A 144,179-nucleotide genomic window follows, 5' to 3' on the forward strand; every position below is an offset into this window, starting at 1 on the left:
CGGGGTCAGGCGGGGAGCCCTCAAAAAGCAGTTTAACATTCTGATTCCACTCGGCAGTAACATTCTCAGTCCGTTTCCAGCTGACACATAAACTTTCTAACTAATCAATGCGAGAATATCGCGTTAGCTATTGATACGACCGCGGTCACGTCCAAATGATAGGAATGCAGAAACACTTAACTAATTTGCAGTTTACACATAAGTAGAAAACTCAGTGACCCGCACTCGTACTGGTCCCTGTCACCAAAATGTCAGCACCAATTATAGCCTTCAGTGAGAATCTATTGCACTCTAAGAAAAGTTACGGGGATTGATTCTGACTGTTTATCTTTTTAAATCACGTTGTGGCCGCTTTGTTAGGTGCGCTTAATAAAGTTACCTCTGAGGGTTTCATCGTCTTCTGCTCCTGTAGCTGATTCTCTTCAAGGTTCCACGTGGTGTTGTTCAGAAATACTATTCTATACACTGCTGTTGTAATTCCTGTGTATTAGAATTACTGTCGCCATCCCGCCAGCTTGAAACAGTCTGGTCATTCTCCTCTGACCTCTGCATTAACAAGAAGTTTCCGTCCACAAAGCTCCCGCTTACTGGATGTTTACCATTCTCTGCAAACTCGGGAGACGGTTGTAGGTGACAGTTTCTGAACTACTCAAACCACCCTGTCCAATGTTAGGTCTGAACAGCAATCGAACCTATTGACAATGTCTGTATGGTTTTATGCATCGCGTTGCTGCCATATGATTAGCTGATTAGATATTTGCACTTACAAGCCTGTATATTGGGGTACCTAATAACGTGGCCACTAGCTGTATATTGTGAATACATATTGTTCATCTACTTATGCATGGACGTAGAGAAATACGCAAGGCACCGTGCATTGTTATCAGACAAAACTTGACGGTTCCACAGATATGAGTACAAATGACAAATACTTGAGCAGTGGTCTGGAGGTAATTTCAGACTTTCAGTAACGAGATAAATGTATACAGTATCAGCCAATCTTCTGCCAATCGGAATTGAAGAAGCATAAGTATCTCAAAATCTTACTGGCAGGAGGATATTACTTGGGAAGAGATGGATTTGGGAGGGTCATGAGAGGTGCTGTCTGTTGTACTGATAAGATGCATTGGAAATGCGGGTGCTGCAATCTATAAAGCATCATCTTCATAAATGACGACTAAACATTTCTTGGTTCTATTGGAACACGTTCTCAACCGTATCTCTATTGAGTGTCTACTTGTGTTAAAGTTCCCGTCTGCGATATTGAGGCTTAGACTTTCTTCCTACAATACTTATAATCTTAATATTAATGAATGCAGAATTTCAGATTAATCAGAGTCTTAAAATGAAACCAACAAATCTGTCTTTCCGAGCAATTTAAAGTGACTCTCGCTAAAACGAGAAAGCAGTCCCAATGTAACATGAAATCACATATAATTACCGTTAATTTGGAAAAGAATGGAACATACAATCAAAAGGAAGAATTTCAAATTTTGCACACTATCCGGCATATTATCCAATAAATTTCTGACTATTGGCTAACAAATTTTCGAAAAGACCATAAAGCGTGCAAAAGAAATATATCTTCATCATAATGATTATTGCTTCCAACTCAACATCCAGAGATCAATGCTTGAATATCTCCAAATCTCTCATAAATGCATGGTTCAAACTCAAAAATAGTTCCCACCTACTCATGTTAGACTCTGAAGCTACTTTGCAAATATCTTGGTTATCGAGGAAAGCACAGTAGAAAAGAGAGAACAATTACGTCTCATAACCATCAGACGTCCAATGTCTATTGGGTAGTTTCTTATGTTTCATTTATTCAGCTGAATAAAGACGAATTAACGTCAATGGAAGGGTTAGTACTTTTTGGATGAGAGAATCAATATCAAAAATTTCTGACAGCGGAAATGAAATAATGACCGGCAGAGCTGAATGAGAAATTAAATACCGAAGATGAAAAATGCCACCTGATCATCTCTTTAACGCACGAAATAACGCGGTGCTTCCTGAAATCTCGAAACTAAGTGCATTAAAGTCTCACCGTAGAAACGGCGAGAACAATTTCAAGTAAAGGAATGGCTAGGTATGAGGAGAGACGTAGGCTAATGAAACTTCTAACAGAATTTAGTATTAATGGTGATTGCCATTTATTCTTTATTATTTGAATTAATAAACTGTCCATATCTGCAACAACACGTCCCCTGCCCAGCTTGTTTGAATATGTTATGGACGATCCTATTTTTAACATTAGACACTGCACTCATCATGCTATAGACATCAGGAGCATAAGGCATGTGCACCATCGCAATCTGTGACCACAGTGTGTAGCATATTCTCTCACTGCACTGTTGATCAAATAAGTGGGAGGACCCTGGGTTAATGACGAATATAGAGCAAAAAAAAAATTGGATGAAAAATTCATCTGTAAATCTGGGGAAAATTGGTCCTGTGAAAAATTAGTAAACAATAAGCAGAGCGAAGTATCCTATAAATAACATACAAGTTCAATGCTCTGCGTTCATATACCTAACTTGCTATATTTCATTTGTATGGACAATTGGATAGATAGCTGGAGGAACACTCGATAAACACATCTCTATCCTCATCCCAATGGGCAATGCATACGTCTCTGAATCAGTTGACTGAAATATTTGCAAACACGTACAACAGCCAGAAATAGCAAGTGGATGATCTCCTCTCCGTGTCCTTGTCGAATCCACGTCATCAGAGAATCAGTGTTTCTTCAACTTGATTCATGAGATGTGAAATAAAAATGATGTGGCTGGTGTGTCAGAACAGAACATTGTAGGGGCGGATGTCCCAACTGTAGTAGTGGTGCTGCCATTGGTCTGGAAAGCAAATGTTACTCACTTCCTCAAGAAAGAGGAAAAATTTGCATCCAACAACTTCAGGTCTTAGATTTGCTCGATGATGAGAAACAAATTTGGACACAATGACCTGTGGCAGGATAAATCGGGCAAAATAAATTAATTAGGGAACTTCAGTGTGGAATTGGGGAACTTAAATTCTGTTTAACCGATATGAATGAAGTGATTTGGTGATGTAATAGTGAGAGTGAAAGAGGGAAGTGCGGCCAGCAGTCATTTTCGGAGATTATGATGGATTGTGCACTTCAGGCCTACCAGAAATGTTGAAACATGTGCAATGAAAAGGACCCTGCTAGAATGAAATATGGTCAGGTAACAGATACTGCAGGGTCATCGTGATTTTTTTAACTAGAGATAGGCCGATAACTGTGTACAAGAACGATTGCTCTTCGGGCTGCTGTCTATCTCCACCATTGACCTTGTGCGCGCAGCCAGGTTTACTAAATTTATAGATAACTAAAAACGGCTGTTTTCTTGATGAAGTTCATAGATTGTGGTGTGATTAAAACAGACTCCTGAAATCTGCAGCTATATGGCAGATCATAATCATGAAAGTTCATACTGAGAAATGTGACGCAGTGCAATTTTTGTGGGTAGGATAAGCAGGAACAATATTGAATAATGGATATATTTCAAATATATATTAGAGCAGAAGGATTTGGGAGTTCATGGACGCAGGTGATTGGAAATGACTGGATAGGTTGAAAATATTGTGAAGACACAGCATATAAAAGCAATGAATTTAAATCCAAAATTCGTGAAACTCTGATTTTGTTTCAGCTGGAATAGACAATGTTGGTCCTCACGTTATGGAAGAACAATGAAAGTATTGGAGAAGTTCAGGGCGGATTTATGAGAATGATTCACAGACGAGGACCAACGTTACAACGACAGATAAGCAAAAGTGAAACCGCTTTCTTTTCAAAAAGAAATACTAAATTGATATTCCAAAGATGATAGAATGCACTGAAGTCATACTGTAAAAGGGTACAGATCGAGCAGGCGGACTTCATACGTGATTTAATATATACCACAATGTTTATTGTAATTAAATACTCTATTAACGTATTAAACAATCTCAACCCGGGGTCATTAATTTATATGCAACACACACAAAAGCCTGGAGGAACTCAGCAGGCCTGGCAGCATCTATAGGATCTCCAGGTTGCCTTGCGCCAGCTGTCCTAAGGAGGATCCCAGAATCGCTCGTGTCAGGTTGTTGTCGCACTACTGAGTAATTCCATCTTCCGACCCTGAAGAGATTTGGTCATGGACCGAGTTGTTGCCGCGGCTGCTTCACAAATTATTCGTTGGTGTTTAAACTCCAGATGTTCCGGTTTCCTTTGGAGCGCGGAAAGATTGCCTACATGTCCTCTCCCCTGACCAGGAGAGCTTTGGCTTAGGCGACTGTGCATTGGGAGCGGAGGGCGGAGATTTGCTCTGTTTCAGAATAATTCAAGAACGCCATGAAGAGGGTGTTCCATCATACCGGCGGGGCTAACAGATCCTCGGACCCTTTGATGAAGAAGCGTCAAGGTAATCGTTAGGTAGCCGGATACGGAATTGACTTTCGGACTTCGGCCGAAGCTAGTGGCTGGAACGGGCAAGCCTTGGCCACTCGTACTGCCACTGGCTCCAAGGCGAATTAAAGGATGCCCTTGTTGTGGGAAAGTCGGTAGAAGACTTGGAGGCTCTGATATATCAGTTCATCTGCCTCGATAACCACCTGGCGGAGGGCAAGTGGCACAATCCCAAGAAGTCGAAAAGGGCTCCGCTAGCCCATGTCCGGTATTATCGTATCGTAGTTCCACTTGCCCACCACAGACAATGACCAGCCCATCTCCTGCACAAGATCCTGTCCAGCCAAGGCAATTCGACTTCAGAGGACTCCCCGCCCATAGGAAATCGCGGCGTCGGAGTCAATGTTTCTTCTGCTAGTGCAGGGAAGCAAGTCACCTGCGGGCCGAATGCGCGAAGCTGCAGCCGTTGGAAACTGATCAGACAGTCCAGTGTCTCTAGGACTGCGACAGAAGTTGCTATTACTCCCAACTTGACAACTTACCCTGTCATGTTGAAGACGGAGATTTCCAGGGAAAACAACCGGCGAAAGGTAAATGCTTTTGTGGACTCTGGGGCAGCTGGTAATTTCCTGGGCTTGGGTACAGAGCGTCGACGCAACATGCCCCCGCAAGAGGTGAACAAGCACTGACCAACAACCGGCCTGGACAGACTACCAACTGGGCCCGAGCTGGTCCTGCAGCAGACATCGGTATTGCAAATTACGATAGGGTAACATGCGGATGAGATTTGTTTAAATATCATAGATTCTGCTCACTTACACTGACCCTTGTGCACCCTAAGCTGTCCAAGCCTTCCGTGAAATGGGAGGAAGGGAGAATTATCATATAGTCAAACCTTTACAAGAAGGAATATTTTCGGTTTGGTCGACTGGTTCCCAGACTCTGCGGAGACCAACGGTACACAAAAAGGTATCGTTTTGTTCGGGGTTAGCCGATGCCTTCGGGAACCCCAGACCGTGTCTTGAAAGGCGGACAGGCTGGGCGCAGTCAACAGGACCGAGTATCGTTGCTGTCTAGTCGGTGGTAAGCTGGAGCGGGAGAAAAAGGGTCTCCAGCTCAGAAACAAGCAGGGAAGCCCGCCAAGGAGTTGTCTGACTCTTTCTGCAGCCGTAGCAGCCAAGTCTAAGGTAAACAACCGCAGCATACCGTCTGAGTAAGGCCCCAAAACGTAGATACTCGGAGCCTAATCTCAGGAGGACAAAGATTATTCTGACGAAGGATTCCGGCCCGAAACGTCGACCGAGCTTTTCCACAGATGCTGCCCGACCTGCTGAGTTCCTCCAGCGTGTTGTGCGTGTTGTGTTTGTGTTTGTGTTAAAAGATTATGCGTATCGCCTTGTTACTGCCACCCGATGAAACGATGAAGATTTATACTCTGATGTGGTAAAGTCTCTGGAATCACATAAGGACTCCCACTTGGATTCTGTTTCGACAATGGACTCTGGTGTACTTACAGAGGAGACTCAGAGGCCTGGTGAATTACCGCCGATACCTAAGGCGCATAAGGAGTCGTCCTTGGTGGGATGTTCGTGAGTAGTTCCAACACCCAAGCCGGTCGGAATGCCCTCCGTCTACAAGGATTTGGATAAGGTCTTCAGCAAGGTAAAGATCCACGTCTCCATGGACTTTGTAACGCTTTCCTTGGAAGGTCTTCCGCCTGCTAAGGGAAAACCCGTCATCATGGTCATTGTGGATCACTGCCCGAAAGCCTGTAACTTCATAACGTTGGAGAAACTACCGTCAGCGGCCGAGCCGGTTGAGTTTGCCCTTCATCAAGTCTTCAGAGTCCATGGATTACCGGTGGACTGCAAAACATTTTTGGGAGGCAGAATCTGGTGCCCGTCATGGCTTCTGTGATACTCCATTGTAGTAAGTGGAGGTATGGCAGCCTCTTGAAAGGTGCGAGATGCGGTTAGCACAGAAAAAGAAGAAGAAGGTTTAATTCCCAATCCTCATCTCATCTGGTAGCAGCAGGGATACAGAGGAGCAGATTGGGAGGCAGATTTTGGAAAGGTGCAAAAATAACAGGGTTGTTATCATGGGTGACTTTAACTTCCCTAATATTGATTATCACCTGATTAGTTCCAAGGGTTTAGATGGGGCAGAGTTTGTTAAGTGTGTCCAGGATGGATTCCTGTCACAGTATATGGACAGGCCGACCAGGGGGAATGCCATACTAGATCTAGTACTAGGTAATGAACCGGGTCAGGTCACCGATCTCTCAGTGGGTGAGCATCTGGGGGACAATGACCACCGCTCCCTGGCCTTCATAATTATCATGGAAAAGGATGGAATCAAAGAGGACAGGAAAATTTTTAATTGGGGAAAGGCAAATTATGAGGCTATAAGGCTAGAACTTGCGGGTGTGAATTGGGATGATGTTTTTGCAGGGAAACGTACTATGGACATGTGGTCGATGTTTAGAGATCTCTTGCGGGATGTAAGGGATAAATTTGTCCCGGTGAGGAAGATAAAGAATGGTAGGGTGAAGGAACCATGGGTGACAAGTGAGGTGGAAAATCCATTCAGGAGGAAGAAGGCAGCATACATGAGGTTTTGGAAGCAAGGATCAGATGGGTCTATTGAGGAATATAGGGAAGCAAGAAAGGAGCTTAAGAAAGGGCTGAGAAGAGCAAGAAGGGGGGATAAGAAGGCCTTGGCGAGTAAGGTAAAGGAAAACCCCAAGGCATTCTTCAATTATGTGAAGAACAAAAGGATGACAGGAGTGAAAGTAGGACCGATTAGAGATAAAGGTGGGAAGATGTGCCTGGAGGCTGTGGAAGTGAGCGAGGTCCTCAATGAATACTTCTCTTCAGTATTCACCAATGAGTGGGAACTTGATGATGGTGAGGACAATATGAGTGAGGTTGATGTTCTGGAGCATGTTGATGTTAAGGGAGAAGAGGTGTTGGAGTTGTTAAAATACATTAGGACAGATAAGTCTCCGGGGCCTGACGGAATATTTCTCAGGCTGTTCCACGAGGCGAGAGAAGAGATTGCCGAGCCTCTGGCTAGGATTTTTATGTCCTCGTTGTCCACGAGAATGGTACCGGAGGACTGGAGGGAGGCGAATGTTGTTCCCTTGTTCAAAAAAGGTAGTAGGGATAGTCCGGGTAATTATAGACCAGTGAGCCTTACGTCTGTGGTGGGAAAGCTGTTGGAAAAGATTCTTAGAGATAGGATCTATAGGCATTTAGAGAATCATGGTCTGATCAGGGACAGTCAGCATGGCTTTGTGAAGGGCAGATCGTGTCTAACAAGCCTGATAGAGTTCTTTGAGGAGGTGATCAGGCATATAGATGAGGGTAGTGCAGTGGATGTGATCTATATGGATTTTAGTAAGGCATTTGACAAGGTTCCACACAGTAGGCTTATTCAGAAAGTTAGAAGGCATGGGATCGAGGGAAGTTTGGCCAGGTGGATTCAGAATTGGCTTGCCTGCAGAAGGCAGAGGGTGGTGGTGGAGGGAGTACATTCAGATTGGAGGATTGTGACTAGTCGTGTCCCACAAGGATCCGTTCTGGGACCTCTACTTTTCGTGATTTTTATTAACGACCTTGATGTGGGGGTAGAAGGGTGGGTTGGCAAGTTTGCAGACGACACAAAGGTTGGTTGTGTTGTAGATAGTGTAGAGGATTGTCAAAGATTGCAGAAAGACATTGATAGGATGCAGAAGTGGGCTAAGAAGTGGCAGATGGAGTTCAACCCGGAGAAGTGTGAGGTGGTACACTTTGGAAGGACAAACTCCAAGGCACAGTACAAAGTAAATTGCAGGATACTTGGTAGGGTGAGGAGCAGAGGGATCTTGGGGTACATGTCCACAGATCCCTGAAAGTTGCCTCACAGGGGGATAGGGTAGATAAGAAAGCTTATGGGGTGTTAGCTTTCATAAGTCGAGGGATAGAGTTTAAGAGTCGCGATGTAATGATGCAGCTCTATAAAACTCTGGTTAGGCCGCACTTGGAGTACTGTGTCCAGTTCTGGTAACCTCACTATAGGAAGGATGTGGAAGCATTGGAAAGGGTACAGAGGAGATTTACCAGGATGCTGCCTGGTTTAGAAAGTATGCATTATGATCAGAGATTAAGGGATCTAGGGCTTTACTCTTTGGAAGAAGGAGGATGAGAGGAGACATGATAGAGGTGTACAAGATAATAAGAGGAATAGATAGAGTGGATAGCCAGCGCCTCTTCCCAGGGCACCACTGCTCAATACAAGAGGACATGGCTTTAAGGTAAGGGGTGGGAAGTTCAAGGGGGATATTAGAGGAAGGTTTTTTTACTCAGAGAGTGGTTGGTGCGTGAAATGCACTGCCTGAGTCAGTGGTGGAGGCAGATACACTAGTGAAGTTTAAGAGACTACTAGACAGGTATATAGAGGGATCTAAGGTGGGGGCTTATATGGAGGGCAGGGATTGAGGGTCGGCACAACATTGTGGGCCGGAGGGCCTGTACTGTGCTGTGCTATTCTATGTCTATGTTTGTATTTAGTTCACTCTGTGGTTACGTTTTGGATTTCTGGCTCGTTTGGGTTCTCATGTAGCATCTAGACAAGAACCTTGCTCTCCTCACAATCTCAAAATCGTGTCGAGTGTCGTCTCGAATACTTCAGCACTTGGTCCATACCACCCTCGTCTAGGATTTTCGTCACAGAAGGGATTGGGCTGAGCCAAATGTTATAACATACTGTACATGATTGTTTGAATGGAAATGCACACTCAAAGGTTTGAATGTACACTGTCATTAAAAGGAAGCACCCACTTCCTAGACTGGACCATCGAATTGGATTTGTATGCTTGATAGAACGCTGGGCTTAAGGGAGCTCAGCCATGCACAGCCAGAGCAATGGGGTACACCTCGCGTGGAATAAAATCCGATGCTCGTTGCTTAAATACGTAATACCTAATGAGTAATCACACAAATTATGAACTGTATATCAGGTTCAATTACGTTGGATATACGTTCCATGAAGTGTGATGTTTATATTGATGGCATCAGTGATATATACAACTGAACTTGTTTTAATTAAATGGTTACACATACGTCATGTACTGGGTAGTACAAGATACCAAATTAATGGTCCGGGGAAGAAAATAAATGGAAAATATTTGCACAGTTTATGGAATAATACCAAACATTTAATGGAATATGGAATAAGATGAAATTCGCATCTCACTCACTGGAATGAAATATTTTCTTACTGGTGTGCTGTACAAGCTGGTGGAATGGAGTGCACTCTTCATAGATAAAAATGACATACTTAATAGTATCGACCACATTATTGAATGAATGGTTTACATAATATATGGAATGGATAATAGAATGCGATTCTAATTTCAATTGAAATGGAATAGGCAGTCAGTGGAAAATTGTGCCCAATCGACAGTATTCCGTGTATAGAGTTAAGAGCTGACAGTACACGCTCATTATTTAAATGGTACCGCACGATTGATAAGATGGAGAACACAATGGATGGAATGTGATTACACGTTCATTGAGCACATACACAGGTAACGAAGGACTTGAATCCAATTACTCACTTGGTTGAAAGAAATGCTCATTTGGTATGATGAGGTTACGCAATTGAATTAAGTCCACGATCCGTAGTATGCAATTACATAATTAATGGAATGTATGTGCGCGCGCGCGCGCACACACACACACACACACACACACACACACACACACAAAGAAGTTTCCATGCATCTCAGGGTTATTCAATCTTAATGAGTTTGTTTTCAAATCCTCTTTCTGATGTAACTTATATTTAGAAACTTCATGCTCCATGCGCAGATCATTTGGTCCAATGTGCGTACGCTGGGTTTTCCAAATTCATCTCGATATTCCATTATGTTTAAGATTTGCCATGCCAGAGCTTTGGAGATTTATATACACTGAAGTTTCTTTGTGTCTACTTGGAGCGCCGTATTATTTTGTGACGTTTTGCTCCTACCACAGCTGTATTCTTTTTTGTGAGGTAAATCTCTGTTTGGAGTATTTGTCTTTGATGCCAATTGACTGGCACCCACCAGACCTTGTACAATTCTCTTGATATCAAGGGAAATAACTCTCTCTACTGTATCTTAGGTTTGTTATCCACAGTTCGACGAAAACTGTGATGAGGCCTGGACCCACGCAGTGTCCGCAGCAACCTAAAGAACATTTTGTCGATTAATACATGTCCCTTGATAGCGAAATCTCCGATTCCTTCATCTTGTTTGAACGTCTCCTGATTGAGTGCAATCAACAGGACTGGTACTTTCCCCCCCTGACGTTTTGGCACAACAGATACACGAGTTTATTTTTTCTCTCTGTATAGTCCGGTGTTTTAGAAGCAGGAATCGTTTAACTCGAGCTGCAGTTCATCCTTTAGAAGTATCTGAGAATGGTTAGGTATATACTCTGTTGATCCCAAAGGAAATTACAGTGCCAGAGTAGCTTTACAAGTGCACAGATATCCAAATATACAAATATTAGAAGAGAAGTGATAAAGAATTTAAAAGACAAGTTGCATCAAACCGTCTAACAGGAGGGCGTCATCGCATCCGTGGATGTAGGTTTGCTCATTATCGAGCCTAATGGCCGAGAGTAAGAATGTCTTCATATAGTGCTCCTTGGAGCAGCGCAGTTGTCTTAGTCTACAAATAAAATTACTCCTGTGTTCAGCCAAGGTGGCATGCAGACGGTGAGAAGCATTGTCCGGAATTGCCTGGATATTCCTTCCGATCCTTTGCTCTTCCACAGCCTCCAGTGGGTACAGTTTGACTCTACGGAAACTAAACGGGAGGAAGTTCTTTGGCGTATCGTTTCCATACCCGCTGCCCCAGAACAATTCTTTCGTTCCATTTCTTCAGCCTTATATATACATATACACACACACACACACACACACACACACTGATTGGATTCAGTGGCCCAATAGTATTAATGCCAGTTGAATTGTTCTCTTTCTTCAAGATGTGTCAGTTTTAATTGAATATATATATTATTGATAGAATTGCATACTTTTATAATTGTCCCAAATAGTCAGATGCCTTTGGACCAGCCACGGATATTTATAATATCCCAATGCACCCTGTCAAACGCAATTCGCTGCCAGTGCAAATATGTAATTCTGCAATGTTGTGTGTCCATACCCAAAGAATTGAAACAGATCATTAAAATTATATCACCGCTGATAAAAAGTCAACATTTTAGAGAGGGAATAAGAGCAGTCTTGGAACGTATTCGTACTAATGACCTAGGAAGGAAAAACAAAGAAGTCCTGAAAAGAGAATTTCGAGAACTAGGTAGAAAGCAGAGCAGCAGGATCTCCCGGGTAGTAATTTCTGAATAGCTGCCGTTGTCACGCGCCAGTTAGTGTAGAAACAGGATGAGATGCAAACTTATGCGTGGCTGAGAAACTGGTGCAAAGGGTGGGGCTTCAGGTTCTTGGATCATTGGGATTTCTTCTGGGTGAGATATGACCTTATCAAAAATAACGGGCTGCACCTGAACCCGAAGGGTAACCAATAATCTCGCGGGCAGGTTTGTGACTGTTATTGGGAAGGGCTTAAACGCATTTAGCAGGGGGGCGTGAACCGAAGTGAAAACATTCAGGATAGGACGGATGCTAAAAAAGCAAAGATACCTTGCAGACAGACTGTCAGAAAGGGCATACAGATGATAGGGAATAATTGCAACCACTAGAGTGAGTATCAGTGCATTAGGTATGCAGAATCAAAAAGGGTACCAAATGCAGCACTCAGTGAGTTATATCTCAATGCACGAATGCAGGTGGGAGCTGAATGCCCAAGTTTACACGTTGTTTCGGAGGGATAAGAAGGAAGGAAGACGGGTGGCGTGATTCTGCTGGTAAAAAAATACATGAAATCAGTAAAGAGACGTGACATATGATCGGAAGATGTTGAAGCCTTGAACGTTGAGTTCAGAAACTTCAGGGATAATAGGACCCTGAAGGCAGTTAGATACAGTCATCTCAACAGTAGCTGGGATGTGGACCACAGATTACAAACGGAAAGAGAAAAGCTGTGTCAAAGGGCATTGTTATGATAGTCATGGGAGATTTCAACATGCAAGTCGATCGGGAAAATCAGGTTGGAAATGGATCCCGAGAGAGTGAGTTTGTTGAATGACTACCAGATGGCTTTTAGGAGCAGTTTGCTGTTCAGCTGACCAGGGGATCAGCTATACTAGATTGGGTGTTATGTAATGAACCAGAGCTGATTAGGGATCTTAAGGTAAAAGAATCCTTCAGACACAGTTCTCACAATATGATTGAATTCAACTTGGAATTGTGTAGGGAGAAATAAAAGTCTTATGGAGCAGTATTTCAGTGGAGAAAAGAAAATTACGGTGGTATAAGAGAGGAGTTGGTAAAAGTAAATTGGAAGGAATTGCTGGCAGGAATTACAGCAGAGCAGCAGTTTCTAGGAAAATAGGGGAAGATGCAGGATAGATGTATTCCAAAAACAAATAAATACTGAAATGACAAGCTGGTACAACCATGGCTGACAAGGAAAGTCAAAGCTAATATAAGAGCAAACCAGGGGCCATACAACAAAGCAAACACTAGTGGAAAGAAAGACGATTTTAAAATCCTTCAGAGAGCAACGAAAAGAATCATTAGGAGGGAAAAGATGAAAGCAAGCTAGCAAACAATATCAAACTGGATTGTAAAAGCATTTTCAAGTATGTAAAAATAAAAAAAGCGATGAGAATATATATACAACCGCTAGAAAATAAGGCCGGAGCAATAACAATGGGGGCCATGGAGATGGCAGATTGACTAACTGAGAATTTTGCATCAGTCTTGACCATGGAAGACACGAGCAGTGTGCCAGAGCTGACAGGTGTAACGGAAGAGAAGTGAGCACAGTTGCAACTACAAGGGAGGAGGTGCTCAGAAACCCGGAAGACCTAAGGGTATACCATTCACCCAGGCCAGATGAACTGAAAGAGGTAGCGGTAGAGATTGTGGAGGCAGTAGTAATGATCCTTCAAAAATCATTGGAACTGGCATTGTGCCAGAGGTCTGAAAAACTGCCAGTGTCATTCCACTTACAAAAAGGAGGAAGGCAGCAGAGAGAAAATTATGAATCAGTTAGTCTGGTTTCAGTGGTCAGGAATATTATGGAGTCCGTTGTTAAGAATGAACTTATGGAGTAGTTGGTGACACAAGAGCAGATAGGTTAAGTCGTCATGGTTTCCATGAGGGAAAATCTAGCCTAACGAACTTGTTGTAATTCTTTGCGGAAATTACATGTAAGATATATAAAGGGCATGTATTGGATGTTATATATTTAGACTTTCAGGAGACCTTTGACAAGATGTCACACCTCAGGCTGCTTACCAAGTTAAGAGCCCATGGCATTACAGAGTAGTTACTGCCATGATTATAGCATTGGCTGATTGGTAGGAGGCAGCGAATGGGAATAACAGGATTCATATGTGATTGGCTGACAATGACTAGTGGTGTTCAGTAGGGGTGGTATTGGGACAGCTTCTTTTTATGATGTACTGTATATCAATGATTTAGAGGATAGAATGGATGGCCTTGTTGCTAAGTTTGCAGATAATACGAAGACTGGTGGAGAGGCAGGTAGTGTGGAGGAAACAGGTATGCTGCAGAAGGACTTAGACAGATTAGAGGAATGGGCGAGAGAGTGGTAAAGGAAATGCAATGTTGGGAAATGCTTGGTCATGCATTTTGGTAGTAAGATTAAATGTATAGACCATTTTATATACGTGGAGAAATTCCAAAAATCTGAATTGCAAAGGGATTTGGGTGTCCTTGAGCAGAATACGCTAAACGTTAACTTGCATGTAGAATCGGTGTTGAGGAAGGCAAATGCAATATTAGGATTCATTTCAAGAGGTCTAGAATACAAGTACAAAGATATGATACTGAGGCTTTCAAAGGCCCTGGTGAGGCCTCACCTTCAGTATTGTGAACAGATCTGGGCCCCTCATCTAAGAAAAGATGTGCTGATATTAGAGAAGGTTCCAAGAGTGAAATAGTTATCATACAAGGAAGGATGAGAGGGGTCGCACTACAACCTTTTGAATGTTGAAAGACCCAAATAGAATAGACGTGAAAGGGATGTTTCCCATGGTGGGGGAGTCTAGTACAAGAGGGCATAGCCTCGGAATAGAGGGCGGCCATTTAAAACAGAGAAATTTCTTTAGATAAAGGATGGTGAACATGTTGAACTGATTACCACAGGCAGCTGTGGAAGCCAAGTCGTTGGGTATATTTAAGGCAGAGATTCATCGGTTCCTGATTGGACACTGCATCAAAGATTACAGGGAGAAGGCTGGGAAGTGAGGTTGAGGAGGGTAGACTAAGGATCTACTATGATTATATGGCGGAGCAGACTCGATACTCCTATATCTTATGCTCTTAAGGCCTTATGGGTTCATACAGACTATCAAGTAGCGATTCAAGCTTTTTGTACTTTCCAACTTTTGTCACAGACCCTTCTGCACCTTTCCTATCCATGTAACTCTCCAAGTATCTTTTTTAAATATTGTTAATGCTCCTGTCCCAACTATGTCCTTTGGCTGGACATTACATGTATTAACCACGTTTCTACTGAAAAAAAAAGTTCCTGCTTAGGGTCCTATTAAATCTCTCCACTCCCATCTTAAATCTATGGCTTCTTGTTCTTAATGCTTCAATGCTGCGGAAAACAGTATACATCTTCCCCTTACTGAGACCCCTCCTGATTTTTCCCATCTCTAGAAGATCGCCCCTCATTCTCCTACACTCCCAGGAATGATGTCCCAACTTGCCCAGCCTCTCCGTATAACAACTCTTTGAATCTGTTAGTATCGTCCTGAATTTTATTTTACATTCTCTTCAAATTAATGTAATCTTCACTTTAAATGGACAGTCATGAGTCTGCACAATATTCCAAATGCCGACTCATCTACGAATATCATGTTAAGTCCCAAATCATATTCTCTATGCGATGATTGATTGAAGCCAGTATGCCAAGCACTTCCTTATCCCCTTTCACTGGCCCATCAGGGAACCATGCACATGCATTCCTGCAGAATACACCACGAGTCCCGACCATTCACTGTATTAATCCTATACTGATTTGATTTCCATAACTGCAACACTTCGCCTTTATCCAAATCAAAAGCCATTTACCAATCTTTGGGTCAATTATGATCAGATCCTCCTGTAGTTTTAATAAAAATTCTTCAGATTCTTCGATACCACCTATCTGGTTTCTTCCACAAACTTACTATTTATGCAGTCTATGTCACAGCCTCGGACACTGCCCTGGAGTCTGTGAACTCTGTCAGACAGTCTGCTAGAAGTGGACGACAATATTGCAGTAATAATGCTCTTATTGCAGTCAAATACTGTTTCTTTGTAATTGCATTTGTAGTAATTCTCTTCAGTTTGTTTCAAACTTATGAAATCTTGACAGGAACACAGCGAAGTCAAAGCTCCCTGCTTAACTTAGTCCACGTGGAGGGAAAAGATAGGTTAGGGTTTTTGACAGACGCTGTTAAAAGAACGGTATTAATTTAATACCGTTAAATTAAGGAGGGAGGAGAAGATGGCGGCGCGACGCAGCACGCGCGGCCGTTCCGAATGAATATCGATATGTGTAATTAGGAGTGCCATGCACAATCCGGACTTGATGGGGACAGCCGTGAGAAAGCGCAGAGGAACATCTGGATTAACTTCTGAAATGCCTGCTTCGCTACCGCTGCTACTGTGCGATGGAGAATCTCCGGAGACGAAGTCCCCAAATCCTCGGCTTTGCGTATCGCCTGATGCTGGGGCCGGGGTCGAAACGCTCGGCAGAGATGGTGCTTGGTGCTCTGTGTCGAATAGGTGGTCGAAGGCTCGGAGTTTTTCGGACGGACTCGGAGTCGAACCGTGGTCGGACGCTTCCGGGATACTGCATCGGCAAGTTGGCGGCGCTGGTGGTTTACGGTCTGGTGAGATGATGGGACTTTCGAGAGAATCTGAGAATTTTACCGTGCCCATGGTCTGTTCTTATCAAATTACGGAATTGCTTTGCGCTGCTGTAACTATATGTTATAATTATGTGTTTTTGTTAGTTTTTAAGTTACAAAGTTGCAAAAAAAAATAGGAATTTATAGGCCGGTGAGTCTGACCTCACTGGTGGGAAAGCTTTTGGAAGGTTTTCTAAGGGACCGGTTAGAGGAGAATTTGATTGTGTTCCCATTCGCTTCGTGGGATAAGCCAGATACTGGTCGTGAATGGTTGCTTCAGACAAGAGGCTTGTGACTAGTAGAGTACCGCAGAGATCGGTGCTGGGTCCGTTGTTGTTTATCATGTATATTCCTGCTTTCTATGATAAAGTGATTAACGGTATCAGCAAAGTTGCGCATGGCGCATACAGAGAACGTGTAACGGAGAGCAAGGAAGGTTCCATGTGTTGCAGAGGGATCTGGACTAGCTGGAAAAATAGGCTGACGATTGCAGCTGGAATGTAATGCAGGCAAGTGCAAGGTGTTGCACTTCGGCAGGACCAGCCTGGGCAGGTCATATACGGTGAAAGATAATGCACTGAAGAGTGCGGTAGAACAAATTGATCTGGGAATACAGGTCCATAATTTATTGAAAGTAGCGGTACAAGGTAGATCGGGTCATAACGAACACCTTTGACACGTTGGTTGAGGGTACCAGTTCAAAGTACAGACTTTGTCATGTTATGTTTAAGTTAGAGAAAATACTGTTCGGGGGGCTAATTTGTAGTATTGTGTGCAGTTTTGGTCACTTACCTACAAAAAAGATGCAAAAAAGGTTGAAAGAGAACAGAAAAAATATGCAAGGATGTGACTGAGACTGGAGGACCTGAGAAAAAGAATTGAATACGTTGGGACTTTATTTGCTAGAACTTAGAGATGGAGGGGAGATTTGATCGAGATAGACAAAATATGAGGGTATAGATAGGGTTAGTGCAAGCAGGATTTTTTAATCACTGACGTCAGGTGGGACTACAACTGGAGGTCATGGATGAAGGGTAAAAGGGGGTAAAAAGTTCGACGGAAATATGAGGCTAAATCTTTTCACTCTGAGGGTTGTGAGAGCGTGAGGAGGTGCATGCGAGTTCGATTGCAAAGTTTAAGAGACGTTTGGATAGGTACATGGATGGTAGGGATACAAAGTATTATGCTCCATGAGAGTATGTAGGTTAAATGAATAGGCACAGACGAGACCGGCGGAATGGCCTGTTTCTATGCTGTATGTTTCTATAACTTTATGACTCTACCACATGGAGCGACTGTGTTTTGGTAAACAATACATGCTTCAGTCGGGGTATGGATCTGACGATGAACGATCTACCCGGCCCTCCTAGCGAACAATCAGCCCTCTGTTGAGCAATCACATGCAAAGATTCGCCATTACTGAAGGTAAGGTTTTGTTTATGGCCTCTCCCCGCTGCTAATTCTTTATTTATCCACTGTTATTTGTTTCCAGATATGTGTACTGTCGAGATTTGCTGATTCTGTCAGTTTTATGGTACTTACGATTCACATATTTCATTGTCCCCGCAGTGGAACAAAGTAATGGGGCCAGAAGTGTTCTTGTCCGATTGGGAACGCACTGGATTTAATATAAAATAAAGTTGTTGTGTGAGGGGAGGGTGAAATGTATATTTCTAGCTGTACCTTGATATTAAGCAACACACAAGCTGCATTTATAACAGCTGCAGACTTCCTCGTGTTTACGCACACTGATCTTTCCTGGGAAAATGATTAGAAAATCTCCAGTGTAAACCTACTCCAAAATGTTGAGTTCAACCAGCACAGTGGACGATCAGCGGCAACAGAAATAAGAACAATCACAATCTTTCTACTTCCCCCTCCCCCGTCCCAACAATCTTATTTTTTTTTCTTCTGCCTTTATTTCCAGCCCTAATGTAAGGTATCCTAAACAATCGGATATTTATTCCTTTCTATAGACACCGCCTGACTGCTGAGTTTATATTGCATTTTGTGTGCATTACTCTGAATTTGCAATATCTGTAGAATGTTTTGTGCTTGTAACAAAGGAAGAAGATTTGGGCATCCCTTTGGATTTTCTTGTCATTAATTTTTGATTTGAATAACAAAACAAATCTTTATACTCATTTGTACAACCGGTCTTTCAGAAAAAAATGTGTGAAATAATAGAGCAACGTTATTCTATAGATGCATGAAACTGCTTTTTAAACGTAGTTGTGTGTTTCAACCTGAATACTGGCTAAAGAAATTTGCCGCTGGCTGTGGCACGAATTAATGCAGGGTGGCTGGATTCAGCATGAACGGCGATTAGAGTACACTGCAAAACAGACATTAGATACAACAAAGGTTTTACTCTATTCTTCTGACGTCAGTGAATGGTTTAATGGAACACAATGACACCCGAGATTCAGATCATGGAATCAGCATTTATCCTTTATTAAGCATCTTATCAGCAGAAAAAAGGAACATAAAGATTCTGCAGATTATATACAGTACTTCAAGTTCCCAGAGATCGAAAAACACCGCCGTTAAATCACTAAACCGCCAAAATCCAAATGGTCACACATAAGCGGAGAAATATGGCAGTATACAAGTGGGCTATGAGTAGGATAGAGAAGACATTGGTGATGTTACTATCCTTCAGTAGAAGATGTTCTGCTTTAGAGATTTTAAATGTGCCTACGACTTCCAGTGTTGGGCAGCTATATTATGCAACAGCATATACATAGAAGTTCATTAAAGCAACGGATCCGTAGGATATGCTTTATTTGAAGTCCACCTCGACAGAATTTTGTCATTATTAGCCGGCAAAAAAAACCAAATTCTGGAGGCACAGCGGGAAAGAGATGGGAGTGCAGAGAAAAGATGGACTATCCGGCACTCAGAGTAACACACCCCAAGTTCAGTCTACTTTCCGCCTATGGTCGACTGGATTAAAAACTGTTTAGAATTTATTCCAAGTCTTAAAGAATGAAGAGGTTGATTTGAAGTAGCACTGGAGTTTTGGGATTCTCAATGCATCATAGCTAAAAAGGGCAGAGTATCCAAATATGGCGAAGCCAGAAAGGCCAATTACGATGTGTTGCGCTGGCATCTAGCCCAATTTGTTTCTGTTAGTCGAAATAAAATATAGTCCAGTTTAATGCTATGTTCTTACACTGGGACTCTATTCTTAAATGCCAAGGTTCCTTGCGTACAAACCTTCTGTTTTCTGAAATTTCGAAAGGGTTTCTGCATCTTGCACCCTTTCAGATAACGATTTCCCCCGCGCATTTGTTCGTAAAAGAAGTATTTTCAATTTGAAATATTTGTCACCTAGTTCTATTTGCTGCAAAAGGCAAATAGTTCCTATGTAATGACAGATTGATTGTACTTCCTAATTTAATATTACTCAATTAATTATCCAATCTGCCTACTCTATTCCAAGGCAAACTTTTGAACAGTCCAGGTAGCTACAGTTCTAGCCCTGACTAGATCCTGTTTACTTCCCCTAATCTGAACAATCATATCACACATTTTATACCCGGCATCTGATGTGCAAACGATGCTCAAACGGAGAGGCAAATCGTTATTGCTATTCCCAGTACATCTTGCATTGCTTGTTATTCTTGGCTAATAGATAAACACAACCAGTCTGATTATTTTAACCACTTTTTAACTTTACTTGCTGTGATTGGGGATCTATGAACATATACTTCCTCCAAAGCACGCAGAGTTTGAGGAGATTTGTAATACTACCAAAGACTTACAAATTCCTCAAGATGTAAGAGAGAGAACATTCTGACTGGTTTGGAGCCTACAATAAAAAGGATCGCCAGAAGACGAGGAGGAGTACAAATTTAGCCAGCTGTGTCACGGTACAACCATCTCCACTGTCGAGTACATCTTCAAAAAGGCGGTGCCTCAAGAATGTCACATTCATTATTAACAGCCTTCACAATTAGGACATGCGTCGTTACTATCATCTAGGGGGAGTTACAGGAGCCTGAAGAACTATACCTAACCATTCAGTAACAGCTCCTTATGCTCTGCCATCAGATGGCTGAACGGTTATGAGAGCCTGACAAATTTCAGAGTTGTATATGTATGTATGCTTTGACAATAAATGGCCCTTTGAGCCTTTGGAACTTTTGAACCTGAAGATTATCTCGTTATTGTTTCTTTGCAGAATTTATTTTCGTAACTGATAGACTTTTATGTCTTGTACTGCACTTCTGTCTCAAAACGGAAAAAAATCACGTCGTTTATCACTGTTAATTAAAAAAAAATAATTATTTCTACTTAACCTCAAATTTCTCTGCATTGTCTCTTATCCCAAATACATAATGTCAATCTTCTTTTCATTATGCTTATGTGCCAGTTTCCCGCTGAAGTGATCAGGACATTCATATCTGTCTCCAGTCTAAATGTAGCTACTTTCTGGTAAAGTACATTTCAAGCTCAAAGAGTTTACTGAGGAAGTTAGAGTAGGGGTTCATGCAGCAGAACGTACTGGGTGATCCGTTTAAACTGCACAACGTTCTTCAATTTCAGGTGGGTTGAGACCACGAAGCAACTCCCAATACTGGATAACTTAAAGCCGGGAGACAGTTTCCAAGAGGTGAGCAAAGGATGAAGAATGCTCTAATACTTTGTAAGTATTCATGATCTAAATTTATTACTGCTGGAGTGGAGGAAAGAGACAATTGTGTATTTTTTCGGATAAAGACACCACAGAAAAGAAGCGAATGAGTGACTGGATTACTTTTTAAAACATTAGCACACTTTGGATGGACTAAAATGTGCTCTTATAAGATATAACATCTGTATATCATATTCAATCTTAAGAAAGTCGGTCATTGTTCTTTTCGTACCAACTGCTATATTAAGGCGGAATCAATGCAGATTTCTCACAGATCCAATGCTGAATGTTACTACACGGCAAGTCATTCCATTTTCCATTGTCAAATATCTCCGCACAGTCTTCGCCATCGCCTCCATCATTAGGTTCCCCTTCACTCCAGTATCTAAATTAAAGAGTAAGGGAAGTAGTATTATTAATAGGACACCTACCTCAATATCAACTTTAGTTCAATATTTATGCTACTGGCTATGGTGCCTCCAGAAGACTAGCAGATGCTGTCAACCTTTCACCCATTCTCTGAATTTCCAGGTGGAAATGCTCTAAATATGACAATCCTGTACTGAACCGTTCCCATAATCGGTTTGGTTTGGAGTTTGGGATTCCATTTCAGTGAAAGGAAATTAACTGTATTGATAGTTCAGTATGGATAGTTATTGCAGCAGTGATATGAGACAAATGCTACTTGCTACATTAGTCCCTACACTGCATTCCTCCTTAGAACAACTGGAGAATAAAGACGCATATGTAAGTCTCCTTTTCATTGACTATAGATCTGCCTTTAATGCCATCATTCCAAATAAACTGATTCCTAAGCTCCAGTACCTGGGCCTTAGCACTCAGATCTGCAGCTGGATCTTCAACTTCCTCACCGCCAGGACCCAGGCTGTAAAACTAGAGGACAAGCTCTCCTCTACAATCACTCTGAGCACCGGTGCCCCACAAGGCTGTGTACTCAGCCCCTGCTGTACTCATTGTACACCCATGATTGTGTAGCCAAGTTTCCATCGAACTCAATATATAAGTTTGTTAATGACACTACAATTGTAGGCCGTATCTCGGGTAATGATGAGTCTGAGTACAAAGAGGAAATTAAGAACCTGGTGGCATGGTGTGAAGACAATAACCTATCCCTCAACGTCAGCAAGACGAGAGAATTGGTTGTTGACTTTAGACGGAGTAGCAGACCGCACGACCCCATTAACATCCGTGGTGCGCGAGTGGAATAGGTCAAAAGCATAAAGTTCCTTGGGGTCAACATCACAAATGACCTGACTTGGTCCAACCAAGCAGAGTCCACTGCCAGGAGGGCCCACCAGCGCCTTTACTTCCTGACAAAGCTAAAAAAAATTTGGCCTGTCCCCTAAAACGCTCACTAATTTTTATAGATGCACCGTAGAAAGCATTCTTCTAGGGTGCATCACAACCTGGTACGGAAGTTGTCCTGTCCAAGACCGAAAGAAGCTACAGAAGATCGTGAACACAGCCCAACACATCACACAAACTAATCTTCCTTCCTTGGACTCACTTTACACTGCACGCTGTCGGAGCAGTGCTGCCAGGATAATCAAGGACACGACCCACCCAGCCAACACACTTTTCGCCCCTCTTCCCTCCGGGAGAAAGCTCAGGAGCTTGAAGACTCGTACGGCCAGATTTGGGAGCAGCTTCTTTCCAACTGTGATAAGACTGCTGAACGGATCCTGACCCGGATCTGGGCTGTACCCTCCAAATATTCGAACCTCCCTCTTTTTTTTGCACTACCTTACTTTCCCTTTTCTATTTTCTATTTATGATTTATAATTTAATGTTTTACTATATTTACTACGGTTTGTAGTCTAGGGAGCTCGAAGCGCAGAATCAAATATCGCTGTCATGATTGTACGCTCTAGTGCCAATTATTTGGCGATAATAGATTAAAATAAGTAAAGTAAAGTAAAGTGTAATGCAGGTCTTGCTCCATGCCGGCAGTTTGTTTCGTTTACATAGAAGCTGCGAATGGTACTGGGTATATTGCCAGCAGAAGCCACTGAATGGTGAAACAGTATAAGAATTTTTTACTGTACAATTTTTTTTTTGCCCATGAAGCACTTACTATCACTACAACCCGCTACTCTGGATCAGGTCTTTTGAACCGTCATTGTCTCATTCCGTGGTAATTATAGTCATATTTTGTTTAATAGGACAAAACTGTTCTCAATATTCCGGCTAATGTAACAAAATACTTACTGCTGCATTGAAATACCCTCAGAATAAAACCTAACATGCCTTTTCCTTTCTTATTATCTTGCTGGACATCCATTTGGCTTTGAGTAACCTGTGCATAAATTCACATCAGTCATTTCACCATTATCAATACCCAACATATGTTTCAATAAATATCGGAACATCAAAACCTTCCAAACCACTGCATCCATCTTCAGGACTGACCCACCTTCTCCAGCAGACCGGCATTACCTTGACTAAGTGACTTGATAATTGACTTATCAACTTTTAAAATCGACGGCTTCTCTCGGCACATTACAACTGCTGCTACTCCGCCTGCAACCTCTTTTATTTTTGAGTCGGAGAGTGGGTCGAGCAACCGACCTCAACAACCGACATCTTGCTGCAAAACCGGCATGCCTGTAATGGAATCATAGTGTATAACACAGAAACAGGCATCTTTCCTATCTAGTCCATGCAGAGTCATCCACCGTTACCTGTGCTATAGCCATATATACACCCCTACCATCCATATCCCTATCAAGATTTCACATAGCCGTTTTAACCGAGCGGGTATGCATCACTTGAGCCTGCAGCTCCTTCCATGCTCTCACAGGAATCTGAGTGAAGAAGTTTCCTCTTATTATCCCCTTAAACTGTTCACCTTTCACCCTTAATCAATGACCTCTAGATATAGTCCCACCCGACCTCAGTGGAAATACCCTGCTTGCATTCACCCTATTTGTACCACTCATAGTTTTGTATATCTCTATATAATCTCCTCTCAGTCTTTTATGTTCCATTAGATAAAGTGCTAAGCTATTCATCTTTTTCCCAACAACTGAGCTCCTCCAGTTCTGGCAACATCCTTATAAATTGCCTCTGTACTCGTTTAATCTTTCCAATAGATAGGTAACTAAGATTGCACACAATACTCCAAATCAGACCTCACCAATGTCTTATACAACTTCAACATAACATTCCATCTGCTGTATTCAGTACTTTTATTTATGAAGGCCAATGTGACAAAAGCATTCTTTGCGTCCCTGTTTACTTGTAATGCCACTTTAAATAAATTATGAACCTGTATTCCCAGATCACTTTGTTCTACAGCACCCCTCGGTGGCCTACCGTTAACAATGTAAGGCCTACTCATGCTGGTCCGACGGAAGTGAAGCACCTCGCACTTTCTGCCATAAGTTCCTTGTCGCATTTTTCAGCCTAGTTTTTCAGCAGGTCCAGATCCTGCTGCAAGCTCACAGAGTTTTCCTCGATGTCTACTACACCCGCAATTTTGCTTTCATCTGCAAAAGTGCTGATACATCTAACCACGTTACCATCAAGATTATTCACATAGGTGACAAAATACAACGCACCCAGCACCAATCATTGTGTCACTCTACGAATCACAGCCCTCCAGTCGAGGATGCAACCATTTACTAGCTTCTCCCACAAAAACAATGTCTAATCCACAGCTGAAGTTTAAAAATCTCAGCTCCTCGCGGCAGTTTTCGGAGTAGGACTGCGCCCAGTTAGTGAATGGGATTCATTAGATAATGAGAATAAGGATAAGGCAGGGGCAAACAGAGCGGCTATTGTGTGAGTGGGCCAATGTTAGAGAGGCTTTGGTTTCTCGGGCTTGGGTGTGGTAAGTTTCTTCTGTCTCTTCATTTTTTCTTTCTTTGACTGTTATGGCACAGGCAGTGCAGGGAGAATGGCTTTTTGGAGATATCTTTTCTCCCAGATAAGCAAATCTGCAGCAGATCCCTCGAGCAACAGCTCCTCAGAGAAAGTTAAGAAACTGGAGCAGCAGATCGATAACCTTGTGCTCATATTGGAGAATGAATAAGTTGTAGAATTAGCTATAGAGATGTAGTCTCCCTTAGGTTTCAGGAGGCAGGTAACTGCGTGAACGTCAGGAGAAGGAAGTGGCCGTTCCCTCTACAATTCTTGGATACTCTTGAGAGGAACGACCTCTATTTGGGGAATCGCAGCAGCCAGGTGTCTGGCGCTGGATCTGCCGCTGTGGCACACAAGAGCAGAGAGGTGAGATTCTGTTATTAAAGGAATGGAGACAAAATCCTGTGGACGCGATATACACACGCAGATAGTATATTGCCTCCCTGGTGCCAGGTTCAGTTACGCTTCGGATAGGGTCCACAACATTCTAGAAGGTTGTCGGAGGTCCTGCACTTTAACTTAGCTTCTAACGCCCTGCATTCACTTTGCAGAACCTCTTTACTCATTCTATTTATGTCATTGACACCTATATGTATCAGGACCTCTGGATTCTCACCTTCCCGAGGTTCCGACGACGGATTCGGATATACGCCGAACACTGGCACTCGGGTAGCAACATACCATCCGGGAATCTCGGTCTCGTCCATAGAACATCCCCTCTGTTCCCCTAACGAACGAAAACCTGATCACCACATCTCGCCGCTTCTCCCTCCCCTTCCCTTCTGAATCACAGTGCCAGATGCAGTTCCAGACACCTGACTGCCATAACTTTCCAGTACTCCGGTATCCCCCTCAACAGTCTCCAAATTGTTGTTCGGTGGATAGCCACAGGGATACCCTGCACTGGCTGTTTAATCCCTTTCCCTTTCCTGCCTGTTATCTAGTTAACTGTATCCTTCACCTGGGGGTTAACTACCTTTCTATATGTCCTATCTCTCATCACCTCAGCCTCCCAAATGATCCGGAGTTCACCCATTTCCAACTCCATGTTCGGAGCTGTAGCCGGATGTATTTCTCGCAGATGTAGTCGTCAGGGAACCTGGAGGTCTCCCCGCTTTCCCACATCTCCCGCAGGAGCATTTATCTACTGTGCTTGGCATCCCTACTGTTCTAACTAATTAAATATAAAGAAGGAAAAAACAATAAACAGCTATGGGGAAAATTCTACCAACATCATTTAGATTTTTCTGACTGAAGCCTCTCCTCGTTGAAGTTTCAAAGAGATAAAACCACAAAATCCCCTCTCTAACACTGGCCGCCTTAACAATGGTCGCTTTGTTTGCGCTGCCCTATTTTATTTTCTACTTGCCAATAAAACCTGAGCGCTGATTGGCCGCTGTTCAAAAACACCAAACTGCCACGAGTCCATCCGTTATGTACTCAGCGGTCAGACCTGGGTGAATTACGTCTTCTCACCCTTAGTATCTCCGAATCTCCGCGGCTCGGAAAATGAGCTCCGATCAGGGGTAATCGAATTCTCGGTTACAGTCGATACTTTTTATGAGGCAACCTGGCTTTCACGATTCAAGCTTGTGCTTCATCATGTTTTCCCCACAGGACTCGATCATTCCGACCTCTTGAAATCAAGGCGTTCCTGCTAAAGCGGCTCGCAACGCCGGCATAGGTCGATGGTGTCGATTATTCTCCTTACGACAACGCTCACCGCCTGCTACTGAGGCTCGTTTGCTGAGTAAATTGTTTCATATTCGCCACTGCCGTTTCCAACTGCTGTTTTTTTTTCTGCCTACAGGCTCCAACATCAGCAGGTCAATAGCCTGGCTGTCCGCACACCAACTGATTCCACAACAGACACACAACTTTCTGCAAATTTCAAATTTCTGTCCAAGCATTAAAGCTGACTATATTGCATGCCCCCCGTTAATTCTTCGGGACCCTGCGAACAGCCGATGTCCAGTACAAATCAATGCTCTCTTTATTACACCAGTTTATGCAATCTTTTCAAAATTCTCAGTGACCACAGATCCACACTTCGCTCGGCGTAGCCCCAGATCTTTGTTCTAGTCTTAAATCTTTGTACAAGCTGCCGATTGGAGCAGCTATATGCACGCCCATTCCTGGAAGAATCTGTTTTTACGCGAATAATGCCGTCAGTAAAGGAGACCTTCAGTCACGAGACACACCACAACAGGGAGACATCATGTAAAATGTAGAAACAGAACGGCAGTCTATATAAATAGTAGAGTAACTGAGATGTTTGCGTCAGATAGCAATGGTGAGGGCAATGCGGTCAAACTCTTGTTGAACCGAATGAGCTCAAAGCCGATAGGTAAGAATGACGTGAAAAAGACCCATTAAGAAAGGTAAATGGAGGACAGCTAGTGGAAGGAGTGAACTGTGTGGTTTGTAGGTGGGTGGTAATAGGAGAGCAGGGGATGTAAAGGAGCGAAGAGGGGCTAGAGAGGGTATGGGAAAGAGAACAAATATGGGAAAACAACTGATGAATAGCTAGCAGTGTAAGGACTACTTGAAATTAGAAAATCGAGTTATATCATTATATTGTAAATAACTCCCGGAACATGAAGTGCTGAGGTATTTTGATTTTCGTTTATCATTCAACGCCAGAGAGATGGGATAAACTGGAAAGAAACTCACGTTAAAGAGGAAGAATAATCGGTTCCGTCCACCCAGCGCCAATCACCTTCAGACGCAGTATCACTGAGGCCAATCCAATATCGCATTTGAAGGGTCCTTCTTAAAAAATCCTGCCATGGAAACGGAAATGCCTCATTGTATGTAGTACCAATGACTAGTTTAATTGTATTGAACAACTGTGTAGTTGATATACTTGTAAAGAAAGTCCAATTACTCATTTCAAGGCGTATAAATGGCTATATGAAAGTGGGTGAGAATGGCACTGGATCGTCTATTTTATTTTATATATCTTTTCTCCGTGGGGGCGTATATGGCAGCTACGGCAGCTCGAAGTTTCAGCGGCAATGACAGGGAATACCTAGAGGGCGTACCTTAGCTAGCCTTTCGTAGCAGTGCTGAGACATCGCAGTTGCCTTAAACTGACTCCATGCGGTCACTTGTCTTAAATCTCCAACCCTTTCACCACGTCTGCTTTGGCAACTCACAACCTCTACATTTTCGCACTTCTGTGGGAGAGTGCCAGTCCCGAACCTTTAACAAAGGTTTCTATTTGACTGTCTGTCCATTGAGCACCTCTATTGTAGATCCAGAGGTTCTAAGAAGTTACATTTGAAGTCATTTCTTTGAGTATTTAGGGGTGTTTGTTAAAATTGTTTGTGTCCCCTACATCTGCTGATTTCCTCCCGACAGCTTCACCAGGAATATAGCAATTAGAGATGTTCATTTGAATGAATGAACAGTTGATTAAGGACTCTACTTCACGCACTGGTGCTGAATTTCTTGTGTGTTTTTGGAGCTGCAAGGTAAGAGAAGATTATTCTATTACAGACCTGTTTTTTCTCTTTGTATAATGCCTTGGAAAAACAGGAAGTCGAGGCACTCAAAACAGAATACAAAGCATTCAACTTACTCATTACATCGATAATCCAAATATGGTTTGTGCTCGTTTTTCTAGTTGGAGATGACTCCCAGGATATTGATTGTTGGAGGGATATTCATAGATGGTAAGGCCATTTGTTTTCAAAAGTTGGCCGCTTATCGCACATGCCGGATTATTGCTGCATGCATATCCGAATTGAATTATTTGCCGAGGACTTGAAAAAGCTTTTGTATCTTTACGAAACCATAGAAACATAGAAACATAGAAAATCTATAGCACAATACAGGCCCTTCGGCCCACAAAGCTGTGCTGGACATGTCCCTATCTTAGAAATTACTAGGCTTATCTATAGCCTTCTATTTTAGTAAGATCCATGTATCTATCCAAAAGTCTCTTAAAAGACCCTATCGTATCCGCCTCTACCACCGTTGCCGGCCGCCCATTCCACGCACTCACCACTCTCTGAGTACAGAACTTACGTCTGACATCTCCTCTGTACCTACTGCCCATCACCTTAAACCTGTGTCCTCTTGCGGCAATCATTTCGGCCCTGGGAAAAAGCCTCTGACTATCCACACGATCAATGCCTCTCATCATCTTATACACCTCTATCAGGTCACGCTTCATCCTCCGCCGCCACAAAGAGAAAAGGCGGAGTTCACTCAACCCGTTTTCATGAAGTATGCTCCCCAATCCAGGCAACATCCTTGTAAATCTCATCTGTACCCTTTCTGTGGCTTCCACATCCTTCCTGTAGTGAGGCGACCAGAACTGAGCACAGTACTCCAAGTGGGGTCTGACCAGGGTCCTATATAGCTGCAACGTTACCTCTCGGCTCCTAAATTCAGTTCCACGATTAATGAAAGCCAATACACTTTATGCCTTCTTACCCACAGAGTCAACCTGTGCAGATGCTTTGAGCGTCCTATGGACTCGGACCCCATGATCCCGTTGATGCTCCACACTGTAAAGACTCTTTCCATTATTTCAATATTCTGCCATCATATTTGACCTACCAAAATGAACCACTTCACACATATCTGCGTTGAACTCCATCTGCTACTTCTTGGCCCAGTTTTGCATCTTATCAATGTCCCGCTGTAACCTCTGACAGCCCTCTACACTATCCACAATACCTCCAACCTTTGTGCCATCAGCAAACTTACTCACCCATCCCTCTACTTCCTATTCCGGGTCATTTATAAAAATCACTAGGAGTAAGGGTCCCAGAACAGATCCCTGAGGCACACCACTGGTCACCGACCTCCATGCAGAATATGACCCGTCTACAACTACTCTTTGCCTTCTGTGGGCAAGCCAGTTTCGGATCCACAAAGAAATGTCCCCTTGGACCATGCCTCCTTACAAATCCATATACACTACAACTACTGCTCTTCCTTCATTAATGTCTTTAGTCACATCCTCAAAAAATTCAATCAGGCTCGTAAGGCACGACCTACCAAAGCCATGCTGACTATTCCTAATCATGTTATACCTCTCTAAATGTTCATAAATCCTGCCTCTCAGGATCTTCTCCATCAGCTTCCCAGCCACTGAAGTAAGACTCGCTGGTCTAAAATTTCCTGGGCTATTTCTACTCGCTTTCTTGAATACAGCAACAACATCTGCAACCTTCCAATCCTCTGGGACCTCTCCCGTCCCCATTGATGATTCAAAGAGCTTCGTCAGAGGCTCGGTAGTCTTCTCCCTCGCCTCCCACAGTAACTTGGGGAAAACATCCTCCGGTCCCTGCGACTTATCCAACTTGATACTTTCCAAAAGCTCCTGCACATCCTCTTTCTTAATGTCTACCTGCTAAAGCTTTTCAGTCTGCTGCAAGTCAGCACTACAATCACCAAAATCATTTTCCATAGTGAAGTAAAGTATTCATTAAGTACGTCTGCTATTTCTCCAGTTCCATGCACACTTTCCCACTGTCACACTGGATAGATTCTATTCTTTCAAGTCCTATCCTCTTGCCCTTCACATAACTGTAGATTGCCTTGCGGTTTTCCTTAATCCTGCCCGCCAAGGCCTTGTTATCTCCCTTTCTGGCTCTCCTAATTTCCTTTTTAAGCTCCTTCCTGTTATTTTATAATCTTCTAGATTTCTAACATTACCTAGCTCTCTGACCCTTTTGTAAGCTTTTCTTTTCTTCTTGACTAGATTTATTACAGCCTTTGCACACCACGGTTCCTGCACCCTACCATAACCTCCCTGTCTCATAGGGACGTACCTTTGCTGAACTTCACGCAAGTACCCCCTGAACATTTGCCACATTTCTTCCGTATCTTTCACTGAGAACATCTGTTCCCAATTTAAGCTTCGAATTTTCTGTCTGTTAGCCGCATAATTCCCCTTACTCCAAATAAACGCTTTTCTAACGTGTATGTTCCTATCTCTCTCCAACGCTATTGTAAAGAAGATACAATTATAATCACTATCTCCAAAATGCTCTGCCACTGAGAGAACTGACACATGACCAGGTTCATTTCCCAATACCAAATCAAGTTATGTCTCTCCTCTTGTTGGCTTATCTATATATTGTGTCAAAAAACCTTTCTGAACACACCTAACAAACTCCACCCCATCTAATCCCCTTGTTATGGGGAGATACCAATTGATATTTGGGAAATTAAAATCTCCCAATACGACAACTCTGTTATTATTACACCTTTCCAGGATCTGTTTCCCTATCTGCTCCTCGATATCTTTGTTACTATTGGGCGGCCGATAAAAACACCCAGTAAAGTTATTAACCCCTTCCTGTTCCTAATCTTTACCCACAGAGACTCCGTAGACAATCTCTCCATGATGTCCACGTTTTCTGCAGCCGTGACACTGTATCTGATCAACAGTGCCACGCCCCCAACTCTTTTGCCTCCCTCCCTGTCCTTTCTGAACCATCTAAAATCCAGCACTTGAAGTAACCATCCTGTCCTTGAGCTATCTAAGTCTCTGTAACGGCCACCACGTCATAGCTCCAAGTACTGATCCACGCTCTAAGCTCATCCGTTTTGTTCACAATACTCCTTTCGTTAAAATAGACACATCTCAAACCATCAGTCTGAGCGCGTCCTTTCTCTATCACCTGCCGATCCTCCCTCACACACTGCCTCCAAGCTTTCTTGATTTGTGACCCAACCGCCTCTTCCCCAGTCTCTGTAGTTCGGTTCCCACCCCCCAACAATTCCAGTTTAAACTCACCCCATTAGCTTTAGTAAACCATCCCGCGAGGATATTGGTCTCCCTGGGATTCAAGTACAACCCGTCCTTTTTGTACAGGTCACAGCTGCCCCAAAAGAGGTCCCAATGATCCAGAAATCTGACTCCCTGCCGCCTGCTCCAATGCCTCAGCCATGCAGTTATCCCCAACCTCATTCTATTCCTATACTCACTGTCGCGTGGCACAGGCAGTAATCCCGAGATCACTACCTTTGTGGTCCCGCTTCTCAACTTTCTTTCTAAACTCCCTGTAGTCTTTTTTCAGGATCTCCTCCTTTTCCAACCTATGTCGTTGGTACCAATATGTACCACGACCTCTGGCCGTTCTTCCGCCCGCTGCAGGATATCTTGGAAGCGATAGGATACATCCCGGACCCTGGCAACTGGGAGGCAAACTATCATCCGAGTTTCTTTCCTGCGTCCACAGAATCGCCTCCAAACCCTCTAAATATAGAGTCCCCTGTCTCAACTGCCTTCCTCTTCCTTTCTCTACTCTTCTGAGCCACAGGGCCGGACTCTGTGCAAGAGGCACGTCCACTATTGCTTCCCCCATGTAGGGTGTCCCCCCCAACAGCACTCAAACAGGAGTACCTATTGTTCAGGGAGACAGCCACAGCCGTACTGTCTAGTACCTGACTCCTGCCCTTCGCTCTCCTGACTGTTACCCACTTGTCTGTCTCCCGTGGCCGCGGGGTGACCAACTATCTGTAACTCCTTTTTATCACCTCCTCGCTCTTCCTGACCAGACGAAGGTCATTGACCTTCATCTCCTGTTTCCTAACGCGTTCCCTTAGGAGCTGCAGCTCGACACACCTGGTGCAGATTTGGCCACCCGGGTGCTGGCAGACTCCAGGACCTCCGACATCTGACACGGAGCACAGAAAACCGGCCTCGCACACATACTACTTACTTTCCACAATTAACACAGGTAAGCCTGCCTCGCCACGTTACTGCCTATGCCCGTTGAGCCAAAGCCCTATCAGTCTGCTACCTCTTACTCCGCTGCCCGCTGGATATGGTGGTCTTCTTTTTAAACTGTTCTCGCTCTTCTGGTTGACGTCACACGCCTGCGCATTCTTGCCTCTCCTTTACCCCGAGTAGTAAAATGCCTTCGCTCCAGAAATCCTCAGCCGTTCGACTCGCAGTAAATCAACAGTACACATCCTCACTCCTGTCTCAGCTTGGAAGAAGATTAATGAGGAAATACGTGAAGGTGGTGGAATGCTAGTCTCTGCCGTTTGCGATTCTGCCACAATGGCCTGATGCTGAGATGACTGACTTCCCGCAAGCTAAAACTCTGCCACACTTCTCCGTGCATGCAGGAACTTTGTCCAGCAGACAGGGGGTGGCGGCGAAACCACCAAATATTGTCTTGATGTTACGAAAGTCTCTTTCACATCAAATTACAAAATCTTAGGGTTTGATTGGTGATGGCTGCATTACACTGTGGAGCAGCGTGTTCCTCATGAAACCCAAAATAACTAACAGCGAGTACATTATTGATGAGTACGCGTTACATATGAATATTGCTTTGGACTTTCGCGTACTTGACGAGTACAAATAAATCAGTTAGCTGAGAGTTGATGACAATATTTTCTATATTATTGTGTATGGTTTACAACGAACAGTTTCCAAGTTTGTATAGTAGGTGGCATTGCCGCACATTTCTTGGAACAACTTTTGGTTCGGGCACAACCAGGTCACGAGCTCAAACGTTTGGCACTTTCTTGACGTGCGAGCAATGCCCGACGTCTTCTATCACTTCGTGCACTGCAAGGACTAGTAATTCTCCGAATTGAAAGAGTACTCCTGTGAAACTAAACAAATCACGGATGTAACTCCCCGTGCGAAAGGAACCTGAGGAAAGTAAGTAAAATTGATACACGCTGGAGAGCTAATCGTTTTAAAGGATTTGGGAAAGAAAATGGATGGACGTTTTGAAAAGACGGCACTGGAAGAGGGCAGTGACGCCATGGGCTTCATGGACTTCAGTTCCAGAATAATTCAATGATTCCAACACTAGAACTCAATTATAGCTCTGTTAATTGATTGCTATTTATTGGTCGGCTCTCCTTGCAAGTAAGTCTGAATATTTACCACGCAAATTCTGCACCCGCGCCTCTGGAGTTCACAATGGCCGGAAAACACCTTGAACATCCTTAGGCTGGAGAGAATGTGGTAGGGCCTTTCCCTTACAGAGCGAGAGACACAGGCTCGGGTTCGATCCTGAACTTCGAACTTTCTGTATAGAATTTGTCAATTTACTTTGTTACCTTCTAGATGTTGCTTAAGTGTTACAATTTCTCTATTTTACAAAGATATGCAAATAGGTAGTTTAGCTCAATTTAAATTGCCCTTTGGTCTGTAGGAACATATCGGCAAATTGATATTAATGTTGAATTACCTAAGGGGTTGGTTTTGTTGATGGGCAATCGTTTGTGGATGGAAGGGTAAATTTCTCAATGACTAGTCAGAAGCAGGCACTGGAATCTACACAGGTCCCATAAAAACCAAAGACTGAATAGCCAGGGGCAACGAATTGGTGCAACACATTTTCGATAAAAAAGAAATTCCAGCAGTTGCCTGGGAGTTAAGCAATTCTTCTCTTAGAAGATCTAACCAGGAATGGAAAAGATATATCAGAAGGATTCTGCCCAGAAAAAAAAAAGCCATGGTTAAATAAAGAACAAATAAAATCGTGCCCCTTATTCTGGAAATGAATATTGAGGTGAGTCGGGTCTTCAGAAAGCACATTAGCTGTGGTGTGCGTATTTTTGGGATGGTCAGTGAAAGATTATGATACCATCTAAGTTAAAATAGTGCGCGCTTGCTCCCAGCTACATTTCTGTCTGTGCATACTGACGTACCACACCGTTTAATGCCAAGGGGAACTGACGGAAGATCCTGACTTGGAATACCAGAGAACTGGATTTTTCAGAGGTTATAACATTAAATGAATAGCAACACGTTGAAATAAGAATGTGGAAATAAATGGAAATAAAGCTGTCATTGATCTTAAACGAAGATTTATCCAAAACCTGGCTAACAACAGCCCAACACTGAGTTATGCATGGCTTCTCTCTGCTTTTGTGGCTCAACGCTATCACTCCGAATCTGCTGGTCAGTGTGACCGTTCAAACAGATCTCCTACCTGCTCTTCTTCATTGTTAATGACAACAAGATGGGCATCTACAGATGCACAGTGTCTCTGGGACTCCGCCCAGATTTGTGTTCTTGAGGAAAATTGATAACAGCTTTCCCTGAACCGAGTCCATTCTGTGGGGCATTGCGGAATATCTGTGAAGAAATTGAAGTACTGTAACTGTAAGAAGCATTGTCCTGTTTTGAATGGACATATTTCAGGGATACTTGGATGTGGAGTGTAATGGGGAAATCCCTGAATGTATGACGCCTCAAAAAGGTGGCATCCATCATTCAGGACCCCTGTCACCCAGGACATGCCCTCTTTTCATTGTTGCCTGCAAGGAACAAGAACACTAGCCCGAAGACACACACTCAACGTTTTAGGAGCAGGTTCTTCACCCCTTCCCCCACCCCCGCCATCATATTTCTGCATAGAAAATTAACCCACGGGCACTTCATCAGCAAAATTCACCTCCTTTTTTGCAGTACTTATTTAATTTAGTGTTATAAATACATTTTATAATTTATAGTTTTATTACCATATATTGTGATGTACCGGCCGTACAGAAACAAATTTCACGACATGTGCCAGTGATATAAAGCCAGATTCTGATTCTGATTCTTGTTCATGTACGGACATATATCAGAGATACCTGGCTGTGGAGTGTAAGGACGACTTCCCTGAATGGATGATGCCTCCGGAAGTTGGCATCCATCATTCAGGACCCCCATCACCCAGGACATGCCCTGTACAAAAACTGCTATTGAACGCAGCAGGCCCTGGCAAGAGGTACAGTCGACGTTTCGGGCCGGGACCCTTCGTCAGGACTAACTGAAAGAAGAGATAGTAAGAGATTTGAAAGTGAGAGGGGGATGGGGAGATCCGAAATGACAGGAGAAGACGGGGGGGGGGGGCGGGGAGAGGTGGATCTAAGAGCTGGAGAAGGGACAGGATCATGGGACGGGAAGCCTGGGGAGAAAGTGACATGGGGAGGGGAGCCACCTCCATCGCGATCCCACCACCAAGCACATCTCCCCCCGCCCCCTTCTTCTTTCCGCAGGGATCGCTCCCTGCGAGACTCCGTTGTCCATTCGTCGCCCCCCCCCATCCCTTCCCACCGATCTCCCTCCCGGCACTTATCCTTGTAAGCGGAACAAGTGCTACACATGCCCTTACACTTCCCCCCTCACCACCATTCAGGGCCCCGACAGTCCTTCCAGGTGAGGCGACAATTCAACTGTTAGTCGGCTGGGGTGGTATACCGCGTCCGGTGTTCCCCGTGCGGCCTTCTATATATTGGCAAGACCCGACGCAGGCTGGGAGACCGTTTCGCTGAACACCTACGCTCTGTCCGCCAGAGAAAGCAGGATCTCCCAGTGGGCACACATTTTAATTCCACGTCCCATTCCCATTCTGACATGTCTATCCACGGCCTCCTCTACTGTGAAGATGAAGCCATACTCAGGGTGGAGGAACAACACCTTATATTCCGTCTGGGTAGCCTCCAATCTGATGGCATGAACATCGACTTCTCTAACTCCCGCTAATGCCCCTCCTCCCCTTCACACGCCATCCCTTATTTATTTATTTATTTATTTATGTATTTATTTATTTATTTATTTATTTATTTATTTATTTATGGCTTTTCTCTCTCTCTCTCTCTCTCTCTCTCTCTCTCTCTCTCTCTCTCTCTCTTTTCTCCCTCTGTCCCTCTCATTATAACTCCTTGCCTGCTCGCCACCCTCCGGGTTCCCCTCCCCCCTTCTCTTTCTCCCCAGGCTTCCCGTCCCATTATCCTCTCCCTTCTCCAGCTCTTAGATCCACCCCTCCCCTCCTGTCTTCTCCTATCACTTCGGATCTCCCCCTCCCCCTCCCACTTTCAAATCTCTTACTATCAATCCTTTCCATTAGTCCTGACGAACGGTCCCGGCCCGAAACGTCGACTCTACCTCTTCCTACGGATGCTGCCTGGCTTGCTACGTTAACCAGAAACTAAATGTTTCAGGAACAGGTTTGTGCCCTCGGCCACCATATTTCTGAACAGACCATGAACGCACGAACACTTCAACAGCAATCCTCCCCTCCCTTTTTGCTCTACTTTTTAAAAATTTATTTATATATATATATATGATTCTTACTGTAATTAAAAAGTTTTATGACCATGTATTGCAATATAGTGCTGCCGTAAAAAAAAATAATTCCATGACATGTGCCAGTCCAATGGGTGTAATTGGACTAGTATGCTGTCGTATCAGTGTCCGGATAGTGTTGCTTTGGGGGTTGCTCCAGCGGAGTTGTTTGGGCAAAGGAGTTTGAAACCCAGGATTTTTTTTAATAGACGTTGGCGATGGTGATTGTAGGAAAATCTCGCCGGTAGAGAATGGGCGTCGTTAGGAAAGGCGAATACAGTCGAACAGGAGACTTTGTAGCAAACAAAGTTTAGAGTATGGTCTTTGCGGTGTACGTAGGGGTAGATAAAGTAATTTTAGCAAACAACGCCGCTCTGTACCGGATCAACATTGATGTAGTTTCATGCTTTAAAACTGGGCATTTATCTGTAACTGATAATTATTAACTTACTGTTCTTCAGCTGCAAAATGTCGTTATGAAGTTCAGCGATAGAGCTGCCGATCTTCTTGAAGTTTTCTGCAACTGAAAGAGGACAACACATCACATCCTAGCGTTTTCAGTTGCATCTATGTCTTGAAGAACGATTAAAATCGCCATCAATATCATTGAAAATAAAGTAAAGGTGAAAACGGGTGTGGCGCACAGCTACGCCTGGTGTTGAATCAGTCAGAGAAAGACAGTCAGGCACATTATATTGTTTCGTTCTCAATGAAGGTGAGACATAACCAATATTGCATCAGATATGCGTGTTCCTCGCAAGACGCACAAATTGCTGGAGGAACTGGGCAGATCAGGCAGCATCTGTGGAAAGAAAAATACAGTGGACGTTTCGGGCCGAGACCCTGCATCAAGACTGGAAAAACTGACGTGAGGTCACTTGAGAAGGTGGGGGGAGGGTCAAAAATCTACAAAGTGGCAGGTGAATGGTGAGACTAGGAGGTGGAGAATGGTAAAGTAAAACTCTGGGAGGTTGTGTGGTGAAAGAGATTATGGGCAGGAGAACAGGAGGGCAGGAGAAGGGAAAATCTGATGAAAGAGGGTAGAAGACCATGGAAGAAACGGAAGGAGCGGGGCACCGCGGGGGTGGGGGGGGGGGAGGCGGTGATAGACAGGCAAGGAAAAAGGTGAGAGAGGGAAACAATAATGGGGAATAGTGTTGAGGGTGGGATGCAATGACCAGAAGTTCCAGAAATTGATGTTCATGCCATTAGGTTGGAGGCTGCCTTGAAGGAATATAACGTGTTGTTCCTCCAACTTGAGTAGGGCCTCAACGCGGCAGTAAAGGAGGACATGGACTGACATGTCAAAATGGGAATTGGAAGTAGATTTAAAATGGGTGGCTAGAGGGAGATCCCACTTTTTCTGGTAGACGGAGCGCAGGTACTTGATGAAACGGTCTCCCAATCTACTTCGAGACAAACAGATGTACAGGAGACCACAGCAGAAGCACCAGATAGAATAGATGACCGCAGCAGATACACTGCTGAAGTGTCAACTCACATGCAAGGACTATTTCGTGCTCTGAATGGTAGTGAGGGAGGAGGGGTAGAGGCAGGAGAGGCAATTGTTCCGTTTGCAAAGCTAAGTACCAGGAGGGAGATAAGTGGGGAGGGATGGGTGGACATTGCAGCCTCGTAGGGAGCAATCCCTGAGGAAAGTGCAAAGTAGGGGGGGGGGGGGGTTGAAGGCAGGAAAGGATGTGCTTGGCGGTGGGATCCTGTAGGAGATTTCGGAAGTTACTGAGAATTCTGTGTTGGATGCCCAGGCTAATGGGCTGGTAGGTGAGGACACGAAGAATCCTCTCGCTGGTTGTTGGCGGGGGGATGGAGTGAGACGGATGTGGGCAAAGTGCAAGAGATACGAGTGAGGTCAGCATTGATGGAGTCGGAAGAAAAACCCCATTCTTTGAAGAAAGAAGACATCTCATTCGCCCATTGATGGAATGCCTTATCCTGAGAGCAGATGCAGCAGAGACAGGGGAACTTACGAGTGATAGTGTGGAAGAGGTATAGTCCAGGTAATTATGAGAATCAGCGGGTTTATAAAAGATATGGATAGATAGACTGTCTTTAGGGATAGAGACAGAGAGATGGAGAAAGGGGAAGGAGGTATCAGAAATGGACCAAGTAAATTTCAGGGCAGAGTGGAAGTTGGAGGAACAGCTGATGAATTGGACGAACTCACCATGGGTGTAGGATGCAGAACTTATGCATTTGTCGATGTTATATAGGGACGCGTTTCCTTTAATGCACATGAGAGCTTGAAAGAACCTCAGATTTCCTTTCCTGACAATGAAACTAGGATTAAGCTAACAGAGGCGGTGTAAAATATATTTAAAACACAGTGCTACTCGGCTGCCCTGTCATAAAAAATTGCAGGAGGAGTTCGTGTTCAAGTTCAAATTCAAATTCATTGTCATTCGTCACACTCATGTATACAGCTAAAGGAAACATCTTTCCTCTTGGGCCAAGATGCAAAGCGTAGGGCATACTGTATCGTCACACTCAGCACATCGTCTCAAAGTAACACAAGCAGAATTCCCTGAGTGACATGGTCTAAAGATTAACAGGTTGATATGAAGTGCAAGGTTCAAGAGTGGATGTTGAGGGAGCAGATGTGATCGCCGGTAACGTGCACCCTGAAGTGCTCCTGGCCCTTACAACGTCGAAGCCATTGATATGCAATATGGCGTATCAGCCTGCACCTTTCTGAAATCCACAATCGTCTCATTAGTCTTGGAGGGAATGCTCTACCTAGTTTCCAAGAGTCAACTTTCCACCTGGTGTGGCTGCTCAGAAATGGCGGGCCTGCTGATAACCTGTGAAGAAATAAGTCTGCTAGCTCTCCTGGAACATGATGCTGACCGTGAAACTAGCACAAACCAGTTCAATAATTAGAAGCCAACTGTAATCCTGGAGTAAAATACTAGTACCTACTCTGCTGATGGTCCTACTCAGAGAAAATTATGTGAAAAGCATATAAAGCCATTCTCGGTGGAAAGAGAACATTAATGGTGTCCGAAATGCAGACATGAAATTCAGTGGGACAGCTTGACGTGCCCAGAATAGTTAAGAGTTCAAAATTCCAGTATCACCACTCGTCTGCAAGTGAATCGGGTCAGCAAAAAGTGGTGGAATCACGTTATGACCATAAAACATTACAACATGAGCATATGGCAACCTGAGCGTGTGCTCGATCTTTTAAATCTCCCCTGTCATTCACCGGATCAGAGAAGATCTGCAGCCGGTCTCAACACTGCTTTGCATCATTTCCCATAGCTCGAGTTTCCCTTAACTTTTAATATTTTACATATTTTCAATAAAATCATTTGATGGTCCAACTCCCAATTCAATCTGAGGTCCAGAATTCCAGAGAATAAACACTCGGAGTGAGAAGTATCTACGCAATTCAATTTTAAATCGCACTCCCTAATATTGCAACAACGTCCCCTTATGTGTATCTCTTTCACTTCATTGAATGCACTTCAATATCCAACAGTCTTTCTTCCTCGGGTGCTTCCACAAAGTCATCCCTTGTTCTTGTAAACTTCAAAGGTTTCGGAAGTTAATGACGCAAAAACTCATAACAGGAACGCTCTGTAATTCCATGTAGTGTCCTAATGGATAACATGTTCACGGTTTCAAACGCCAGGGTATTATTTTTGAATAGGCTAACCAAAACGCGGCACAGTGAACCGGTGTTGTTCTGTATTGTGCTGCATAATTATCAATTACAATTATTGTAAAATAACATATTCTTATATTAAAATACCTTCCCATCTACTGTCAGCAGATGTAGACTACTGGCATCATGGACACTGAGCAGCCTAGCTCAGGATCCATTTGTCTTAGGAGAGCTAGAGAAATAAATGTGGTTCTTCATCCTGGGTCATGGATCTGCACAACGAATACACAGATCTCCAAGTATGGTCTAACCAGAACTTGCACAGCTGCAGCAAACAAACAAACAAACTCCAGATCTATTTAATCCCCACCTCTCTGGTGTCCTCAATAGGTCGGTGTTAGGAAAGCTTCTTTTCATGTTATATGCCTGATGGAGTTGATGGCTATGTGGCTAGATTTTTAGGGAATGCGCAGATAGGTAGAGGTGCAGATAGTGCTGAGGAAGCAGGAATACTGCAGAAGAATTTAGACGGATTGGGAGAATTAGAAATAAGTGCAAATGCAATATATTGGAGGGAAATATATATAACAATTCACTTTGGTGGAAGGAATATAAGTGTAGACTATTTTAGAAACAGGAAGAAAATTGAAGACTACCAGATGTACAAAGAGTCTAGGGAGTCCTTGTGCAGGATCCCCTGAAGTTTAACTTGCAGGTTGCGTGGGTTGAAACGACAAATGCAATGTTAGCATTTTTCCTTTGAGAGCAGTGGAACAGATTTGCACGGATGAAAAACGTATTGTTCAGACACAGAGTAATGGAAGCTGCTTTGGGCCCCTTATCTTGGAAAAGAGGTTTTAGCATTGGACAGGTCCCAGAGAAGATTCACAAAATGATTTCAGAAATGAAAGGATCGCTTGTTGGCTCAAGGCCAGTACTCGTTGGAGTTTATATCTCATTGAACCTATCGAATATTGGAGACCTAGAATCTATCAGCTTCTGCTTTAATGTGTAGGGGATGTTTCCTTTAGTGGGTGAATCTAGAAACAGAGGGCACAGCATCGGAGTAGAAGGAGGTAGATTTAGAGCAACGATGAAGGAGAATTTGTTCACCAAGTGGGTGGTAAGTCGGTGGAAGTCATTATCAATGCCATCTATGGAAGTCAAGCCATCATGTATTTTAAAGCGGACGTTGATAGATTCTTGATTAATCAGGGCATCAAAGGTTACCACAAGAAGGCAGAAGAATGGATTTCAAAGGGATAATAAATCAGCCAGTGTGGAATGGCAGAGCACACTCTACGTGCTGAAAGGCCTAATTCTGCTCCGGTGTCGTGTAGTCTTATTGTCTTTTGCCAGAGAACAGCCGTATCGCTAATGCTGTGCCACTGTTCGAAAGGAGAATGAGCTCGGACATTATTTGCAAGTGACTCTTACAGCAATAGCGGGTAAATTATTTGAAGGTATCCTATAGGAAATGCTATATAAGGACTAGAATAAAAAGGCAGAGTTAAGGTGAGTAAATATGGTTTCGTGCATGGTAGGCCATGTCCAGCTAATCTTATGGAGTTTTTCGAACAGTTAACCAGCACCACTGATGAAGTAAGGCAGTGGATATTTCCAGGTGGTTTTTCAAAGCTCCGTACGGAACTTCGTTGGTGTAAAGATTGAAACTGGATACAACATTGGCTTAGAATTAGAAGCCAGTGTGGCATTAGATATTTGTATTTTGTTCTGACAATAGGCCTGTGATTCGTCGTGCGCAGAGAGAATACGTTGGGTCTGTTGTACTTTAGCATTTATGTAACTGATGTGGATGATAACGTAATAAAAATTGATCAGAAAATCTTCAGACGACTTGAGGAATGAGGACGCTGGGAGAGTTTGTTAACGTTTCCTGACTCATAACTAGCTGAGAAAATATATTTTAATGAACACAAGTGTGAGGTGTTAACTTTAGGAGGACAAATGAGTGTACGTGTCATGATTGAATAGATCAGATTACTCTACCGTAGAGGAGGAGAGATTCAAGGACTATTAAATTGAGAGAAATCAAATATAACGGTATAGATGTATCCAAGTTATAGATATATGACATATTCAAGACATAGATATATTCAAGGTAGAGATACAGATCCATGAATAGAGGAATCGAATACAAAATCTGCTGATTTGAAATAAGTACTAAATGGGAGTGAAGAAAGATTAAATAAAGAGGGGTGTTTGGAACGTGGATATCGCTGCTTGAAGGAGTGGGAAAGTCAATGCGCATTTTATCGACAAGTTAAGGATGAGATAAACTGTAATTAAGGTTTGGAAGTGTTTTTGAGCAGGCATAGACATGGTGAGTACAGTGGCCGATTGCTTAATACTGAATTATCCGCAGTAAACTATGTCGGTGTGGGCAACGCAGAATCACCTTCTCCACGCCCTGCTCTGCAACATGTATTACAGAAAAATATGCACCTCCACTCCCTCAAACACGTTATGCAAATTTGGTGTTTGGTCTGTCAGCAAAGCTACATCTTACAGCCAGGATCCTGACTAGTTCTTACTCTGCCAATTGCAATAGTAGCTCACAGTAACTCCGTGTACCAATAACCCGAGTCGCACTCCGCCAAAAGCGTTAAACTTTCAAATCTCACAAGGCACCGATATTTTGAGTTTAATGCAGTCTGTATCTCTATTAGCTACTGAACTAATTGCCAGCTCTTAAACTGTATGATCCCACTCACATTTCTTTCACCAGATACACTACTGTATTCTATAAACGATCGGAGCTCCAAATGTTGATATCACAAGCTAACATATTACTGACGACTACAATGCAATGTTTCATTGTGTGTGTGTGTGTGTGTGTTTGTTTGTGTGTGTGTGTGTGTGTGTGTGTGTGTGTGTGTGTGTGTGTGTGTGTGTGTGTTTGTGTGTACAAACTGGGACTGATATTATGCGGCGGCCCAACTTTACAACACAGGTGAGTAGCAGCAGGTTTAAACGTGCGATAGGATTTACACCAAATTGCGGGCAATATTGTCACACAAAGAGTTCGAGTAACGTCCCGAAAAGGGCTGGGACATGACGGCAACTATTTCGATAGGATGGGTGGATAGAGTTTAGTAAGGTGGGACATGATAGAGTAAAAGTTGTAGTGATACTGACGCTTTCGAACTATCTCTCTTTTCTTCCATTATCCACAGGAGGAGACAGTGTCCTCCAGCCTAAAAGAACAAAAGGCGAGATTATGGAGGCGTAATACAAAATATGAGTACGCTGTATGCACAGCAATTCAACAAATTGTACTTCACACTCACCATTGCTCTTCCACTGAGAAAGTTCATCCCTGACACCACCGATTGAGGTCTCTGTGTCTGAAATGGAAAATAAATGTTCACCCTCACATAGGAACATGGTCAGAGAGGAAAATCTGCCTCCTATCCCAAATATTTCGTCATTCCTTATGAGGCGGGGGGGGGGGGACATTTGAGTTAATGGTGGCCTAGATAACGCTGTTCACTGCATTATACGCAATATATTAATAATTGAAACGGATTGGAAGATGATTCGGAAGCCTATTGCTCAGAATTGGAAATAACATCTTTCAAGGTTGGAAAGGCTGCTTTATGCAATAAAAGGAAGATCAAGTAGATATTTTAGCCTGGAGTATAACAGCTGTGAGCGGCACTCGAGAAAAATATTGAGGGTCTACCACACAAGCAGCAGTGGAGTCTGACAAACAAAGCTTAAGTGGAGAATAATTCAAGTAATTTGGGGGGTTCAAGGAAGCAGGATGAAAACCTTCTTGCCCATAGTACAGTGCGGTGTTGAATCGACAACCTAAACTGACTAAAAAGCCAGAAACGCTCAACTTATTTTAACAGCCCTCTGGCAAGTGTTTCAAGAGACCTGGTGTGATATTTCAAGTTTAGGTTTGGCACGTTTGAAATTTTTCGTTCCTCTTTTTGTATCCGGATATTTGACGGTGGTGCGACCTAATGTCGCTGGCATAAATTCAACTATCCTTCTCCATCCCGGTAATAGGATTGCTGTGGCTCTTTCTTAAGGTACTGCATACTTCGAGGTTGATTCAATAAACGCTCATTCGGTAAGTTTCTTCTGGTTTGTTCTCCAATCAGAAAACATCCTTGGCTATAACCCAATAGCTCATCGTATGTGTCCGTTTATACATAAACAGTGAATTGTCGTTTCGGCCGTTTGAGAATAAAGACGTAGAGTCTCTGCCAATGCTGCGAAAATGCTGAGCCAATGTAGACGACTTATAGGATAAATGGACAACTCAGATGCAGTCATTAAGATCAATTTTCTAACAGTTTCAGATTTTGATTATGACTCTGGAGGATTCATTGTGCCAGAGAAAAGGGGCAGGCTTTCTCTTGTTTCCATTTGTAATTATTTTCCTCATGCCACCGGTATTTGGAATTGCTTTCTGTCACGGTCCCGATCATTAATTCCCTATCTTTCTACTAATTTACTTTGATTTTGGCACGGTTCCGACTGTTAACTTCCCATTTGCTTCTCATTCTGTTTGATGATGGCACACCTGGATTCCATCAAGACCTGCAGTATAAGAACCCAGGCGTTGCAACCACGAGTCGCCAGATCGTTGGTTTTGGCTGTGTGGTAATTAACGTTCCCCGGCCACTTAGAACCCCGTGTTCTAAGTTCTGCTCCAGTTTCAAGGTTTACCTATGAAACTCCGTCTCTCTGTGTCAAGGTTCTGTATCAAGGCTCCGTGTCAAGATCCCTCCTGTTTGTTGTACAACGTTCACATCCGCATAAGCATCCTACCTCAATATCCTTGCCTGTGTTCATTGCATCAGAACGATCTGGCCACAATGGACTTAGCGGACACGAATACCCTGCAACAAGCCCTCGTCAGCCAGGGCTCTTTACTGGGTCTGCACAATCAACTTCTCCGGGATGTCATGGATAACCTCCGTTCCCTGTCTGCTAACGTAATGAAGATCGGTGACTAGGTGTACCGTGTATCCACTCATTTTATCATATCCACTCCTGGAATTCTGTCTAACCATCCCAGACAACCTGTAGTGGCAATCCCCTACGTGTTAGCAACACCCCTCCAAAGAAGCCGCACGTACCTGAACCAGAACACTACGCTAAGGATTTGGGGAAGTGCGGGCCTTCTTTCTCCGATGCTCCTTGGTGTTCGAACAACAGTCATCCACGTACTCTATGGATAAGTCAAAGATAGCTTATATCATGGGGTTGTTGCGGGGAAGTGCCTTAGCGTGGGCTACAGCTGCTTGGGAGATTGAGAGCGGGGGGTGTCTCTATTGCGGCCAGTCCGGCCACTTCCATGCTACCTGTTCCCTTCGGCCAAAAGGGAAGGCTTGCCAGTAGAAAGGGGGACCCTGGTGAGCCAGACAACATTCCCTTCCGTCCCCCGAACCCAAATGCAGATCCAAGCTACTTTACGTTACAACCAACAGTCCCTGCCTCTGTCAGCTCCAGTGGACTCCGGCGCTGAGGGAAGGCTTTTGGATGAAAACATAGCTTCCCGGGCCGGAATTCCTCGGGAACCGTTGAGTACCCCTCTGGAAGCCCGGGCACTGGACGGCAGACTTCTGGCCCGAGTCACAGGCTTTCAAATTTGCCTGGCCGGTGGTGAGGCACAGGGATAACATGCTGGCGGCAAACAAAGCTACTAAGTACTATATTCTTCACACTTTTCCTCCAAAACAATCTCTGCAACCAATAACTTTCCGTCACGAATCCGGCTTTTGTACAGCCTGTACAACCTGATATTTTTGAGATATGAACTGAAGAACGTGGTACTTGGAGACGATAGGAATGGGCAGAACCGAGACGAGGCCGTAGCACCACAGCCCGAGAGCGAGGAACAAGCCGATGTTTGACCGATTTAAGTGCCGGGCCTAGTGGAGATGAAACGCCCTGAGTAAAAGTTCCAATGTAAGCGGCAAGAACCGGATCTGACAGCAAGGAATGCCTCGCTGTTTGACGGATTTAAGCACCTAGACATTTTGAAAAGTTAGGGGTTTCGTTCGGTGTCGGGGCGGAAGTTGTTCCTCATTGTGCTGAACTGAGTCTCTGCATGTTGAACTGAATGTTGTTGGCTTTCTTTTATTGTTTTCACAATTATTTTCTGTACGGTCTTCTTTTTAATTGTTTATATTGTTATTTTTTGTCTTGTGGCTGCCTGGAAGGAGAGGAATTTCAAGATTGTCTATTTATACATACTTTGAAAATAAATGTACGTCGGACTTTTTGACATTTGAAAATATCCACGAGCTTATCATTTCGCAGCATTTTTTTTTATTCTATGCCCACATTATGACTACCCGCTTACTGTCATTAACAGGTAGATTAACACATGGCGAAACGTATTAATAACATGTCTTCCTATAACCCTAGCTGTGGCAAAGTTCACTCCATTGTGGACAGTCCCTTGAACCTCAAGATCACTCCTCCTGTGTCTCTGCAGCTTAGAATGAATCTGTGTGTGCCCGTCTCTCTTTCGCAATACTGATGAATGGTCTTCATCAACTTCTTTTTTTCTATTTCCACCAAAAATGTTTGACGTATCACTATTTCAAACATTGTTTTCATGAAATGAAAATCTGTTTTCATTTATGATTTTCAGCTCTAACTTTCTTCAACTTGAACCAATGTAATTGTGGAGTGATGTGAAGTAGCTACTGTTGAAAGCATTGGGTGAGATAAGTGTCTCGAAGATAAGCAAATAAGTAGGATTGAGTTGGACTCTGGAGTTTGGGATATACATAGGGATAGGCAGAGCAACTTCCGCAATCTACGCCGCTCTGCACCGGATCAACATTCATGTAGTTTCACATATTAAAATACGACATAACAACAATGATATTTATCATCCTTACCGTTACTCAGCTGCAAAATCTCGTCCTGCATTTTGGCGATGGAGCTCAGAGTCTGCTTGGAGTTTATTACTTCTGAAAGAGGGCAGCATATTAGATTATTATTTCACTCTTATTTGAAAATATTTAACTCTTTCATTTATTCGACCGAAGCACAAGACCAAACACTTCCCGACACTTTATTCCAACTCCCATTTCTTTTCCCACTCTCCCTATCTGCCTATGTCCATCTGTAGCCTCTCTACTTCCTCAAAATAAACTGCCCCTCCTCCTTTCATTTCAACTGCAAACTTTGTAACAAAGCCGTCAATTCCATCGTCCAAATCACTGACATATAAGATAAAAATAATCGGTTCTAACCCAGTGGAATGCCACTAGCCACCGGCAGCTGTCCAGGAAAGGTTCGTTTTATTCCTACTCTTTGCCTCCTGACAATCAGCCACTGCTTTAACCCTGCTCGAGTCTTCTCTATAATACCATGGGCTCGTATCTTACTAAAGAGCCTCATGTGTGGCACCTTGTCAAAGGCCCTCTAAAAATCCAAGTACTCAACATCAATCTTTTGTCTATCTGCACGTTATTTCTTCAAACACTTCCAACAGATTTCTCAGGCAATATATTCCATGAGAAAACCATGCTGACTATGGCCAATTTCATCATGCGCCTCCAAGTACCATCAGACAGTATTCTTAATAATTGATTCCAACGTCTCCCCAGCCATGAAATTTGATTAACTGCCCAATAGTTTCCTTTCTTCTGCCTCTATCCCTTCTTGAACAGTGGAGTGATATTTGAAATATTCCAGTCTTCCAGAACGACTCCACAATCTAGTAATTCGTGAAAGATCATTACTAATGCCTCCACAATCTGGTTTACCACCTCGTTCAGAACTCTGGAGTGTACAGAATCTGGTCCAGGTGACTGACCTACCTTCACATTTTTCAGTTTCCCAAGAACCTTCTCTCTAGTGATGATAATTTTTCGCTCTTCATGACCCATAACACTTGGAACTTCCAGCATGCAGCTAATGTCTTCCATAGTGAAACTGATGGAAAGAACTTTCAGTTCATCCATCATTTCCTTTCCCCCCAGTAGTACCTCTCCTGCATCATTTTCCAGTGGTCCGATATCCACGCCCGCCTCCCTTTTACACTTCATGTACCTGAAGAAACATTTGGTAACTTGTTTAATATTACTCGCTAACTTATTTTCGTATTCCATCTTTACCTTCCGTCTTAGTTATTTTAGTTGCCTTCTGTTGTTTTTGAAAGCTTCCCAATCTTCTAACTTCTCATTAATTTTGCTGTATTATATGCCCACTCGTTGGCTTTTATGTTGGCTTTGACTTCTCTTGTTAGCCCCACTTGTGTCATCTTGCCTTTAGAATACTTCCGCCATTTTGCAACTGTATATACCCTGTGCCTTCGGATTTATTTCTAGAAATTCCAGCCATTGCTGCACTGCCATCATCCCCACCGATGTTCTTTTCCAAACAATTCTGGCTAACGGCTTTCTCATGCCTCTTTAATTCCCTTTACTCCGCTGTAATACTGATACATCTGACTTCAGCTTCTCCTTCTCAAATTCCAGGGTGAATTCTATCATATTACGATCACTTTCCCCTAAGGGTTCTTTTAACTTAAGCTCTCTAATCAGTTCCAGGTTTTGCATAACTACCAATAGAGAATAATTGATTCCTTAGTGGTCTTAACCACGAACCGCTCTACAAAGCCACCTCGTAGGCACTGAAGAAATTTCCCCTCCTGGAATGAAGCACTAAACTGATTTTCCCAATTAACCTGCATTTTCAAATCCACCTCGACTTCTGTAACATTGCTCTTTTGGCATGCGTTGTCTACCTCCCGGAGCCGATCAACTTTTTGATTTCTAACTTTGTTTGTGGTCATACCAACATTTACTCCCAAATTCTCTCCAACTGCTCTGATATTCTGGCTCCCATCCCCTGAAACTCTAGTTTAAACCGGACCATGTTGCGTTAACAAACCTTCCCGCTAGGATATTAGTTTCACTCTAGTTCAAGTTCAAGTGCAAACCGTCCCGTCTGTAGAGGTCTCTAATCTGGAAGAGAACCCAATGATGTAAAAATATTATGCCCTGCATTCTGCGCCAACTACTTAGCCACGTGTTAAACTGTATAATCTTCTTAGTTTTGTACTCACTAGCACGAGGCACGGATAGCAACCCTGAAGGTCCTGCACTTTAACTTAGCAGCTAACTTCCTGATATCCATATACAGAACCTCGTCGCTCGTTCTACCATGGCACATGTACCAACATGGACCACGACTTCTGGCTGTTCACCCCTCCACTTAACAATGTTCAGGACTCGATCCGAGATATCTCGGCACTGGCACCGGGAGGCAAATAACCATCCGGAATCTCCTTCACGCCTACAGGACCTTCTGTCTGTTCCTCTAACTACTGAAACACCTATCACTACAACGCGCTTCTTCTCTCCCCTTCACTGCTGACTGGCAGAGGCAGACTTCGTCCTACATAGTCGACCACTGTGACTTTGCACAGTTAAGTCAATGCCCCCGCCCCAACAGTACCCAAGGTGATATATCTGCGCCTTAACCCTGTCATCCAGTCTACTCAGTCCTGAACCTGGGGTGCAAATCTCTCTCCACATGTCTTACCTATCACCTTTTCAACCTCCTGAATGATCCGGATTTTATCCCGTTCGTACTCCAAACCCTTAACGCTGATTGTGAGAAACTGCTGCTGAATGCTCTTTCCGCAGTTGTGGTCGTGAGGGACACGGGAGGTCTCCCTGCCTTCCTACGTCCCGCAAGAGGAGCATCCCATTATCCTGCCTGGTATCTCTACTATCCTTGCTAAGCAGATATAAAGAAGGGAAGGAAACAAAACTTAACCTTGAGATTTTCATTCTATGATTTCTCTGAATCGAGCTTGTCTTCACTTCGCAGAGCTAAAGCTTTAAGGTCACCACTCTAGCTATATCCACTCAGACGACGGCTGGTGCGAAAATGCGTTTGCCCCTGCCTTCCTTTTGTTACATATCCCGTGAGCATGATGTAATTATCTTGTGAGCTTGATATATTTATCTTGTTAGCATTATGTCATTATTCGTGATGGGCATGATGTAATTGTCTCATGACCGTGTAGTGATGCTACGTCATGTCATGGCATGTTTCAAACGCTATTTGAACAAAGCCCGCCACTGTGACATAGTTCTTATTTATTGTTTTTGATGTAACGTGGTTGTTTCCGGTCAGATGTTTGGAGACACCACCGGTTTTGTTTGTTGCACTTTTATTTTTCACTTACAGTCCTGTATCGTAGAGTGAAGGCATTACCTGTCATGGTCCGGTCCGTGAAATCGGCATTCCAGTTCACAGTCCGGTCCATATTCCTTATTCCAGGTTTTCCGGTTTTCCCCAGTTTCTGTTGAGGCAGCTGATTCTCGTTCGTGCTGGCTTCATAAATAGCTTAAGGATTCAGCCTCTGTTTGCTGGATTGTTGCTGTCCTTACTCCCTGTCTGAATCCCTTCCCTTCCCCTCCCATCTGTCGCCTCGCCTTACCTCGTCTGAAGCCTTGCCTCGCGTCCTCCGAAGCCTTGCATCGTCTCGCCTCGTCTCGTCTGAAGCCTTGCCTCTCCTCGCCTCGTCTGAAGCCTAGCCTCGCCTCGCCTCGCCTTGTCTGAAGTTTTGCCTCGCCTGTAACCCTGTCTGAAGTTCTATCGCCGGAGCAAGACAAGGAACTGTCTATTGTTGTTTTGAACTGCCTCTGTGTCCATGCCTTTACTAGGTAGGTCTGGCTGGTTGCCAGTACCTAGGAATGGGATCTGTCTTTGTGTCCTCGACCTCGCTGGGTAGGTCCGGCCTTTTGCTGCTACCTAGTGTTGGGAACCGTCTGTATCCAAGCCTTCGATAGGTAGGTCCAGCCGTTTGCCGCTACCTACTGTTAGAATCTGTCTGTGTCCACGCCTTCGCTAGGTAGGTCCCGCCGTTTGCCGCTACATAGTGTTGAAGACTGTCTGTGCCATGGCTTTGTGTTCTCGACTTGTCCATGTGTCTCGCCCAGCCCAGGAGTACCTTGCACAGCCCGGTGCTGGTGTTCCCTCGTCGTGTGCTGGGGTTTCCTTGTCCTGTCCAGGAGTCTCACGTCCAGTCCTGTTGCCACTGCTCGTCCTGTAGCCATGTCTTGTCCTTGCCTAGTTCTGGAGTCTGAGCCCGAGTCAAGTCCCAGGTTCTGGGTTCTTGCCCAGTCTTTGGCTCGGAGTCCATACCCAAGCCTCGAAGTACCCAATCATCGTCATGTCCTCGCCTAGATCTGGGGTCTGAGCCCGAGTCAAGACCCAGGTTTCGGGTCCTTCTCCAGTCTCTGGCTCGGAGTCCAAGCCGAGACTCCGAATTCCAAGTTCCATGTCCTAGTTCCGCGATCCTAATCAAGTCCTAGCCCAGGCCCTGCATCCTAATTCCCTATTCCCTTACTTCCTTGTCACGCCTAGTCCTGTTCCAGTACTTTAGTGTCTGTGTTTTGCAATTTAGTCCGTCAGCAGCGTCCACATTATGCCAGCCAGACTTGGACCCAGCGTCACAGACACTGTCGTTTAACTCTCACTGTACTGGGTTCTCTCCTATTGAATGCCCCCAACCCCACACACGCCTGCGTCGTCCATAGTCTGGGGAAGCCTTCTGGGTCGCCAGAAGGCTCCCATACAGCGGGGGATATTGTCATAGTCCGGTCCGTGAAATCCACATTCCGCTTCACGGTCCTGTCCATGTTCCTTATTCCAGGTTTCCCGGTTTTCCCCAGCTTCTGTTGGGGCAGCTGACTCTCGTTTGGACTGCCTTCATAAATTCCTTCAGGATTCAGCCTCTGTCTGCTGGATTGATCCTGTCCAAACACCCTGTCTGAATCTCTTCCCTTCCCCTGCCTTCTGTCGGCTAGCCTTGCCTCGTCTGAAGCCTTACTTCGCCTCACCTGGTCTGAAGCTTTACCTTCCCTCGCCTCGTCTGAAGCCTTGCCTCGCCTCGCCTTGTCTGAAGCGTTGCCTCGCCTGTAACCTTCGCCTGCACCGCTGTCAAGTTACATCACCGGAGTAAGATAAGGAACTGTCTATTGTTGTTTTGAACTGTCTCTGTGTCCATGCTTTCATTAGGTAGGTCTGGCCGTTTGCCACTACCTACTGTTGGAAACTATCTTTGTGTCCTCGCCTTCGCTAGCTAGATCCGGCCGTTTACCATTACCTAGTGTTGGGAACCGTCTCTGTCGACGCCTTCGCTAGGTAGGTCCAGCCGTCTGCCGCTGCCTTGTGTTGAGAAACGTCTTGTCATGTTCTGCATTCTGTGTATGAATCCAGGCCCTACGTCCTGTTCCAAGGAGGGGTACCGGCTCTGTGTTCCATGTTCATGTCTCTCCCTTGATCAGGGCTCTGTGTTCCTGCCTCACCCTCGACCAAGTCAAGGTTTCGGGGTCTCGTCCAGTCCTAGCCACGTCCAAGAAACGTGTCCTGTCTAAGCTACGGCTCTGTGTTCTCGTCTTGTCCATGTGTCTGGCCCAGCTCAGGAGTACCTTGCCCTGCCCGGTGCTGGGTTTCCCTCGTCGTGTGCTGGTGTTCCCTTGTCCTGTCCAGGAGTCTGAAGTCCAGTTCTGTTGCCACGTCTTGTCTTCGCCTAGTTCTGGAGTCTGAGCCCTAGTCAAGTCCCAGGTTCTGGGTCCTTGCCCAGTCTTTGGCTCGGAGTCCATACCCAAGCCTCATCATGTCCTTGCCTAGGTCCGGGGTCCGATCCCGAGTCAACACCCTGGTTCGGGTTCTAGTTCCAAGTTCTATGTCCTGTTTCCGCTATCTTAATCAAGCCCTACCCAGGTCCTGCATGCTAGTCTCATCCAGGGCCTGTGTCAATGTCCAGCGTCCCTTTTCCCCTGGTCCCTTGCTTCCTTGTCACGCCCAATCCTGTTCCTAGTACTTCAGTGTCAGTGTCTTGCACTTGACTCTGCCACCAGCGTCCCCCATTGTGACATTGCCAGAGTTATCCGAGTTCAAAGGATTGGGTAAAGTTAATGTCATTCAGCGTCTTGGGAATGATCGAACTTTTTGAATCTTCGTTCGGGTATGGTGGCATGCACAATTGAGTGAAAACCCTGCAAGGTCTGGAAAGTTTGTGCAGTGACCACCCTCCAGTCAAAAGTTCAGTTCCTTTATTTCTTCGTGATTTCTTCGGAGAAGGCATCTCTCGTGTGTGATCGGCAGATGCATCACTAGTTCGAAGGAATTGTTGTTTCGGTGAAGTCTCTCATTAGTGACTGCATCAATCACATGGACTTTTGAATTTACCACTTTAAGTCTGTGCTTGGGTGATAACTCGTTAAGAACAGTTTATAAGTTTGTCTGCTTGTTCGATATAGTCGCCTAACTGTTAGCTTCCGATTAAGTTAGTTGTTCGTTTACTTTTCGGTGTTTTGAGCAGAGGTTAACAAATCTCGTGGTTTATTTATAAACCCTGTCTCAGTCTTCTGTCCATCGTTGCTGATTCATAACACTTCAATCTAGTCTTAGTAATTAATCCCAAACGCCGAGTGCTCGCTGGTCATTGTTCTTTTTTCACTTTGGCGACTCGCTGCTGGCTTTCTCTGCTCTTTCAGTGGACCTGAGTGAAATCCCCTCCTTTCAAAACTTTCGACGTCCGTATTCGTCGCTGGCCAAAGCACCTTTTCGCTGTAACGACCCACTGCTGGCTTCTCTGCTCCGGCAGTGAACCGGAGCGAAATTTCATCCTCTCAGAGCTTCCGGTGTCCGGATCGGTCGCTGGTCAAAGCTCTTTTCCTGGATTAACATATGGACAAACGTATTAATGGCATAACTTCCCGGTCTTCTGGCTTTACGGGCACTACTTTCGCCCTCAAGATTGCTCCTCCGGTTTCTCTGGAACTTCGAAAGTATCTGTTTATTCTCCTGTCTCTTTCATAATTCTGATGAATGGTCTTCCACATTTATTCTTCTACTTCTACCGGAAATGTTTAACACGTCAGTATTTCTAACATTTCTGCTTTCATTTATTGTATTCACACTATTTTACTTCAAGTTGAGTATGTGGTGTGATGTTACTTACCAACTTTTGGAGGCATGGAGTGAGATACTGTATGTGTTTGGGAGATAAGCAAGTGGGCAGGTTGAGTTGGATTCTGGAGTTTGACGCATAAGTAGGATTAGCTGAAGCAACTTTAGCAATCTGCGCCATTCTGCACCCTATCAACATTTATGTAGTTTCCAATTTAAAAATAGGACATGGTATTTTGTCTCGCAAACACGAGGAAATCTGAAGATGCTGGAAATTCAAGCAACACACATCAAAGTTGCTGGTGAACGCGGCAGGCCAGGCAGCATCTCTAGGAAGAGGTACAGTCGACGTTTCGGGCCGAGACCCTTCATCAGGACTAACTGAAAGAAGAGATAATAAGAGATTTGAAAGTGGGAGGGGGAGGGGGAGATCCGAAATGATGGGAGAAGACAGGAGGTGGAGGGATGGAGCTAAGAGCTGGACAGTTGATTGGCAAAAGGGATATGAGAGGATCATGGGACGGGAGGCCTAGGGAGAAGGAAAGGAGGAGGGGTCCGCCAGAGAAAGCAGGATCTCCCAGTGGCCACACATTTTAATTCCACGTCCCACTCCCATTCTGATATGTCTATCCACAGACTCCTCTATTGTAAAGATGAAGCCACACTCAGGTTGGAGGAACAACACCTTATATTCCGTCTGGGTAGCCTCCAACCTGATAGCATGAACATTGACTTCTGAAACTTCCGCTAATATCCCCACCTCCTCCTCGTACCCAATCCGTTATTTATTTTTATCCATATATTCGTTTTCTCTCTCTCCTTTTACTCCCTCTGTCCCCCTCACTATACCCCTTGCCCATCTTCTGGGTTCCCCATCCCCCTTTTCTGTCTCCCTAGGCCTCCTGTCCCTTGATCCTCTCATATCCCTTTTGCCAATCAACGGTCCAGCTCTTGGCTCCATCCCTCCCCATCCTGTCTTCTCCTATCATTTCGGATCTCCCCCTCCCCCTCCCACTTTCAGATTTCTTACTAGCTCTTCTTTCAGTTAGTCCTGACGAAGGGTCTCGGCCCGAAACGTCGACTGTACCTCTTCCTAGAGATGCTGCCTGGCCTGCTGCGTTCACCAGCAACTTTTATGTGTGTTGCATGGGATTTTGTTTGGTAATCATTAAACTTACTCTTTGTCAGCTGCGAGATCTCGTCCCGAAGTTCAGCAATGGAGCTAGCGGCCTCATCATAGTTTCCTGCAACTAAATGAGAGTATCAAAGCAGATCGTGTGGTTTTATTTCCCAGCTAGCTTAGTCTCGAATGACTTGAAGAATGATATTCTTCATCAATGTGATTAAAAATAATGGTAAAAGTGAAACGTGTGATGAGCACATCTAAATACGTCAGATATTAAATCAGGGAGCGGGAGAGACAGTCAACCTTTTACACTGTTTCGCTCGGAATTAAAGCAAGAGAAAAACAAATATATGGCCATACACGCTTTTCCCTTACTACACATCAAAAAGTTTGAAAGAATCTCACAATATTTCCTTTCACAACAATGAAAGTGGTATTAAACTGACAGAGTCAATGTAAAATACATTCATATCAGTCCTATTCAGCTGCCCTCCAATGAAAAAAGACAGGAAGTGTCACGTTATTTCTCCGAACCCAAAAGAAGGATCACAAAAAGACTCGAAAAAGTTCAACTAGGTATTTAATTAACTAAAGAGACAAAACGAAACAGTAGAACTACAAGGTCTTGGATAACTCGCAATAACTCGGACAGAGCTTTACTAGAAAAGGATCAGGACCACCGGAAAAAAAACAATTATTTGGCACTGCCCCTTTAAGTACAATCCAGGGCACGAAATAATCTCTGTCCATCTAATTAAACCCCAGTCTACTGACAATTTTACAAGTAACCATTCTGAACACAGATAAAAGTCCAAGGACACTTAATTGGACACCAGAAAAGTTCTGAGGAGAATAAACCAAAACTATCAAAGTCCATTTGTATTTTAGAGATAAAGGTGTAAACGATGGAATTCTGAAATAAGATCAATTACAAAAATATCCCTGGAAGGTACCCAACACCATAACACCGGACAATACCCCCCCCCCCCCAAGTCTACCAAGTATTGCAGATGTCCCCTTAATTTCCGTGAATATCCGTGTTACATGCTCAAGAGATCTATGGTTTTTCTTGGTGAGAATGATGTAATGGTCTTTTGGAGGTCACCTGACGTGATGACATGTGACCCACAACTATATAAGGATCGACCCAGGTGATGGAGTGGGTTTTTTTGTTTAGTTTGTAGATTTCCGGGTAAAACGTGCGGTATCTCCGTTTCTGTTGCGTGTTTGTTTTTGTGACGCAGTTTCATTTTTAAAACGGTTGTGCATTCTGTTGCAAGATACCATTATTATTTGGACTGGAAATTTTTGCTAAATGTGTTGATTTACTTAATTCCGACATTAGAAGGGAGAGTGAAGAATTTCTCGAAGTTACAGGATCGAAGGATCGAGAGGAGTCGGCATCGTTTTGCAGTTTCATAAAGGATCGACTTTATTGAGTCTTCGTTGGAGGAGTAGCTACCTGCATCGGAGATAACCCTTGACAAAAAGAGCAAGGAGTTCATGCAAAAAGGTGCTATCTCTCTCTCTAAAGGAATTTAAGGTCAGTTGATTTAAACTGTTTATTTTCGGCATCGTGAATCCTGTGGACAGAAACAGCAGGAAAGTTGCGTCTGTGAAGAAATCCTTCTCCAGAGAAGTCTCTCCCAATTGAACGTGTAAATCTGTTGGACTTTCGAAGTTATCGCTTTAAGAACTATATCTAACTGTATCACTTTAAGAACTATATCTAACTGTATCACTTTAAGAACTGCTTTCGCATTTAACGTTTTAAGAACCAGAGCCGAGTAGCGAGTTAGTGAACGGCTGCATATCTGTTAACTTCCGGTTAAAGTTTGCGTTTGTTTTTTTTTTCCTTATCGTTTATCTGTGTTTAGTAAATGTTTGGTTGTTTTTATATAACCTGTCTCGATTGATATTTATTGTTGCTGTTTACGTAACATAAACTGTGCGGGCTTGGCCAGGAAATGTTCCGATTTTGAGTTTAAGTGCTGGTAATTGCCATTTTGATTTGGAAAAGGGAAATACCCGATTTTTTTTTTTTCTTGGTGTGAATGGTGTGTGTGTTGTATTCGGCAACAATGGACATTGACGGGTTTTTGAAGACGCCTGACTCGGGATCTTTAGAAAATGCGAGAAAACCTGTGGTATTGGAGATTGCTAGGAAGTTGGATATTAAAGGAATTAGGAAAATTTCCACCAAGGCTTTCATACAAAGAAAAATCGCTGAACATTATATTAATTTGGAATTGTTTGATGCTGAGGTGTTAGAGAAGTTTCCAATGAGTAATCTGGAAATGCAGTTACATCTTGAACAGTTAAAGTTTGAAAGATTAAAAGTGGAAGTGGTCGAAAGAGAGGCTAATAAAATAAGGGAATTCGAAGAAAGAGAGGCCCTTAATAAAAGGGAATTTGCAGAAAGAGAAGCTGATAACCATAGGAAATTTGAGCTAGAGATTCAGAAATTAAAGTTCAGGAGTCAGTCTTCTGGTTCTACGAAACAGTTTGGGTTTCCTAAGGAAATACAATGAGATCAAGGTAGTAATTTTATGTCTGGGTTGTTTCAGCAGATAGTTTATAAACTGCGAACAAAACAGATTATTTCCTTAGCCTATCATCCAGAATCACAAGGAGCCTTGGAGAGATTTCATTCTACACTAAAAACTACGATTAGGACATATTGTGTGGAAAATGAAAAGGACTGGGATGAAGGTATACATTCACTACTTCTTGCAGTAAGAGAGGCAGTGCAGGAATCTTTAGGTTTTACTCCTTTTGAATTTGTGTTTGGACATAAAGTTCGAGGACCTTTGGCTTTGTTGAAGGAACAGTGGATTAATAAAGAAGTACACACTAGTTTGCTAGATTATGTTTTGAAGTTTAAAGATAGATTGTACAAAGCTTGTAGCTTGGCCAAGGAAAATTTAAAAATAGGTCAAGAGAAGATGAAGACGTGCTATGATAAGGAATCTAGGATGAGGTCATTTAAGCCTGGAGATAAGGCTTAATTTTCCAATGCAAACGAACCCATTACAAGCCAAATTCGATGGTCCTTATGAGATTAAATCTGAGGTAAATGGTGTGGATTATGTGGTAAAAACCCCAGATCGGAGGAAGACAACACAGCTGTGTCTTATAAATATGACAAAACCGTATTATGAGAGAGAGGTTGCTGCTATGACTGTTGTGATCAATAATGAGTTTGATCTTGATGAAAACGTACTGGAGGATTCATCTGAATCTCATTTTAAACCCAATATTATTTCAGCCAGGTTACCAAATTCAAAAATTCTGGAAAATATTGATGAAAAATTAGCTCATTTACAGCCAGAGCAGAGAGAGCAGATGAACAATTATTTTTTAAATATAGAGATTTATTTCCAGACGTCCCTAGAAGAACCACCGTAGCTATGCATGATGTAGATGTTGGAGATGCAAAACCCATAAAACAACATCCGTATCGAATGAACAGGGAAAAATGTGAACTGGCTGAACAAGAAATTAATTATATGTTAGAGAATGATACTATTAGACAGTCTAATTCGAAATGGAGCTCACTGTGTGTTATGGTGCCTAAGCCAGACCATAGTATTAGGTTTTGTACGGATTACAGAAAGGTGAATGCTGTGACAAAAACTGATGCGTATCCAATCCCTAGGGTAGATGATTGTGTGGATAAAGTCGGACAGGCCAAATTCCTTACAAAAATTGACTGTTAAAAGGTTATTGGTGTGTTCCATAGCCGGATAGAGGTAGAGAGATTTCAGCATTTGTAACCCTATCTGGGTTATATGAATATAATGTTCTTCCATTCGGGATGAAGAATGCACCAGGTACTTTTCAGAGGATGATTAATGGCGTGATTCAGGCATTAAAAGATACAGATGCCTATTTTGATGATTTGGTTACAGGGAATACTACGTGGAAAGCACATGTTACGGCGGTGGAGAAATTATCTGAGAGACTTTCAAAAGCTAAATTAACTATTAACTTAACTGAAAGTGACTTTGGTCATACCACTGTGACAGTTAAAGAAAAAGGTTAGGGAAATTAGACTCCAATTTAATACCACAGACTAATTTTACAGGAGTACAATATTCTGATCATTCCTATTAAGGGTAAAGATAATGTGATCGCTGATTGTCTAGGTGTTAAATGTATAATAAAAATTTGTTTTTGGAGTGATATTTTATCAATTGTAACACTCCTACTGTGCATTAGTTTGTAAAGGGCTGAAAGATAAGATTGTATATATTGCGTATTTTGTAATTTTTATACCTTTGTACTTTTTGTATAAATTGTTAAAATTTTGTACTTCAAAAGACCTTTTTTTTGGAGGGAGGTGTTACATGCTCAAGGAGATCTGTGTTTTTTTTTGGTGAGAATGATGTAATGGTCTTTTGGAGGTCATCTGATGTGATTTTCCCACTGATGTGAGGTCATGTGATGATGTGTGACCCATGAGTATATAAGGGTCGACCCAGGTAATGCAGTGGGTTTTTGAGTTTGTAGATTTCCAGGTAGAACGTGCAGTATCTCCGTTTCTGCTGCGTGTTTGTTATTGTGACGCAGTTTCATTTTTAAAACGGTTGTGCGTTCTGTTGCAAGATACCATTATTATTTGGACTGGAAATTTTTAGTAAATGTGTTGATTTACCCAATTTAAACAGTAGAAGAGAGAGTGAAGAATTTATCAAAGTACAGAATCGAAGGATTGAGAGGAGTCGGCATCGTTGGGCAGTTTCATAAAGGATCAACCTTATTGAGGCTTCTTTGGAGGAGTAGCTACCTGCATCGAGATAACTCTTGCCAGAAAGAGCAAGGAGTTCATGCAAAAAGGTGCTCGCTCTCTCTAAAGGAATTTAAGGTCAGTTGATTTAAACTGTTTATTTTTGGCATCGTGAATCCTGTGGACAGAACCAGCAGGAAAGTTGCGTCTGTGAAGAAATCCTTCTCCAGAGAAGTCTCTCCCAATTGAACGTGTAAATCTGTTCGACTTTCGAAGTTATCGCTTTAAGAACTATATCTGACTGTATCATCTTAAGAACTGTTTTCGCATTTAACGTTTTAAAAACCAGAGCCGAGTGGTGAGTTGGTGAATGGCTGCATATCTGTTAACTTCCGGTTAAAGTTTGCGTTTGTGTTTTTTGTTTTCCTTGTCATTTATCTGAGTTTAATAAACATAGAAACATAGAAAATAGGTGCAGGAGTGGGCCATTCGGCCCTTCGAGCCTGCACCGCAATTCAGTATGATCATGGCTAATCATCCAGCTCAGAACTCTGTACCAGTCTTCCCTCCATACCCCCTGATCCCTTTAGCCACAAGGGCCATATCTAACTCCCTCTTAAATATAGCCAATGAACTGGCCTCAACTGTTTGGTTGTTTTTATATAACCTGTCTCGATTGATATTCATTGTTGCCGTTTACGTAACAATCCGTGGCAGTTTCACCATCCGGGGGGGAGGGGGGGATGCTGTTTGGGCATCGGGGCAAAGGAGCTACAAAGTAAAGCTTCCAGTTTGGATAAATGAAAGTTGCGATTAATTCTTATCGGAGGACAAGTTTGTAACTTGTGTCATGCCCTCGTTCATACTTTTACTGTTGCCCTGTATGTTTTCATTCAGCAGTACCGTTTCAAAGCAGTCTGTTCTGTTTTCAGATTCGCTGGGTTATTGTTGAAGATAAGATTTCGGAGAAATGTGCGTATTCCAATTAGGATGGTCGAATTAAGGGGAGGTTTCTCGGGTGAGGGGCGATTAGGTTGATCATGGGCATGCGTTCGGCGGGAGATGAAGAGAGAAGACACTGGGGAGAACCGCTTGCAGCATACGATCCGTTGAGACACCCGTTTGATCGAGACAGATTACGAGCGACGTTTGGAAGGTGGTGTGTGTTTTCACGTTGACCGAGGGGCCAGCGCATGAGTGATAGAGAAGTCAAGATGAGATCTAACGTGCACATATGACTGTATAATTACATATTGTCCTTTCTTTTTGTTATTCTTTACTAACCCTTTAGTTCAGTTAAGAGTCCGGGAGCGAAGGTTAAAAGGCGAATGTTTCGCGGAATTGGTCTATAACCGGAGCACCAATCGTGAGTTGGAGAGCTACGAGGCAGGAGGTGGTGCACCGACCCGGGTGCGAAATTTAAAATGGGGAAGCTTCACAGGAACTCGGCTATAACCGGTGCACAATTCATGTGTTGGAGAAAATTAAGGTTCAGGCATAAAAGAAAGACACTGCCTAACGGAACGGTCATTGACGGAGTGGTCTGAGACAGAGTGGTAGGGCTTTGGGTCATTCGAGCTTTGGTAAGGCAAGTGCGCAAGTGGACTTCGATTTTCCTTGCATTTTTAAGGAATAGACAGCATGGCTGTAGGGTTAGTGCTTCGCTCTGGATGTCAGATTTGGGTATCCTGGGAAGCTTCTAGTCTCCCATATGGCTACATCTGTGCCAGGTGTACCGATATGCAGCTCCTGAGAGACCGTGTTAGGGATCTGGGGCGGCGGCTTGATGACCTACAGCTTATTCGGGAAAGTGAGCAGCAGATAGAGCTACAGGGAGTTAGTCACCCCGAGGCTGCAGGCTATATGTGGGTGAGTGTCAGGGAAGGGAGGGGAAGATCTCAGATAGTAGACAGTATCCCTCCGGCCATCACCCTCAGTAATTGTTATCTTGTTTTGGATGATGCTGGGGGCGGGGGGGGGGTGGGGGCTGACCTGACAGAGGATGATCACGGCAATCGGAACCTAGCACTGAGCCTGGCTCCGTGGTGCAAGAGGGAGAGAAGAAGGTGAGGAATGTTGTAGTGGGAATGTGGTTATTCCCTTGTGCCTAAAGGGATTGGGGGTATGGAGAGAAGGCAGGTACAGGGTTCTGAGTTGGATAATCAGCCATGATCATACTGAATGGCGGTGCAGGCTCGAAGGGCCAAATAGCCTACTCCTGCACCTATTTTCTACGTTTCTATGTGTATATGCTCTAAGGGTTGAGTTAAGAAGTGGCAAGGGTAAAAGAATCCCACTGGCACTTGTATAGAGGCCTCTAGACAGCAGCCAGGATGTGGATTACAAATTACAGCAAGAGATAGAAAATGCATGTCAGAAGTACAATGCCATGATGATCGTTGGGGATTTTAACATGAAAGTGGATTGGGAAAACCAGTCCAGTACTGGACCTCAAGAGAAAGAATTTGTAGAATGTCCAAGGGGTGGCTATTTAGAACAGCTTATTGTTGAACCCAGTAGGGTATTGGCTGTGCTGGATTGGGTGTTGTGCAATGATCCTGAGCTGATAAGGTAGTTTAAGTTTAAGGAACCCGAAGGGAACAGTAAACACAATATGATCAAGCTCACAATAAAATTTGAGAAGGAGAAACTAACTTCCATTGTGTCGGTATTTCAGTGGAATAAAGGAAATCAAAGGGTTTGGGCTGAAAGCAGGGGAGTGGGGATGACTGGAAGAATAGGATCAGTGCATGATTGAATGGCGGAGTAGACTCGATGCACCAAAATGCCTATTTCTACTCCTATTTCTTATGGTCTTATGGAAATTACAATGTCATGAGAGGGGAACTGGCCAAATTTGAAAGGAACACTAGCAGGAGGGACAGCAGAGCAGCAGTGACTGGAGTTTCTGCGAAAAATGAGGGAAGGGCATTCCAAATATATATTCCAGACATATTCCAAATAAGAAGAAATTTTCGAGTGGAAGAAGGACACTACTGTGACTGACAAGTGAAGTCAGACCCAAAGTAAAAGCAGAAGAGAGCGCACACAAGGAAGCCTAAGCTAGTGGGAAGATACAAGATCGGGACGATTTTAAAAACTTGCTGAAGGAAACCAAGAAGGTCAATAGGAAGGAAAAGATGAATTATGAATGGAAGCTGGCGACTAATACCAAAGAAGATGCTAAAAGCTTTTTTTTAAGTATATAAAGGGTAAAAGAGAGTCAAGGGTAGATATAGGATCAATAGAAAATGGCGCTGGAGATATTGTAATGAGAGAAGCAGAGATGACAGAGGAACTGAATGTGTATTTTGCATCAGTCTTCAAGGTGGAAGGCATCTACAGTAAACCACACATTAAAGAGTATCAGGGAAGTGAAGAATGCGCAGTGGAAAATCGATTGAAAGGGTTCACAGGAAGATTAGTGGTCTGAGGATGGATAAATCTCTTGGACCTGTTGGAATGCACCCTCCAGATCTGACGAAGTAGCTGGAGCGATTGCGGAGGCAATAAAAATGATCTCTCAAGAATCGATAGGTTCTGGCATTGTACCGGATGATGGAAAATTGTGAATGTTACTCCGCTATTTAAGAAGCGTGGGAGGCAGCAAAAACAAAACGATAGACCTGTTAGCCTGACACCAGTGTTGGGAAAATGTTGGAGTCTATTGTTAGGGATGAGACTACGGGTACCTAGAGGCACAAGTCGAGATAGGTCAAAACCACCATTGCTTCCTGAAAAGAAAATTCTGCCTGCCTGACTGCAATCCAAATACTACAATTTTTGGAGGAAATTACCAGTAGGATAGACAAAGGAGATGCAGTAAATGTGGTGCACTTGGATTTTCAGAAGGCCTTTGACGAGGTGCCACACATGAGGCTGCTTAGCAAGATAAGAGCCCATGGAATTACAGGGAAGTTACTAGCTAGGGTGGAACATTGGCTGATCTGCAGAAAACATAGAGTAGGAATAAAGGGATCCTATTCTGGTTGGCTTCCGGTTACCAGTGGAGTTCCACAGGAGTCGGTGTTGGGACTGCTGCTTTTTGCGATGTATATCAATGATTTCGACTATGGGATTACTGTATTGGATTTGTGGCTAAATTTGCCGATGATACAAAGATAGGTGAATGAGCGGGTACTGTTGAGGAAACAGAGAGCTTGCACAGAGACCTAAGTAGTTTAGAGGAATGGGCAAATGAAATACAATGTTGGAAAGTGTAAGGTCATGTACTTTGGTGCAAGAAATAAACGGGAAAACTATTATTTCGATAGGGAGAGAACTCAAAATGCAAAGATGCAAAGGGACTTGGGAGACCTTGTGCAGGATACCCTAAAGATTAATCTCCAGACTCAGTCGGTGGTGCGAAGACGAATGCAATGTTGGCATTAATTTCTAGAAGTATAGAATATAAGAGCAAGGATGTGATGTTGAGGCTCTATAAGGCACTCGTGAGACCACACGTGGACTATTGTGTGCAGTTTTGGGCTCCTTATATTAGAATGGATATGCAGACATGGTAGAGGGCTCAGAGAAGATTCACAAGAACGACTGCAGGAATGAAAGGGATACCGTATGAGGAACATCTGGCAGCTCTTGGGCTGTATTCCCTCGAGTTCAGGAGAATGAGGGGGAGAGCTTATTGAAACATTCCCAATGTTAAAAGGCCTGAACAGATTACATACGGCAAAGTTATATCCCATGGTAGGGAGGTCTAGGACAAGAGGGCACGACTTCAGGATTGAAGGACGTCCATTTAGAACAGAGATGCGAAGAAATTACTATTGTCGGAGGGTGGTAACTCTGGAATTTGTTGACACCAGTGGCTGTGGAGGCCAAGTCATTGGGTATATTTAAGGCAGAGATAATTAGGTTCTTGATTAACCAGAGCATCAAAGGGTATGAGGAGAAAGCCATGGAGTGGGGATGACTGGAAGAATTGGATCAGCCCATGATTGAATGGTGGAGCGGACTGGATGGGCCAAATGGCCTACGTCTGGTCATATATCTTATGGCCTTATTACACAGCATCCACACAAACAAGCCGTCTCCATCTGACGGGTTTGGCAGTACTTGAGAGTGTCTTCCCTCGACTTACTCAGCCAAGGAAAGCAGAGGGTTTCACGTGTATATTACCGGGTTCATTTTACTAGGGTACTAAAGAGACAGATAAGGCGAGGGGTTAGTGTTTGTGATTCTAGTTTCAGTGAAAATTCTTTATTTGAAAGCCAGACCTGCTGTCCAATATAGAAACAGAGATCCAAACTCCTTCTGTTGGACTTGTCCTATTGTCGAACCAAGCTGTCTTTCAGAGTCTTAGAACCAATTTGAAGCAACTTTGATTGTACATCTGAACAATTGTTCCCGGACCTCTGCCTCTTTCATCAGGGAGGATAGGAGGCTGAAACCCAAATAGATTTTCGAAAGGGGTCATACATAATGATAAATATTGATGCGTTTTATGGGTGAACACCACCTTGGTTAAACGGTTAGTCGAAGAGTGTGGATTGCCGGACACTAGCCAGTGAACGGTTCGTGCCAGATCCTGGTTCCTTCTCTCAATCTGTCCATTAGTCTCTGGCTGGAACGCCGAGGAAAGACTACAGGTAGCCCCAAAAAGTTTGCAAACTGCTTGCCAAAATTTGAAATTGAATTGCGGACATCTGTCTGAAACAATATCAGAGGCAAAGCCATGTATACAGAAAAACTGGTGCTCAAGAACTTCTGCGATCTCTTAGTCTAATGGTAGCTCCGTTAGAGGGATGAATCGGCAAGCCTTGGAAAACTTATCGACAACTAAAATTGTGTTAAAGGAAAGTGATGAAGGCAGACAAGTAAAAAAAAAAATCTAAAGAAAGGTGAGACTGGGGGCAGGACATAATGGGTAGATGTTGAAGGCCTTGAGGAGAATTCTGACTTTTGTAAGATGCACAAATGTCACAAGCCTGAACGAATGTTTAACGTGTTTACATAGACCAGGCCATCAGTATTTTATTTTAGTGAACTCTAGAATCAGCGAGATTCCGGGGTTATCTTTTGTTTTAGAAGTGTGAATCCATTTAAGAACCTCATATCAAAACTCAGGCGGAACCAACAATCGACCGGGAGGACTACCTTCTGGAACCCGGTTGCTCAGTTCCAAGCATTGCCTAACTTGGGAATCTACATCCCGCGAAACGTGGCCACTAACCTTTCGCTCTGAATAATGGTTTACAACCTCTCCACCGTATCTGCGGGGCTCGAATTCTCTCGATAATGCATCAGGTTTCTAGTTTTTTTAAAACCACGGCGCCAACCGGCGGTCTGCTGGGAATTTAATCTATTCTCTTCTTGAATATAAGCCAACTGCTGATGGTCGGTCCAGAAAATGAATGGATGCCTAGCTCCCTGAAGCCAATGCCATCTTTCCTCCAGTACCGGCGCCACCGCTATTTCCGATGTCTAATTCACCTCTGTTGGTGACAGACGTCTTGGAAAATACGTACAGGAATGTATATTCTAGTCGGCAGTGAATCTCTGAGATAAGATGTTTACCTGTAAGCGTCGACAGATCCAGTTTTGTGAAAGTAGGTGCTCCTTGCAACAACTCGCACACGGGGTTAATTATGAGCAAGGGTCACCGATTCCTAAATGTTAATTTGTTTGATCCTCTATATTCCATGCAGACTCTCAAGATTTTGGGTTGTAAAACTGAACCCTGCTCCCGCCGGATATGTTGTTGACCTGAGGCGAGTCCCTTTTGAATATAATCGTACATGGCCAACTCTGGGTCACTGATAACGAAAATTGTCGTCCTCGTGGTGGCTAGGCCTCTGGCCATAACTCAATGGCACTTTGGCGCCGAAGGTATGGTTAGTGCGGCTGCCATTTGTTCAGTAAAGGCCTCATAGCGGTAGAAATACTCGGGCAGGAGAGGGTCAGGACCTTTTTTGAGATCATCAAAGGTCGCAAACTCGAGGTGAGAGGCAGGCTCGAAAATACGGCTGACAGACTCGAGAACTCGGTAACTCGGGAAGCTCCTGGGGGCCATGCTGCGATAACCACGGAGACCTTAAGATGAGAGATATTCCAGGCGAATGGATAAGGTGAACTCTTAGCATTTCACGATGTCTCCTTTCCGGAAGCACAGGGGTCTGAAGCCTGACACACCATTCCTGGCTCAAGTGGTCTCACATCATGAGCGGTGGCTGTAAAAGGTTAATCTAAGAAAGATTTAGGTTCCCATCTGTCGAGCCAAAACCAGGCCAAAACACTACCTGCAGAGCTGGAGTTTAGCTCGCTCTCTCGCTCCCCTGTCCCACTCAGAGGTCAGATAGGAACTACCCAACTGCCTGGGCTGCTCGGTTGCTGGTGGGGGCGAGTAGAATATGTGGATCAAAAAAGGGGATAAACTGAATCATATCTGGGAAACTCGACGCGACGCTTCCTCTGGCACTCCGACATCCGATGATCGCGTCGGACAGCTAAGTTAATAGAACATAGAATATAGAATAATACAGCACAGTACAGGCCCTTCGGCCCACAATGTTGTGCCGACCCTGAAACCCTACCTCCCATATAAGCCCCCACCTTAAACTCCTCCATATACCTGTCTAGTAGTCTCTTAAACTTCACTAGTGTATCTGCCTCCACCACTGAGTCAGGCAGTGCGTTCCACGCACCAACCACTCTGAGTAAAAAACCTTCCTCTAATATCCCCCTTGAACTTCCCACCCCTTACTTTAAAGCCATGTCCTCAGTCGATTGAGATCATGAACTGGTTCACGGGCCAACAGGCCTATGAGAAGACTCATCTCATTGCTCTCAACCAACATTTCCATGTTCGAACCTTCTGAAACTCCTGTCTCTCTCCCTAGTGCCGTAGGCAACACGAGAGCCTTACCCGACAGGAGGAAGATTATGTATGCCTCCTTAGACCCTGCAGTTGCCAACTGGAAAGGTAGCAGCTCGAAGAGCAAAGAGCACTGTGTTAGGTACCTAGGGCAAGGCCCGGGGTTTCCAACAAAGCGCTGGGGAATGGGCAGGTTGGGCGACCTTGCCTGGTTCCATGGATCTCTGGGAAGGTCTTAAAGGACACAGCCAGCTGTTGCAGCATCTGTTTGTGCCGAACTCCTTCATCAGCTTGCTATACGAAAGCTGTCCAACTGTCGAATCCGGCCAGAGCAAGGTATGATTCGGTGGCACTGACACGCTGCATCTTCAGACCTAAGCGCAAGATGACACCGAGACTCGAAATCGATAAATATTTGATTAACAAAGGAGACAAAGCAATAAAAAGTAGAACGTCCTGCGAGCATTGGATAACTCGCAGTAACTAGGAATAACTCAGCCAGAATTTCACGAGAGAAGAAGCGAGGCCACCGGGAAAACGCTGAGGGGTTGGTACTGCACCTTTAAATACATTTCAAGGCACGAAGGAATTCGTGCCCAGCTAACGAAAACCCTGGAATCTTAACAAGCTGACAGGTAACTATTCTCATAAGAGACTGAGGTCCAACGATACTTAATTGGACGGCTGCAAGTGTTCGAGTAGAATAAAGTGAAGCATCCGTGGATAATTGCAACTTTAACGCAAATTAAAGAAGACCTAACTATAACACTTAAAAACACCGAAAGCGCTATCATACATTATGAACGGAGAGAATTCAAAAATCCACAACAGCAAAAATATCAGAAAACACTACCAACGACCTAAGTTTGTGACAGGTCATCATTTAAGTTCAAGTTCTTACTTGTCACTCAATCATACACGTGTAAAAAGCTCAATGAAACATCCTTTCCCTGGAGCCAAACTGCAAACATATGACGCACTGTATAGTTATACATAGCGCATTTAATAACGACACAGCAATACAGTCACAAAATAACATCCTGAGAATTCTGGAGTGGCAAGGCCTGAAGATTAACAGTTTGCTATGTAGTGGGAGGTAAATATTTATATACAGTAAGACAGTATAATGTTACTGATATTATTCAGCCAAAAACAAGCAGTAGTAACATGTCAAACAACAGCAATAAAAGATAAATTATATGACCAGTGTATGATGAGACTGTGTCTGAGTCCAGTACTGGGGTGTGAGGGGGTGGGGGGGAAGGGGTTTAATAGTAAGGCATTCAGACAGAATATAAACGCTTGCTGTGTCGCAGCCCGGTTCTAAGACTTCTAGCAACCTGACAGTTCTCGTTCTTATGCTATGGTATCAAGTGGATTAGCAACGTGTAGATGACAGACTTTATGGCCATAAAAGCATTTCAACATAAGTATGTAGTAACAAAAGAGTCTACTTAAGCTCTTAAATTTTCACCGCTACTCAGCAAATGCGAGCTGATCTGCTCAAGGCCTCAAATCCACTTTCAGCATTTCTCATAGCCCAAGTTTTCCTTATCTTGCAATAATTTATGTACAGTATTTTCATAAAAATGATTCGATGGTTCTTTCACTTCACTCTGAAGTGAAGACTTCTGAAGATTCAGCACCCTGAGTAAGAAGTATCTACATATTTCAGTTTTAAATCTCACTTCCTAATCATGCTACAACGTCCCCTCTCCCACAGCTGAAAGCACTTCAACATCTACCAGTGTTACTCTCATGGGTGCTTCAACAATATCAAACCTCATTCTTCTGAATGCAAACGCTCATGACAGGAAGCCCCTGTAATTTCAATGCTTCCCCAAGGAATAATTTGTTGACCGTTTCCAACACCAGTATATTATTTTGAAAATACTAAGTTTTGGGAGAGTGCTCCGGTGTGGTTCGATATTATCCGTCGAAATTATTGTAATTACACAAATATTATTGTTGTGAAAAGCCCCATTCTCCAATCTTATGAAGTTCAGAAATCACTGGAAGAATGTATTCTGGGCATCCTAGCTTCTCGTTGTATCTTACGTCATCCCCTCTCCTTCGCATCACCTGTGCATTCTTCCCTATCTCTCACATTCATTCCTCCTTTGACACAATCGCTGTCCCTCTCCTACTCTTATTAACTTCTCTCACATTACCTCGCTCTTCTCTCGCGAAGGGGTCAATCTGTTAGCTCCAGTAATCCACTCCATTCTGCTTTCTTCTGCCACCATGTGTCTCCCTACAATATCCCTCTCTCCCTCTCTCACTCGCTTTCTCTGTGCAGCATCCGTAAAACGTCTTAGTTATCTACCTGCACATCATGGTAATCTCCATAACCCAATTTTATACACCAAATTATCGAGCTTATGTTTATCTCCTCCTCCAGTACCTAACTAATTCACTACATTCTACCGCTTTGCCAACTTTTATGTTGCACAACTGAGAACTGATATAAATTTCCTTTTCCTCTAGAGAATCATCAGGATGACCTGAGTCGTTGAACAATGAGAGATTCCTCAGAACTGAAGGCACAGAGTGCATAAATCCTCCTGGTTAGACTTTACACTCACCGTGGCTCCTCCACTGGGAAAATTCCATCTGGAGTCTAGCGGCTGCCGTCGTTATTTCGCTCAGTATTTGTGTTACTGAAACGGAAAAAAGTTTTGAGTCTCATATAGTAACTTCGAGTGCAAGACCCCACTTGCACCAACACCTTCTCTACGCCAACATTCAGTTAATAGACGCACAAAATTTAAGGGTTGTAAAGAATTTTTAGACTATAGCATGGGCACTCTAGTCACTAATCAACAGAAAGGATGTGATTGAAACAGAGTGGGGGGTCACGAGAATGTTGACAAGAACAAAAGGAAAGCTTTCTTTACAAATGATTTAATATATCGGGATACATAACTTTGGATCAGGAGAGTTCCATGGGAGATTATTTGAAATATATAAAGTGACGTTCGGCACGGTCATATATCCCTCAATAGTGTAATCAACAAAGTACGTTCTGCTGATTTAAAACAATTGGCAAAAAAGATGAGAGACGAGAGGAGCTACCTCTTCATATACAGAGTGCCACAGTACTGTGGACATCGCTGCCTGATTGTGCAGGGAACAGAACGTGTTCGGTTGCGTGTTTCAAGAACGCTGAAAATCGGAATTAGGATTGGCAGTGCTTCTTCAAATGAACTATTTCATCTTTGTCAGTTATCTGTAGTAACTTATGTTGGTTTCACCAGAGAAAACTATTTTCCCACGTCCATTGTCCTCTATGCACTGCTGGGATTGATGAGTCAGCAGCTCATACAAAGTGGGGATGGACTCTGTGGTTCTTTAACAAAGCTGCAGCTCTTAGACTAAGCCCACCGACTCAGTCTTACACATCTATCTGAAACTATGCCCGAAATAAACCGTCTGAGGGGCAGCAACCCCCATCTCATTCGGACAACAATGTGTGTTGCAAGCTACCAAATGTCCTCACTTTTAGTGTCTGTGTATTATTAGACCTTCTGCCACTCTTTCAAGCTACCACAATACCAACCACAATTATTTCTGCAAATGTGCCACCCTATTCCATGAATCATTCAAGCTTTAAAATTCGACAGCATTCTTTAACCTATGACTGTCACAAGAGGACTGTTACAATGTGGTGAGGAATGACCGGTCAAGCTACGTCACTTGTACTACGACGGCCAGGTATTATTTCAGCGTCTCGATAATGAACTGTGATCGTCTAATCCCTTCCACAGTTGATGCTTAATATCATTTGATCCAGGACTTTTATTCTGCAACTGACATCACGGCGCACAGACTTCGCAAGTCTGGCGAGGAGCAGTAAGACAATACAAGTGGAACAGCAGATGCTGGAAAACTGAAGTAAAGTACACAGAGGTGTAAAGGAGCCTATCAGGTCAAGCAGCAGCTGTCGAGTTTAATGAACAAAAAACATTCTGGGCCGAGCCCTTTCATCATGTCTGGAACAGAAGAGCGTTAAAGCCAGAATGAAAAGTTATTGTATGGAGATGAACACGGCTGAGTGGTGCTAAGTGAATGCAGGTGAGACGCGTATTTAGCTCAGTGTAAGGGAGGGAGCTGAAAAAGAATGTAGAAAGAAGCTCGAAGATTATAGGTGGAAGAGGAATGCCGATGAGGAATCTTAAAGGAGAGGACATTAGACCATGCAATAAATGGAAGGAAGTGGGAGACCAACGCGGTTACCTCGTGAGGGAAGGGTTAGAGGTAAAGGGGGTCGATGTATAAGCGAAATCGATGTTGATGCATGATCGAATATGAAGTGTTGCTTCTCCAACCTCCGTCTCGCCTCAACGAGGCAGCAGAGAAGACCGTAATCAAGTTGACAGTGAAGAAGGCAGTGGAGAGGTATATCAGTGTAAGAATGTGAAGTGGAAATATAATAGTTGGCCATCGGAATATCCTGGCCTCTGCGATGGACGGATCAATTGTTTTTAATGAAGCGTTTCACCAATTCGTGTTTCACCGCTGAAAGGGAGAGCACTGGATGTAGTAAAGACACCAATGGATTCACATGTAAACTGCTACCTTATCTAAAAGAACTGTTTAACTCTCTGTATAGGAGCTGTAAGCACAGGCATAACACTTAGCATTTTTCAGTGATAGGTATCTGAATCGTGAATTGCACGAGGGCCGGCCGAGTGCAAAATGGAATTTCGGGAAGCGCGATCACGTCAAGAAGCAGAGAGTGGAAGGGGTGGGGAGATGGACCTGGTGGTAGAATCCCGTTGGAGATACCGATAGTTTCCAAGGGGTTAGATGAGAAGGCTTTTTGGTTCTAGGTGAGGACAGGGGAAACCTTCCTGTTATGTTGGGTGATGGAGTGAAGGAAAGCATGCGTTAAAACGCACGAGACGCGGAGAGAGAGCTGAATCAATATCAGTGGAGGGGAAATATAGTTTGAAACAAAGAAGACATCTCGGATATCCTGGAAATTTAAAAATAATCATCATGGAATAGATGTCTGCGGAAAACAAGCATCTTAGATTTTATACTGTATAAATTCTACGCTACTAAATGGAACTATTGAACTATTGACTATTGATAAGTAGTGGCCACAGAAATTTAGAGAAGTTATTATCATACCTGCAAGTGAATGGGTTGACAGGAGTTACTGTCAACGTAACCATGGGCGTCAGAGTTTTTGCAAATGATGACTGTAGATAATCAGTCTCTGGAGAGGGAGAGAAAGACAGATCCAGAAAGGGGAAAGTGGTGTCGGAATTCGACCAAGTGAATTTAAAGGCAGATTAAAAGTTGGAAGTGAAGGCTGTGAAATTGACGAGTACAGGAAGTACATGGGCACAGGAAGTAACACCACTGCAGCGGTCAACATATCAGAGAAAGACTGTTGTGTATGTGGGCTTGGATGATTCACTACAGCATGTCCCGAACGTGAAAGTAGACAACGCCTGGGTTCATAAGGGTGCCCATGGTTATATTTTGATCAGGAGAAAGTGGAAAGAGTCTAAAAAGAAGTTGTGAAAGCCGGAGGAGGCTGGTGATACAACAGAACAGGTTGGATCTCATGTCGAGAAAAAAAAAGAAAGCCTTAAGCCCTTCACGATGGTGAGAGGGTGGAAGGGGTAGAAATGTAAATGAACTGGACAATCATGTTGAAAGTGCGGTGGTCAGAGCCAGAGGTTGAAAGTTATTGACGCGGTGGAGAACAGACAATGTGTACTGTCACGTACTCCGTGACGGGTTAAAGAACCAGCAGAAATAGAAAACAGCTAGAGTGTGGTATTGGTATTAACATAAGCTATTTTTATTAGTAACTACATAATACAGTCATATATAACCGGCTAAATCAAACATGTTAGCAGTGTTACGTGTATATATGTGTGCAAATATAACTCCCAAACTATTGAGCTTGGGGAAAACAAGGCTTAGCACCTTGAGATGGTAAAGTATGAAAGTTTAGTTCATCCACGGAATAGCTGATGGGACAGAGATATTTGTAATCCAGGGTAAATGTCGAGAGAAGGCAATTACGTCGATATTCCACAGATTCCACGACAACAATACAAAATAACAATAGTAGTAGGTTTTATCTCCGAAGTTGCCCACTCCACACACGAAATATCATCGACAGTGATCTTCAGCGATTATCCTTTCAACACAAGTGGTACCACACGCGAATTCAGCTACGGGTCATCCCAAAGTGGTGGCCACGGGATAATCAAACAGAATCTACATATGGATTATCACCAAGAGTAGCTTATCACCGAGATACCGTCTTCACGTGGAAAAACTACCAATCCAGGCAAGGATTATCACACACAGGTAGATTCCACAAGGTTACCCCAAACACACAACTGTGATAGCCACTTATCCAGTTCCACCACATACGAAATAATTCCTACAGTGATTTGCCACAAGGTGCCTTTCTTCAGTGACCTACCACACCCAGACAAGAGGAACACACAAGTCGTATTCACAAAGGTACTCCCCTCACCAGAGAACCCACTCTTGTGGATTAACTACGTGACAGTCACACCTTCATATTCGAATGGAACTCAAACTCACCCTTACGGGCTACTTAGAGAGACAGAGAGCCCAAACAGTAACCTTTTTGTCACTAGGTTTCTTCTGTTTTAAATAATCTTCTCTCCTCTTCCTTTAAAATCACCGAATCTGACCACAACAAGGGGACCGTTATCTGTGCTGGAGATATTAACCCAGGCGAGGGTTGGACACACGAATAACTCCCCACCAGTTACACCTTTTTCACACTGCGAGAGCCACTGATCGATTCTCCTGATCGATCCTCCAAAACCCCACCTTTCTGCGGGCACAACAAAGCTCATCCAGTGTCCAAAACTATCTGTCACCATGTCTACCAGCTGACCTTCTATTTATCTCACTATGCTAAACACCAGCTGTCCATCAAGTAGCTCCTCCCTTCTCTCTCTGTAAGAACACAGAAGCTGGCAGTGTCCTTGTAAAAATGTAAACATGCGGCAGAGAAACCATAACACCATATCAAAGGAGTTTTCACCTCTTTCTCTCTTAATAACAAGGCGCTTGTGTTGAACAACTCCCTCTCTCTGTTTTTAAAGGTATAGTCCATAAAAATATGACCCCTAGGGGTACATAACAGTACGTGGGAAGAGACTCAAGCAAGAGCAACAAAATGGGCCCAAGATACTAGGACACAACTTCAGTAGGGCAGGAGCAAGCAGAATTTTTTCTACAGAGGTAGATATTTTTGTGGACCTGGGCAGGAAGAAACAAAAAGAAAAGTCAATGTCCGTTGCTAGATTTCAGTATCCAACATAAACCAATGCCGGGACTAGAATGCAAAATTACTTCCAGGATGTTTCAGAGAACAAGGGAACAATTGTTTGAATTGGTGACACAATAACAGATTAACTTAATTTTTACAACTCACCATTACTCTTCCACAAGGAATTTTCCATACAAAGATCCACGTCTGAAGTCTCCAACCCTGGAATGGAAGAAAAGTTTTGACACTCACTCTTTAATATAGATGGGAATCGGTCGTTCTATCCCAAGAGTTTCTTAGGCCTCAATTAGCTGACACATTGTTGAAGATCTCATTCTGCACTTTGCTTGAGATTGATGTCGGAGTGCAGATTCAGCAGCCCCGGAGGGTTTTGATTTATGAGTCACCACTCATACGAAAATGACTAGAAGCCCTGGGTAAGCATACTATAATTCCTTGGACAACACCGATGCTGCATTTGTAACAGTGACAAAGTTTGCTCTGCAAGACTCAGAACGAATGACAGAGTGTGTGGCTTCTCAGGGGGTTAAGTAGAGCAAGTTGACTGAGAGCATGTAGTCATGGTACAATCTAGTCTTTCAGACTCTGACTATGGATCCTTAGGGAGACAATGAGCTAAATCAAATATTTTATATATATTGCATTATCGCTGCACAGGTTAACTCCAGTGAATATCAGGGGTTCCATTCCGAAATTACGACTTGATTTCGCATGTTACATTTATTCTCAGCGATGGGGTCTGCGCCGACTGAGCCGGCGTTTCAAATGTCTGTTTCCATTTGCACTTGACAATGCGATAGTGCGCTGCTGTTTTGATCCCTTGCACCCCGTGATGTGATGATACATCCACGTTACTGTTTAGGAGAAATTTCTAGTTTTTGACGCACTGGCGATGAAGGGTATATTTGAAATTCAGAAGAGGGTGTTGCTCGACGAACAAAATATCGGTGGTGAAGTTCGTCTGCCTTGCCTTGCCCTTTTTCTTATAGCGAGTGGAAGGTGAGAATTTGGTGGGTACTGTCCAAGGAATCATATTACATTGTTTGAATCGAATGAGTCGTAACATATTGGGGCACTTCAGTTGGGGATGAGATGTCACTCAGCAAGATGCAGAAGATATATCATGGATGAGGGTATTGTGATGTGGTTATTTACACTGACATTAAACTGCAGGACACGGTGTAGTTAAATTCCAAGTTTCATTTGCAGGCACAAACCAAACCATGGAATAACACAAAATGTTTTTTCGTGTGAATTTCACACATCCCCTTTTGTTCCAATTTCTATAAAGGGGTCGAGAAACCTTTCGCCTGAAATTTGGTTCCAGCAGATATCAACGTGAGAGATTAGAAAATCACAAAACAGCAAAAACACAGTGAGCACACAGACTAGGAAATCAATGAGTCATAATAGATTTCACACTTACCGTTAGGCTTCAATTGAGAATATTTCATCCAGAAACTATCAACTGACCCCTTCGTTTCATTGAATGTACGTGTCACTGTAGCAGAAACAAGTACTTTACTCTCATACCTCTGGGAAAATTTGATTGCACAATTACCTCTTAGCTGAAGCAGAGAATATATGAAAACTGAGGTTCTGCTGACATTATTTATTGCATTAGTTAAACATCCGACTTGCAATGGAGTACCTTTCTGATCAGCCCGTTACATAACGATTTGTTGTACCAGGAAAAGTGCAGAGAATTACATGGATTTCTTTCCGTCTTTGTTGAAATTCGGATAGTCTAGTCTCTTAAACCGTGGAAAAGATAAGAATGGGCGGTTAAGTCGTGAATAACCTCACATCAACGTACGCAAAATCAAAGAGATGATTATTGACTACCGGAGAGAGTAGCAGGAGATTCGCCACCCAGTCCTCCTTAGGGGATCGGAGGTGAGAGGGTCAGTTATTTTAAATCACCTGGCGTTACTATATCGGAACATATGCCCTAGGATCAACACGCAAGTGCTAACACAAAGAAGACATGATAGCCTTCTTAGAGGTTGGCATGGATTCGGCACGTCGTCTAACGCTTTGACAAACTTCCAAAGATGCACTGTAGAGAGCATCCTGTCCGTTTGCATCATGACCTGATATAGAAATGCCATTATCTGTGAACCGAAAAGTCTGCAGAGAGTGGTGGATAAAACCTAATCCATCACAGAAAAACCCTTCACATCGCTAAGCACATTTCCTATTAGCACTGCCATAACAAAACAGCATCTATCACCATGGCCCTTCATCATGCAGGCTACCTTTCCTCGTTACTACCATCACGAAGGAGGTACACGAGGCTTAGATCCCAGCCCATTAGGTTCAGTTGTTCACCAGAAACTATCAGACTCCTGAACCAGCGCGGAGAACTTCAGTCGCCTCAACACTGAACTAATTCCAAAACTTATGGACTCATTTTCAATTACTTTATAGCATATTCTATGTATTATCTATGTATCTGTTTATTTAATTCCTCGATTTGTCTCCTACTGCACATTGTCTCTTCAGCAATCTTTGCTTATATATATATATATATATATATATATATATATTATATATATAAATTTTGCATACATTCTATTGTATTTGTTTACTTCCCTGTAAATGTCACAATAGAATAAATCTCAAGTTAGTATATGGAACCATAAACGGGTACGTAGTCGATAAATTTACTTTGACTATCACTTTGAAATGAGGGAAAAGCTCTCACTCGGACAATGGCACACTCTGAGATGTCGCCTTGAAGAGAGAGGCAGTCTGAAATCCTGAATAATTGATTCACACGTCTACCCACCCCACACCTACAGAACTGTCACTTGTCTTCTCGCCGTTCCGTATCTTGTACTTCAGCTTTCTTATTTTCCCTCGGAAAACTGTGTCAAGAACCGTGAACAAGTACTGTAAGGTATTTGTGATTTGGCCGCACTCTTTCGACTGTCAGTGACACAATGAGCTGCATTGTCTCGTTCTGTATTGAGAAATTTCTGCGGGGAGCAGGATGATGACAGCATAAATTCACCTCCAGTTCCTCGCTGCCAAATTCCGCTAGCCTCTATTGGGATTGCTGTGACTCTACCCTCATGCACTAAATACAGGGTGTAGTTCTCAGCTGCAAGCTAAGTTCATGGCAGGATCTCAAAGCGGCTCCCTGCCAAACTTCCGGCATGGCCCGCTGCGTTTCTTGTGTACTGCTAGGAAAGTCCCTTTGCGCTTTAGACTCTTGCCACCATAATTCATGCAGCATAGTCCAGAGATTTGGAAGTGTCATTTACTCTACAGAATTAGCCCAATCTTATGAGCAAGGTCAAGAGCCCTGTGCTGTAGGACTGGATATCTACCAAAGAGCAAATTACCAGAAAATTAATGTCATGGGTGTCCACTGATCATCCTAAAGAGAGGGAGCTGTGGAAGACGGCCGTTCAGAGAGGAAACCTGCAGGGGGCACAGGTTGTCGGAAGCTCCGGCTGGCTGAAGTTGCATGAAGTCGAGAGCAGCAGCGGAAGTGAACGGGCAGATATCGGTAAGAGGAATTGTGCAATGGGATCACGTCGAATTAACATGTCATTGTTGATGTGTGATGGTCGAAGGCTGAAGGTGCAGCACCACGCGCTCAGAAGTACGTAGTGAACATGTAACCGTGCGCACTCTAGTCTAACCTAGGGAGGACATTAAAGCACACTCTGTACTGCACCACCAGGGCAACGACTTGGATTATAGTAAATAACTCCCAAGATTTTCAGCATCTGCAAGTTCAACTGCTCTAAATTAGACTCCTGGAAAAGCCCTTTAAGTACTGCTGCTGAATCAGTGTAACGTAAGAACTGTACTATCCCAGAGCTGTGTTTTGAGCAGGAAAGCAATGAGTAAAATTATAACGAGTTGCTGAACCGAAGACCTCTGACGCTATGTTTAATCCAAAGTGTCCCACCTATACCTCACTGTCACCATATTTTACGTCACTGTTCCTCGCCGCCATTAAATTAATGTAAACCATCCTAGTGATGGTTGCACATTTATGCACATTACTCGTTCAACTTTTAACATTAAAAATACAGAAGCTGAAAATCTGAAATAAAAATAGAATATTCTGGGACAAAAGTAATTTTCAATGCAGAAATTTACCTAGACTAATAAACATTAGGGAAAGGAGCTTTGTGCCCATTTCAATCGATGTTATTTTTTCCACTCTAGACTATTTTTTATCCATTGCCCTCCGTAGCTTCGCATCTATCTAGACCAGTGTTTTTTTCTCATCCTCAGTTTTTATGAAGAGTGTTCGGCCTAAGTATCTAACTTCATATTTCTTTACATTCACCGACAGACCTATTGAGCTCTTCCAGCATTTTAAACCTTTTACAATTGACGTTGTAGGATAATTTTCAACGTTAAAACTTACTCAGAGTCACTATAAGGACAGCAACTGACAGTAGGATGCAGAAGCCCAGGAGAGTGTAGATTAGCATTGGTGAGAGATTTCCTGGCACAGACATCGCTGGTTGTAATCTATTTCCTGCAGATTTCAAGGAAATCACATTATTGAAAGCACGAGAGGGAATAATCAAGCTAAACACATTCCGAACTTCTTCTAGTTTTGAACTACTGAAGGCGTAAGGAAGCCAAGTGTTGTTTTGAACATTGTAATTTGAAAATCTAAAACAAATCACTTCATTTTAAGAACGCTTACCCGAAGCAGGTTAGATATACAACTGGGCAGAGAGAGGGAGCATTTAATGTTGGACGCGATTAATCCAAATTACTATGTGCATCGCTAAATTCAAGATTGATGGAGTACAGAACACTTGCTCAATTATCCCTTTTCGCGATAACATTTTATCATCCCTCCCGGAACCTCTATTGAAAATGGAAAGCTACAAAAAGGAGTAGTTCAGTCGTAATACCTGATTTTCGCCTTTCCGGCTTATGTCCTTCTGCACTTGGATCATCGGTCTGATTCTCACAGAGATTTTCATTTTTGGTCATCATTTCCATGGTGTGAGTCTGGAGATCTTCTTGACCGTGAGGAATATGAACGAGTTAGAAATATAGTCTCCCTAGTTCCTCATTCTGCACTTTCACTCTTCCGTGGCTGAACTGTCCGATTTCACCGACATCCGAGAAATGCAAAAAAAAATCTGCTTCGAGGTCCTGAATCAGAGAGCTCTAAGGGCCAAGCACCTAGATTTGCCCCTCGAAGGATACCAGGTGAAACGAAATCATCAAGCAACGACATGCTCCTTGCAGTTTCACCATTGTACTTAAATTTCAGTCTGAAATCCTACCGTGGCCGATAACGGAGGGCAGTCAAAGCGCCAGAAAGTGTTGAAACAGAATAATGTAATAATAGTCACTATCCGTCGTCTGGACCTAGCACACGACCTCCAGTGTCTGAGTGCACTTTCTTCACTATCTCTGGAGAATGTTTTAACGGCTAACCGAGATGACGACGGCCCTTTTCTATGGATTCATTTTCAGTCCCTACACTTCCACATAATACTTCATTTACAACCCCAGTACAGCTCCTCCGCAATACAGTGCTTCATCATTTCTTGACCGTGGAATCGCGTTTTCCGAGTTGGCAAAGAAACGCTCCAACCAATAAGTATCCCCGAGTGACGCCGATAGCCGTGGGTTTCAAGGGAAAGGAGGGAAAAAACGAATAGGCAATTTGAAACTGAACTGGGATTTTAATTCTCTGCCCCCTCACTTACGAGGTGATGGTATTTACACTCTATACCTGCCCTCTCTCACAAGCCTTCTTGGAAAGACGCAACACGTCTGTCTGTTCTTTTTTGTCTCTTCCGGCGTTTCACTGAATTCTCCAGATGGCGTTTCTCGAACGCGATTATATGGCAGGAGCTTTCATACTCATCCTGGTTTCATAATCAACAAGAGAGGCAACAGCAACAACGTAGATTCGTATCACATCTCAAGGCGCTTCATAGAGGGAGGAGGGCTGCTTACAATCAAAGTAGATTTAAAGTCAGTTTCCAACACGCGCACAGTTGGCCTAACAATCTCGAACGCAGAAGGTTTCATCAATCACAGACAAAATGCTTCGTAGGGGAAAAGTGGGTATTCACTTACGAAGAGGCCCGGCTGACGGAAGCTTCAAATAGAACTTAGAGCCTGGTCAGCTGAAGGATTGGGTTAGAAAACCTCAGGACCGAAACGGGCCCTCAGACTCATCAGTTCCATGCGGAACAAGTTGTCTACTGAGTCCTGCCGAATTCCCCGTGACTGGAAACTATCGCCCCTAACCTCGGTATCTGTCGACCACGTGGAATCGTGTCAAAGCTTCATTGATGTCCATATACGTATATAAAATCTATACCTCACCCAGCATCCACATCACATTCTCAAATAGCTCAATGAATATTGTAAAACGTGACTTTTCTGCACAAAACCACTCTGACAAACCCATTAAGTGCATACTTACGCAGAAGAAATAAATTATGTGTCGCAATAGGTTCTCGCACAGTTTCTCTGTCGCTGATATAAGGCTCGCTGGCCAGAGATCTGCCTTCCTTCTTCCCATTACCCGGGAAATTGTCATAACCACACAATACATGGAATCACTTGGAGAATATCCACAATAACCGTCAGTGTTTGGACCCACGTCCAAATTTCAGGAACGTTGCATAGTCCAGTGTGATGTGTCTTCATCACGGCTTTCTAATCCCTCATATCTCTTCAGCTTCTCCACTTAGTAACAAAACAGCCCTACGATTCTCAAAACTGCAATGCTCTTTGGGAGCAATGATTTGTTCAAAAGAATCACCGTGGTATAGTTTTCGTTTCCATCAACACTTAGAGCTTCAAATGAAAGGCCAGTGAGCTGTTCCATCTATATTACAGCTAGTCAAAGAATGCCTCTTATTCTCTTATCCTTGCTTATTTGACTTATTTCGTCTTTCTATTCTGCTGGAGAGTTCATGAAAAGTTCACTTTTTTTAGAAGTTCTGTAAAATTGACAAATTTTTCGATCTTTCTACACGAAAGGTTTAACCGTTGGCCATACGACAGCAGGCAGCCCAGACCCTTTGATCCAGAGCTGTTTAACAAATTCAATCACAGGACATCTTGGTGTATTAACAAGTCCCTTCACTGAGAAATTCAATTCCAAACTGTGGTAATTGCAAGCACTTGGGCAAAAACCTAACTTTGGTATGATACTCATTGAGGTTTTCTGTCTTTTTTTTTTATTAAATGCTGTGTCATAAAGGGGGGGCGCTGAGAGCGGACCCAAATGCAAGACACAGATGCTGAAGTACTAGGAACGGGACTAGTTGAGTCAAGCAAAAAAGAGAAGTGGGGAAGAAACGACGCTGGACAAGACACAGGCCCTGACCGAGACTAGGATACAGGGCGTGGGCTAGGACTAGACTAGAAAAGCGGGACCTGGACGAGAAACTAGGAACTTGGAACCTGGACAAGGACTCCTAGTCAGAAACTGGACGGGGACCCGGAACTTGGGTCTTGACTCGGGCTCGGACCTCGGATCTAGGAGAGGACAAGACGTGACTATTGGACTGGACATGGCTTGGGTTCTTCGAGGCAAGGACATGACGAGGCTTCGGTTCTTCGAAGCGAGGACATGACAAGGGTTGGTTTCGGACTCCGAGCCAGAGACTAGACAAGCACCCAGAACCTGGGTCTTGACTCGGGCTCGGACTCCGGAACTGGGCAAAGACATGACGTGGTCTTGGGAGACAGGACTAGGCGAGGCTGCAGGACAGAACGAGAGACTCCTGGAAGAGACGAGGGAACTCCAGTACAGGACGAGGGAATTCCAGCACAGGAAGAAGCACATGGACAGGACGAGAACACGAAGCCTTGACTTGGTACTCAGGAAAAGCCAAGCCTTGGACTTGGGACGACAGGAACCTCGGAACCTTGGACTTGGGATAACAGAAACGCAGAACACAGTCTTTCTCTTGGGGAGGACAGAAACACAGAGCCTTGGTCTAGAGCATGGGAACACGGAACCTTGGACTCGAGAGACAGGAACAAAGGGACATGGAACACAAAGCCGGGACCCCTCCTTGGGAAAAGGATTTAGGGCAGGGACTCGTACTCGGAACAAAGATCCAGAACCTCTCCTTGGGTACAGGACTTGGGGTCGGGGCTCTCCACAGAATGCTGAACACGACGAGACGGTTCTCAACACTAGGTAGCGGCAAACGGCAGGACCTACCTACCGAAGGCGTGGACACAGAGACAATTCTCAACTTAAGGTGGCGCCAAACGGCCGGACCTACCGAGCAAAGGCGTGGACACAGAGACAGTTCCCAACTCATGGTAGCGGCAAACGGCCGGACATACCTAGCAAAGGCGTGGACGCAGAGACAGCTCCCAACTCAAGGTAGCGGCAAACGGCCGGACCTACCTAGCGAATGCATGGACACAAAGTGACAGTTCCAAACAACGAAAGACAGTTCCTTATCCAGATATAGCAAGACATTGGTCTTGCTCCTGCGGTAGAACTTGACAGTGATACAGGCGAGAACGCAGGCGAGGTTGCAGACAAGCCTTCAGGGTAAGGCTTCAGGCAGTGGTTGCAGGCAAGGCTACAGGCAGAGGCTTCAGAATGAAGGGCATGATAAAGGGGCAGTCCAGCAACTGAAGCTGAACCCAGGGGTTGTTTATGTAGCCAGCCCAAAATGGGAAGCATGTGCCTCAATTAAGGCACACAATAGGACAAGCGAAAACTGGAAAACCTGGAATAAGGAACAATGGATCAGACCGTGAACCGGAATGCAGACTTTACGGATCGGACCATAACATCCTGACATATCTCCAAAGAAACTTGATCGTTTTCTGCATATCAAATAATGTTCCTTAGCTATTTTGACTGATATTTTGATATTACTATAAATGGTACTATTGATAAAAGGACATAATCGGACACCCTGCTAGTATTCTTTAAATAGCGTCGTGACGGTTTTTCCTTTCTTCTTTCTACACGATCTTGGCGATGTTAAATTTGAGAGTTGTAGTTTTCCTTTCTCCTTACTGCACCTTACTAAAACCTAACGTTCACTGCGACATTTACACGTCTTTCCGAACTCCTCGGATCTCTATGAGACAACAGGCTCCCTCAGTCAATTTAAATATCCAGGACTCTAAGGGGAAGATTGCAAGCTGGAAGCTTTATAATCCGCTGAAAACCTCTTTTCTGGACCATTTATTTCCTGACCACCTTAATGTGGATCAAAATAGTTTTGTATTTCTGGGTTTCTGCTCTCAGTGTGTTCCTTGTCAAGTGTGAGCTGCTTGCTGCACCTAATTACTTGCATGCCTTCAGGTGTCATTTTTCGTCCTATCGCCTGGCACTCTGTAGTAATTTTTGCCAGAGGCAACGGTCTGTGCAGAGGGTGCAAGTGTTCAGTCCTATAACCAACGCTCGGACTGCAGTCTAAACTCATGGTCTTTCGTAGAGAGGGTTCTATTTCGTTTCTACATGGAAGAACAGAAAGGCTCAGGCCCCCAGTCTGGACGTCGTTGAGACCATTTATGAAGTTCAGTGATTGTCTTTTCGTTACAGAAACTACAGGAGATGATGCTGCGAAGGCTGTGTAAATACTGCCCATACAGAATTACCAGTCACCAATAAATTGCAAACATTACACCAGCATAAAATTATAAAGAATATTTACCAATTTCAGCTTCATCAAACTGTTATTAAGAGGGGAAAAAAGAAAGGAAAAAAATAAAAGGGCCTGTTGCAGTTGACTGGCCTAGATGTGCACATGACAGTTGAAGCTCACCTCTTCCAAAAGCTGGATATAACCGTTATGCACGGAGCTGAATCTCCTCACCAATCACTGGTAAATCTTCCTATCTTAGAATGCTTCGTCTCGCGGGTATTCCTTGCAATAGCACTTACCCGTTAGAACAAATCCGTGGGCGTCTCCCCGATCTTCTTTTCTCCACATCTCCCGCCAAAAGACCACGAATCCACCACTATCTCTCACAAATCTCTCTCTCTGCCCAGCTCTCTCTGGAACCTTCTCCCAATCCCTCCATCCTGATTGCCTGACACAACATTCCTAACTTAAACAACATGGCTCCTTACCTTCAGCTGAAACCAAAATATTCTGTCAGCAGGACACGCTGATTTTACAGAAAGCTACTGGAATTAAATACTTCTCAACATAGCAGAAATCATCTTAAACAGAACATAACATTCCACCCCCGCCCCCCACACCAAAAATAGCCATGTCCTCATGACATTAGGACTTCTTAAACTGTTATTAATAACACAGTATCCATATTAATTTCATGATTTCAGGGTCCACAACCCATTGTAGATGGCCGTAGTATATCTCACTTGGTGGCAGCACGGCCAGACATCAACCGATTTTTCACTAAATGCTGCAAAACCCCGACTTGTGTGGATCTGGGGTCACTTCAGCAACCGAATGGTACTACAGAGGACTTTGCTCTGCTAATGAAGATCTCCCGCTTCTCCATCGTATTTTCCTGCTCTGATCAGTTGAACAAATGAAGGAGAGGGAGGCGTATTATGAGTCATTCGAATGCTTAAAGCAATCATGTCGCGGAAGAGCGTGCCTATCACAACTTGCTCCATCCTTAATCGATTTATCTCAGCTAGCTGAATGGTTCTTTAACTACACAAGCAATGCAGTTGTCGCTCTTGCCTGAAGATGTAGGAAGAAAGTTTCTCTCCTGTCTCCTGAAATGGGTGTCTAAACATCATTATACGCTCCGGTGGGCTGTCCATCAAGCCAAAAATGTTTGGCAACGCCTACATGTAGTTCACGGACGTGACCAACGAGTTTTCGGCCTTTCGGAATCTCACCACCTCAGCAGCAGGACATTTAAATTCTTTACCAGTTGCTGTTTTTTTTTTCATACTATCTCAGCACGACCACTCATCCTGTAACTGAGATGTCTGCTCCGCCCAAGCCTCATATTCTTCCACCCGATCGGAGGTGGGTCTGACCCCAGAGAACATATCAATCTACGATAACTTGGTTTCTCTGCAAATACACTTTGGCATTTATTGAGCAGTGATGCGATTGCCGAAGCCAACTCAGAATTTTATCAACCGCTGAAGTACCGATTAGACCTTGCACATCAGACAACTCCTTCCCCTCACTTCGCAGAAGCAAGATCAACTTGTCTTTAAAAACACAAACACGAGAAAATCTGCAGCTGCTGGAAATCCAAGCAACACACACAAAATGCTGGTGGAACGCAGCAGGCCAGGCAGCATCCGAGATGTCCAGACCCGAAACGTCGACTGTACTTCTTCCTATAGATGCTGCCTGGCCTGCTGCGTTTCATCATCATTTTGTGTGTAGAACTTGTCTTTAAAGTCTTCGCCCTGAGCAACATACAGTTCTTATTTAACTTCTTCGCCCTCAGCTACATGTACCCTTCACTTCAAAAATGGACTGTCTGTGGCCTCGCCTCTCCGGCAGCACAACAGTAGTAACGTCACTGTTAGTCTGGACTAACACGATGTCCTTATCAGCTGATTGGTCAAAACGCCGTTCAGCCAGCTTAATTTTCCACAATACTTTTGCAGGACTCAGCACTCTGATTAGTAATTCATCAGGGCTTCGGACATCTCTCAGAATATCAGCATTATTTGTGGATAACATCTTCGAATTGCATTCAAATACGTAATCACAGCGGCGTCCATAATAAAGTACCTTAATCGTTTTCCTCGATACTAGTTTAAACACAGACTTAAGCTCACAAACCGTTCAACCAATTTTTAAATAGCGTTCACCCAGCTTTCACGAAAACCCGGATGAGCACCCCAGAAATGTAACCCCCTCAGTGGGTGATGCTGTTGCTCTAAATTAGCCCTCTGCCTCAAGCCTTCATCTCAAGACACAATGGATGCGCGCTTCCTTCCTCTCTCTTGTGGTGTTTCACTAGTTCAACAGTTCCTTGCCATCCAAGTTGTCTATTTGAATTCCATCTATTTCTTCGTGACTAACAACTGCTCCTCTTAACTTCTGTATCAGTCTACTGAAAACAATAATGTCGAAGCTTCACTGAATTATTAAAATACAAAATTGGCAGCCTATTATGTATTCTCATCACATCCTCAATAAACCCAATCAAGACTGTAGAGCATGACTTTCCCACACAAATTCAACCTAGTCACACCAGTAAGTGTATTGTTTTACCTACGGTAATAGCTGCTACCTCTAAGAATGTTCAATGGTAATGTCTCTGTCACTGTTATAAGGCTCATTGGCCACAGCTGTCTCTCCCATTCCCTCACTCTCCGAGAAACTGTCCCAAGGTTACATTCAATTTTACACAGTGACGCAAAGAACTATTTGGGGAATGTGCACTACATCCTTCACTGTAGGGTCTAATATCCAATTTTTCAAGAATGTTGCAAAGTCCAGTACAGTGTGTCTTCACTATAGCTGTCTGATCCTTCACATCTCTTCCTTTAGTAACAAAACACCCCTGCGATTCTCAAACCTGCAATACCCTTTGGAGGTACTGATTTCATTAAAGGAAAGACTTTATTGTAGTGTATACCTACGTCGACATTTAGAGCTCGAAGTGAATGGCCAGTGATTTGGTTCCACCCATATCATAGATTACAGATTGTCGAAGATGCTCATCTCCCTGCCTATTTGACATCCTTACTCTTTATACTGGTCTAGTGATTTCATGCATTTACAATACGAGTGTAGCAGGCTGGATGACCTCCAGCACAGAAACTTCTATCACTTGTAGATAAAAAGGTTGGTCAAAGAAAGGTTTGTGTTCAATAGGTTTCAATGGATACATTTAATGACAGAGAAATATACATTCTGAAATGATTTTTCTTCTAAAACATCCACGAAAATAGAGGAGTGCCCCAAAGAATAAATGACAGTCAAATGTTAGAACCCCATCTACCCCACCCACGCACAAGCAGCAGCAAGTCAACGACCTACCCCACCCCCTGCCCTGCATTCCGATCAGCAAAGAAGCATCGGCGAACACATCCTCCCACCCCCCACCAACAAGCACTCAAGCGTGCAGCAAAGTATCAATAAAGACACGGACTTGCAGTACCCCAAAGTCTACTCGGTCACCCCGTATTCAACATAGCACAGGTTCTCTCTCTTCCTAATAAGGGAAAAAGAGGTGTTTCACAGCGAGATAGGAAACATAACAAAACAACTCGCTGATTTATGATGTTAAAAGTTTGTTGTGTCGTGCTCAGATACTAAGTGGAAAAGTGAATGAGAGTTTCACCGAAATCTCAGAGCCAGGTCAGCTCAAGGCACGAATTTAATTTCCTCAGCACCCAAACAGGCCTTTAGGCTCAAAAGTTTCTTGAGAAACAAGCTGTCCATTTAAGTTCCACCGCTTTCATCGCAACTAGCAACTAACGCTCCTGTCATCTTGTTGCAGTCGCAAAAACGTTGTCCACCAACAACCAAGTTGACGAGAAACGTGCACCGTTGTCACCTTGTAAATCTTTGGCGTCCACTCCCTCAGTGCACTGTGCAACAGAGTGAGGCCACAATTTAACAAACAGAATTTCTAAGTCCAATCCATTCCCTTTGCCATGCAGTTCCACCATAGCTGTTTTCTTCTGCTGAACAGGAGAAAATAAGCTGCCACACAAACAGAATCTGCAATTGATAAATTGTCTTGATTAGAAAACAAATAGTTCAGGGTGATGAATTGGCAAAGAAGCAATCTACTAAAGAAATATTCCCCATTGTCCTGATACTTGTGGACTGTGGGGAACAACATAGAATTTTTCAGGAATGTTACCGAATACGAGTGTGGTGTGTTTTCATTGCTGCATTCTAGTCCCTCATATCTTCAGCTCCTGCTCTTAGTAGAAAACTGGCCTGCAATCCTCAAACCTGCAATGCCATTTGCGAGCAGTAAATTATCCAAAGGAAACATTTTGGTGCAATTTCGACTTATATCAAAGAAGTGCCCAGTGAACTTATTGCATTCATGCCATATCAGGTCACAGAATGCCTGCTTACTTGAGTTATTTCCTCTTTCTATAGTGAAGGAGAGTTCATGTAAATTTCACTTCTGTTCTTAGAATTTATGCAAAATTAACTTATTTTCCCAACATGCGAGAAATATTTTATCTCTGTTCCATACAAATGAAGACCAGCTCCACACCTCCTCCCTCTCCTCCAATCCAATAAGGGTTTAGCAAAGGCAGTCGCACTAAATTTTGGCAGAATATTATCTTACACAGGATAGACATTTCGTTGATGCTACGTTAATTGTAAATGGTCAGGAAAGAACCAAACTCTGTATAATAATTTTTGAGGTTTCTTCTATTATTTTATTATATTCTGATTAACCTCCAAATGTCACAAAGGGGGACGTTGGGAATGGACCCAGGTGCAAGACACAGACACTGAAGTACTAGGAACAGGACTTGACTAGAGTAGGGACGTGACAGAATACAGACAAGGAGGGGGACAAGAAAGCAGACTTGGGCTAGGACATGGACTGGACAGGGAACCCGGACAAGGAACTATGAACTAGGAGCCCGAGCTTGGGAAAGTGGGACCAGGTCTAGGAACCATGAACTAGGAACTTGTGCTTGAACTACGAGCCAGAGACTGGACAAGGACCCAGAACCGGGGTCTTGCCTTGGGCTCGGACCCCAGAACTAGCCAAGGACATGACATGGCTAGAGGACAGGACGTGGCTGGGGTCTTGGGGCCTGAGGCTGCAGGCTGGGGTCTTGGGGCCTGAGGCTGCAGGCTGGGGTCTTGGGGCCTGAGGCTGCAGGCTGGGGTCTTGGGGCCTGAGGCTGCTAGCTCGGAGGCTGGAGCTTGGAGACAGACTGGGAACTGTACATCAACATAGAGCCGGGACTTATCCTACGAAAATCCGGGACTCATCTTTAACACGACACTAACATGAGACGGGACAGTACATAAACATAGAGCCGGGACTTATCCTTAGACAAGCCGGCACTCAACTTATTCTCCACACCAAGGTGGGACAGGTCCATCCGTCGGGTAACGGCAGAACGGCCGGGCTTACGCCATAGAGGCAAAGACAAGACAAGACAGATCCCCCCGCAGGACAACGGCAGAACGGCCTGACTTATCCCACGGAGGCGAGGACAAGACAAGACAGATCACGCCGCAGGACAATGGCAGAACAGCCTGACTTACCCCCACGGAGGCAAGGACAAGAAGAAACAAACACCGAAGAACGACAGACAGTTCCATCTCTGTATCGGGGTTGCTCCAAGTCGCAGTTACGGCCAGCAGCCTTGGCTGGATACGGAAACAGCCAGATCCCTACCTAGCTCGGAGTGGCTGACGGCCACTCAGCTGGCCCTGGAAACGGTCGAATCCATACCATAAAGATAGCTCCGACAACTGTCAGCAAGGCTCCATGAAGCGATGGGACTGCAATGCGGCCTAATGATGGCAAGTGGCCACTCTAGCCTTCCACTGGCAGGTTACTCCCAGGGGATCTTGACAAGATGACCTAGCAGCCCACACTCGACCCCAAGGCTACTTATATTCCTAGATCCAAGATGGGAATCAGGTGCCTATGATTAACCCAACTGAAACAAGGGACAGCTGGATGACCTGGATTCTGGAGTCCACGGATCGGACCGTGACCCGGAATGTGGACTTCGGACTGGACCATGACTTTAAAGAATGTTTGCCTCTTTTATGCATATAAAACAATGTTCTATTGCCTGTTCTGGCTGGTGTTTTGAAATTAGTATAAAAAGTATGATTGGTGATAGCATGTAATTGGATGTAGTTTTGGTATTCCTTAAGTGATGTTATTACAGTTTTCCCATATCCCTTTATAAGAAATCTTGGTGATGTTGAATTTGAGAGTTCTCGTTGTCCTACCTCGTTCCCTTTACTGCTACTGCCCTAAATCCTATAGATCGCTTCTGCATGGTCCACTTTTTTCAGTCTCTCAGGTCTCGAGGAGACAAGCGGGATCTCAAGTTCAACGTCTGGGATTTTAAGTGAAAGGTTGTACGCAGGAATCTTTATAATGTGCTGAAGTCTTCTTTTCTGTCATGGTCCGGTCCGTGAAGTCCGCATTCCGGTTCACAGTCCGGTCCATCGATCCCTATTCTGGGTTTTCCCTGTTTTCCCCGGTTCCATTGGGTGCCTTAATTGAGGCACCTGATTCTCGTTTTGGGCTGGCACATAAATACCTCTCAAACCAAGGATTCCCTGCTGGATTGTTTCCTTCCCTTTCCTTCTGAAACCTCACCTGCATCCCCATCAAGTTCAACCACCGCAGTGAGACCGGAGCCTTGCCACGCCAAGATAAGGAATTATTTAATGTTGAGTTTGGAACTATCTCTTTGTGTCCCCGTGTTTAGTGTCCATGTCAAAGAAGAGTCCCTACCCTATGTCCGCTTCCCAAGGAGGGGTCCTGACTCTATGTAAAACCCCAGCCCTAAGTCCCGTTCCCATGGAGGGGTTCCAGCTCTGTGTTTTATGTTCCTGTGTTCCAAGTTCCAGGCGCCATGTTCCAGTCCTGTCAAGATCAAGGCTTCGTGTTCTCGTCCAGTCCAGAAGACCCTCGGCAGTTTATCTTGGCGAGTGTCCTCGGCAGTCATCCCGGCCCTGCGTCCTAGAAAGCGCCCTGGCCCTGCGTCCTAGAAAGCACCCCGGCCCTGCACTCTAAGGAGGAGTTCCGGCTCCGTACCCAAGAGCCTAACCAAGACGAGTCCAAGAACCGAGCCAAACCTAGACCAAGAACCTCGTCCTGCCCTGGAGTACCTCGTCCAGTCCACTTCCAAGGCTTTGAGTGTCCAGTCCACATCCAAGTTTCTGTGTTCATGTGCTCCAAGAGCAAGCCCAGGCGCCGTGTTCCAGCCCTGTCCAAATCTGAGCTTCGTGTCCTCATCTAGTTCCAGTGCCTCGCCCAGCCTTGTGCTGGGGTACCTTGTCCTGTGCTGGGATGCCTCGTCCTGTCCTGTAGCCACGTCCTGTCCTTGCCAAGATCCTGGTCCCGAGTCCTAGGCTAGACCAGGGTTCTGGTTCCGAGTCAAGACCCAGGTTCCGGAACCTTGTCCATGCTCTGTTTCCGGAGTTCCGTGTTCCTAGTCCAGGCTCCTCGTTCCTAGTTCGCCGTCCAGGTCCCGTGTCTCTAGTCTTAAGTCCTAGCCCAGGCCCTGAATCCTAGTCTCGTCCAGGGCCTGTGTCAATGTCCAGCATCGTTTCTTCCTTACTCACCGTGCTTTCTCGATAAACCTAGTCCTTCAGTGTCTATGTCTTGCATTTGGGTCCACCATCAACGCCTACCTTGTAACACTTTTCTATGCAATATTGTTCCTGATCAACTTGATATTTTAACAAAACAATCTTGTATTTCTGCATTTCTGTTTTCATTGTGTTCCTTGTCAAAGGCGAGATTCTAATGTTTGCCACAGACCCCAATGGCCTGTTCAAAGAGAGCCAGTGTTCAATTCTATAACCATTGTTCGGACTAGGAGGAAAACATAACCTGTCTAACCCCATTCCCTTCCGCAAGGAGCATCCATTTGTTTTGGTACGTGAGAGCAAAGAGTGTAACAAAGAGTATTTATATCAGACCCAAAGGCATTTCACAGAGGGAGGAGGGATGCCAATAAACAAAGTAGATTTAAGTATCAAATTCCAGCAGGAGCGTAGCTCGCTGGATGACCTCCAAAACAGAAATATCTGTCACTCGCAGATAAAAAGGTTGGTCAAAGAAAAGTGCGTGTTCAGTTACTAGGCAGCAAAGAGGATGGGAGGTGCATCGAAAGCTCAGAGCCGAGACAGCTGAAGGCACAGATTAGATTTCCTCAGAACCCAAACAGGCCCGTAGGCTCAACAGCCCGTTGCCAAGCAAACTATCTAATTGAGTTCCACCTATTTCCTCGTGATGGCTCTCATTCTCGCTAATCCTCAGTATCTGTCTACCATGTGGAACCGTATTGAAGTTTTATTGAAGTTCACATACACAAAATTGATAGCTTATCTGGCATCCTTGTCACATTGTCTAAAGACACATGCTTGTAAAACATGTTTTTCCTGCACAATGCCGCTCTGACAACCCCAATGCCTGTATGATTTGGCAGATGCAAACAGAATCTATCCTTAAGAATGTTCACAAGTAATTACTCTGTTACTTATATAGGGCCGACTGACCAAAGATCTCCCTTCCTTCCTCCCAATTTCCGGGAAACCTCTCCTAAGATTTCTCCTTTATCTCCACACTATGATGCAAACTACCACTTGGTGAATATCCACAATGTCATTCACTGTCCGGAGCAATATCTATTTTTCCCTCAGGGATGTTGCCAAATCCCAGTGCCCTGTGTTTTGTTGTTTCTTTCGAGTCCCTCATATATAATCAGTTCTTGCCTTTTGGAACAATCTGTCCTGCAATGGCCTTTTGGAGTAGTATTTCAGCCAAAGGAAACACTTTGGTGTAGTTTCTGCTTGCATCGACACTTAGAGCTCCGAATGAAAGGTCAGTGAACTGGTTCCACTCATATCACAGCAGGTCATGGAATGCCTCGTATCCTCCTCTGACTGCTGACATGAAATACTTCCTCTTTCTACTATTCTGCTAGGTTGGATGAAGTAATTATTTCTGATCTCAGTAATATAGAATTGACTTATTTTCCATTGTACTTGAAACATTTTAAACTCTGTGCCATACATCTGCAAATCAAGTTCTCCACCCTTTGATCCAGTGTGTTTTTAGCAAATTCCATCTCAATAAATCATGGCAAAATATTATTTCACACTCGATATTCCTTAGTCAGAAAATAACTATGGTGTGGTACACTTTATTATATTTCATTATATCCACAGTAACGTCCAAAGAATGTTTATGCTTATCAGGCAATGCTCTTTCACCATGCTGGCTGGTGTTTTGAGATTAATATAAAACTTTCTATTGTTAACAGGACATAATGGGACTCCATGCTGATATTCCTTAAATGACCTCATGTCAATGTTCCCATTTCAGCCTATACACAATCTTGGCGAGGTTGAATTTGAACATTCCGATTTCCCTGGACCCTTTGCCTTAATGCCACTACCCTGAAACATACAGATCACTTCAGCATTATCTACTTTATTCCGAATACCTCAGGTTTCCAGGAGTCCTGTTGAAACCTCTTTAGCCTAAGTCACGTGTTAGAATTCCTGAGCACATTAACAGGCCTGTATGCTCAACAGTTCCTTGCCAACCAAATTGTCTATTTGAGTTCCATCTATTTCCTCGTGACTAGCAACTATTCCTCTTAACGTCAGTATCAGTCTACCATATTGAATAGTGTCGAAGCTTCATTGAATTATATAAATACAAAATTCGTAGCCTATTTGGCATGCACATCATATACTCAAAAAAACAATCAAGATTGTAAAACATGAGTTTATCCACACAAAGCCAATCTAACCACACCAGTAGGTATGTGGTTTTGCCTATGGTAATAGATCCTACCGTAGGAAAGTCCACTGGTAATTTCTCTATCACTTATATAAGGCTCCTGGGCCAGATCTATACCGTCCAGGTACCACTCCCTGGGGAATCTGTCTTAAGGTCACGTTCAAATTTACTCCTCTATCCAAATTCACTGATGCAAAGAACAACTTGGGGAATCTGCAGAATATCCTTCACTGTGGGGCCTGATGTCCAATTTTCAAGAATGTTGCAAAGTCCAGTACAGTCTGCTTCGCTGCCGCTGCTACTGTGCAATCGAGAATCTCCGGGGGGGAAGGCCCCAAATCCTCGGCTTTGCCTATTGCCTGTTGCCGGGGCTGGGATCGAAGCGCTCGGCAGAGATGGTGCTCGGTGCTCGCTGTCGGAGAGCTGGTCGGAGGGTCGGAGTTTTCGGACGGACTCAGAATAGGACTGTGGTCGGATGCTTCCAGTATGCTGCATCGGCAATTTGGCGGCGCTGGAGGTTTACCGTCTGCGTGAGATGATGGGACTTTCGAGACACTTTGAGACTTTTACCGTGCCATGGTCTGTTCTTATCAAATTCCGGTATTGCTTTGCACTGTTGTAACTATATGTTATAATTAAGTGTTTTTTGTTTGTTTTTAAGTCGGTTTGTCATGTGTTTCTGTGATATCATTCTGGAAAAGCATTGTATCGTTTCTTAATGCATGCATTACTAAATGACAATAAAAGAGGACTGCGTGTCCTCATGATCTAAACTAAACTAATCCAATCTAAATCCAGTACAGTGTATCTTTATTATAGTTTTCATATCCCTCCTATCTCTTTAACTCTGCCCTTCAGTAATAGGATTGTTAATCTCAAACCTGCAATGTCCTTTGGGAGTACTGATTACTTTAAAGAAAAGATTTTGGTATAGTTTATCCCTCTGTTGACATTTAGAGCTTGAACTGAATGGTTGGTGATCTGATTCCACCCATATCTTAGGGGGTTACAGATTGTTGCAGGTGCTCCTTTCCCCGCTTACTTGCCATCCTTCCTCTGTATACTATGTTGGTTATTTCATTTCAGGGTCAATTTCCAGCATGAGCGAAGTTGGTTCAATTGCCTCTGACACAGAAATTTCTGTCACTTCCGGATAAAAAGGTTGGTCAAAGAAAAGTGCATGTTCAGTTACTCGGAGACAAAGAGGATGGGAGGTTCAGCCGAGACAGCTGAAGGTAGGATTAGATTTCCTCAGCACCCAAACAGGCCTTTCAGCTCAACAATTCCTTGCAAGCAAGCTGTCTATTTGAGTTTCACCTACTTCCTTATAACTGCTCTCTATCTTGCTAATCCTTTGTATCGGTCAACCACGTGGAACCAGGTCAAAGTTTTACTAAAGTTCATACACACAATATTTACAGCTTATCTGGCATCCCTGAAGACAAGTGAAGATTGTAAAACATTATGTTTCCCGCACAATGCCAGTCTGACAACCCAACCCAATACGTGTGTGCTTTGGCAGATAGAAATAGATCCTATCCCTGTGAATTTTCTAGGTAATTACTCGGTCAATGATATAAGGTCCACTAACCGGAGCTCTCACTCCCTTCTTCCCAGTTTCTAAGTTTGCTCATTTACCTCAACACTGTGATACAAACTACCATTTGGGGAATATCGACAATGACATTCACTGTCGGGACAAATATCTCCTTCTTTTCCAGAAATGTTGCCAAATCAAAGTGCCGTCTGTTTTCATTGCTTCTCTCAAGTCCTTCATATCGCTTCAGTTCTTACCGTTAGTAACAAAATGCCCTGAGATCCTCTATCCTACTGCCCTTTAGGAGCAGTGACTTAGCCAAAGGAAGCACTTTGGTGCAGTTTCTGCTTACATCAACACTTAGAGCTTCGAATGAAAGGCCAATGAACTGGTTCCACTCATGTCATACCAGGTCACAGAGTACCTCGTATGCTCCTCTCACTGCTAACTTGAACCACTTTCTCTTTCTACTGGGCAGGATGAAAAATATATATTTCCATTCCTAGAAGTTATATAGAGTTGACTTTTTTCCATCATACTCGAAATATTTAAACTTTGTACCATATAAGAGCAGACGACGCCTCCCACCCCTTCATCCTATTCCTAAGAATGTTTACTGGTGATTTCTCATTCACTGATAGATGGCTTCCTGGCCAACTCTGTCCCTCCCTTTTCTCTGACTCCCTGTACAAATTCTCCAAAGGTCACATTCGGTTTTGCTCCTTTACCATACACAGTCATACAAAGAACCCCTTGGGGAATATACAAAATATTGATGCAAAGAACCACTTGGGCAGTTCATTGTGGGGACATACTTACTTGAGATTCTTCCTCTTTATACTGGGCTAGTGAGTTCATGAAACAAATTACTTCTATTCTTCGACGTTATGTAAAGTTTGACATATATTTCTATTATAATTGAAATCGATTTTATGTTAGCCATATGACTGCAGACACCCTTTCATCCGGAAGGTGTTTAGCAAGTTCATCACCCTACTGTTGGCATAATATCATCACACACCGTTGTCTGGACTTGGAGGAAAACATTACCGATCTAACCCTATGCCCTTCTACAAGAAGCGTCTCTTCATTAGGGACATGGGTACAGGGACAGTTCTTGTCTTTCAGGGGTTAGGTGATCCCACCAGCCAGGCTTTGGTAAGTCCATATCTCAAGGACAGTGTTATTTTTTGGGTTGAAGACTCTATGGCATATGATGTAGCTTACCTGTGCCAATTAGTGTTGCGAAGGTTTATACTTGGGCTAAATGGTACAGCAAGATCCTGGGAGAGATTAAGAGGAAGATTATGAGTGACATTTCTCACAGGCAGAAGTCTTTAGCTTGTTGCCTATCTCAGAACAGAACATCGTCCCAGCGACGACCAAGTTGACAAGAAACCTGCACCCTCATCAGCTTGTAAACCTTAGAAATTCACCCCCTCAGAGTGCTGGCAACAGAGTGTGGCCACAATTTAACAACTAGAATTTCGAGGCCCTTTCATTTCCATTCACCATATAGCTTCACCATAGCAGTTTCCCTGCGATGAACAGAACAAAATAATCTGGAAGATTATCAGAATCTGCAAATGAGGAAAAGTCTGGATGTTGTGGGACTCTCAGTTATTTTTCTGTTGGCCAGATTACTTTAGGAGTCAGAAAGTGGCTTCTTCAGGATTGTTCATATTACAGTGTAAACAAAGGAACATATTTAGAGCATTTCAAACCCAGAGAGGAGCTGAGAAACAAAGAAACAAAAGGATACAAAGAAGGCACTTTTGCACAAAAAGTTGGCACTTTTTATTATTCGAGATAACGCCACATTTGTCACAAACACGGATTTGGCAGCGCAGTAGATATGACAAATGCGCTTGTGAATTTGCAAGTGTCAGGTAATTATTATTTAATCGTGATAATATTTAACTCCATTCTTGTCTTCGTAGAGTTTGTCGACACTTGGACAGAGCATAGCAATATTATGCTGCTGTTTTGCATTCAGCCTTCCATGAGATATTGGACTTTCAAATCTACTGACTCTGAAGACTAGCGGTATACATTTAGTGCTTAGATGTTCTTTTCAGCCGCAGTGTAGGCTTCATTTTCCTTTTGAGGATTTTAGTTAACGGCCTTGTTTGGCCTAGCTTTTATTGTTTTATTTTCCCATTAACACTGTTCGTATTAAACTCTGTGAACTATCGACCTGCTTCAATGTCTCTCACTCCGCACTTGGGCCATATATGAACACGGTAACAGCAAGTCTCGAACCAACAAAGATAGACCTAACAGAGAGAGAGCAGCTGAACATGGCCGTAAGATTCATTGATCAGATAGGAGACAAGCTACAGGCAATAGAATCTGTTCTCAGTGAAGTTACGGAGGCAATGAGGGAGATAACCTCGTGCCGACAAGCTCAGTCTCACTTGGAGGAACAGGTATCGTCCCTAGCCGCGGCTGTTCAACAGCTCACCACAGACAATCGGACTCAGGTCTCTGCGATTTGCACCCTCACGGCCGCCGTCCACGAACTTACTGTGAACAGCCAGCATCGACTGACAACCATTAACGTTCTTAACAGCTCAGTTCGGCAGTTTCAGGCCGCCTCAGTCCCACTCCCAGCATCGTGCAAGTCTTCCGTTTCTGCTGCCCCGACAATCTCTGTTTCTAATGCTCCCGCTCCCGCTCCCGGGCCCGGACCACAGCCGACTCCAACGACCGTTCAGGAACCGAATATTACGCCGCTCGGCAGATATTCTGGTGATTCCGATGGTTGCAGAAATTTTATTACCCAATGCGAACTGACAGTCCAAGCCCAGCCTTGTCGTTTTGGTGATGATGCGCAAAAATTGGCGTACATGGTCAATCTTCCTGACGGACCTCCACTCAGCCTGTTCAACGCTTTACGAAAGCAAGGATACCCCGCAGCCCACTCGTCCGACATCTCGTGGCAGAGTTAAGGAGGGTTTTTGATTCTTCCAGTACGGGGTCAGGAGGCTGCCGACCGACTCTTGGACCTGCGCCAAGGCAGAGAAACGGTGAGAACCTATGCAGTGAAATTCCGTACCCTTGCAGTAGAGACGGGATGGAATGAGAGATCCCTCATCACTGCCTTCCAGCAGGCTCCGGCATGAGATCGCTGTCCGTGGCGAGCAGGATAGTCTGGGTGATCTGATTAATCCGGCTGTTCGAGTTGACGACCGGGTAACTCAGGGGCGCAGTGAAAAATGTTTCAAACGTCCTAGGCGCCGCCAGATCATCTTCTTTCCTAGCTCTCTCCCCCCTCCTCACCTGATCACCGCCTTTTCACGCCCTCTCCCCCTCCCTCACCACCCAGCCACCAGCCCAGGAAGGGGCTTATGCAAGTTGGGCGCATGCGCTTGTCTCAGGAGGAACAAGAGCGGCGCCGGAGGACAGGTTCCTGCCTTTACTGTGGTTATTCAGGACACTTCCGGGCGGCATGTTCCAAGCGTCCAGTAAAAGAGAATGTCCGTCAGCAAGAATGGGAATCAGTCAGCTTCCCCTAATTCTGTAATGCTCGCAGCTTCCTTGTCGTGGAGTTCTCAGACCCATGAACCTTAGGCGTTTATTGACTCCGGTACAGCCGGGAATCTTATGGACATCTTTCATGCTCAAAGATGGGGAGTTCCAACTGAGGAATTAAGAGAAAAGATCAACGTCAAGGCTCTGAACGGTCGACCGCTGGGAGCCGGCCAGATCGGCATTCCTACCCAACCCCTCCAACTGGTGCTCGAATGCAACCATCATGAAGAAATAATTTTCTATCTGGTTAAATCAACTGAACTGTCACTGGTGCTTGGTCTCCCCTGGTTATACCGACATAACCCACGGATCGATTGGTCTCTGAAGGTACTCCAAGAGTGGGGACCGGCATGCCGGACTACCCGTTTGGATCCAGCTCAAGCTTCATCCCATAATCCCCTCCTGTGTCAGTTAAGGATATGGACCTGTCTTGGATTCCGGCTGAATATGTGGCTCTCCTTGATGTTTTCAGTAGAAGAAAGGCCACAACCCTGCCTCCACACAGGCCATACGACTGTGCCATAGACCTCCTACCTAGCAATAGTCTTCCCCGGGGCCGGCTGTTTTCCTTCCTCCTGAAACGGTGCCCATGGAGGAATACATTAAGGAGGTATTGAGCATGGGGTTTATCCGTCCGTCAAACTCGCCGGCAGGGGCAGGCTTCTTTTTTGTGAGTATGAAAGATGGCAAAATCCGTCCCTGCATCGATATTCGGCCACTGAACAGGATCACTGTGAAGAACCGCTACCCTCTTCCCTTGCTGACGTCTGCGTTTGAACATCTCCGGGGACAATATTTTCCAAAATTGATCTGCGCAATGCTTACAATCTGAGACAATTTCGGTGTACCAAGATGTCCACGACTTCGTATCTGCCTGTCTCACCTGCGCTCGGAACAAGACATCATGCTAGGGTCGTGCGGGACTGTTATGGCCACTGCCTGTGCCCCACCTCTCAGTAGATTTCATCACTGGTCTGCCCCGGTCTAATGGAAACACCACCACTTTGGTCGCTGTGGATCGATTTTCCAAGGCTGCCCATTTCATTGCCCTTCCCAAGCTCCCATCGGCTCGTGAGACTGCCACACTCATGGTTCAACATGTGTTCAGGCTCCATCGCTTTCCCCAAGAATAGCGTCTGATCGTGAATGATATTAAACCTTCTGTTTCCTTACATAATTTCTATGTTCCATCTTAGTCGTTTTCATACCCTTATCTTTCTTGGTTCAAGTAATGGCATAACTGTTCGATTAATTACCTCATCATTGTCATAATCACTTAAGCTGTCAGAGGTCTCTGTTCCGTCAACTGTAGATTTATTTTGCAGCTCTATAGATTTCCCAAGGTGTCGCTGTTTCTGAGGACTAGTCAGTTTTGGTTGCATTCCAGCTTTAGTGACATCACTGTTAACACCGTCCACTGGGTTACAAGAACCGCCCACTGAAAGCCATTGTTGCGCATGGCAATTCTGCGCAAGACTGCTCTGTACCTTGATAATCAAGGTTAAGTTGCTCAGATAACAAAACAACTATTTCACTAGAATTCTCATTCTCTCTCTCTCTCTCTCTCTCTCTCTCTCTCTCTCTCTCTCTCTCTTTCTTTCTCTCTCGTTCTCTCTCTTTTTCTCTCTCTTTCTGGTCGCTCCTTTGGTTTTGATTTCTACTTCGGGCGATTTTGAATCGGGTGCGGCCTGCGCTGAGTTGAACCAAGCTGAACACTGAACTGAAATATGCCTTTTGACTTTGTGGAGTATATTCTGTGCTATTCGCTTATTTTATGATGTCATCTGTGCGATTTTTTTTATTTCGCGTGGAGTGGTGGGGAGGGTATTCGTTGAATGGGTTCCACGAATCTTCTTTATTTTGCGGTTGTTTGTGGGGAAGACGAATCACAGGGCTGTATGCTGAATACATCATTTAAGTCCTTTTATATTGAAGATAGCACAACATACTTGAGAAAAAAAAGGATTCAATTCAGACACACAGTCAGAGCACGTGCGGCATATGGTAGCACGTGGACGATGAAAAATGAGAACAGTGATAAACTGTTAAGTAACTGCTTCACAGCTTTTTTTTCTGTCAGAAGGTTGAGACAAAGCATAACATATTGTGGAAAATATACGAGTTCGTTCAAAAATGCAAATTGTGCCTTTAAAGTATTAGTGTTGCACTAATTCAACTAGTATCTTATCAAAAGCATAAAAAACTACCGAATCCAACAATGGGAAAAGTAATAGCTCAAGTTGGTGAGTTGGCAAATACGCACTTCACCCAAGAAATATTCTCCTGTCCTGATGTTTGTGGGGTGCCTCGAAAAGCTTGCAAAAATGAAGATGGTTTTCCTGCTTTCTTCTACTTACTGCAACTTATTACAGCTCATTTCAGCACTGTCCACTTTCTTTGAATCCCTGAAGTCTACAGGACAAAAAGCAAGGTACTTGAGTCATGTTCAGTGTCCGGGACTCTAAAGATGATAGACTTACCTTGTTAATGTTCCCTCGCACAATGTGGAAGCCAGGTTCTGAAATTGCAGGGGCCCTCACAGGCATACTTAAGTCATGTTTCGCGACATGTGAGTTGTAGGAATATTGGAGTATAAGTCAAGTTGTTCCCCTGTTTAAGACAGGCTCTAAAAATAAACTAGCTTATAAGTTGGTGAGCCTGAGGTCAGTTGTGGGAAATGTATTGGATAGTATTTTGTTAGTATTTGGATAGTCGTGGACTAATTAACGATGGACAGCATGGCTCTGGGCATGGTAGGTCATGTATAACTATTCGTATATAATTTTTAGAGGAAGTTACCAAGAAAGGTGATGAAAGAAAGGCAGTGGATATTGTCTACATGGGCTTTGACAAGGCATTTGACAAGGTCACGCATGGGAGGTTGGTTATTTTCTTGGCATTCAAATTTAGGTGTTTAATTGGGTTAGACATTGGGCTTTGTGGGAGCAGCCAGAGTGGTAACGTATGTTTGCCTCTCTGGCTAGAGCCCTGTGAATAGTGTGCTGCAAGGATCGGTGCTGTGTCCACTGATGTGTATCATATATATGTGTATATGGATGATAATCTTATTAAATGGATCAGTAAGTTTGAGAATGAAAACAAGACTGGTGGTGTACTGGAACACCATCAGAGCTTACAGTGAAATGTAGGCGAGCTGGAAAAATGGACTGAGAAATAGCAGATGGAATTGAATGCAGTCAAGTACGAGTTATGGCACTTCACTCATACCAACCTGAGTAGGTCTTACACAGTGACTGGAGAGTGCAGTAGAACAAAGGGATCTGTGTGATCGGTAGATAGGATCATCAAGAAAGTTTTTGGCACAGTGGCCTTCATAAATCAAAGTAATGAGTACACGAGATGGGATGTTATTTTGAAGTTGGATTAGACGTTGGTGAGGCCTAATTTGGAGTATTGTACCAGTTTTGGTCAGCAACCTAGAGGAAAGATGAAAATAATTTGTAAGTCTACAGACAAAATTTGCAAAGATGTTGCTCAGACTGGAGGACCCAAGGTATAAGGAAAGATTGGATATTTTAGGACTTCATTCCTTGGAGGAACGTCAAGGATTGAAAGGAGAGTTGATAGATATACGACATTATTAAGGGTGTAAATAGGTAAATGGAAGCAGGTTTTTTCTACTGAGGTTGAGTCGGATTGCAACTAGAGTTCATGGGATAAAGGTGATAAATCGAAGGGGAAAAACAGGGGAAACTTCTTCACACAGTGGTTCGTGCCAGTGTGGAACGAGCCGCCAGCGCAAGTGGTGCACGCAAGCTTGGTTTCAACGTTTGAGAGAAGTTTGGATAGATACATGGGTGGCAGAGGTACAGAGGGCTATGGGCCGTGTGCAGGTCGATGGAACTAGGCATCTTAAATGGTTCGGAGCTGACTAAATGGGCAGAAGGTTCTGTTTCTCTGCTGTTCTTTTCTGCGACTCTATGACCCTATTGTATGCAGGAAGCTTTATTATCTGATGAAATACTCTCTTAGCCGCAATCTCTTTCCTGTTTATCTTTATGTTTCGCAAGAGTTTTCCTTTTCTGGTTTTTCAATTCAATTCAATTCAAAAAACGTTATTGTCATTCTAACTGCACATCAGCTCTGCAGGGCAGAATGAGACAGCGTTTCCCAGGAGCAGTGCAATCATAACATAACAAACGCAACACTAAATAATAAACACAACAATAAATAGTAAAACACAACAGCCACATGTCAGTTAAAATCAAGTTGTAAGTGGCCAGTGCAAGTTAAAAGAGTCCAAAGCAGAGTCAGGTAGAGCAGCTATTTCGTAGTCTGACTGCCTGTGGGAGGAAGCTGTTTAGTGGCCTTGTGGTTTTAGTTTTGTTGCTCCTGTAAAGTTTGCCTGATGGCAGAAGAACAAACAGTTCATGGAGAGGGTGGGAGGGGTCTTTAATGATGTACCGTGTCTTCTGGAGGCATCAACTCTGAAAGAGGTCTTGGACAGAAGGTAGGGAGACCCCAATAACCTTCTCTGCTCACCTAACCACCCTCTGCAAGGCTTTTTTGTCGACAGTACTGCAACTGGAGTACCAGGTTGTGATGCAAAAGGTCAGCGCACTCTCAACCACATCTCTGTAGAATGTAGTTAAGATGTCAATGGGGAGTGATGCTTGTTTAAGCTTCCTCAGAAAGTGCAATCTCTGCTGGGCCCGTTTCACAATCCCAGCGCTGTTCCTGGACCAGGTGAGATTGTCCGAGATCTGCACCCCAAGGAATTTGATGTTTTCCACTCTATCCACTGTGGAGCCGCTGATGCTGAGTTTCCCTTGTCAACAGTAAAGCACTTTCTGCACCTAATCATTTGCATGCCACCTTTGGGTTGATGGTATTTACGCTCTACACTAGCCTCTCCCACAAGCCTTCATCTTACGATGCAACACGCCCCTCTGTTCCTTCCTCTCTCTTCAAGTGTTTTTCTAGGTTCTCCGAGTGGTGTTTCTCGAGCCCCAGTATGTAGCGACAGCATTCATTCTCAAGCAGTTTCACAATCAGCAAGGTAGGCAACAGCATCCAATCATGGCTGATCCACTTTTCCTCTTCTCAGCCCCACTCCCCAGCCTTCCCCCTATACCCTTTGATGTTTGTGTCCAATCAAAAACCAATCAAGCTCTGCCTTAAGTACACTCAAAGACCTGGCCTCCACAGCTGCCTGTGGCACTAAATTTCGGTGGTTTTCATCTGGTCCTGGCGATATACAGGTAGCTGAAGAGAGCACCCCGGTGAATGATGCAAGCGACATCTGGTTTGCCAGTGACTTCCAGGAAAGACTGGATGGCGACCGAGAAAGGTCAGGGACGCTGGAAAGAAAGCTAACCTCCTGGAAAGACTGGCATGGGCATACAAGGCTAGCACCTTGTGTGCAGCACTCGAAAGAGGGAGCCATACAAGCTAATGATGATGATACTACTACTACTACTGCTACTAATAATAATAATAATAATAATAATAATTACGTTGTTGATCCCGAATGGGAAATTCTTTCGTTACAGCAGCAACATTTAAAAGCACACAGCAGTGTACAGACTTAACTACTTAACTAATAATAACGTACTAAATAATAATGCACCAATGTGCAATAATGAGCAATAATCATGTACGAAACAATAAAGCATAGTCTATTGTACTACAGATGAACTAAATACGCAATACCCGCAGAGTTTCCCGAGGGGGAGGGGGAAGATGAGAAACTCAGTAGGACAGACATAATAGCAAAGGCCGGAACTGGAAACATGATAACGAAAAGGCTCAAACACTGTCCAGGGAGGCATTCATTGCAAGGTCATTGGGGAAAATCTGGGAAAAATATCAAAGGTCTCAAGATGCACCAAAACAGGTACAGCTGTGGAACAAATGTTACTCAGTTGCAATGTATGGACTCAGCATCCGGTGAGACAATGGAGAATTCCAACCAGGAAGCACCCCACGGAGCTAAAGATCTCTCGGCACCTGAGCCGCCCCAGTGCCAAAGAACAGAACAAGTGAGTGTCCCCTCGGACACGCTAATCCATTCATCAAGGAAAAAGAAGATCTGATGACCGATGTCATCGGACAATGTATCTTGAAATCAACTCGATGATAATCTGGATTGCATTTTGCAAGATTTATTGTCAGAACCTGTCTACAGGTAATCAACTCCTTTCAGCCATTATGTTCAACTTTGCTAAAGAGAAATTAGACCCCATGGAGAGGAAAGGGGATCTTAAACGATCATGGCAACTAAACAAGAGGCAAAGGGAGTTTCGCCAAGTGAGAAGCGAGATAAAGACCCTGAACGCACAATTCAAAAATAGTTCACCTGACCAAAAAGATGGTGTCAAAGATCTAACCAGTAAGTTGTGGGAACAGCTGCACAAGCTCACGAAGATGGAGCAGCTGTGAAAGTGACGAAAAGAGAAAAAGTAAAGGAGAATGCAGTTTGTTAAAAACCTATTCAGGTTCATCTGGGCTGTTCTCAGCCAGCAAATATCTGGCACCCTAACCGGCTCAAAGTAAGAGGTGGGGGAATTTATGGAGAATGCTCAGCAATCCCTGTAGGAACCAGAGACTAGAATTCAATCCAAAAGTCCCTCCAACCAAGAATACCAACAACTGAGCTGAACGTGGCAGGGCCCATATGGCAGGAGGTCTAGAATATCATCAAGAAGACAACGTCATCTGCCGTAGTAGGACCACGTGGTATACCCTACAAGGTATATAGGAAATGGCAAAAACTCCTCTGGAGATTGTGGAAGATAATGTGGAAGATTTGAATGAAAGGCAACAGGCTGGAAAATGCCTGAAGAGTGTTTTGTTCCTAAGGAAGAAGATTTCTCCACAATTACCCAGCTTTGGACACTCTCGTTCCCTTGCAAGATATTCTTCTCGGTGCTTACAAGAATGTCGACCTCTTAGTTAATGCAGAACCACTATATCAACACATTCATCCAATAAGGTAGTATCTCGGGTTTCTGGACGCTTTGGACATACCTCAATGCTCAGCCAATTAATCCGCGAAGCCGGGGAGAAGAAAGGCGGCCAAACAGTCGTCTGTTTAGACCTAGCCAACGCCTACAGATCAATTCCACACATCCTCATTGAGGCTGGCCTGGACCACAAACGTACCCCGCCAGTAACGCGATCTCCAACTACCTCGAAGGATCAAGCAGCGCTTCACTTCAGGCCACTGTACAACCAAGTGGCAAGACCTCCAGAAATGGATTCCAAATGGTTGTACCATCTCCCCTATCTTGCTTGTCATGGGTATAAACTTTCTCCCATCAGTAGCTGCAGACGTGACCCAAGCTCTTTGCTGGAGCCCCACATCCGACAACCTGCAGTACCGGGATTCATTGATAACATACTGTAACACATGTCCAAGCACGATGGGTATTGGAAACCCTAGACAACGTAGCTACCTGGGATAGGATGACCTTCACGACCCAGTAAAGCGTCTGGGAAAGTAGTTTAATGCAACAATGATGGATAGCGCCAATATCACCGACGCTGTAAAGCAGACTGAAGAGTGGCTGAAAACGATCAACAAAACCGGACTTCCTGTTAAATTTAAGACATCGTTGTATCAACATGGTCTCCTACCAAGGCTGCTGTAGCTTTTCACTTTGTACGAGTTCACTATGGTCACTGTAGAAGCCACCGAAAGGATCATTAATAAGCAAAGGCAGACGTGGCTGGAGATCCCCCCAGCTTTCCTTCAGTGGGTCTCTACATAAGATCAGACCAGCTACAGCTCCCGTTTTCGTCGGTAGTGGAGGAGTTCAAGGTTGCAAGTGTGGAGTTGTGTTAACACTAAGGACATCCGATGATAAGCTAATAAACCAAGCAGGAGTCACAACGTGCTCGGGCCAAAGTGAGCCGCAAATTCAGCTATTGATTTGGCAGTGAGCTCCCTGCAATTGAGGGACATTATTGGCAACCCATGCCAAAGACGGCAGGTTCTCGGCTCTGCACACTTCCAATGATGGGGAGAGGAAATGCAAAGGGTATTCGTGACATGGTCCAGACAGAATTATGGAACCAGGAGGACGAGAGGTGGTTATCGAGGACAGTGGAACTGGGGTCACAGGGCACTTACGAAATGGGATCTTCACAAGTGCAAGCTCACTTGGGCAAAGCTCTGGAGATTGGAGCCTTTCTGCATTACTTGTGCAGGAACAAAGGATGGCAGACGTGGCTAATCCCCATGGAGATCTGCTATAGATCGGCAAGGTCAGTAGGGAGTTTGCAATCTACACTGTGCCTTGATGAAAAGAGCGGGAACTAAGCTGCTCGCAGGATGGGGGAGAATGTAGAGAGCCTCATGTTCGATAAAGAGCAGGCGAGAGGAGTTCAGTTGGAAGTCAGGAGCAAATGGGCAGTTATTTGGCCACCACTTCTGTTTCGCCAACTAGAGAGTGTTGTGGTTAAGGACTAAAACACTCTATGAATGTTCGGCACCACCTGTTGATATCTGCTCCTGGCCTCATCAGAGAACAGAAAATAGCACCCCGGTGTATGATGCATGATCTTTTGTTAATATAAGGCTTACTGGCCAGAACCCTTCACCATTCTTGACACTTGCCAGGGAAAGTATCCAAAGATAACTTTCAGTTTTTTGCCTTTATCCTGACCCAGTGATGCAAAGAACCACTTGCAGAATATTCACATTATCCTTCACAGAAGGGACCCAGATCCAATTTTCAGGAATGTTGCAAAGTCCCAATGTGGTGTGGTCTCTCATGTTTTTTTTTCACATATGGCCCTTAGGAATAAAACTACCTTATGATCCTCAGATATGCAATGCCCTTTCAGAGCATTGATGTGGTTAAAGGAATGACTTTGGCGCAGTTTCTACTTCCGTAGAAACTTCGAAATTAGGGCACTGAAAGGCCAGTGAATTGTTCCACCTATATCATATATGCCCACAGAATGCATCATACTCTCCTCCCCGTGCGTATTTGATGTGCTTCCTCTTCGTACCAAACTGGAGAGTTCATGAAATAATTATTTATGTTGTTAGAATTTATGTTCCATTACCAATAGTACTTTTTGTAGTAATGTCCAAACTCTAGCTAGAATAGGTAAAAGAGCATTGACTTACTGTTTGCTCATTTTTGCATCATGCTCGAGATATTTCATCTGATAGCCATACCAATTCAGGATCTCTTCCTTTTGTCTGTCTGGTGTTTTGCAAATTCAATCTCACTGAATCGCCACTTCATGCTATTTCACACTAGACCCATTTTCAGTTCCACGCCATGCTACAATTCATTTCTAAAGATTAGAGTCCTCAAAGTACATCTAAGTCATGAATGACACTCTTTCCTATGCATATTTCCTTTAACATTACACACACTTGCTTCGGACTGCTTGCTAATTTACAATTTTTTCGTCATTCTTTTATTCTCCATCTATAGAATTCTTATGTGTTTCTACACGTATAGTTCCATACTGAGGTTTCTCAATTTCCACTTTTAATATTATTAAGACGTGCATTCTATTTATTAAAACTAAAGCTATTTCAATGCTAACAATATCCTTACATAAGTGTTCATTTATACATTCATACACTCATACCACGGAACCAGTTATCGTTCTACCAACTTGTTTCCTCAATTAAATTCAGTCCTTCTATTGCCTCAACTGTGAGCTTAAGTAATTGTTTCTTAATCAACTGTAGGTCATCAGACAACAACCTAACTTCGGCAAAATACTTCTCGACGTTTTGCCTGTCGTTTTGTTACTTCTTCAATAACGTCCTTTGCTTGTCCTTTTCATTTATTTCAAATCATGCTGTTTTACCTAATTTTGCTGCTTTGTCGTTAATTCAAAAGGTAGTATTTGTTGGTATTTCTTAAATGATGTCATGAGAGTTTTCCCATTCCCCTTTCCATACGATCTTGGCGATGTTGAATTTGAGGGTCTTAGATCTCCTACTTCCTTCTCTTCACTGCAACAGACCATAAACCTACAGCTCGCTTCATCATTTTCGACTTTCTTCTGAATCTCTGAGGTCTCTGGGAGATGGACAGCGCCAACATCACCAACACTGTAAAGCAGATTGAGAGTGGCTGAAGAAGATCGACAAAACCGGACTCCCTGGTACATCTAAGATATTGCTGTATCAACATGTTCTCCTACCAATGCTGCTCTGGCTTTTCAAGGTGTACGAGTTCCCCATAATCACTCTAGAAGGCACCGAAAGGATCATCAATAAGCATCTGCGAAGGTGGCTGCAGATACCAGCCTCCCCCCGCCAACCTTTTCTTCAGTGGGACTCTACGTTAGATCAGGCCAGTTAGAGCGCCCGTTGTCACCGGTAGTGGAAGAGTTCAAGGTGGCAAAGTGTAGAGTTCCTCTAAGAGACAACGGGGTCCTTGATTCAAGTTCAATTTCAATTACTCTAAGTGGAAAGTTGTATGCAGGAAGCTTTATAATCTAATGATATCCTCTTTTCTCTGCAATCTTGTTGCTTCCATCTTGACGTTTTATTTTCTGCGTTTCGCGTTCTTAATACGCTCCTTGTCAGTGGCGAGATGCTTATGCACCTAATAATTACTTGCGTGCCTTAAGGCATTGTTGTTTGCCCTGGCACATTGCCATAAATTTCACCACATCAACGGCCTCCCATAAGTAGCCAGCGTTCAGGTCTATTGCCATTGTTCGGACTGGTAGAAAAACATGATCAGTTTAATCCCATGCACTTCCGTAAGCAGCGTCCCCTTCCTCTGGTACATGGGAGCTTAAAGTGTTCATTAATTCTGGGGAAAGGGTTGGGGCCACCTGCCTAGCCGATATGTAAGATCATAAGACCATAAGATATAGGAGCAAAGGTAGGCCATTCGGCCTAACGAGCCTGCTCTTCTATTTTATCATCGGCTGATCCAGTTCTCCTCTCAGATCCAAATTCCTGCCCTCTCCACGTATCCTTTCATGCCCTGACGACTCAAGAATCCGTCAACCTCTCCCTTAAATATACATAAAGACTTGGCCTCCACAGCTGCCTATGGCAAAGAGTATCAGATTCGCCATTCTCTGGCAAAAGAAACTGCTCTTTAACTGCGTTCTAACGGACGTTGCTCTGATCTGTGGCTCTGCCCTCTGGTTTTAGATACTCACACCATAGGAAACATCCTTTCCACATTCACTCTAACAAAGCCTCTCAGCATTCGATAGGTTTCAATAAGGTCACTCCTTCTTCATCTGAATTCCAGTCAATACAGGCCCGGAGCCATCAAACGCTCTTCATATGAGAAGCCATTCTATCCTGGACGCATCTTCATGAACTTCCTTTAAACTTCTGCAGTTTCAGCAAATCCTGTCCAAGATAAGGGGCCCAAAACTGCTCACAATACTCCGAGTGACGCCTTTCCAGTGCTTTATAAAAGTCTCAACATTACATCTTTGCTTTTATATTCTAGTCCTCTTGAAATGATTGCTAACATTGCATTTGCCTTCCTCACCACAGAGTCAACCTGAAAAAATCTTTAGGGGACTCCTACATAAGGACTCCCCAGCCCCTTGTATCTCATTTTTTTTGTTTCTTGTCTCCATTTAGAAAATGGTCAACCCTTTCATTTCCCTACCGAACTGCATGACCATGCACTTCCTGATATTGTATTCCATCTGCCATTTCTTTGCCCATTCTCCTAATCTGTCTAAGTCCTTCTGTAGCAGCCCTACTTCCTGATAACTAACTGCCCCTCTACCTTTCTTCATTTTACCTGCAATCGTTGCATCAAAGCCAAGAATCCCATCATCCAAATCATTTGTATATAATGTAAAAAGAATCGTTCCCTATACAGACCCTTGTGGACAACCACTAGTCACCAGCAGCCTGACAGAAAAGGTTCCTTTCATTCCCATTCTTTGCCTCATGCCAATCAGCCGCTGCTTTATCCATGCTAGAATTTTTTCTGTAATACCATGGACTCGTAGCTTGTTAAAGGTAAGGTGGACACCACTGTGACAACTCATGTGTGGCACCTTATCAAAGGTCTTTTGAAAATCCAAGTACACAACATCAATCAATTCTCCTTCGGTTGTCCTGCTTGTTATTTCGTCAAAGAATTCCAACTGATTTGTCAAGCACGGTGTTACCTTGCGGAAAATACGCAGACTATGGCATATTTTGTCATGTGCCTCCAAGTATACTGGGATCTCATCCCCAATAATCGACTCTGACATCTTCCCAATCGCTAAAATCAGACTAACAGGCCGATAGTTTCCTTTTTCTGTCTCTCTCATTCTTGAAGAGTGAGTGATTTTTGCAATTTCCCAGTCTTCCGAAACCATTCTAGAATCTAGTGATTCTTGAAAGTACGTTGTAATACCTCCACAATCTCTTCAGCCACCTCTTTCAGAACTCTGTGGTGCATACCCTCTGCTACTGGTGATCGTTTCACCTTCAGAACTTTCAGTTTCCCAAGAACTATTTCTCTACTTATGGTAACTTCACACACTTCATACTCCCTGAAACTTGGAACTTCCAACATACTGCTAGTGTCTTCCACAGCGAGGACAGATGCAAAATACTTGTTCAGTTCGTTTTCTAATTCGTTGTCCCCTATAAGTACCTCTCCAGCATCACTTCAATCAGTCCAATATCCACTTTCACCCCTCTTCTATTCTTCGTGTTTCTAAAGAAACGTTTGTATCCTCTTTAATATTTTGGCTAGCTTATTTTCATATTCGTTGGCCACCTTCCTAATGACTTTTTAGTTGTCTTCTGTTGGTCTTTAATAGCTTCCCATTCCTCTAAATTTCCACTATTTTTTCTCTATTGTATGCAATCTCTTTGGCTTTTATCTTGACGTTAGCGTTCCTTGTTAGCCACGGCTGTGTCCATCTATCCTTTAGAATACTTCTTCCTCTTCGGGATCTACATATCCTGTATCTTCCGAATTGCTTCCAGAAAGTCCAGCCATTGCTGCTGTGCCATCATTACTGCCATTGTTTTTACCCCAATCAATTCTGGCTAACTCCTCTCTCATGGCTCTGTAATTCACTTTCCTACATTATAGTGATGAAACATCTGACTTGGCCTTCATTTCAAATTTCAGAGTGAATTCGATCACTTGTCCTTAAAGGTTCTTTTACTTTAAGCTCTCTAATCAATTCTGGCTCATTGCACAACACCCACTCCAGAGTAGCTGATCTTCGAGTGGGCTCAACCACGAGCTGCTCTAAAATGCCATCTCGTAGGCACTGTAGACATTCGCCTCTTAGGATCCAGCAACAACCTGTTTTTCCCAATCAAACTGCCTATTTAAGTCCTCCATGATTATTGTACCATTGCGCTTTTGGAATGCATTTTCTGTCTCCCATTGTAATCTGTAGGCCACATCCTTACCTCTCTTTGAGGGTCTGTATGCAACTCCCATCAGGGTCTTTTTACCCATGCAGTTTCTTAGCTCCATCCATAACAATTCAACGCCTTCCAACCCTATGTCATTTTCTCAGGATTTGATTTCATTTGTATTACAAACAGAGCATCGCCATCCCTTCTGCTTTCCTGCCTATCCTTCCATACCATGTGTTTCCTTGGACATTAAGCTACCAGCTATAATCTTTCAGCCATTATTCAGTCATGCCTACAACATCATATCTGCAAATCTGCAACTGTGCTGCAGGTTCATCTACCTTATTTCGCATACTGAACACATTGAAATATAACACCTTCAGTGCTGTATGCACCTCTTCCAATTTTGGCCGCCTATAAAGTTGCAGTTCATCCTGTTGACTGCAATTTTGTCCTGTTAACAGCCTCTCCTCAATACACATTGCCTCTGTTTGAAAACCAGCTGCCTCATCTTCAGCACTATTATCTGCCTTTCCTACGATATTTCTTGCATTGAAATATAGGCATCCAACGACACTAGCTGCACCATGCTCAACCGTTTGATTCCTAAATTTGTCTGAGTTCTTACCAACACCTGACTCTACAACCTCTTCACTGACCGTTCTGGCACTCTCGTTCCCATCCCCCTGCAACTCTAGTTTTAAACCCAACTATGCAGCATTAACAAACCTTCCCAGTAGGATATTAGTTCCCCCCAACCCCCCATTTCAGGTTCAACCTTCCCTGGAAAAGAACCCAATGATCCAAAAGTCTTCTGCCCAACGCCTTAGCCACGTATTAAACTGAATTATCACTAGCACGTGGCATGCGTAGCATTCCTGAGATCACAACTCTGAAGATCCTTCTCTTTAACTTAGCACCTAACTCCCTTAACTCCCTATGTAGAAACTTGTCACTCGTCCTACCCGTGGCATTGGTACCTACATGGAGGACGACTTCTGGCTATTCACCCTCCCATTTAAGAATGCTGAGGACTCGATCTGAGATATCCGGGACCCTGACACGCTGGAGACAACATACCAACTGGGAATCTCCTTCTCACCAACAGACACTCCTGATCTTTCCTCTAACTATTGAATCTCCTATCACCACAGCATGCCTCTTCTCCTCCTTTCCCTTCTAATTCACAGAGGCACACTCAGTGCCAGAAACCCGACCAATGTGACTTTCCTCTATTAGATCAACCCCTGACAATATCCTGAGATATACCTGTTGTTGAGAAGGATGACAACAGGGGTACTCTACACTGCTTCCTCAACCCATTTCCCCTTCCTGATTGTAACCCACTTTCCTATGTCCTGCACCTTGGATGTAACTACTCTCTATATGTCCTACAGCCTCCCTAGTAATCAGGAGTTCATCCACTTCCATCCCCAATTCCTTAACGTGGTTTGTTAGAAGCTGCACTTCTCGCCGTTGTTGTCGTCAGGGACACTGGACGTCTGCCTGCCTTCCCGCATCCCGCAAGAGTACCATTTCATTATCCTAACTGTTATCCCTGTCATAGATAAGCAGATATAAAGAGAAGGGAAAATCCTGAGCTTTTCTTTTCTTTGCTCTTTCTGAGTGAAGCCTCTTTTTGCAGAAGCCTAGTTCACCACTCTGACTCTGCTCACTGGGATGACGGCTGCTGTAAAGATATGAAGGCGATATATGAAGGAGTGTGTTTACTCTTTTCTCAGACCCAATGGTTTGACCCACAGAGTTTATCTGTGCCTAACGGAAGAAGCTGAGCAGTATTTTTTCTGAGGCTGGTGTCTAGATCTTGTCACAAGTCTCAGGACACAGGATTGCCTACCAACGACTAAGTTGACGAGAAGTTCGCAGCCTCATCAGTTTGCAAACTTTAGATGTTCACCCCCTCAGAGTCCTGTGCAACAGAGTTCAGCTACAAATCAATCCAAAGTATTACTAAGCCCCTTTCTTTCCCTTCATATTACAGCTCCACAATAGTTGTTTTCTTGTGATGAACAAAATGAAATAAAATGGTGGAAGAACGGAGGCTGCAAATAATGAAAGGTCTCGATCGGAAAGCTAACAGATCTGGAGGAAGGACCAGACAACATCTCGGCTGCAGTGTCATTGCTGCCAGAGCTGATCAGCAGAAGTTCCTCCTTTATGAAGAAAGTTAAAGAAAAATTGATTTGGTTTATTTCATTAATCACAGGAATCTGAACTAAGTAAAACAGGCTAGCAGATTTTAAGGTGAAGTAGTGCTTGACCAATTGTATGGATTTTTAAGTACGTTTTAAGTATCTCACTCAGTGACCTGCCCGGCTAATTACTTAAAATGGTGGACTTACCTTCCAGAAGGAATTTTATGCGATACAAAGTAAGAGGCTTATCAGTCCAGCTGAAGCATATAGTGTAAAATAATCAACGGTAACTTAGAAAATGCGTTGGATGAATAACAACAGCAGAAGGCGGAGCTTGTTTTCGTGCTGATGTAAAGTGCATAACGGTGTTCTCCAGAAATCAGTGCTAATTCCACTGCTTTTTGAGGGTCCACATTAAGAGCCAAAGGAGTGCAAGCTCGATTTCATTATTCACGGAAGACGCATATAGTAGCAGTGTGATGGATAAAGGAAGCTGCGATCCACAGCAGCAGGATTAAACCAGGCCGATAGAACTGGCAGACAGACGGCTTCAGGTTTACTACAGGGAAATGCGAGCTCACGCTTTGTATTGCTGAGGAAGAAGACAGGGAATGCACAATACTGCTTAAAACATGGGATTATAGCTGAGGTCTTAGGATGAATCGAGTAAACACTTAGGAAATGAAACACATCTCAGTGCTTTATCGAAAGTGGTGCGAGGTGTAAAAAGCAAAGATATTGTCGCGAACGCTTGTTTAAAAGCTATTCTAACACTATTCTGTTCCTGCCAGTGTTCTTCTCATCTGAAAATTGATGTTAGCATTAACCAAATATTCTCTTTAGAAAGGTCCATGCGTTGGGACACAAATTACTGGAGATTATGGTGAGCAACGAAACCTTGGACAATGTAAATCAATATAAACGCATCCTGCTTCAGACCCTTTTGAACTCACTGACTGGTGATAATAAACACGCTGACTACCCAAGACCCAGTAATACAAAGTTCCTTTATTCAGCAAACACGAGGAATTCTGCAGATGCTGGAAATTCAAGCAACACACATCAAAGTTGCTGGTGAACGCAGCAGGCCAGACAGCATCTCTAGGAAGAGGTACAGTCGACGTTTCGGGCCGAGACCCTTCGTCAGGACTAACTGAAGGAAGAGCTAGTAAGAGATTTGAAAGTGGGAGGGGGAGGGGAGATCCAAAATGATAGGAGAAGACAGAAGGAGGAGGGATAGAGCCAAGAGCTGGACAGCTGATTGACAAAAGGGATATGAGAGGAGCATGGGACAGGAGGCCCAGGGAGAAGGAAAAGGAGGATGGGGGGAAAAACCCAGGGTATGGGAAAGGGGTATAGTCAGAGGGACAGAGGGAGAAAAAGGAGAGAGAGAGAAAGAATGTGTGAATATAAATGAATAACGGATGGGGTACGAGGGGGAGTTGGGGCATTAGCGGAAGTTTGAGAAGTCAATGTTCATGCCATCAGGTTGGAGGCTACCCAGACGGAATATAAAGTGTTGTTCCTCCAAGCTGAGTGTGGCTTCATCTTTACAGTAGAAGAGGCCATGGATAGACATTAATCCTTTATTCAGCCTCCAGGTTAGCAGTTGAGAGTTTGCAGAGAAAAGCAAATTTCAGCAGGGTATAAAGTTCACTGTGTGCAAATTTAACTTGCCCCGATGTTCGCGTGATCTCCCAGAGAACCGGGTGGGGAGTGGTAGTGGTGAGGAAAGCAGTAAGAGAGAGCTGAGAAAGGTTGAAATTAAGACGACTATTCTGCGGTGGTGATGTCGTGTAAGATAGATTCCTTGAAAAGATGTGAGGGGTATTGTTCTAACACTTTCCAGTAGTCGAGAAGGAAAACTGAATCGGATTCACTCGCAAGAATGTACGATAATCAATGCTTTCACTTGAAGTTTACACAGGCACGATGGGAGCACCATGGAGAGAGTTACGATGGAAAAATTTGAAGTTTGAGCATGAAAAGGGAAGGAGTCCGGGGAGAAGTCAAACTATGTACAGGAACTTAAGAAGCTAAGGGGAGTCGTGGACTTCGCTCAGTACATCATGGTTACGATGCCGGCTTCTCACAAATGAAGAAATGATTGGCACTGCAGAGCCAATCGTGCCACAATCCATTATTAATCACTACAACACAGTCTTCACCACCATCGGGTTGACCGCTCGCCCAGGACCTGAGGCAGGGAAGAGAGGTGGAGCAGAATAAATTGACCGTTGGATAATTTATGCAAGAACAATCTATGACACACGCACTGCCGGGGTTTCACGAAACACTAGTTGCTAAACATCTAAAGCTATCGGTATACCCTCTATAGTGGCCCAGTTAGGAACCACCGCGGTAACCGCGCATTGCTTCTGATACCAAAATTTGTTTACGAAACATTTATGCCATTTTTTCTCACATGCTAACGTGTCTCCTTTCTTACACTCCACTCTAGACATTCGACGAAAGGCCATAGGACTAGACAGAAAAATATACAAAGACAGACTACGCCATTGACAATTAGAAGAATTTCTGCAGATCGAGCCAGGAGTGGTTTCATCCCCAAACTACTGGGACTTTCTGCATTAGACCCCATCACTCTGTACCCATCGGCAACCTTCAGTTCCATTGTCCTGTCTAAATACTTGTATCCGCTTGTCTGTCAGCGTAATTTTTCCACCTGCCTATTTACCATGCAGTTATGTGCAGGTTCACTCTTGATGAAGATGAACAACTTGCTAAGTATTTGTAGAGTTTGCTCTTTTTACGTCAGATTTGCATTGTTCTACGTCTTCCTAGGGCCAACTACATTGCATCCACAGAAACGTTTGTTCTCATTTCACTCTTATAAACGTTCGAATTCCTTTCCGTTGTCCCAGTACCAGCATTCCTGCAGGTCGGCTGAGTCAGAAAAAACCTTCTGTTGTTTATTAAGCTACTTGTGTGACTGACGGTCAGGGCCAGACGTATATGTCCAGCGTCGTCGAGATAGAGGGGTGTAGCTTCATATTTACACTGAGATATTTCAATGTGAACTGGAAAGGATACAAAATAAATGCATCCAGGAACATAAGGGGAGGTGAGTGGAAGCTTATTGCCAGCGGTGGAAGGTAATGTCAGACAAAAATCTCGGATGTAAAGGAGGATATCAGCGGACTAGAAAATCCGTAGATAAAACTTCCGCACTGTGACATACGAAACAGTACTTACTTAACGTTTGAAGTATAACTCGTGCCATCCACCCAAAGCCACGTCTGTTCTTTAGCAGAGTAATGGAGTCCAATCCAATGATTATCGTTTGTATTTTGCCGGATATATTCCTGTCGGGTAAATAAAAAGGTACGCACAAGAAATTATTTCCCAATACTAGTGACACAACTATAAGTTGTTTCTGAGTAGCCACCGACCGAGCAAAACACACACATATACATATTAAAAATTATTGCACAAGCTCTACTAAAGTGGCGATTTGGTTTTCTGTTTATATAAACAGTGCCTGAAATTAATCTAGGGTACCTACCAATGGAGCCTAAAGGATAACCACAGTGCTTTCCTGCCAGACCCTCTACGTGGCTGCCTTGTTTCAGTCTTTTGAGGGCACTCAGAAGCTCGATTCTTCTAGCATTACGCAACCCTGGCCTCTGTTAACCTGATATAATGGTACAGGCAACAACTGGTCTTGTTTGGCCTAGGCTGGATTTATCTGCAGCTTTTGCTGTTGCCGACATTGAGGACAGATGTTGCAAGAGGAGAAAGAAGAGAAAGATACCACAGGCATTTTCTTGGAAGTGGACGTTGGACAAGGTCATTTAGAGATCTTGAAGAACGGGTAAGAAAGTAAAGGGCGAAATAGAAGAGGACAAAGGGGTCGACAAATATCCTTGATGATTTGGATTAAAAGGAAACGTCGAGTCAGACCATGAGAGGCCTGCGTCGGGTATTTTCATGCCTTACAAGGCGCAGATTGGAAGTCTGTGTGGGGCGCCACTCCTTGCACAGACTGGAGCAATGTGTGATTAAGTGCCTTGCTCAAGGGCACAAACACGCTGCCACAGCTGAGGCTCAAACTAGCGACCTTGAGCTAACTAGACGAACGCCTTTACCACTTGGCCACGTGCCCAACACAATTAAAAACAAGAAAGTAACTAGCACGTGGGTAGGGTAATCATGGCCGAGGGGAGAAATCCATGCCTGGAGCACGAGGAAATGGACAACGTAATAATTAGACCTAATGTGATCTATCCTGTCTTATTGAGAAAATCAAGAAAGGAGGTTGAGGAGGCATTGTTAGAGATTTTTCTATCATTTCTCGCGCCCCAAGGGCAGCACAACAAATCATGATGTTCCTCTATTTAAGTGCAGTTGGGCCAAACAAACTGTTTGAGCCCAGTAAGCCTTACAATAGTAGTGGGAAATATTCCAGAGCATTTTTATTGGTAATGTCTGGATAAGCATGGAGCTTTTGGAGATGGTCGTCTGAACTTTGCGTGGCAAAGGTTTTGTTGAGAACCTCATATCTCTTTATATGCTTTATATATAAAAAAGAATTGCAGAAGAGGTCCACCGGGATATTGTTTGGATTAAGCAATATTAAATCTGAGGAGGGTTTGAGCAAACAGATTGCTTTCTCCGGAAACTCGGAGGGAGAATTACGATCTGACAGAAGTATATAAAATTCTGAGAGCCGTAGGTAGATAGTCAGAGTCTTTTTTTTTTTTGCCAATGAATCTGTAAAATAATAGGCAACATAAAGTGTGGGAGGTGGAGGGGATTTAAAGGAGATTTACATGACCGGTTTTGACACAAACGTGGCATGTGCACGGAGCGTATAGTCAGAGGCAGTTGTGGATGCAGTTACATAAGTAGCTTCAATAATTCCTTCAGCAGACACATAGACTAGCAGTGAATCGAGAAATATAGAGCAAGTGCAAACAGATGTGCTATATTAGACAGATGTTCTGCTTACATTGCCATCATGATCTGCACAGAAATCGTGGATCAAGAACATTTATTTGTTATGAGTTCTAAATTGTTTCCCAGGCCATAAGAGATCAGGTCAAATGTTGCCTGGCACTGCTAATTACCTACATTGTGTAATCCACACGTTTTCGTTCCTCATATAAACAGACAGGATTAAGAATATCTGAACACTCGACCATTGACAGGAGGGGTTACTGGCAGAGAATGGCGTCTCAAAGCACCCTGAGGAACCATGATAACCTATGTTAAACGAATCTCTGCTCCGGGGTAATAGGAGTATGAAATACAAGCGGGCAGCCTGCTCAGATGTAACGTCGGTTTAAAATCTAGCATGGCAGCTAAAGCTAGGCGCTGATTGTGGGAGAGACTGGGGTACAGGTCCTCACAAATGCAACAGACCCCTGCACTCAATTAACCTCCTTTACCAGCGTCCCACAGATACATCAAACAACCCTCCCCACCGGCATGATCTCCTACTCATCACAACCTCCTAGCCTCCATTCGTAACATGCTCTCCCCTTCCTATCTCCATACCGCTGTCCCTAGATCCTCCTTTCCCCCTCCCCCCTCCCAGATGCACACTCATGCCACCGACAACTAGCAAAGAGTCGCTGACTCCGCCTGGCAGCAAGTCCAGTCGAATTTCTTCCAAAACTCCGGAGTGGGCCGCGGGCTGCGGGAATCTCCAGATTCTTCTCAGCTGCGCTCAGGTGGGATCAAAACAGAGAAATGAGGTCTGAACAATGCCTGGTTGTAGATTTGGAAAGCCGGGGTAAGCCAGTAAAGGCTGATGGTTTGAGCGAAGCCACCTCTCTGGAAATCCCCTGTTAATCCGTCTTTTCGTTCGGAAACACGGTAGTGTACAGCTATTATAGCGCCAGTGACTTGGGTTCAACTTTGCAACTGTCTAAAGATTTTGTACCGCCACCCCCCCACCCCCCACCACCACCACCAACCCTGCCCATAACCGTGTGGATTTGCTCCGGGTGCTCCGCTGTCCTCTCACATTACTAAGACGTACAGGTTCGCAGGTTAATTAGTCACAGGGTGTAAATGTGCCGAAGGACCTGTTACCGTGCTATATCTCTAAATTAAGAGACCGCTTTTTGTTCATTTTTACTGAATATGCAGTATGAAAGTCCTTCAAATCCTGTTCCTAATACACAACATACAATGAACCGTTTTTTAAAGATATGCCCGAATCCGACAGAAATATAAGTGTATTAAATAATTAAATGGTCTCTACCTATTCCTCCCTACTGTTAATGACCACAAGTTTGGAGTTCATTGAGGCGCAGAATTCGTGAGCTTTATCCGACTTTACTTTCGATAATGAGAAGTAATACAGTTTGTGATTGAAGAATTTCCATTGGTTGAAAGACTGCAAAGCAGGCAAATCTGCGAAGAAATAAATGCAAATTTGAAATAGTTTGGTCACTACAAATGCTCATAATTCTCCTTGTTCATATAGATTTGCACGTGGAATATGTATATACATATTATTTCAAGCATACGGACTATATCATGATAAGTTACTAAATTGTATAACTTAAAGGGACATCACCGATCTAAACTGTTCTTCTAGTGATTCCCAGGAACCCCTGTCTCCGATTCTTCCTGTTGCTCACAGACCCGCATGGGTTCTCGACCATACAAACCTGAGTTTCAGACTTCTCTTCCTTGGCACCCAAACTCGGCAAGGCCTAACATTCCCATTCTCGGTAATCTCCTCCTCTTTACAGCCTTCCGGGATGTCTGCTATGCTTTAGTTACGGCATCTTGTTCCGAACTTACATTACAGTTCCCTTTTTGTTTCCTTCTCTCTTGGACACGTTCCGTTAAAGATCGCTCTGTACAATCATTCAGTCCGAAAGTCGCAGGCATTCTGGTTGAGAGTAAGGCGTACTGTCTAATCTGCTCGTGTTGGAAATCGCTTCTTATGTCTACCTACACCGAACACACCAGGCAATATTACATGGACAAAGGATGATGCAGAGGCGTCGACTTCCTCTTCCCTCGAGAACGTCCTACCACATTCCACGAGGTCTTCTGACCTGAGTTTGCCTTACCTTGTGGAAAATTCTAGTTAGCAACCTTTGATTACGGGGGCACTGCACATTCGCCATTTGCCATTTGCTCATTTCTGTATGACAACTTAGAGATTAAATCGTCTCTCTGATAATAATTAAACTTACTCTCCTTCATCTGTGAAATCTCAGCCCGAAGTTCTGCGAGTGAGCGGTTTATCTTCTCAAAATTTCCTGCAACCAAAGAGAGGCAACAGTTTAGATTGTGGAAGCCAGTTTCTGAATTAACTTAATTCTGCTCCGACCCTCCTTGCCCCTTCAATAAGTCACCTGAAATCTACCTGGATGGGGCGGAATTTGATATCATTGAACACGGTGGGTATGAGATCTAACACAGACAGCACGCGCGCTGCAGATATGAATCAGTCAGGTTGCGTTTCACACTTACCATGTTTCGAGCTCTGGGAAAATTCCAGGCGGAAATTAGCTTCTAACTTTTTCATATCACTCGACGTAAGGGTCACTGTAAAAGAAACAAGTATTTGTGTCCTATACTTGGGAGAAAATTTAATTCCGAGGCAGAGAATAAATGAACAGGCAGGTTCTGCTCGAACTCTCTGCGGAACTATTTGGACCACAGACTGAGAACTAAGTACATTTACATTAAAAGTACATAAGTACATTACAAGAAGGTATGTTTTACCGGATGGAGTGTAGATACTTAAGTCAATATTTCCAGTTCTGCTTTTATCAGTGGTGAAAGTCGTCTCGCTAGTATTTACTAAACCTACTCTCCCTCAACTTTGAAATCTAACCCGCAGTCTGGCGATTGAACCACTTGACTTCTCAAAATTTCCTGTAACTAAAGAGAGGCGACAATTTAGATTGGGGAACCCACTTTTTGAATTAACTTATCTCTTGCTCCCACACGCCTTGCCCCTTCAAAAATTCATCTGGAACCTACCTGGATGGGGGCAGAGTAAATTAAAAGTTTCCAAGAAATCTTTCTCAGTTTGTAGATGGCTCTCCTGAAAAGGAATCAACACTTCTGATCTGAAAAGATGCTGGACACGTGATAGATCTTTCAATGTGGGTAGACCAGGATCAGTGAATATAAATGAAAGCCACTGACGCTGGGTATTAAAGGCAACTAAGATTGATGCGTTTGAATATATCCACCTTATAGGAATAAAGGTACACGTGCTGAAAAGGCATATGAAGTGGGATAGATTCCCGGCTCTAACCAAGTGAATTTAACAGGTTGCGGGAAGCTAGGAAAGAATTTGCAGGGGTTCTGGCAGAGATGTCTCATTTCCCATTGCCAAGGGAGAACCAGTTGAGCAGCAAAGGCCGCTGGGTCTTTGTTTGCGAACAGTTACAAAGAAAAGCCAGTAACTCTAAGCGTGTGAACCTAACGTTATTTATCGAGTTACTATGACTGAAAATAAGGAAGAGCAACTTCCCAGAGGGTACTGCAGTATGGGCACAACCTTAAAGGGTGAAGAAGAAGAAATCCTGAATACGTGATACCACACACCACCCATACCCTCGTGTCGCAATAGGCTGGTTTGTCACGTTCAGTATTGAGAACGTTCTATGAGAACCGGGATCTGTGTTGACAAAATAAGTTCTTCTCCGTTTTTCCCTACTGCTACACTCAATCATCCTTTGCTGGATTTTTGTCACTCCACCCACAAGCACCAAATATAAAGTGAAGCTACAGTTTAAAAGCAAGAAGGGGAGGAGTCACAGTGAAACCGACCGAATACGGAAAGGCTGAGGCAGAGTTGGTATGGTGAGGTTGTTTCCTATAGTGGGTGAGCTCAAGAACAGAGGGAACAGCATCAAAACAGAGGGGCGTCTACTTAGTACAGAGATGAGAAGGAATTCTTTAGACAGAAGGTGGTGAATCTCTGGACTTCATTGCCACAGACGGCTGTGGAGGTCAAGTGATTAGGAATATTTGAAGTGGAGGTTGATAGGTTCTGGATTAGTCAGGGTGTCAAAGGTTACAAGGAGAAGTCAGGAGAATGTGGCTGAGAGGGATGATAGGTCAGCCATGATGGAATGGCGGGGCAGACTCAATGAGTCGAATGAGCTAATTCTGCTCCTGTGCTTTATGGTCTTTTCGGTCTGTGAACATATTTAAAAACGGAAGTTGATGGGTCCTTGATTAGTAAGTGTGTTCTATATTTCATGGCGTCTACGGTACAGCACGGCAAGTTATGGCAAATACCCTCTCTCCTAAACCGCTGGCACAGCAGCAAAATTAGAAAATCAATTAATGATCTACAAGCAAGTAATTGCCCTAATATGCATCACCAGCTGCGGAAGGTTTGGAAATGGATTCCAACGCGTGCAGTTCAAAGATGCCGTCTGCTAACCTTGGGCTAGAGTTTTTTTTTATTTTGTCTGAGAGCACTATTCATTTACTTCAGGTTCAAAGAACATAACATGCAGTGAATACGGCACTCGCTTTGTATAAGTCAGGAGGAAGATATGCGCAGTGAAATGGCCAAGGAAATGTCACAAAGCGAAGGAGGGGGGGGGGAGTGAGATAGAAACATCAGAAAATGTCCAAAAATGTTTGGCGAACCGCTATGTTTGTGCAAAAAATGGGAGTAGGTACTGCGATAAATGTGGGCTGATGAATGCTCAGCTCGCTTCTGCTGTGTTGCTGAGAGAGTCCGTATGGACTGTTTCATGCCATTTGCTCAATTTGCTTTGGAAAATCGAAACTAAGTGCAAAGCTGTATATATAATATTAAAAAATTGAATAGGCTTTAAAAATAACAACTACCAAAGATTACAAATACCTAGACTTCCCAAAATTAACAACTGAGTAAACAAAGAAGCTCTTCTAGTGGGTACTGTTTTTCACCCCATTCTATGCATTTTATTTTAGCCATTACCCTCCCCACTTTCGCTGCTACCAAGTTTCAGTTATTTTTTCTCTTTCACAATTTTGTTGAAAGGTCCTCGGCTTAAAAAGTTAACCGTCTGTCTGTTTCTCCACGTACAGTGCCTGACATGTTACATGTTAAGTCTCTCCCGCGTTTTACGTCTTTATTTTACAAATGTCATTATGGAGCATGTTTCAACGTTTAAACTTACTCTGTACCACCACAACACAGAGTGTCAGAGCGGACAGCAGGATGCAGAGGCCCAGCAATATGTACACCACCACGGGTAAGAGTTTTCTTCCAACACGCTCTGCTGGTCGGTCTCCACGTTCTGCAAAGTGGGAGTGAAAGTCATCACTGAGAGTGGAAGAAGCGATAATTAAGCAAAGAAACATCTGAACATTTCCGATTTGCACTTCGCGAAAGAGCAGAGAACTCGGGCATTACTGTTAACACTGGAAATATGAACGGTCCAGACCCACATGTCTTCATTTTAAAAACCGTTACCCAAACCAGGTTCGATGTCGAACTAAGCAGGAGTTGGGTTGTTGCAGGTTCCGACAGATCCAACGTGTCATCCTCCTAGATAAGCTCAGGTAGAAGGAGCACTGAGCATTCGCTTGACTCCCTCGTTTCTCATCAACATTTTGCATCCCTCCCCTGGCCTCTGTTAGAACTGGAATGTTATAGTAATCATCAGTTTATTGATGAAACCTGCCCGTTAGTTGTTGCGACTGAAATCCGCCTTTACTCTGCCTGACGCGGTGATGCTCCCTCAGATTTTCATAATGGCCCGTTAGCTCCATGTTCTCAGAAGGAGGATCTTCTTGACCTTGAGAAAATTGAAAGACAAAGTTGGAAAGTTGTGGTTTGTAGTTTCGTGCTGTTCTACCTGCTGTACTTCTGTGTTCTGTGATGCAATCATTTATTATGCAGCGCAATCACTTCTGCTTTTAGTGGACGGCCTTAAATGGCAATGGTCTGAGCAGGAGAGACAGACATGTTAGTTATTTATAACTTCCCCTAAACGTCTTCTAAGACTGGAGAATTTAATGCAGATCTCCTCGGATGTAGATTACTGGGTGAAAAGTAACATGAAGAGGACCTGCGACCTGTTCCTTTATGGAACACTAAAATGGCAGCAGGAGGAACTATGTGACATCAGACTCCATATACTCTAACCTCCCATAACAAGTGCATCAAATACGAGAACAGCTTCCAGCTGAGAACTTGGAGTTTACAGACAGCTGCGAACAACTCAAATGATTTTCACAGTGCTGAACAGACTGGAGACGGATTTCAGCGAGAAAATTTGAAACCAGGGTTCCTCGTTCACAGTTTTCCAGTTCCAGTGGATGAGGTGGAATTGATTTAACTTTCAATCACGTTACAACAAGGAGTTGAATGGGAAAAAAAATTGATGAAAGAGGAAAGATAAGAGTGCACTTATGTCAACTCTAATTTGAGCTCAGCTGAGCGAATGATATTTTTGGTTGGCTGGCTATAACTTGCAACACCTCCTTTCCCTGCTCAGTAGATATTGAACCTAGTTTGAACATTGAACATATATCATAGAAATTTACAACACATTACAGGCCCTTCGGCCCACAATGTTGTGGCGTCCATGTAACCTACTCTAGAGTCTGCCTAGAATTTCCCTAGCGCATAGCCCCCTATTTTTCTGAGCTCCATGTGCCTATCTAAGAGGCTCTTAAAAGACCCTATTGTTTCCGCTTCCACCACCGCCGCCGGCAGTGCATTCCACGCACCCACCAATCTCTGTGTGGAAAAACTTACCTCTGACATCCCCTTGGTACCTATTTCTAAGCACCTTAAAACTATGCCCCCTCGTGTTAGCCTTTCCAGCCCTGGGAAAAAGTCTCTGGCTATCCACATAATTAATGCCCCTCATAATCTTATACATCTCGATCAGGTAACCTCTCATCTCATCCTCGGTCGCTCTAAGAAGGAAAGGTCAAGTATACTAAACCTATTCGAATAAGGTATACCCTCCAATCCAGGCAACATCCTCGTAAAACTCCTCTGTTATCTCTCCATAGTATCCACATCCTTCTTGTAGTAGGATGACCGGAACTGAACACAGTACTACAAGTGGGGTCTGACCAAGGTCTTATATAGCTGTCACATTACCTCACGACTCTCGAACTCAATCCCATGGCTGATGAATGCCAACACACCATACGCTTTCTTAACAACACTGTCAGCCTGTGCAGAAGCTTTGAGTGTCCTATCAATATTCTGTCTTGAAATTGGACCTAACAAAATGAACTATTTCATACTGGGTTGAAGTTCATCTGCCACTTCTCAGCCCAATTCTGTATTCTATCGATATCCTACTGTAAACTCTGGCAACCCTCCAGACTATCCACAACACCCCCAACCTTTGTTTCATCAGCAAACTTACTAACCCATCTTTCCACTTTTTTCATCTAGGTCATATATATAAATCACAAAGAGGAGGGGTCCCTGAACAGATCCCTGTGTAACACCACGATCTCCGACCTCCATGCAGAATATGAAGCATCTACAACTACCCACTCTCTTGTGTGGGCAAGTCAGTTCTGGATCCACGAAGCAAAGTCGTCTTGGATCCCATGCCTCCTTATTTTCTGAAGGAGTCTTCTATGAGGAACCTTATCAAATGCCTTACTGAAATCCATATATACTACATCCACCGCCCTAGCTTCATCAACGTGCTTTAGTACTTCCTCAAAGAATTCAATCAAGCTCGTAAGGCATGACCTGCCCTTGACAAAACCATGATGACTATCCTTAATCAGATTATGTTTCTCCAAAGGCTCATAAATCCTGCCTCTCAGGATCTTCTCCAACAACTTGCCCACCATTGAAGTCAGACTCACTGGTCTAAATTGTTTAGGTTACCTCTACTCCCGTTCTTGAACAAGGGAACAGAATTTCCCACCCTCCAATCCTCCTGTAATTCTCCTCCCCCCCCCACCCCCCATTAGTGATGCAATGATCATCGCAGGAGGCTCATCGATCTCCTACCTCGTTTCCCAGAATATCCTGGGGTATATCTTATACGGTCCCAGTGACTTATCTAAAGTAATGCTTTTCAAAATTTCCAGCGCATCCTCTTTCTTAATGTCTATATGCTCAAGCGTTTCAGTCCGCTGTAAGTCAACCCACAATTGCCAAGGTCTTTTTCCCTGGTGAATACTGAAGCAAAGAATTCTTTAAGTACCTCCTATACCTCATCTGACTCCATGCACAAGTTTCGACTATCGCACCTTATTGGTCTTATACACACACGGCTCATCCTCTTGCTCTTCACATACTTGTAGAACGTCTTGCCTTAATCCTGTCCGCCAAGCCCTTCTCATGTCCCCTTCTGGCTGTCCTGATTCCATTCTTAAGCTCTTTCGCACCAACCTTGTAATTTCCTAGAGCTCTAACAGTACCTAGTTTCTTAAACTTTTCGTAAGCTTTTCTTTCATAACTAGGTTTTCTACATACTTTGTATATCATTCTTCCTTAACTCCACTATCCTTTTCCCTACCTCGGAACATAGCTATGCAGAACTCCATGCACACGTTCCCTGAATATTTACCACATTTCTGCCATGCATTTCCCTGAGAACATCTTCTCCCAAGTTCCTGTATAATAGCATCATATTTCCCCCTGCCCCAGATCAATGTTTCCCAAGAGCCCCTATCCCTCTCCAGCGCTATGGTGAAGGAGATAGAGTTGTGGTCACTATCTCCAAAATGCTCTCCCACCGAGAGATCTGACACTTAACCAGGTTCATTCCCAATACCAGTTCAAGTACAGCCGCTCCTCTAATTGGCTTATCTACATATTGTGTCAGAAAGCCTTTCTGAACACAACTAACAAACTCCACCCATCTAAACCCCTTGCGCTAAGGAGATGTCAATCAATATTAGGAAAGTTAAAATCTCCCATCACAACAGCCCTATTATTATTGCACTGTTCCACAATGTGCCTCCCTATCTGTTCCTCGATATCCCTATTATTATTGGGGGATCTATAAAAAAAACACCCAGTAGAGCTATTGCCCCTTCTCTGTTTCTGACTTCCACCCACACTGACTCAGTAGACAATCCCTCCATGACTTCCTCCTTTTCTGCAGCCGTGACACTATCTCTAATTAATAATGCCACGCCGCCTCTGCCTTTGCCTCCCGCTCTGTTCTTGTTGAAACATCTAAAGCCTGGCACACTCAGCGGCCATTCCTGCTCCTGAGACATCCAGGTTAAGAGTTATTAAAATTAAGGGACTTCCTGCGTACAATTCAAATTTCCAATGTCTGCAACAATTTTCTGCATCTCTGAAACTGCACACGGTGAAAAGTAGGAAAGTTATGGACACAGGAAGATCCACAGATACTGCAGATCCAGAACAATTTTAAAGTCTTAGGTGTTGTTATTTTGGACGACCTATCCCGGGCCCCGCGTGCAAGTTCAATTACGAAGAAAACGCAGCAGCAACCGCAACTTCCTTAGATCTTTGCAGAGATTCTGCATGACATGTACAACTTTGAAATATTTTTATACATATGTGGGAGGGGGGGTGTATATTGACTGACTGCGTCACAGCCTAGTTTGGAAGCATCAATGCCCTTGAACAGAAATCCAACAAAAAGTAACCCAGTCCATCATGGGTAGAGCCCTCCCTACCACTGAGTACATCTGCGTGAAACGCTGTGGCAGGAAAGTAGCATCCATCAAGAGAGGCACCTAGCATCTGTATATAAGAGGGAGTTAGATATGGTCCTTGTGGCTAAAGGGATCAGGGGATATGAAGAGAAGGCAGGTACAGTGTTCTGAGTTGAATGATCAGCCATGATCTTACTGAATGGCAGATCAGGCTCGAAGGGCCGAGTGGCCTACTCCTGCACCTATTTTCTATGTTTCTATGTTTCTATGTCATACTCTCTTCTCGCTATTGCCGTCAGGAAAGTGGGAAAGTGGTAGAGGAGCCGTAGGACTCACGCCATCTGGTTCAGGAATAGTTATTACCCCTCAACCATCAGGTTCTTGAACCAAAGGGGATAATTGACTTGTTCCCACAACCAACTGACTCACTTTCAAGGACTCTTCATCTCATGTTCTCAACATTTATTGCTTATGGATTTGTAGTTATTATTATTTTGCACAGCTTGTTGCCTTCTGCACTCTGGTTGAACGCCCTAGTTGGATTCATCGATTCTATTATGGTTATTTTATTTATATATATATATATATATATATATATATATATATATATGTGTGTGTGTGTGTGTGTGTGTGTGTGTGTGTGTATACAAATACATAAATTAACTTCAAACTTGGAACTTTGAATACAATAAGCCAAACGAAGCCTAACTAGATTTTATTAGCAGCAACATAATTTCCCGACTATTAAACTCAATATATTGACTAATAATATCAAGGGTGCCACACGTTTTCTTCACCGTCCTATCAACCTGTACACTACTTTCAGTGAACTACATATTAGATTCCAGTATTCCTCTTTATAACAACACTGAGAAGAATTTTGCCATTGATAGTGTTTGCTGTACCTTTACATTTGAACTCCATTGTGCAGCACGTTATATTTGACTAGATTAAACTCCGTCTGTCATATTTATGCCCACTTCTCCAAATACCCAACATTTCTTGCCCAAGTTTACCCTGAAGGAAATGACGTAAGAAAAGCAATTAAAGGAAACGAATTGGAATGTATTCACTTTACAACTGAACGGGCCCTGGTGGTGTTAAGACATATTAAGATGGATAAATACCCAGGGTCTGAACAGCAGTCTCGTTGGATATTGCTAAGAATTAAGGAAAGAATGACAAAAACCAAAAATAATGTAAGTACACAATTTCTGTATTTTCCTCTTACTCTTGCTCAATTCCATTCAGACAAGTGTTCCCAGCAGCAATTAATCCACGTAATTTCTACTGTTCAACAGACATTCCTCGGCAATGGATCTCAAATCTAGTTTCTCATATTGGATTGATTAGTATCTGGTTTCCTTTTCTCGACTGCACTAACCCTTTCTTGTGTAAAGCTACATTACCAGTCTGGAGGGCGTGTCTTCCTAAAGACTTCTCCAAGGCGAATGGTGTCTAGATAATATGATGCCTTTTGAGATCTCAGCAAATATGGACTGTACTCTCCGCCAAAATTGAAAGAGAAATCTAAACCCAGAGCATTACAGCCAGCTCTGTCCATTGGGAATCCATTTCTGCAGATCGATGACGTCCATGTTTGCAGCTCGTTAATTCACCTTCTAATTCTGAAGTTACTCTTGTGGTTTGGGAAGGGACGATTTGCAAGACCATATCATGTTACTGCAACATCTATGTGATGCGTGTGGGTAGAGTGACAGCAATCTCAATAGAGGCTGGTGGAATGCTCTCAAGGGGAAATAGAGTTTACTTTGTGTTGGCAACACAGATTCCGTTCTCTACAGAAAGTTGTTATACATAACAATGTCATTAAGCCCTACACGTCGACATTAGTTGTGACAGCACTATCCATCCTCATACCATCTACTACCTGTAGATCAGGGCTTTTGAACTTCTGTTCCTATCAATGCTTAAATGTATTCGGGATTTCTACGTCTCCCGTCCCATTAGGGAGTGAGTTCCAGGCTCCACTGCATTCCTTGTCAGAGATCCTTCCTCGTTTACCTTCTAGTCATAATAATGACAAAATCAGCGGATCAAGTTCCAGAATTCGCCACTGTCCAATGGATGGAAATATTATCTTCGGATTCCAACTACCCAAGACGGGTTGGATACGAACAGAGAGAGAAAATGCACATCCCAGCAGTGGAGTCAATGCAATTGTTTGGACGTCGATTTTGACTGTGTTCTGTGATCTATTTGTGTGGTCTTTATGAGGAGGGGGGATTTAAAGAGCTAAGAATGCCCAGATTTTTCGGTCAAGGTCGCAATATCGTCAATGACAAGGGAGGATCAGATGGGATATCATGGAAAAAGCCTGAAATAAATTCATCCGGTACCTCTTACGCACAATAGCTCCCCGCAAAGTCAATCCACTGGTGAGGACCAACAAGAAATCAACGTAGCCGAAGGAGCGCTTACAGGACTGCATGTGTCAGGGAACTGGACAATATTTAGGGAGTCATCTTCGAATCTGAATGAATTAATACGCCGCAGTTATCACCGACGTCATCAAGACATGTGGATGATTGAATGTGTGGCTTCAAGAACATACTGGATAAACCCAAAACAAAAGCCATGGATGAAATCAAACAACAGGAATTCTGCAGATGTTGGAAATTCAAGTAACACACATCAAAGTTGCTGGTGAACGCAGCAGGCCAGGCAGCATCTCTAGGAATAGGTACAGTCGACGTTTCAGTCGACTCAGGGTCCTGACGAAGGGTCTCAGCCTGAAAAGTCGACTGTACCTCTTCCTAGAGATGCTGCTTGGCCTGCTGCGTTCACCAGCAACTTTGATGTGTGTTCCATAGATGAACTCGGAGATTTGTAGTTTCTAGAGGGCTACATCTGTGGCAGTCAAGACCGGTGATCTAAACCTATGCAAGAAGTCAAAATATAACCTCTAGAAGGATATTTAAGAGCGAATAAGCAATTCCGACTGAAGTTGGAAACAAAATCGGATTCACGTCAGCTCTGCCAGAGTTTGCAGGCCATTATTTCCAAAAAGGCGAAACCTAACATTATGACTAGCTCTGATGTTTCACTCTCAGTGAGCTAAATGGTTTCATGCGAATCCTTGTATCAGTTGACTCTCTAATCTCTGTCTCGGAGGCCCACATTCTTTCATGACGGTGAACCCTTGCAAGGCGTTAGGCTTTGTCGGTGCACCTAAAGCCAGTGCCAAAAAGTTGGCGGGAGTATTTAATGACATCTGCTGACGTAGGTCCCCACCTGCTTCAGAAGGCCGATAATTATACCAGTGACCAAGAAAGGCAGGGTGAGCAGCCTCAGCAACTATCTCCCAGTTGTACTTACATCTACTGTGATGAGGTGCTTTGGGGGATTGGTCATTGTCAGTATCAACTTCTGCCTAAGCAATGACTTTGACCCACTGAAATGCTCCTATCGCCAGAGTAGGTCTACAACGGATGTATTCTCACTTGCCTTGGATCATCTGGACAATGGCAATACCGACCTCAGGCTGCTGTTTACTGATTACAGCTCAGTGTTCAACATCATCATATCCTCAGTACTAATCATCAAGTTCTATATATATATGGGCGTCTTAACCTTCCTCTGGAACTGGGCAATTGACTTCCTCATCGGGAGACAATAATCGCGGCTGGCAATGAATTTATTTCAATTTATAGTCTTTTTATTATAATGTATTGCATTTTATGCTGCCGCATAAACAATATTTGCCTTTTAATCGCGTATCCATCTCCAGTTTCTAGGACATAGACCTAACAGTCCATTCTGGACACAACCCATTCGCTGCAAAGAAAAAGTTCCCTTCGTGTCATTTTGGTGATTATAACAGTCATGTTCGTTCTATTTACATAGTGCTGGTCAATCTGCCCGGGCTATTGCAGTCCCTACTATCGCACGGATTATTACGTTGCTGACAAGCGAATTAGGTAATACTTCGTCAAACGCATTGCAAAATCCACATATGCGTCATCCACGCTTCTCCTTCAACAATGCTCTGTTTACGTTGTCAAGCACACCCATGGTCAGATGTGGTTTCCCTCTGACCTGTCCATGTTATTTTTGCCAATCAGTCCTTGTGTGTCAGATAGACTTGTCTGTGTTAATCTTGCATTCTCTCATTCCTCAACTAATGGTCATGTAATTACTGGGTTTGTCTATTCAGACTACTTATAACAGGGGCATAACGAATGCAATTTTCATGATCCTCAAATCTGCAGAAGCTGTCGACTTCATCCGGTGTGTACTATAGAAGCAGCCAGGAGTAACAGAGCGGAGTAATTCTTTGGAAAGCACCGCCCACAGTCTAAATTGTTCTCTTCTTCAGTCACGGCTTTAACTGAGAAGTCCGGCAATGCATTCGCCAGTGTTCAAGCTAAGATTTCACCCTGAGACAAAGTAATTTCCTCAGATAAATATTTCATGTCCTATTAATCACCGCGAAACTAACTCAGTAGTCGACATGTAATGGGGGTGGGTGGGGAGATTGCTGATCCTCTCCCAGCTAAATAGCCCGGTATTCTGTCTGGTTTTCATCTGCCCTTGAAGGAGAGAATACTGCAATGCGGATGGACGGAGATCCGCACGGTGCCACGGTGTGCACCGTACAATTGGTTGGATCTGCATGAGAAAGGGATGGGTGGAAGAGAGCAGTGCATATGATCGACGCTTTACCCTCGTTATAATAAGGTTTAAAAGCAAAACATCCTCTTGCCGTGGGAGCCCTGGAGCTCTATTTGTTCGGAGCATGGGATTTATGAGGGCCTCGGCTGCCCAGAAGCCGGTACCAAGCAAGGATGTGTCTGAACTTCGCGAATGACCAGCGCCCTCAGCAGGATGGCGGCATTTCTAAAAGGAATACCCCAAAATTAGGCAGGGCGTGGTTAGGAGGCATGCTGTTTAGTTGGCAGCAAATTGTGTGGTGGGGAGGAAGGGAGGAGCCGCATTTCTTACACAGGTTTCTTCCAACATTTTTCATCCGGCAAAAGTGCGTGAGATGGGCGAGTGCCACCGGGTACAGCGAGAGAAAACGAAGAAGCTCATTGAAACAGATCTGCGATATTCGTTTTCTGTCTGCTTAGCTGTGGGATGGTAAAGTTTACGCTCTACGCCGCAAGCCTTCAATTCATGGGACAACGCATCTGCCTGTTCCTCTCTCTCTCACACACAGACACACACACACACACACATAGAAAGAGAAAGAGAGAGAGAGAGCTCTGAAATATCTGGATGACGGTTTGAACCTCCGTCTGTATGAGAATATTTCATATTCATTTAGGTTCCACAACCAGTCAGGCAGGCAACAGCAACCACATTGGCTTCTCACATTCTTGTGCGCTTCAAAAGAGGTGCCTTCCCTTGGACAACATCAGTGTCGTGGAGAGGGGAGACTTGCAGCATGGGCAAATGCTGGACTTCCATACAACCTTGCCCAGCGTGAAGACTTTCCAGGTGCAGATCCATGGTCTCGCAAGACTAACAGATGCCTTTTTTTTAGAACCTACCTAGCTGAAAAGCAATGTTTAGAGGTCCTCAGCACAAAAAGGCCCTCCAGCCAAATTTTTTCATGTAGCTCGTTATCTACCTGACTTCGCCTGTTTCTCCAGATTTAGCCTGTATCCCCCTTACCATTTTCTATTGTTGCGCATGTCTAGAGGTATTGTAAGTGTTCTAGTATTACCCACCATTCCGCTCCTACTGACTACTGGTTCCATATACCCGCCATTCTCTGTGCAGAAAACAAAAGCTAGTCTTCAGGTCCCTTTAAAATCTTTCCTCTCCCACTTTAATTTAACGCCCGCTAGTTTTAGATTCCCCTACACCTTGAAAAAGACTGACGAGCTATCCTTTCTATGCTCCTCATAGTTTTATAAATTTTTGCAAGGTCATCTTCAGCCACCACCCGCCATGCACCAAGAAAAGTTCCAGCTCAGCCAGTTTCTCTTTGTAGCTGAAGCCCCGCAGTCCCGTTAACATCCTTTTGAATATTCAGTACCTCTGCCAGTTAGTGATATTCTTCATACATCTAGGCGTGCAGAATTAGACACAATATTCCAAGCGTGGCTTCACCGGCGTTATGTAGTGTTGTAACATGATATGCCAAAAGCCATCAACTTATTTCACTGTACATCCCCTTTCAAAGAACTATATAGCTGTAACCCAATGGTCAATCTGCACTAAGGCATTTGCCAGGCCCTACTGATGGTTGCTCTGATCTAGATTGTGTGTTCGTCCATCGTTAAGTCGGTAAGGACCTTGACACCATTATGATGGTGTCGAGACTAGTGCATGATTTGGATTTAAGTGAGGAAGGGTTGCGCAGCATCAGCAACAGATCTAGATTAACAGTGTAACATCTCACTTCAGAATTAAACTTTATTTGTCATTCTCTGGTCTGTGCCGAACATGTCCTTACCTTAGAAATTACCTCGGGTTACCCATAACCCTCTATTTTTCTAAGCTCCATGTACCTATCCAGGAGTCTCTTAAAAGACCCTACAAACCCTTCTCAATCTTCCTGCCAGGTGTCGGTATTAACGGATGTTTCGATGACAAACTCTGGATGATGCTTCGGCATATCTAGTCCAGTGGTATACGTACCTCTGTCATCCATCCTTCATCCAATCAGGTTAGTCCCCAGCCGATCAGGTTTCCGCTGCCCCACCTTGTTTATGTGACATGCTGTAAGGTTTCACTGCTAATGTGATGATTTTCATTGGCTTTGTATCTCTTGGCATAATGACAATAAAGTTGAATCTAATCTAATCTATTCTAATTTCTCTGTAGCTGCAATGTTTGGGTTATGACTAGAGATAATAGGGGCTTTATAATATGTGCTATCCAATGAGAGGCATGTTGTTCTTTCTTGTGGGTCTGGGAGCAGGGATTTCACGGTCTTTTGTTGGCAAGAGATGAAGAGAGAAAATGCAAATGGAAAGGGTTGGTAGACCAGCAAAAAGAGAGGACTCGGAGCAAGTGTCCGACGGTCAGCAATGCTTGGAGGAGGTTGATGGGGAATGAATGGATAAATCCATGAGCTCCAACGTGCACATTAGACTGTTTCATTAAAATGGGACCTTTTTCTTTTTATTTTCTTTACTAACCCTCTCGTCAGATTAAGACTTATAAAGTTCAATTGTTTAACTGCATATGGGGTACTGTCTGATATTTTGCGGTTTGGAATTGTAACCGGGCAACACATCACGCAGCATCCACACAAATGAGATTTCTCAGTCTGGCTGCGCCAGAGGCTGTCTTCCGCTAGGCAAATGCATGCTGGCCGAACCTCAGGGCTACATTTACAATCCAGTTCCAGTTCTTACTTAGAGCGAGACCTTCATCTTTGTTAAGATTATTTTTCTCTATTTTTATTTCAATGGCTCCCTTCACCGGGCGGTCCCAAAAGCCATTGGTGCGGCACAGTCGTCTTATGCTGTCGAAGTCAATCCTATGGCCGTTGTGAATGCAATGTTCTGCTACCGCCGATTTTCATCAGGGTTCCGGCCCAAAATGTTGACTGATCATTTTCACAGATGGTTGCCGACCTGCTGAGTTCCTCCAGCGTGTTGTGAGTGTTGCTTTGACCCCAGCATCTGCAGAGTATTTTATGACTACAGGATGGGGAGAAGTCATAAAGTAGCTTCTGTTACATCACAGAGGACTTGTTTCATGTGCCATCAACCAGGGCATCTAACAAGCAACTACTGCAATAGACGTGGGAGGGTGAAGGAGATGATTTGTTACAACTGTAGCTTCTCAGGCCATAGTTGGAGACAGTGTCGTGAAAACAGAGAAAACTGTGAGAATCACTTTCCAAAACAGGTAGAATCCACAACAGCGCCCTTTCTTTCTGATTTGACTGTTGGCCAGATTATAGAGCTGGTGAGGTCAGACAAACAAACATAGAACATAGAACATAGAACATAGAATAGTACAGCACAATACAGGCCCTTTGGCCCACAATGTTGTGCCGACCCTCAAACCCTACCTCCCATATAACCCCCCCCACCTTAAATTCCTCCATATACCTGCCTAGTAGTCTCTCAAATTTCACTAGTGTATCTGCCTCCAACACTGACTCAGGCAGTGCGTTCCACGCACCAACCGCTCTCTGAGTAAAAAAAACCTTCCTCTAATATCCCCCTTGAACTTCCCACCCCTTACCTGAAAGCCAACTGACAACTGACAGCATCCTCTTTTGTCAGTACTGGTCATCCACGGAGGTAAACTGAAGGTTTATCAGGTGGCCAGCAATGTGAAATGTTAGTGGATATGGGGTTGTCAGTATCGATAACTGATCTAACCTTGCCTGTGACTGGAGAGATGCTTTACATTACCATGCAGTAGGTGAAACAATGAAAGCAGGGTGAAGTCAGCCCCAGGTACTTGAGATTCAGGAAGTGCATCTTCCTGTAGATTTCTGGGTCTCTCCAAATAACGAGTGTTCTACTTTGGAATAGACATCCTATGGGAGGCAGGGGCCATACAGATTCCGGAAAGGGGTAAATAAGATGGCCGAGTCAGGGGCAGTGAACACGGACAACTAGTGAAGTACACGACCTAGTCAGCATAGTCAAAGCCACTCCAATCATCAGAGGGTGGAGCCCAGTAAACGTAAGTGGAGTATGGAGGGTAATGGGTCTATTCAATTACTGCCGTAATTTCAGGTTAGGGTTGTCCTGTGTGAAGCCAAGCAGAGCTGCAGAACGGATGATGTTAATGAGAGAGATAACGAGAGACAACGGAGAGCCATTCGAAATGCTAATAAGAGTGAAGAGAGAGATAACGAGAGAGAGACACATAATTCAGATGTTGGCGTCTGCCACAGACAGTTTTGCTTTGAACCTGAACTGTTCATTAACCATCCTAATAAGACAATAGGAAATGTGAAGTTTGATGGACAGGTGATACACCATCAGGGGGATAAAAATATAGGGTTTGCTAAGGTACAAGACACACGCCACGAGACCCTGGAAAGAGCATTGTGCCCCACAAGTTGGTGGGAGTTGTAGGACCGATTCATGGGAATTGGCCAGAGGCATCGAAAGGTTTGCCTGAAACCTCTACTGTATCTCTCACTCTCTCTCTCTCTCTCCCCCCAATGGTACAACAACAGCAATTACTTCAAACTACAATAGACAGAACTGAACTCTGCTTCACCTTAAGACTGATCATTTTACCCCTAGACTGCGATAGAGCTTGGTTGATTCCTATTACCCTATTTCTGTGTATATGAGTATACTATCATTGCTAACCTGTTACATTTGTATCCTTGCGATTAGTGTACTGTATTACTTATTTTTGTTAATAAAACTTTCTTAGTTTCTAGTAATTACAGACTCCAACGAGTGTTCCATTTCCGCTGGTTTGACAACCCAGTTACGGGGTATGTAACAGGGTTCTCAGCACTACTGGCTCCAATACAAGCCTTAATTAAAGGAGAAAAGCCTCCTCTAGAGGAAGCAAGATATGGACCAGATGAGAAGGTAGGATTTGCTCCCAGATGGGTAGAACCACAAGGTGGTGCTCTGGACGGATGACGCCCGTTTTGGTCTACTGTCCCGGCATGGGCTCATGTTAATCCATAAGGCTCACCTTCTTGTTGCCCCCTCAGACAGAGGCTGAGATCAAATGCACCCGGTAACAGTGTCACTACAGGGAGCCTAAGTGATGAATGCCAGCCGGCTGCATCAGACTTGACCACACATGATAAAGCAGACCCACAGTAAAAGCAGATTTTGACAGCAAGTGGTGAATAGCATGTTAAAAGTACATCATGAACTCTGATGAAGGCTGGTTGCTGAAGGCAGATGATTAGTTGTATCGAAAAAACATACTTGGGGAAAATAGGTAGGAAGGGATCAGAGTTACAGCAGAGGAATTGCACATGGTGTCTGAAGGCAGTCACCCCATCCTGAATGAGTAGTGAATACAAATGAGTTGGGCCCTTTCGGTGGTTTGGCCAGAGATGACTGAACAGCCCAGAAGAGGGTGCCATGGAAGAGACGTCCTTGTAATCATTCAATTAAAGTCCACTCCAAGCCCTCCGGAACATCGTTGTGAGGGCCTTTGAGCCTGATACATCTACCTTGCTAGTGTCCCTGATCAGAGAGAAATCACTGATAGCCACTGCGGAGGTTCAGCTATCAGAAAATGACGGGATGAAGATAAAGAATGTGATTAAACTGTAATCAGCCAGCAGGGCAGGAGGAAACATGCATACGAATGACGAAGCTGCATTTTAAAGACTGTTAATCAAACTTCTGGAACAATATCTGTTTCGAGTCTTGTAGGTAGCCATTAGGGATAACAGCATAGATGTAGATGCACATACAGTAATTGAGGAAGGGGTTCTGAGCAGAGCATTTCTGCTGCCCTATTTGATCAAATCATCCTTAAGGTTTGGCTTTTCTTGGAACAAATTTATTTTTGTCTGGAAGGTGAGACCGTTAGGGCATATTTTTGAGTTAGGGTATATGGAAAACATTATCTTCAGCAACCAACTTTCAGATTGCAATATGGATTGTAGATTAAACTTAAAATGCAGCTCAGAACACTGACAACAGTACATAGAGTAAATTGCAGAATAGGAGATTTAACTGAGATGTCTGCTTATGCATGAATGCATCCCATTGCATATATAGGACAGTATTTAACATTTATTTTGGGTGTATCGGTGGGAAGATCCAGGCATTTGAAAGCTACATGTAACTCAGAAGAAGCATTATAGGGGCATCAAAACTATAGAAATTGTGCTGTTATCCCCTCCCCCTCCCCTCCCCCTTTAAACTTCAAAAGGCTGTCAGATTATTTGTGGGTATATATCATCCAGGATACCTTTGTGACCCATCCAGCAATCTCAGCAGTCTAAACAGGTGAGTTTTTGAAAATTAGCACTCACACTTTGACCTGTTTGGGTCGGTGGCTACAGGATTACAGGGTATCACAAACATGGCAGACAGCCGAATGAGCAGATATAATAGTGTGGTGCGTGAGTTTGTCCATACACATTTATGTAAGAGACTAGATATTTGTGTTTTAATTTGGTGAGATGGGACCGCCAGTTGTGGTCTCTCACCACTGCCACCTGCTCTCTCTCTCTCTCTCTCTCTCTCTCTCATTCTCTTTCTCTCTCTCAGCCTCTCTCTTTCTCTAGTGACTCCGAATGGCTGTCTGATTATTTGTGTGTGTGTGTATGTCACGTGTCCAGCAACAATGGATATGAAATTTAGTCAGGTTATATAAACAAACAGTGATATTTATTAATCTCTACTCAAAACATAGGAAAGTAAACAAACTAGCTTAATTGGAAGTTAACTGTTATGCGGCTATCTCAATTAAACAGTCAAACTTAGAAATAGTTCTTAACGAGTTCTCATTCAAGCACAGTCTTAAAGTAGTAAGTTGAAAAGTCCAAGAGATTTTTACAGTCTTTAAGGACAGACTTTACTGCAGCAACAATTCCTTCGAAGAAAATGACAAATCTGCCGATCACAGTTGTGCGATGCCTTGTTAATGCAGGGGTTTAACTCAAATGTGCCTGCCACAATTCCCCGGACGATTCAGATTTCAAACAGTCAATCACTTCCAAAACACCAAATGTTATTAACTTTACCACGATCATTTGTTCCTGTACTTTGGTAAGGTCTTCACTCTCCAATACTAGACTGTAAAGGAAAACAAAGGTGCAACAAACAAAAACTGGCAGCGATTGACAAAACTGCTGGCAACAACGTGCTTGCACCTTAAAATAGAAAGTAAAACTGCGTCACACTTTGGTGGGCTTCCTTAATTACCGTAGGGAACATGCTATCACGTGACATAACATCACCCCACGGTTATGAGACAATTACATCATCCCACTCACAAGACCATTACGTCATCCCACAGTCCCGTGATCAAACTGTGGGCATATAACAGTGTATCACACATTTTTGCCACATATGGGATATGGAAAGACAATAATTTTGTCCACCTGTTGGCAGTTGGTCAAAGTTGTACCTATGAATCCTTCTCCTTACTCTCTTGCTGAAGATAGTACATCTTCATGTCCTAGCCATATGTCATTCTTTAATAATGCCTATGTTTTCTACCAGGACAACTTCCATCCCAGTTTTATCCTGTGTGATTATTAGAAGTCCAGGATCATTCCCAAAACACCTTATAACCTTCCTTAAGCCAATCTCCAGTTGGCCATTGGAGCTGGCATCTTCTGTTGGCATGGGAACGGGGCTCAGATGTTCATTCTAAAGAGAAGACATCAAATAGACAGGAGAGGAGGTATATACACAGATGAGGACACACCAAAGGTAATTTGCAAGCATTTAAGTGTAAGTGGTCTCACTAGTAAGTTAAATGACCTCGAAGCTTTAACTCACATGAGAGGCCACAATAATGTTGCCATCACAGAGAATAAGGGAAATACTGGCAAATCTGCATATCAGGATGTCAAGTTTATAAGTGAGACAGAAAATATGAAAGTTGAGGTGCCATTGCATTGTTAGGGACACATCACTTCAGTAGTAAAAAAAGTATAACTGAGAGACCTAGAAAGTTCCTCAAATGAGGTCATTGGTGAAGAAATTAGGAACTGAGATGTAAAGTTGCGAGTTTATTATAGAATTCTACACAGTCAGTAAGAAACTGAGGAACTGATTTGTGGGTACATAGCAGAGAGAAGACAAAAATAATGATTTAATACAAGGCGGTTTTGTTCCTCAAAAAAATGGTATTTAGTATATTTATTGACACATGCTGTGATTATATTGTGAAATTGTTTTGCATGCCATGCATACAGATCATCTCAATATATGGGTAGATCAAGATGGTACAATGTAAAAAGCAGTAAAAGAATGCAGAAGATGATACTCGTTACAGAGGTGAAGTGCAGGGAGACATAAATGTGCAAGGTCCATGACACAATTGATTGAGCTATCAATGGTTATTGTACAAGAGGTTCATTCCAGAGTCTTACAACAGCTCCAGTTTCCTCTCACATTCTAAAGATGCAAATGTTAGTAGGTTAAACCATAAAGCCATAAGGCAAAGGAACAGAGTTAGGTCATTTGTCTCACCGAGTCTGCTCCATTATTCTATCATAGCTGATTTATTATCTCTCTGAACCCTATCACCCTGCCTTCTCCCTGTAACCTTAGACACCCTTACTGACCAAAATCCTATCAACCTCCACTTTAAGTACACCGAATGACCTGGCAACGAATTTCACAGATTTCACAACCCTCTCGCTAAAGAAATTCCACTGCAACTCTATTCTAAAGGGACTCCCTCAGTTGTGAGGCTGTGCCCTCTGGTCCTAGACTCACCCTATTAGGAAACATCCTCTCCATATCCTTTATCTGTACCTTTCAATATACAATAGGTTTCAGTGAGATCCACGTCATTCGCCTAAGCTCAAGTAAGCAGAGGCCCAGAGCCATGAAATGCTACCCATACATTAACACTTTCATTTCTGGAATATTTATGTGAACTTCCTCTGTACACTCTCCAATGCCAGGACATCTTTGCTGAGATAAGTAGCCCAAAATTGATCTCAATACTCCAAGTGCAGTCTGACTAAAGCCTTATGTGCCTCAACATAACATCCTTGCTTTCATATTGTAGTCCTCTTGAAATGAATGCCAACATTGCATTTGCCTTCCTTTTCACCAACTCAACCTGATGGAATCTTGCATGAGGACTCCCTAGTCCCTTTGCACCTCTGATTTTTGGATTTTCTCCCCATTCAGAAACGAGTCCACACCTTTATTTCTTTTACTAAACAATGCAATCTTGTTTCCCAAGCTCTTGCAAATATTCAACCACAGTATCAAAAAGAGCAAAGAAATGTCTTAAGCAACTGCTTTTTTACAGTCAACACACTTCAGCGTGAAGAAGAAAACATTCAAACTCTTCATTGTTATCATGGCATAGCTGGCAAAACATTCTGCTATTTAATTGATGAGCTTTAATTTTGTTGATAGCAAATATTACAAGAGTCATGCTTGGAAAATGCATCTGGCTGAGATTTTTGGTTGTGAGATGTTGACGATGAATTACACAATGGATTGCAAACAGACTTGGAATTTCTTTTTT

The 144,179-nt window shown here is 43.7% G+C and overlaps 1 protein-coding gene and 1 long non-coding RNA gene across 3 annotated transcripts; both read right to left on the minus strand.

Annotated features, from left to right (window-relative positions):
* Positions 1 to 21,123: 21,123 nt before the first annotated feature.
* Positions 21,124 to 80,584, minus strand: LOC140191181 (C-type lectin domain family 10 member A-like). Of its 2 annotated transcripts, XM_072248336.1 has the most exons (12): positions 80,479 to 80,584; positions 79,977 to 80,090; positions 77,010 to 77,084; positions 75,728 to 75,784; positions 70,869 to 70,943; positions 55,776 to 55,847; positions 47,553 to 47,624; positions 43,971 to 44,027; positions 37,486 to 37,557; positions 34,912 to 35,057; positions 27,656 to 27,765; positions 21,124 to 21,482 (listed from the first exon to the last, which is right to left on the minus strand). In XM_072248336.1, the coding sequence occupies exons 1-12, from the start codon at positions 80,567 to 80,569 to the stop codon at positions 21,341 to 21,343; spliced, it is 1,083 nt and encodes a 360-aa protein (XP_072104437.1). In that variant the 5' UTR covers positions 80,570 to 80,584; the 3' UTR covers positions 21,124 to 21,340. The 2 variants fall into 2 exon arrangements, with proteins under 2 accessions (XP_072104437.1, XP_072104438.1); XM_072248337.1 differs by lacking the exon at positions 70,869 to 70,943.
* Positions 80,585 to 122,715: 42,131 nt separating this feature from the next.
* Positions 122,716 to 125,717, minus strand: LOC140191260 (uncharacterized). The gene is made up of 3 exons (XR_011883804.1): positions 125,630 to 125,717; positions 122,964 to 123,038; positions 122,716 to 122,749 (listed from the first exon to the last, which is right to left on the minus strand). It is a non-coding gene; the product is annotated as an uncharacterized lncRNA (long non-coding RNA).
* Positions 125,718 to 144,179: the final 18,462 nt, after the last annotated feature.

Source organism: Mobula birostris, chromosome 32 (genome assembly GCF_030028105.1).
Source record: "Mobula birostris isolate sMobBir1 chromosome 32, sMobBir1.hap1, whole genome shotgun sequence".
Lineage (NCBI taxonomy): Eukaryota > Metazoa > Chordata > Chondrichthyes > Myliobatiformes > Myliobatidae > Mobula > Mobula birostris.

Bases quoted from the DNA above. Each gene is read 5' to 3' on its own strand.
- LOC140191181 (XM_072248336.1), bottom strand. From the start codon at position 80,569: ATGGAAATGATGACCAAAAATGAAAATCTCTGTGAGAATCAGACCGAT. The intron at 77,085-79,976 runs GTAAGTTTTAAC...TTTCTGCTACAG, and splicing joins TGTCCTTATAGTGACTCTGA to TGACACGTACATTCAATGAA. The intron at 21,483-27,655 runs GTGAGTTTCTTT...TCTTTAATTTAG, and splicing joins GATTATTCTTCCTCTTTAAC to ATACTGGAGTGAAGGGGAAC.